The 121,896-nt window shown below is 47.4% G+C and overlaps 1 protein-coding gene and 1 long non-coding RNA gene across 3 annotated transcripts; both read right to left on the bottom strand.

Annotated features, from left to right (window-relative positions):
- Nucleotides 1-8,443: 8,443 nt before the first annotated feature.
- On the bottom strand, nucleotides 8,444-93,417 carry Slco2a1 (solute carrier organic anion transporter family member 2A1). Of its 2 annotated transcripts, none has more exons than XM_046431658.1 (15): nucleotides 93,311-93,417; nucleotides 92,484-93,028; nucleotides 53,866-54,003; nucleotides 50,363-50,525; nucleotides 27,174-27,401; nucleotides 26,424-26,522; nucleotides 24,162-24,298; nucleotides 22,550-22,628; nucleotides 22,013-22,177; nucleotides 21,208-21,397; nucleotides 19,408-19,573; nucleotides 17,247-17,410; nucleotides 13,792-13,856; nucleotides 11,189-11,312; nucleotides 8,444-10,490 (listed from the first exon to the last, which is right to left on the bottom strand). In XM_046431658.1, the coding sequence occupies exons 2-15, from the start codon at nucleotides 92,577-92,579 to the stop codon at nucleotides 10,370-10,372; spliced, it is 1,935 nt and encodes a 644-aa protein (XP_046287614.1). In that variant the 5' UTR covers nucleotides 92,580-93,028; nucleotides 93,311-93,417; the 3' UTR covers nucleotides 8,444-10,369. The 2 variants fall into 2 exon arrangements, with proteins under 2 accessions (XP_046287614.1, XP_046287615.1); XM_046431659.2 differs by having other exon boundaries at nucleotides 92,484-93,031; nucleotides 93,311-93,397.
- Nucleotides 93,418-110,894: 17,477 nt separating this feature from the next.
- Nucleotides 110,895-111,945, bottom strand: LOC124084608 (uncharacterized). Its single transcript, XR_006849157.2, has 2 exons — nucleotides 111,745-111,945; nucleotides 110,895-111,046 (listed from the first exon to the last, which is right to left on the bottom strand). It is a non-coding gene; the product is annotated as an uncharacterized LOC124084608 (long non-coding RNA).
- Between the last annotated feature and the right edge of the window lie 9,951 nt (nucleotides 111,946-121,896).

The following is a 121,896-nucleotide window of genomic DNA, read 5'->3' as shown; positions in this document are numbered from 1 at the left end:
TATTTGGGGTAAAATTGGGAGTTCAAAACCCACCTGAATCAAATGTATGAAATATGATATGTCAAGAGCTTTGTAATGTTTTGAACAACCAATAAAAAAAATAGTATATTTATTCATGCTAACTCAATTCAGCTCAGTAAGTGAATGATTAAACAAATGGTGGTACGTCCATACCATGGAATACTCCTCAGTAGTTTGATACCTGCAAACAATCTGGATGAATCCTCAGTGAATTATGTTGAATAATAAATATTATATATTGTAGGATTCAATATATATCCAACATTGTTGAAATGGCAGAATTTTAGAAATGCAAGAGAGATTAATGTAGCCAGAGGAATGGGGTAGGTTGGGAGGAGGCAGGAGGAAAGGAGGTGGATGTGTTTATAAAAGGGTAACAGGAGAGATTCTTCCAGTAATGGGACCATTCAGCCTCTCCACTGTGATAAAATTATATGGAGCTAAATATTCATGAACATGTGCACATATATAATTTTATAGTATACATGCAAGAACACAAATGAACACAGATAAGCTGGGGTGATCTGAATAAAATAGACTGTGTCAGTGTGGATATTCTGGTTATATATAACCTAGTTTTTAAAATGTTACAATCAGTAGAAACTAGACAAAGCATTCAAAGAATTTCTCTGCATTATATGTTACAACTTCCTGTGAATCTATAATGATCTTGATAAAAATTTACACTAAGATATCCCTTCAAAAATTATCCAAGCATAGGTTGGTTAGGACAGTGCCTTTTTTGAACCATCGTATAAGCATTTCCATGTGAAACTGAAAAGGCAGACTCTAAATTGATGCCTTCATGGAAACCTAGGTGATACAATTGTCATCAGCTTGTTCCACTTGAGAGACCACCCGTAGGTATTGTGGAAATTAGGGATATTCAACAGGCGGTCTTTAAGTATAAGTTTAGACAAGGAGCACTCAATAAATATATGACTTTAAGACCTGCATATTTTGTTAAATACTTAAGGAGTAGTAAAAGAGTTCAAGACTGCCGGAGTGATGGTTCACACCTGTAATCCCAGCAACTCCAGGGGATGAAGCAGATGGATTGCAAGTTCAAGGCCAATCTCAGCAATTTAGTGAGGTCCTACATAAAAAAAGGAATGAACTACTCATGAATGCAACGATGTGGATGAATCTCAAAAGTATTATGGGGAGAGGACATACTTAAGATTCTACTTATATCATACTTTAGAACAGGAATAATTAGTCTATAATGATAGACATTACATCCGTGGTTCTCTAGGGGCCATGGGCATAATAATAAGGAGAGTCTTGACTGCAAAAGGACAGGAGGGAAGTTACTAGGGAGATGAAAGTGTTCTATTTCTCAACTGGGATAACGTAGTCCTACGACTGCATACATTTATCAAAGTGAATTAACCAATTACTGAAAAATGTGTAGATGTCACTGTATGCAAATGAAACTGCAATGCAGTTGATTTTTAAAAAGCTAACAATACCAAATTTTCAAGAGTATTGGTGTATACACTGCCAGTGGAAAATGCTAATTGGCACAACTTTGGATATAAGTGGTTCCTTATAAGGGTAAACATACTTACCCTATGATCTAGCAATTTTTTGCATCTAGATATTTCCCTAAGAGAAATAAAGGTATGGGCTCACAGAAAGACTCATGTATGAATTTTAATAGCAGATTTATTCATAATTGTAAAGAATTATAAAAAATTTAATTGCCTAGGTGAATAGAGAAACAAATTATGGTGTATTCATTCAATGCAATACTACCTAGCAATAAAAGCAACGAATGACTTATACATACAACCACACAAATGAATCTCAAAGACATCATGCTAAGCAAAAGGTGACAGATACATAAGAGATGCAAAGTGCCATGCCATTTATATGAAATGTTAGAACAATTTTATTTAATTGATAATGAAATAAAGCATGTCAGCAGTTGCTTGTATAAAGTTGGGGAGAGGAAGTAGGTATTAAGTATTGTATGTAAAAGAGTACCAAGACACTTTTGGAGTTATAGAAATGTTCTATACCTCAATTAATAGGGTGACGAGGATGTGGAAGAAAGGAACACCAACGCATTGTTGTTGAGATTGTAAATTAGTACAATCACTGTGGAGATCAGTATGGAGGTTGCTCAAAAGATAAAGACTGGAACCACCCTATGATCCAGCTATACCACTTAGTATTTATCCAAAATAGCCAGCATACTATAGTGATGCATGGATACCCATGCTGAAAGCAGCACAATTCACAAGAGCCCAGTTATTGAACCAGACTATGTATGTGTGTCCATCCACAGATAAAGAAAATGTGGTAAAGAGATATGATGGAGTTTTACTCAGCCACAAAGAAGAATGAAATTATATAATTTGCAGGAAAATAGATGGAACCTGAGACCATTGTGCTGAGATAAGTCAGATTCAGAAAGTCAAGGGTTATGTTTTTTTCTTATATGTGGAAGCTAGAAGAAAGGAAGGAAGGAAGAAAGAAAGAAAGAAAAGGAACCTAGTGAAAAATAGAAAAGAGACCAGGAGAGTAGAGAATGGGAAGCAGGGGAGGTGGGAGGGATGGCAAAGGGGACCCAAATGAAGAAAATTATGCATTGTGCACATATGGAGACATCACCATGAATCCCATTAGTATGTATAATTATAACACACCAATACAAAATGGGAAAAAATGGTGGTTACATGGTTGTATACATTTTTCAAAACTCATTGAACAGTAAATAGACTTAAAATAATTTTCATTGTAAATTGCCAGTATTTTTTTTTTAAATAAGGCTTTTTAAAAGCTTACTTGTCTCCAAGTTTTTGGTCTAATCAACTAAGGCTGAAATAATACCATTAACTGAGATGGGAGAGCCAGCAAAAAGAGGTTTAGGGAGAAAGAAAGATGGGGAGTTAAGCTTCCCTGCATTTGGATGCAGGGGTCCGTTTGCACTTCTCCTTCACGCACCATTGCACCCGCAATTGATCAGCCAATTGCAACTGCGCAGTTTGTGTGCTTTCCTGGCTAGGTCGGTTTTCCTCCCCAAGGAGGAAGGGGCTTTATTTGTCTTGTTCACCCTCCTCTCCGGGCCTGGCGTACAGCATTTGCCCTAGTCTCTGACAGGGGCCACTAGGTGCCTTCCCAAGGTGGTCAGAGCCCCGGATACTGACATTGATTTCTTTCTGATGCCCGCTCCTGTCTCAGGCTGGGAGGCTGGAGGTGCTCGGGTAAACAACAATTGGGGGAAGGAGGAGGTGGAAGCTACTTGAACGCCCGCGGGCAGCCGCTGGAGTTCCAGATGGTGACGCTGTGGGGAGGCAGACAGCATCTGGGAGCGGGGACACCACGCTGCAGTGGGGTGACTGCCCTGCCCACAGCTGGTCAGAGAGCCGGGAGAAGCAGTGAGTGCCCGCACTCAGTCTCGGAGCCTGGTGCTGGCACGTTATTCTCGACATTCTTGTTGTTCAACTACATTTTACTGAAGGTGCATTTGCAGGAGAGGGAGACAGGAGCAGGTCATGTCCAGTGAGCAGGCTCTGGTTGGCTCAGATCGCGGGCTCCTCTGGCGTGACCACATTAGGGAGAGTGGGGTGGGCACAGGGAGCCCGCAAGACCGAGGGCACCCTGGCATGGAGGCCGGGCTGTCCGAGGGGTGCCGGGCGGGAAGCCAGTCCCCAGCCCAGCAAGTGGTCTGGCCTTTTGGTCGGCAGGGCGTGGTGCCTCTGCTGATCCCAACACCGTCCACCGCGCAGGTGGGCGGCGCCCCCTGGTGGTAGACTGCGACTCCAGGGCGCGGGAAAGAAGCCCTGTCCAGCTCGACCAGCTGCCGGGACCGCTAGGAGGCGCCGCTTTGCAGAACTCAGCGCCCGTGGTCCCTACTTGTGGCTTATGGCAGAAGCCAAAGGGAGGGAGTTGCGACCGCAGCCAGCTGTGCCTCAGTTTCCTCGTCCGTGAAATGACATGATAATTGTGTCTCGGGGGTGTGGTGAAGATTCAAGGAGATGTATGTAAATGATTTGTGTGTTCTGAATTTTTAATGCACTCAGGGCTGCGGCAGCCTCCCTGGTTTTCATGGGTCTGGAGAGGCGGTCCAGGTTAAAGAGGAACCCTGTGAAAATTGCATCTGTTCTTTCCCAGCATGAACCCAAGGGAAAGATTCTGCCTCATCTGAACCCTCCTCCCCACCTGCCCAGTTCCTCTTCTGTAAGCTGGTGGTCGGCAAGTGTAAGGAGGATGAAATCTTAAATATTTCTTCCTTTCTGGGATCCTTTTCATGGATTTGGTGATTGAATTTAAATGGGGATGCTTGCACATTGATGGGCCCACAAAGCAAAGAGAGGGGGTTGTAAACACATGGGGGTCCTGCATAGAAGCCCTTTTGAGTTAGCTGCCCCATTGTGCCCCGGGTCTGAGCCATTTTGAATTCCAGTTCCATGCCTGCAGAATCCCAGTTCTCTCAGCTGCAGAGAAGCAGATGGGAGAGGACGGGGAAGGTGATAGAGCAGCTCAGTGCAGAAGAGGGAGACCAGAAATGGGCAGGTGCTCCAAGTGCCACAAGGTGGGGGCTCCTGGGGAGTGTGCTGCGGAGGGGTGGGTGTGCTTAAAGTACTTGAGAAGATGGCTTCTCTGGGTGTAGCATGGCCCATCCAGCACCCTCTCCCATATGGACTCTAGGAGGATCTTCTGAATTAGTAATGCCTTCCTGGAACTGGTCAGCTAGGACTCTAAGGCCATTCTGCAGACATTCATGGGCAGAGCACCAACCCAGAAGCCAGAAGAGACTGGTCCCACTCCTCAAAGCCTGGTGTAAGTCAGCCCTAAAGACACTCTAGCGCCTGAACCTGACCCCTCTTCTGGCCTTACTATTGATCTCCTTCATGTGTCCTGGCCAGTGTGTCCTCAGAATGGGCCTCCTTACCTCTGTCTGTTCCCTCTACTGGAAAGTTTTCTCCTGCATCTTTGACCTTCTTAAAATCCAGCCCAAGCCCCTTCTCTTGATGGCTCAGCTGAATAGCTCCCAGCACCCTGTGTTTATTTCTTATGAGCCCTGGAAGGGCCAGGAACATGTATTTATCATGTCCTGTCCTTGCACACATCAGGTACTAAATGAATGCAGGAAAGCATGAGCGACAAACTGGAAGAGTCTTTGTTTTCTCCAACTGCAGGTTTGATGGTCACCATGACCTCACAGGGCTGGTGAGAGCGCTGGGTGGGATTCCTCCACTGCAGATCAGGCCTCCTGCTCCTCCTCATGGACTCTGCTCAGCCAACTGTCCTCCTCTGGGCTCCTCAGACTTCCTATCCTTTGTTTCTGTATCCCAGCAAACCTCTGAAGACGACCTTTTCCTGACCCTGCATCTGTCTCAGCCACTGCCCCATCTCTACCTCCTCAGATCCAATCTTCCCCACTTCCCACTCCCCTGAAGACAGCCATGGCTTTGCCTGGATATTATCTCCTCATTTTGGGGGGCTGATCATTGAGGCTTTCCTGACTATATGCTCTACTCCCTCGTCAACAGCTGGATAAAGCTGGTTTAAGTGTCTCAGTGAGCAGCTGCGTCCACCCAGGTTTGCTCCCCATGGTAGAGGATTCTGGTGCTATCCACATCTGTTTTTTTTTTTTTTTTCCTCTCTTCTGAGCACACAGGATTATCATGCTTCCCCACCTCCATAGCAGTGGATACAGCCATGTGACAGGTTCTGGCCAACGGACTAGAAGCAGAGCGAAGTGTGTTCCTTCTAGACCAAAGAGTCTGCTTACCCACCCAGGAGACCCTCCTCCCCTGCCTCATCGATCCTGGCAGCATGATGAAAGGAGACCTCCAAGGTCCAAGAATTGTGCTTTACTGAGTCACCCTTGGAAACCTTTGTCCTGGAATGTCACCCAGACCCGCCATGGACTTTGTGTGAGCAAGAGATATAAACTTGTGTTGTGTCACGGGATTGAGATTGGTGAGGTCTGTTATCGATGCATAGCCAAACCTCCCCTGGCTGATTCACTGATGAAAGGGGCCTGTTAAAATGAATGGATGGCTTGGCAAACTGTTCAGACCCATGCACATTTCTTACCGTGATCAAGATGTAGCATGTGCCTAGGGAGGCAGGGACTTCAGCAAGGTGCTGAACTCTGTCGTGTGGCCACACTGCAGGGCTGGGATTGGGGGCAGGGAGTGGATGCACGGGCAGGGTGTGTCATGGGAGAAAGGCTTTCTCTCATTTATGATTTGCCAAGGGCTTGCCCAGGGCCTGTTTACATATTTAATCTCTGATGAAAGGTTATAATGAATCTGGAGCTATTGGCAAGAGATGGACATTTCTCCTAGGTATTTAGTTCCTGTGGTTGTGAAAGAGGAATTTTTCTCCTGAATTTGCAGGATGTCTCTCTCTTTCTCTCTCTCTCTCATGCATATACACAAATGCACAGAGCTACTGCCAACCTCTCTGGGAATCTATAATACAATATTTTAATATCAATCTGATACTAGCTGGATTCAGGCCCCTGCTTCATTATCTCTCCATCTTTGAGAGTGGTTGAAGAAAATCACAATATGGCTTTGTTTCATAAGCAAGAATCTGCTAACCAGTCACCAGATGGGGGTGTTCCCTTGAAGGTCTGCCTGCCTGCAGAGTTCCCAGAGCCTTCTCTTTTCATAACCTTATCCTCTTTGTCCCCTTTCTCCATGACTCTCCCTTAACTCCTTGTGCAGCAGGGCCGAATGGGCCCTATTTAATGAATAGTCATAATGTTCTTGTGCTGCACGAATAGGAAGTAGGTGGTTTCCCCACCTCCGTTTCCTATTGAACAGTGCCCTAGAGATTCCTCCAGCTCCCTCCCATGGGTCAGTGACCTTCAAGGGAAAAAGAGGCAGTTTTTCTTATTTAAGTGCACCCCTCAACTTCAGAATGACTCAGTAGGGGAGATGAGGTTGCAACACGCAGAGAGAGCTGGACAGCTTGGTTTGAGTCTGGCACTGGCAAGCTATTATTTGTGTGAAGTGGGTCACAGTGGTTATGTCCTTGATTATAGATTCCTCATATTTAAATGGGGCCTTAAGACCAGACAGGCTGGTCTCCATCATGAATGAGGCTACGGTGAGGATCCTCCAGAGAGGGCTTTGGACCAAAGGATAATTGATGAAGATATGACATTTGGTTCTCACTGTATTTTTTCCTCTCTTATTCCAGGAAGTGTCAAAGAAGGACAGAGAAAAAAAGAAGAAGAAGAAGAAGATGCCCCTGTAGACCCTTCCTTTCATCCCTCTTTTGTTCATCCCACGTGCGGCTGGACTATGTAGGGAGCAGACAGATGGAGTGGAACAGGAGAGTGGGGCTTCCTAGGACTGGGCAGGGGAGGGAGAAGTGGGGAGAGGGTCTAGCTGTGGGTGTGCCCAGGGAGTGACCCTAGCCCTGGGTCAGCTTCTGCAGGGTTTCCAGACTCAGTGGAGAAGCAGGACCATGAGGAGGCCTCAGACTGGGAAGGAACCAAAGACCTACAGTGGCCTTCTTAAATACCTAGGACCTTGGGATGGCTCTGGGAGCTAGTCCCAAGCATAGTTGATATTGAACTTCCAGCCAGTCAGCAGGATGGGGGTTGGACATCCGGCTCAACTGATTTAAAGAGATAATTATAACAAGCTTGTGGACAGAGAGTCCCTCTCTCAGGACTGATAGGAGCCTGATCTAAATTTGAGCTCTTTTTTAGGCCTGCTTGTTCCTAGTTGCAGCCATCTAGGAAATGGGACTCCCTGGTGTCCCTTCACCCTGTCATCCTTCACACATACTTAAATTTACCAAAGGCCTATCCGACTATACGTTTTTCAGTGGACAAGACTCAGATGCACTGGTGATCCCAGACACGGGGTTTGAGGACCACCCACGTTGGCCTTGTGAGAGAGGCCAGTGAAAGTGCCATTGATGGGTCCCCCAGAGAACCACAGAAATAGTCTCTCAGGCTGTGTGGAGGGTGTTCAGGACCCACATTTTAACAACACCCTCTATAAGCGTCTTACACCCAAGGAATTTTTTTGTTAAGTTTTGGTCTAGGAGTAAAATGAAAGTGATACCATTATATTTTCTGCTAGCATTTGAGAGGAAAGATTTGCTGGGCAGTAGGAAGTGATCAGTTGTGATTATAATATTAATTCTGTCCTGTGTCACAGACATAGCTGTTCATGTCCAACCCCACTTCTGGGGCTAAACTCAAGGGCAGGTTTGGCCTCTCCAGGGCCTGGTACCACTGACCTTTAACAGTTTTCTGCAGAACTTCAATGGTACCTGCTCAGGACCAACTGACAGGTTGAGAACAGCAGGACCTTCAATGCCACTGGCCATGGGTTCAGAGGGCCCAGGCATGGATACTTCCTCTGTCTAGAAGGTGCAGGTTCTGTCTGTTCTCGGATAGATGTATGTGACAGCACAAATTCATGACCAAGTTACATCACTAGTAAAATTATAATATATTCATAGCAATATAATAGAATAAAGGATTAGGAGGGCAACCAATCTTCTAGAACCTGAAGGTTGACATTCATTGTTCATGAGCTCAGGTGAAGGCAGCACCTTGGGAATTTGGTTAAATTGTAGCGAGAAAGACCAGGGTTAGTTGGAGGAAACCGTTTTTCCAAGCAGAATCATTGCAAATGCTGAAACTGGCCCCTGAGGTTGCCTGGAGCCTCCTTTCCTGAGTGAGATCTGTGGAAATAAGGCTGGTGGCATTGGAAAGAGGGCTGTCTGTTATAGTGGCTCCCAGAAGACTTGAGTCTCACAGCAGTTGGGCCACTGACACAAACTGCTGACATGAGACCTTTCCAAAGGTGGCCTCCACTATGCTGCTGGAAGGGGGGTCTTGCAAGAGGAGCAGCACCAAAGGTCATGCATGGCAATGACCAATGCCCAGCTGCTCCAGGGGACACAGTGAGCCAGGTCTCCGTCACACAAAGGACAAGGTGCAGAGTCAGTCTGGAGGGGCCGTGGATGGCACCAATGGTCAGGTCAGTATCCTTCTTACTGATCTTGGGTACCTGCTGTTCTTGACAAGCATGTGTGTCCCCTACATGCATTGTCCACACTGCCCATGAAGCACACACTCTGGGAGGAGGTCCTGGTGTACATGGAGGGAGGTGAGGTAAGATCTGAGGGAAGCTCCCTGGAGAACCATGTACTGGCACTGCCCAGCACAACGTCGGTCTCCAATAAATAGAGTAATCGATGAAGGCCTCCTCCGTTGGCCTCTACCTCTGACCTCCATCACGTAGCAGCAGCATCTCCCAGCCCAGGCCCACAGAGGGCGCTTGCTCCTCTGGAGTTAGTGAGAAGAGGCTGAGAGGATGTGGAGGATTATAAGCAGGTCTGAAAGTCAACCTTGCCTGCTTCGGTTTTGTGCCTGCAGCTTGCCATTCAGGTGGGGTGACAGTTGACATCCACTCTGCTGCCATCTCAGAGTGTCTCTCTCCACTCCTCGGCCACGGGCTGAAGTCCAGATGGGGAAGTCCATGTGAAATCACTTCTTCTCCTCCCAGGCAAGTGTAGGGAGGGCCTTCCTGTTACTCTGAGATGAGGGGAATCTCGTCCCCACTCTGAGATTGAGACCATGACATTTCAGGCCTTCAGCGTGTGTGGCTTTCTTTGCTTGAAATGTAACCCCAGAAAGACAGAGATAAACACATGCAGGTCCAGGGACACAAAGGGTTCAATGTGAGAAGCATTGGGAGGACCCATCCTCAAAGCATCTTCTGCCTGCTCTGGTGCCAGAGTGCGGGCACTGGAGAGGGATTGTGCTTCCCAACATGGCAGCCTCCAAAATGGCCTTTGTGGCAGGAAGTGAGGATAAAGGGAGCCAGCCCCTTCTTGTTCTATAATATGCTGAATACAAATGTGGAGGAGGTTATAGCTTCTCCCTCCCCTAGCCTAACTCGGGTTATTAATAACTCAGCCACTCTCTCCTTCCTTCCATTCTGCTTCTCTGTGGGGTGTGGGCAGTCAGAGGAGAGTCAGACTACTTAGGCACACCCCACCCTCAGGGCTGGTGAGGGGCAGGGACTGCCTAAGTGGGCATCCTTGTTGGAGGACCTATTGCTAAGGAGAACCTGGGCATGTGGGGGCTCCTTCCAGGGAACCAGAGGGAGAATGGATCCTCCATCTCTGTGCCTACCTGGTGATCCTACCCAGCCCAGGTATATATGTCAACTCTTAGAAGCCATGGGAGAGGCTTTGGGAGGAGGAGACAGGGAAGGCAAATAGTGGCTGGTGTTTTCTTTCTTATTTAAAAAACAAAAAGGCAAAGATATGTTAACATTAGTAAAGGCAGGTAGGGGTGGAGGAGGCAGGGTCCACTCTGGAAGAGGGCGGTGGTCCGGGCCGAAAGTCAGACAAGGCCCGCAGCCTTCTCCTGCACATTGTACTCCCTGTTCTTCTTTACCCTCCAGCTGATGAAGAAGAGCAGCAGCGTGCCCAGCGCCTTGTAGCCCACCTGCAGGCCCAGGTAGCTGTGGGACAGGAGGAGACAGGAGTAGTGAGGGAGAGGGCCACCCAGAAAAGGAGCATCATTCTCATAGTGGCTCAGGGAATGTGTCAGTACCACCCAGGGCCGCGGGGACAGGGGCATCACTTTCCTTATTCTTTTGATCTGAAAGGACATACACCTCCCAGGAGGTAGGAAGGGAGTAGATATGGGACTCCAGTGATCCTCAGTCCACTGGAGCCCCCAGAGGGTGACACTGCCATGCCAGCCAATCCCAGGGAGTCCTCCTCCCAGCAGTCAAAAGGAGAGGGCATCTTCTCACTACCTTTTGCTCTGCCCCTCTCACAGAGTTTCCAGGTAAGGTAGCTGACCACACTGCAGCTGGGCTGGGCTTATTGGAACCCACCACCCCGGATCTCTGCTAGGAGTTTCTCTCCCTTTCCATAGCCACAGTCTCTCCCTTTAACCAACTTCTTTCTATTACTACCTGCCCCTCCCTACCCCTCAAGGGCCTGTGGGGTCAGCATACTAGGGGACTATGGTTTCCACAGCTCCCTACAGGCCCTGAAATGCCTGTCACAGTGACCCTGTTCCCTTTCTATGGCAGGACCTACAGAGTGGCCCCTCAGAAGCCTGACAAGCCCCCAGCACAGTCGCCAGACCAATGACCATTCTTTGCTCTTTGCCTAGCCTTCTGGATGCACACGCAGGCAGGGCCCTCACCTGTCCCGGAGAGCGTCATTGTCATAGTAGACACAGGCCCCTCGCCTCCCTGAGCACTGGTAGTTCCACCGGATGCAGGAGTAGTCAATGGTGAGGCCATAGAGGGCTGGAGACGGCAGCCAGGCTGGCAGCAGCGGGGAGGAGAGTTCAGAGAGCCCAGGTCAGGTGGAGCCACAAGCAGAGGTGCCAGCAGGGTGGGGCGCTAAGCCCACTTCAAGGTTCACACAGGTGAACAGCTCTGCCTGCCCCACCCATGGGGACCACAGTGGCTTTGAAAAGCAGAATAGCTATCAGCGAAGCCTGAATTTCTCTTTCACCAGAAGGCTTAGGAGATAAGAGGAACCCAGGCCATCCTTTCTGGGCAAAATGAATCATAGGGTCACCTTGATGCCAGCTCAGACATACAACATGTTCTCATGCCCGAGGTTGGCCCTAGGTAAAGACGTGGACTCCCCAGGTCCTCACATAGTCTCATGAAATAAGGGAAGGTGAGCTTGGTCAGTTCACTGTTCCAGGACCAAAGGGGCTCAGGACTGGACTCTTGAATCCCTGTTTACCAAGGTTCAAATCCCATGTTCTTTCTCCATGACTTTACATTGTCCTATTGGGTCAGACAGGGTCCCTGGAAGACCTGCCACACCACGTCCCCAGCAGCTGCATGGCAGCACCTTGTGCAGCAGACACTGTGTCTTACTGCTGTGCCTTTTGGTGTTGAGCATTTTGGATGCCCACCCTCACCCCACCCCCACTCTGTACCATTAGGTCAAATGCAAGCAGCCACTGGCCTGGGAGGGGAAAGAAAGAGGTGGTATGTACTTGGGGCCCCACCCATGAGTGGGAAACTTCTAGAAGTGATCTCTCTAATTAGAACCTGCTCACTACCCAGTCTCCAGGGAAACAGGGAGAGAGAATCTGCCCCCAAAGATTGACCTCCAGCGATCCTTTCCTAAATAGAAATGAAATCCCGAAAAAATGTTCAAACAAATCCCAGTGGGTAATTATAAACCTACTGCAGTTTACAAATAGGGAGTCTTTTGGTCTATCCCAGAGTGGAACTATATTCTCCAGCGATGAATGGAATCTCTCCTGGTCTGGGTTTGCTAACCATGGCTCTGTATCGAGTTTTCTGAGCTCAGATGGAAAAACTAAAGCAGCAAAGGCTTTGAGCAGTGGGAGAGAGTGGTCATTTTTCTTTTCTTGCTTGGTGGTATACTGGAGATTGAATCCAGAGGGGCTCAACCATTGAGCCATGTCCCCAGTCCTTTTTATTCATTTTTTAAATTTTGAGATACCATCTCACTAAGTTGCCCAGGCTGACCTCAAAATTTGCCATCTTCCTGCCTCAGCCTCTGTAATCACTGGGATTATAGGCATAGATCACTGTACCCAGCAAGAGAAGCTATTTTAAAGGTCACTGAAAGAATCAGGGCAGGGCTCATAGGAGCCCGTCCCAGCAGCTGATTGGCTGGAAGGAATCAAGGTCTCCCTCCCAGCAGAGACCATAGAGCCTTGGCCAGGAGGACAGGGCACCCTGTGTCTTGCGTCTTTATAATACAGGTCACAGGGCCTGGAGGGACTCCACAAGGACAAGAGGAACCAGTGGTATGAGACATGAGGTCAAGAAATCCCACTGAAAAGGCTGGTTCATTTCTCATCAGTATCTCCAGCTGGGCTGGATTCCTGCAAAGGCTCCTGCTCAGCCCACCCCAAAAAGGACACGGCCAATGCCCAGTGGCGGCCACTGCAGGGTGAGGTCTGGACCTGGCCCCCAGGGCTAACATGCAGAGGGGACTGCACAGTGTCACACCTTGATAGCAATGAAGTCTCCCTCTTTGGAATCTCCACGTTCCCCCCTGCAGTTTCCACCCACCGGGTCCTTAATAGATACAGCCTCAGTTGAAGGGACCCTCAGTCCCTTTCCTTCTATTTACCTGTATCTCCAGGGTCCCACTTGTGTGCCTTGTGTTAATCTAGTGCATGGATGTGTCAAAAAGGGGCAGCCCAGTGTGAGCAGTCCAGGAAAGAATCTCACTTGGGGAGAGTTGAGTACCCCCGCTCCCTGTGGGCAGCTTGCCCTCCCTGTAGGGCACTGTTGATCACTTGTACACAGCTGGATTCCTCCAGGGGGCTCTGGGGCTGTTGGACAGGCAGGGTTCACAGGCAAAAGACCCCGCACAGAAGAAACATTGGCTGAACAGAAGTAGGAGGAGGGACTTTTTAAAATGGGAAGAAAGCCAGGGCTGGGTTCAGCTGCTGTTTGATGAAGGGCAGGAATGTAAGGTTTTTGTTCCTACGACAAATTTTTGGAGAAAGGTTTAAAAATACCTGCTGTTAACTCTCCAGGAGGTATTCTCAGCTGTGTCAATTTTTCCTTTTTCTTATATAATTTGGTTTGGAATTCATGCCATGGATGGAATCTTTCCTAACCTCAAGCAATCAGGGGAATGTCCATGTGGGGTTTGGCCATCTGCTGTTAATTATGCACAGTTTCTGTGTGCACTGGAGATGAGATGGGCTACCCCCAATCCTTCTCCACTCCCCATAACCCCTGAAAGCCCACAGTCCAGGTCCACTACTCAGAAAGGGGGCTCTAAGATACTCACCCAGCAAGCGCATCAGCAAGAACTGTACCCCGATGGCAAATGACTTTTCTTCCTGGTTCACCACACTGAAAAGGCAGACAGGAGATTAGTAGTGCAAAGATTCGGGGCCGCACCATGCCCCGGTCAGAGGCGCAATTATCCTCAGAGTGGGTCCAAAGCTGCCCTCATGTGGCCCGAGAAGCCATCTGGCCAACTGGATTCACCTGGGCTGAATGTCCTGCTGTTATACTGGTGGTTCTCAGAGCATATCCCTAGATCAGCACTTGCTAGAAATGCAGGTTCTTTGGCTCCAGGGCTAGTGCATGGATATGCCCAGAAGAGACAGAGACTTGGGGGAAGGGGAGAGAGATCTGTGCTTTCACAAATCCTCCAAGAGATTCCAATGCAAGCTCACATCTGAGAATCGCTGGTCTAGGTGATTTTCAGGGATGCCCGCTTTAAGAGGATGGGAGCAGGAGAGACTAGGAGGGAAGAATTGGTGGCGGAGGATTTTACGGCAGCAGGTCTGAACAACTCCCAGAGAGTGTCTGATACCAGGAAAAGACAGCCCTGGTATAATCAGGGCCCCTGGGCTGTTGGCTACTGTGCACAACTGAAAGAATTCTTTACCCCAGGCCAGCTTTGTGGGCGTGCGGCCTGCACTGCAGCACAGGAGTGCTCCACCCTCAGAGAGGCCCCTGCTTGTTCTAATGGTCGGCTGTGGCTGTCCTTAAATTACATTTTCACTTGCACTAGGTCCTGCAAATTAGATAGCTAGCCCTGTTCCCACCTGACTCCTTCCAGAGGGAAAGTGCATTTGGCTGAAGGAGGTTCAGAAAGAGGGTGGGTGGCCCTGCCATCCCAGTGGGGGGATGGAGCAGAGAGGAGCAGGACCTGGCCTCTGAGGCACCCGTCGACGGCTTGGGTTCTCTATGCGGTCAGTGCACACTCCTGGAGGGTGCTTGTTGGGAGAAAAGCATGGAGGGCTGAGGACATAGTGAGGAAGGGAATCTGCAAGGAATCCCACATCCCTCTACAGTTTGTTTTGATCCCACTACCAACGTTCTCCTAGCAAAGGGAAAGGGACCTCATTCCAGACCCCTGGAGGGATGGCCCAGGGAGGGGATACTTATTGGGGTATAGGCAGGAGAAAGAGGCACCATTGGGGATCCCCTCAATGGAAAATACCTCAAACCCTGATCTAATTTATGCTCCCTTTAGCCTATAGAGCCCTAAATGGCCCAGTCCATAAGAGAGGCACCCTCTTGATCTTTGTCCCTACCCTGGCCAGACTCTCTCAGATTCTTAACTTATGAGACTTGGGAACCCCAGTTTGACTTTTGATTGAGATCCTGATGTCCCCCCTCTTACTCCTGCCCCATCTGGCCCTGAATCAGTGCTGGCTTTCTGACCACTCTTTCCTTCCACATTTCCCCCCAGCCTCTTTTCACATGCCTGGCTGGGGGCTAGGACTAAGAGAAATAATGCTCGGGGCACCTGTGATCACCTTAAGTCTCACCTTCCTGACAGTAAGTAGCGTCCATTCTGTCTTCCTTCCCGGGGGGGGGGGGATTTATCTTTAAACCATCAGGGGATCCTCAGATCTCCTGTCTAGTTTTACCCTAGACCCTGACCAGGCTTGGAAAGGAGAGATTTTTCTAGAAAAGCTCATCTTGGGGTTGAAATAACGCTCTGTTCTCCATGACTTCCCCATTCCCTGAGGTGTGGGGAAGAAGTCCTCAGGGTGATGATTTGATGGGGATTGTCCTCTCTCCCTTGAACTTGTGAGATTTCCTTACCCCGTCTCTCTCCTCCTCATGGCCCCCTGTAGATTTATCCCAGGGTCGGAGAATCTACTAGGGTCCATCTGACCCAGAGTGCTAGAAGGGACTCCTACTGAAGTGCCTTAGATGAAGGCATCAGTGCTTGGAGCACAGGATGGGGATCAGTAGAGAAGAGGGTGAGAGTGGCGTTGGTGGAAGCAACATGGGCTCTGAGCATCCCTGCATGTCCTTGGTGAGTTTTGCTGAGCATGCGTGGTCCTGGCTGCTCTGATGCTGGGCCATTTCTCAGGGCTGTGATTGCAGTGAGCAAACTTGGGGCATGAGTGAGACTCTAGACCAAAAAACAAGCTGTCTCACTGCTCACGGTGTCAGGGCTGGCTCTCCCAAGCTTCGCATTCCTCAGCTGTGGTAGAAACCCACTGCAGGGAAAGCATCCACCTGAGCCTTTCCCTGTCACCCCCTCCCCCTCAGGATGTGGGGGACAAGGATAACTGACAGAACACCAGGGTCATACTGCCTTCTGTATTGTATGGAAGTCCTTTGTCTCTGATCCAGGAGATTCCGATCTTCTGTCAGCATCTTCAAAATAGCAACCGTGCTAGGAGCTTGTTGGCTGCAAGCTAACTCAATTGGCTAAGTTGTAAACAGGGTAAAAATCTCAGATCTTGACAAGTAGCTGCTTTGCTCTGTCCTTATCTCCTAGTCTTCTGGGGGGAAAGAGGTCCTGGGTACCTAGCTGTTCATAGCAATTATTGCAATTTGCTTCATAGTGATAATTGACCAATGTATAGAAAACCCGATGTTTACAAAGCAACTGACCATAGAATTCTGACACTAACCCTTTGAGGTCAATGTCATTATCCCCATTTCATAAATGAGGAAGCTGAGATTCAGTGAGATTAGACAATAGCCAAGGGCACTCAGCTGGTATGTGGCAGCATAGGGACTTTGACCCTGGCACTGAGAGTCCAAATCCTGTGTTCCTTCCTCTCGGCTTTCAAGGTGGGTGAGAGAGGACAGGAGGGAGGGTACCCTGTGAAGTGGGCAGGGGGTGGGGCAGTGAACTTGGGTGGAGTGAGCGAAGGAATAGGCATTCACTGTATAACCCTCAGAGGCACCTGAAGGCCGTTTTGATGGACACCCCTTCTCCCCCTCCCACCCTGGCCAGCCTTTCCCTTCTGATCTGAAGTCAAGGTCCTAGCTCCTAGCATGCTGGGATTTTCTCAACAGCCCTCACTCTGTCTCTGGAACTTTCCTTAGTTCCTGCTTCGATTTTGTGCCTCCAACTGAATCATTTTCCTTTCTCTCAGTGCTTTTAGGATTTTAAAATAAGTGAACCTACAGTCATTTCCACCACAGGAAGCCAGGCAGCCTGGCTCCCCCTTGAGACTCAACCATTCACCCGCTCTGCCACCCCGGGCCAGTGATTGATGGAGGCACTAAGAGGGCCTGCCTCAGATGGGTGCCATGGGACTGAACAAGGCCATGCAACAGAGAGTCCAGCAGAGAACCTTCCATCACTGCCACGAGTATTATTCCCCCCTATCACAGGAACACCTTGCACATCATCATTCAAAGGACTCTGTGGGGCATCAAAGGAAAGAGAGATGAGAAGTAGGTGACAGGGCGTAAAGGAAAGAGAGATGTGGAAAGACAGAAACCAAGCTCTGGGCCCCAGAAAGCACCACTCACCGCAGAACCATCATGTAGAGGGGGTTGTGGGAGACGCAGGCTATCAGGGCCACAAAGGAGATGAGGAAGATGGTCGGGAGCAGGAAGTGGGCGCAGGGGATCGGGCACGACCCCGTCTTTGCTGAAGCAGATCCCCCCGTCACGCAGCTGCAGTTCAAATAGATCTTGAAGGGCAAGGGAGGACACAGCGGGGAGAGTTACCGTCACGATCTCATCTCCGCGCACTTCAAACATCCGCACCAGCTCTTGCCAGAGAGCCCCTCTGGTTTGAACCCCTCTACCCTCCAGGGAAGAGGTTGAACTGGATTTGGAAGCTGAAGAGGAGACCAAGTAAGGTTCCAAGGTGCCCCAGGGAGTTCCACTTCTCTGGATGTCTGGGCCACAGAAACCATCTTCAGCAAAACCAGCATCTGAGTGTGGGCTGGCCTCCCACAGTTACACTCACATTCAGATGCCCAAGATCCACCACCAGGCAAGGACCACGCAGCTTGGAGCCAGAGGCCTGGGAAGGCTCTTCTCTGGACAGGGCCACCCCAGGCCCAGCTGTGCTGATTGTGCAGCTACTGCTTTTGCTGTTTGTGTGTTTACCGCAGGGGAAGGTATCAACAGCAGGGAAGTGGGAACACACGGAATCGCCTGAGCTCTGCATCTCTTAGGCCTTTGCAGAAGCTTCCTGCCTAGTAGGAATTCTCTCTGCCTATAAAGGACTCTAGAAGAGGTCCTCGTCCCAAGTCTGCAAGTCTATAGGGCTCAATCGTGTTACACAACTCAACTTTGGTGGCCACTACTTGTCTGATGGTCTTCACCTTCCTTCCTGCAGTGGCTGATGGCCCAACCCCTGACCTTGTGTTACAGCAGTTAAGGGGCCACTATTGGAACTAACGAACTGGTATGCTTTCCCCACCGCACAGCGGAAATGATGTACCCTCTTTACCTTGGCTCCTAGGAAGCTCAGAAATATGTTATATATCATGTTGTAATATTTTTTAAAACGTATGACTTTTTCCTTTATACTTCCCAATATTTTCCTTTAGTATATTTTTAAAATATAGGGTTTTTCCCCCCTTTTAATTTGCTATTTTTCCCCTTGATACTATGCTAATGGATTTTTTTTATCTTGATTGTACTTATGCTGTTATTGGAAACTTTTCAAGATTATTTCTGGAAGTAGATGAGTCAGAGGTAAGTAAATAAAGATAAGGAAACCACAAAAGCCACTGCAGACTCCTCCAAGTTGAAGGCAGGTGAGGGAGCATCTTGTCCAAGCCCCTTGTCCTCCCTATATCTAAGAACCATGTTCCTTTGCCCATCGAGACAGCTGGGAAGCAGCCTAACTCTGTCCCCCCAGAGGATGGTAAGCGGGGGCCTGCCAGGCCCATGCCCTCCACAGAGGCTAAAGGGAGCAGGCCCACTCCTTTCCTTAGGAATCCTTTTGTAACAGTGGAGACTTCCATTGCTCTTAAGAGAAAGAACATCTAAGTGCTAAGCCTGACCTGCCCAACTCTGGCTCTTCCTGCTCCCTGGCCCAGCTGGGCATGACACTCCCCTGCCCTTTCTCTGCCCCTAACTGCCCAACCTGTCCAGTGCATTCACGCCTGGGGCCATTTTGCACCTGCTGTTTCCCCTACCTGCAATGCTCCCATGATTCCCAGGTTTTCATAGGTTCTCTTTTGCTGCCTACTCAGTTTTAACCAATGCCACCTTCTTAGGGAAGTCCCCAGGCACCCTCTGACCCACTAAGTCTCTCCTCGGCATGAGTTATTGTCTAAAACTCTCTTGTGTCTTTATGGAACAGATGCAAAGTCCAGGAGGGCAGGGACCTTGTCTTCAGTACCTGTGGCTGTGCCCAGAGTCCACTATTTGTTGAATAATGACACAAATGACTTAAGTTGGTTTGCTATTAGCTGATCCTGAAAGGCCCGGAGCTACAGTGCTGAGTGACCTTGTTGGACCTGGGTCTATCTTTAGCTGACTTTTAGGTTGTCGGCATCTGGTCATGACCTCTAGGACAGGGGAGGAGGAGAGAGGGCTGGCAGGGCCCAGAGAGGCTAGGAGGCTGACAATGAGTCCCAGAGCCCGGGATGGGTCTGCATGGGAACACATTGAGCCCTAAGATCCTGTGGGGGCTGTGCCTGTCCCTGGGGACCCCAGCTGTCCTTACCACTTGCTTGGAGCCTACAGAGCTCATGTTGATGCCGCTGCAGCCGGCATGGCAAGGAGAGATGTATTCAATCCCATTGTCTCCGCAGACAGGATGGAAGATGGAATCCGGGCACGAGCAGTCCCTGCGGCAGGCCAGAGGCTGCGGACGTATAGAACTTGATGTGCTGCCAGCAAAACAGGAAACGAGGAATCAAACAAAGAAAGACCAAAGGGAAAAAAAAAGAAAAGAACAACTCTACACTCCAGCCCAATGTGAGTTCCTGGCCTGCTTAGTGTGCCTGTGCGTCTCTGTTTGTCTTGGGTCAGTGCCACCCTGGGATCTGAATTATACCTATGGGAGCCAAAAGTGAATCTGCCACTGTTGGAGGGGTCACGACATCTCCATTTCTTCTGACATTTGGAGCCCAAACCCACAATTACACAGTTGGAGAGGTCTGGTCAGCAAACCCCCTACAGTAGGAGTCAAAATAACCAAGGAGCTAAGACTCGGAGGAGAGAAACAGCAGCTGTAAGAGGAACATCGCAGGCAGCTTTTGCTCTCCTCCTCTTCCAGCTGGATTCGGGCTGACGGCAGTGACTGGGACCCTTGGAGGTAACTGGGGCTCTTGTCGGCTGCCTGTTCTCTGGGTCAACCTGGGCATTGCTCAGGTCTCTGCATCCCCTGAACTCCAATCAGGGGGCTCTCACAGTCTGATCTTATGTTCCCGTCCTGACTCGGGTCTGGTATTCATGATCTTCTTTGGGGAGGGTTGAAAAACTGCAGTCCAGAGCTTCATTAAAATAATAATACTAATGATAGTTACAGTTTAGGAGGCATCTCTCAAGTGCCGGGCGCAGTGCCCGGGTGCTTTTCATGTAGTCATGACAGTCAATCTACCATTAACGGCTCACCTTTGATGACGGATGAAGAAACTGAAGCTGAGATAAGTAACTTCCCCCAACTAGGAAAGGGCACCATGAGTGGCTTTCAGGCCAGTCTGATGGCAAAGCCATGTGCTAACCTTCCAGTGAAAATCCCCAAGGGGCTCAAAGGTTTCTGGGCTTCTCTCCACCCACCGTCAGCCTGCAGAAAAGAACTTCATTGCACACCCAGAGCCACCCTCCCATCCCTTATGGGGCTCTCCTTCCCCTACCAAAGACAAGAGGTAATTTCAAAGGGAAAGTGGAAACACCGCAGCTGAAAGGTTTAGCATCTTCAAATCTTGCAAAATCCAGAAGAAAAGGCCAGGTGGCGTAGGACAAAACAGACACTCTCCTTGCCTAGCATCCTGCCTCTCCCGGGGCTCTAAAGCCCCTCCCGAACATGAAGCCAGACTCCAAAACTACGACCCATATTGCTTTACAAAAACTGACAGATATGCCTCTCCTGCCCTCCTCCTCACCTGTCCTGATTTTTCAAGTGTGCCATCTCTTTTATCGTTCTTCTCCAGATCTTTTCAAATCTCCTCTTATCTTTCTTCAGCTGTTCAATGAGACTCTGTAATTCTGATGCTAAAGATAGCTTACTTCCTGGTTCCTGGGGCTCAGGTTGGTCCTGAAACCAAACTAATTAGTTTTGGGCGCTTCTTAAAAAGCAGAACCCTAACCCTGACTGCTGGTGGCCCACTAGGACCCTTTGATCATGTCTCATAGTGGAACGTGTATTTATGGCCTGATTTTCTAAGTTCCCGTGTGAGAGATCAAATCAAAAGTGAACAGGAGAGAGGACCGAAGAGGGAGCAGAAAAGAAGCCCTACGACAGTCAGATTCAGGCCCTGGCTTCAGCAAAGGATATCTCTGCACACTTTATTCCTCTTACCTAGGGGGGTAGACCTCGGCCACAGTGGGGGTGGAGCATCCCATGAAGAAGAGAGGGGCACAGAGGATCATGGAGATGGTGATGATGGTGGCAGCCACACGGGGGATGGTTTGCAGAGAGAAAACAAAACGCTTCATGAGGATTCCTCCAAACAGCATCCCTAAGGCGGCCGCGGGGAGGTTTACGGCACCTGCAGGGGAGAGACAGAGCTGGTCTGTGTGCTGGGCCTGGGAGCTCTGAGCTGGACCCCCAGGAAGGGAGCATGGCTTCAGGATGAAACACTGGACATGTTAAATTACCATAGTAATTGCTGACATTAAGCACTTCTTGTTTGCCAGGCATATCTAGAGAGTTATCTTCACTAAAGCATTATCCTGCCTGTGCCAAAAATAAAGTGCCACCTTTGAAACCCAAGGGATGTGCATTTATTAAGCGCCTTTCACTACCTGTGAAGGAAAAAAACCAGGAGGCGCCGTATCTGCCTCCACTGCCAAGTCCATCTTCTCTCTCTCTCTCTCTCTCTCTCTCTCTCTCTCTCTCTCTCCTGTCCCTGATGATGTCAGCTGGGAGGCTGTCAGACTTCCAGCCCCTGAACAGGGAGGAAGGCAGCCCCCAGCCTTCACCCACTCCTGACTGGAATAATGAGAGTCCCAGAAACCTGCCAAGAACATTCTAGATTGCCAACCAGGAAAAATGTCCTTAAAATGCTTTCTCCTGGGCAAGTCCTCCTGTCTCCTGTCTGTGTCCGGTCTGGTCTCTCCCTCAGCCAGAGCGGCCCCAGGCCTGCAGCCCCCTCTGGACTAACCAATGAGAAAGTTGGCATAGGCCGCGGAAGCGCCATACTGCTTCTCCAGGAACTTGTTGAGGAACGTGGAAAGTCCGGCGATGACGGAGGAGAAGGTGCACTGGGCCAGGACCACGAGCATGAAGAGTGGGTTCATCAGGAGCCTCATGAAGATGCGGGGGAACCCTGCAAGCAGACTGCTGTCAGGGCCCAGGCGACCTCGAGACCAGCCAACCATCCTGCTCTGAGGAACCAAGAGTGCAGGACCAGTCTAGGGCCACACAGCCACGGGGGCTCCCACAGGACATGCTCTAGGGCTAAAACCAGGCTGTGTCTAAAAGAAATCTGGGATTAACACGGAAAACTGTCTCCTCCCACGACTGCCACCTCCACATGCAGGGAGGAGGGACAGGACGCGGGGGTCAGACTTCACAGTGCAGTACAAACTGCCTCTGCCTACAGACCACCTGCTTTTAATGTCCCTGACAACACACCTGACCACCTCCCCCACAACCACCCAGAGCCAGCCCACCCAGGGCAGGGGGCGTTGTCAGTTACGTTTAATGAAATCCATGAGGGAGCCTCTGGACCTGGCTTCTTCCAACTTCCTCGCCTCATCGACTATGGCAGGAGACCTCTGGAGGCAGCAAAAGGGGTGAGCATTAATGGCCCTTCACAGAGCCCTTGGTCTCAGTGGCTCAAGGCTGGTGTGTGTCTGAGAAAGTATCAGAGCATGTGCCCCTGAAGCAAACACCACTTGTGCTTCAGAGAGCCTGGGGCCTTGACCGCAGTGCATCTGCGCCAAGGTCTCTCCTGATACCTATGGCCACATTATTTCATGTCTAACTTTCCCATGACCGATGCCAAAGGTGTCTTCCTGGGTCCCAGCCCTTGTCTATATGTCATGGCTACACTTCTCCCCTATGCTCAGATTTCAGGGGCTGCCAGCTTGTAGGACACAGGGATCTAGAATGTCCCCTGTTTTCAGATCTCCATCTCGGTCTCCTCTGTGGGGTCCCTGCTTCCTCCTGGGCCCACAGGGCAGTCCTGCTCCAGGCTCTGGCTCTGTCCCTGCACTTTGCCTGCACCTTCTGGGAACCCAACTCCGTGAACTTGCCTCTTCTGAATGCAGCAGCCCCGCCCGAGGCCCCAGTTCCAAACCACTGCACAGATGCCAGGCCCCTGAGTGCTGTCACTATTAGGGTCCTAAAGGTGACAGATGCTCCCATCCACTGCAATGTCTGGCTCCTCACCACTTCCTTCCCAGGTAGGTAGTCTAATTATCTTGAGTATTTTAACGAAGAGGAAGCTTTGGTACAAAGCAACTTGCCCAAGATCAACTGGCCAGTTTATAAGCAGCAGAGTTGTGCTCAAACCCAGATCTGTCTGACCCCCAATCCACCAGGACATGCTGCCAACCTCAGGAATTCTTCCCCAGTCCAAGCCAAGGTCCTCTTCCCCTGCCCCTCTTCCCACAGCTGGGCCCAGATCTCACACGCCTCATTGCCAAACATGGAGCTCCATATCTGGCTCAAAATCTGGGCACAAACACAGTCTTCTTCTTCTCCAACCAGATCTCTGCCGAGTCCTTCTCAGGACCCCTCAAGGAACGTCTAGCTTTGCCCTTGTCCCAGCGCCCTGACCGCCACCACCTGATCCTCAGTGCATTCTCCCTCTCTCACCTGTGCCTCTTCACATCTCCAGATTTCATTCCATCCTGCCTCCACATTGCCACTCAAGTGGTCACCCAGTCACTGAAGTGCCCAGACAAGTTCAGAACAAGTTTTGGGCCCTCAGCCTCACGTCCTCCCCCGAGTCTTCTCTTCCCTGTCCTCTGTTCTCACCCTCCCTGGATTTCTGTCCCCAGCACATCTGACCAGCAGATGCATAGATGGTCACCAGTTTAAGTGAACTCAGTGTTTTCCAGACCTTGGAACTCTCATGATGTTTGAGATGCCAATATGGTAAAGGAACATGAATGACGAGGCTAGACGTCCACCAGTCCCTTCACCCCTCAAAGCCCCTAAGATGCTCTACGTCATTGAACTTTTTCCCGTTTCACCCAGAATTTGCTTAGCCCACTGCTGCTTCTCAGCTCTTTTTTCTTTTTCCACACCTGCATCTCTTTCTTAAACTCCTATTGGTAGAGCTGTGGCCTCCAACAACTTACCTCTTTTCCTCTGGACATTGTTCGAGGAAAGAAAAAGAAGGGGAAAGAGGTAAGAACCAAGAAGCCTGAAGAAATGAGCAGGCCCAGCCACCAGGCTCCAATCCATCGAGGGTCACCTGGGCTCAAGTTAACTGCAGCTGAAGAGAAACCAAAGAATACAGGTGTTTGTTGAATAAACGCATAAGCTCACCTTACTGGACAAAGAAACTCTATTCAGGGTTTTTTTGTTTTTGTTTTTGTTTTTCCTTTTTATTATTTTTAACTTTTTTCCTCATAGGACAAGCCTGGAGACAGAGCCAGAACCTGGGTCTGGAGATTTCCTTTCCAGGTCATTCTGCTCTTGCCAAAGAACCGAGGACACTGCACATGAAGCTGAACAGCAGAAAAAGCCCAGGCTGAAGGGAACAGTCCCTTCCCCTCACTGGATTTTATTTCCAGCTCATCTGGGGGTGTCTATGAGGTAGGAGTTACATCCATTCACCTCTAACCTATCAGAAAACTGGAGTTTGAGAGGTCGAGTCCCTCGTCCGAGGTTAAAGTCAGTGAGTATCATCTCATGGGTCAATTTCAAACCTAAGTCTTCCTGGTGACCAAGGTGTACAAACCTTAACCATGAACCATCTTAATTTTAACCACTGAACTGTACCACACCCCAGCTTTATTACTCCCTAAATAAAAGAGGCCCCATGATGCTTAGGAGCTAGAGGAAGCAGCCATCCACAGTGTGGCCTGCCTGGCCCCCAAGGGAAAAGCTCCTCCACATCTATAAGCCTGCCATTGTGTTTCTGAAGGAGAAGGTGGCAGAATGGCTCACAGTCACACGACGACAAGCATCCCTGGGCACTGATCTGGGTATGCAGGGAGCTCAGTTGCTGGTCTCTTTGGACAGTCAAGTATCAAGAACCAGCTCAGGAAGGGCCAGCAAAAGGCACAGATGGCTCGATCCAGAGGCACAAAACTCCCCTTGGCTCGCCACTTCCTCTTGATGTACAGGCAGATGACACTGTGGTCTGACAGCCCCCAGGGATAGTCATCTGGGCTCTGGCAGCACGGGTGTGTTTAGCACCTGCCCAGTTCTCTCTGAGATGGACAGGCCTTGCCCTGGGTGAATGGGCACTGATGTTGCAGGGGGGTGTCCTTCCTGCGGGTCTGACTCGATCCTACCTCCCAGTACCTTTGGCGAGTGGGAACTTCCCATACCACCCCCCACCTTGCACTCCCTACTCTTTCTACCCTCTTGGCTCTGATGGGGGGTTTCATCCACCTGGGAAGGCCTTCCTTCTCGTGACTACTGTGCAAATGTCCCACCCACCCACCATGGCTCCATGCAGACATCATCTCCCTAGAAAGCCCTCCCCAGTTGTCTCATGCAGGAGCTCTCTTGCCTTTGAACTTGGAAAGCACTTGGCCCCTCTCTCTTCCACCCTTCCCTGTCTTGCAGAAGGCTCATTGGGGTAGAGCATGCCCACAAAGGCAAGAATCCCTGGCTGGACGCATGCCGAGGCTGGCTTCCTGAGTCCTGGTGTTCATGTCTTTGGACTTTACTTTCTTATTTAAGATATCCGTGACTTAGTCTATACCATTTTTTTTTTTTTAAAATGCAAGCTCACATCTGCTGATCTCTTAATATCTATCAGACTCACTCTAATCTTTAGAAGAACTCTACTACTATTATTGGCCCAATTTTACAGATGAATAAACTGAAGCACAGCAAGGTGGAGTTATTTGCCTAAGATCTCTCAGCTAGGAACAGGTGGAAACAGGATGAGACACAAAACTAGGGCCCACCGGTAAAACACCATGTCACGTTCTTCTGGATGTGTGTCATTATCATAGGAATATCTTGGGCAATTTTTCTTTTTTCCTTCAACAGAGTTCTTATCAAATATTTTGCTTTTAAGCAATAAAGCAACTTCTGAAAATCAAACAACCCGAGAAGTCTTTTTCATGCCACCACCAAGATGGGCAGGTGAGGTGATAACAGGTGGGGTCCTGCCGTGGGGTTCAAGGTTTCCTACTTGAGTGCAAAAAGTGTGTTTGCTTTGGCAGCTCGTTACCCACAAGATCTGGCAGGGGCCCTGGTGAGCACAGGAACAGGCTCTGCTCCTGGCTGTCAGAGGGACTTCAGGAGTGGGGGAGTGGAGTGTGAGGTGGCCATGAGCAACTGAGGTGAAGCCTCATTCCCTTCCCTGATTGATGGGAGGCTGATGGGATGCTCCATGGAACAGGTAATGAGGATGGGTGTCTTCTGCACATGCTTACCTGTATCAACCCTGCCGTAATCCACAAAGATCTGCAGCATGACCGAGCCCAGCAGGTACCCGAAAGCCGGTCCAAATACAGCTATGGCAAACAAGATGGCTGGAAATGGAAGCAAAGGAAAAGAGTTTGAGAGGGGCTCAGAGGGTTTGGCAGCCCTAGGCTTCCAAGCCCAGGGGGATACCTGAGATGTCACCATCTGTCCTCTGGACCTAACAAGCCCACACTATCTCCCACTGATAGACCACTCGAGATGCCAAGACACACAGAACCAACTGCCAGAGACCTGCTGTCCTGGAAGGAAAATGGTCTTAGCATTTTAAAAATGACAGCCTGGGTGTGTTGATGGGGGGCGCTCCCTGCAGGTGACAGTGCTGGTCACCCTGGCAGGAGCTTGAGGGGTCTGGAGCCTGTGGGTGTGGTCTGTCTGGTCTGGGTTATGGGTCTCCAGGAGCTCACTGTGGCTTGCTCCAAGGGAAGGATCTGGGCATGCAGAGGGTCACTTGCTATCTGTTTTCTATGTGCTTGTTTGAGGTCAACCTGTCTCTAAGTGGATAGCTCAGAGGACACATGTGCCTGGACTATGCCTGGAGGACTGGACAGTGATAAAGCTGCTGTTGATTCAGGATCGATAGTCTGCACTCATTTGCTGTGTTCTGGCCAAAGTCAGACCTCATTTCAGTCCCAGGACCTTGGCAAGTGCTCCAGCCAGGCCTGATCCTCCCCACAGCCCTCTTCAAGCCCAGGACTCACAGATATACAGGGGTGAGTTGTTGGGTTCTGCAAAGTCATCCACATAGGAGATCCCAAAAGGCTGAATGGGCACCGTCCCGATGCCGGCCAGCAGCTGGGCCATCACCATCAGGCTCCACATGCTGCTGGTCTCCTTCCGAGTGTCCTGCATGGTGCTTTGGCACTTAGTAGGGGGCAGGTCCTGCCAGTGCTTCTGACAGAGATCATGTTGGAAGCTGCTGCTGTTCCCTGTAAGGAGAAGCTCTGGTCACCACAACTGGATCCACCAGCTGACCTCTAATCCTGGCCTTTCTCCCATGACATTGGGGAAGAACCAAACCAGGGCCAGAGGCTGTGCTGGCAGAGAGAACATGGCTCCCAAGAATCACTCTTTCTGTTTAGCTGGCAGAAGGGACTCTAGAGACAAAGGTGAGAGAAAGGTAGAATGTGGGGCCCATTCCAGGAGGAAGAGGCAGCTGCTTCTCAAGGTGTCCATGCTTCCTCCCGGGGTGGTGATGAACAGCTGAGCATGGTCAGTACCCAAAGGGTCACCCACCTGGAAAAGGGGAACCCATGATCAAAGCTCTAGCTTGTTGGCCTGCAGATCTGGGTCCCCAACATTCTCTTCACCAGGACAGAGGTCATTCTGTCCCACAGAAGACAGGGTCCCCTTCAGCCTTGATTGTGTCCCGCCTGGGTCATGACCTCTAGAGCTTTCACTCCTTAATGAGCCCAGCTTCAGGTCATACTGGAGGACCTACTGCCAAAGACATTAAGTGACCTTGCCATACCTAGGCAGAACCCCCAAACCACAGACCTGTGTAAGCTAAAGGGACTGTGAGACCTTCTCGTGCAATTTCTTGTATCATAGGAGGGGAAGCTGAGGCTGCACCAAAGGAGCTAGGCTGCACTTGGGGTCCTTGTGGGAGGGCCTCCGTGTGGCCTGTGGGTACTGTAGTTCCTGTGACTGTGGATCTGGCCAAGCTAGGCAGTGCTTCTATGCCTCTGTTCTTTTTTGGGAGGTGTGGGAGGTACCGGGGTTGAACTCAGGGGCACTCAACCACTGAGCCACACCCCCAGCCCTATTTTGTATTTTATTCAGAGACAGGGTCTCACTGAGTTGCTTAGCACCTTGCCATTGCTGAGGCTGGTTTTGAACTCACAATTCTCCTGTATCAGCCTCCAGAGCCCCTGGGATTACAGGAGTGTATAATTGAGCCCAGTTTATGCCTCTGTTCTTAATTGGGCCCATACTAAGCAATCAATATTGTATCCCCAAGTCCTTGAGAGTTTTGAGGGGCTCCTTTCTACAAGACCCCTTTAATTCCTGCCCTCTTCTGGCCAATGGAAATCACTGACATCATGGATCTGAATAACACTAATGGGATTCAGCTTGGTCTTCATTTGCAGCACTCCCAGAATGGGTGTAGCCCAGATCTGGGAGGGCTTCAAAGTCCCATGGAGAAGATAAGTGAGGGCCACGGACTAGATCTGCTTCCCTATTGGATTCTCCTCAGCTCAGGGCTGTCCCGGATATTGTGACTGGGACTGTGGGGGAGTCTTCCCTCCTTCTCCTCTCCCACATATGCCTCATCCAGCGTGGCCCCACCACTGCCTGTCTCTACCCTGGTATATGAGATGAGACTTGCTTGAAAATTGCTGACCCCGGGGGGCTCCGATAGGGCATTGAGGGCAGTCCCAGGAAAAGCAAAGCTGAGCAGGCCTTCTGTTTTGGTCAAGATCATCTAGACCCTGTACCATCCGTGGGCAGGAAACTGAGCACCCTGGCAAGATGCCAGTCCCCAGACATCGGATAGTGTTCCTCTGTACCTTCCTCCTCCATTGCATTCCCATTATCCCACTTTCCAATGAAGAATTCAAGCAGTGGTCTAACTCCAGGATGAAATAATAGACAGCCTCGTAGACCCAGAGATAGGATATAGCTTATTAACTTGGAAAGACACTACAATATCTGGTTAAGCCCCCAAACTAACTAGTAGTAGTTTGAAGAAGAATATGATCCCTAACTTATAAAACTTGTGTGCACTACCTGAATATGGAGTCAAAACCTTTGGAAGACCATGAGCTCTCTTCTATGTGATGGGATAAATCCATCTGTTTGGTCTGCCTCAGTTTATTTTCTCATTTTTCTTCAATGAACACATGATGATTTTTAAATCAAGCACGCACACACACACACACACACACACACACACTTTAAATTTAAAAAGGTTTTCATAAATGAACATGCTCCAAATTTAACAATGGCTCCCTCATTTCTTGGGTCATTTTCATTGCCCTTCTTCCTGATGTTGGCCCTAGGCCTGCACAGGTGTGGGCTGACTTTCTGCACCCATCCTCCCCACTTGTCACCTCCTCTTCCCTGGGGGAGGGTGAGCCTTTCTCCCCTGGTACAGACTTTACTGTAGAGACTCAAGTTCCAGCACCAGGATTTTTAAACCTCCCTGGACAGGCTGAGCCAGACACTGTCCTCAGTCTGTGATGTACATTGTCTCCTGCTCACAGATGTTCTTGACCTACCTAAGGTGGCTGGTTTGGGGCAGAGTTGGAATTTGATTCTGCAGGTATCTGACTCAAAGTCCAAACTGAAACCAAGTCTGAAAGGTAGCTTTGAAGACGGAGCACACATATTTCAGGGATGGGAGCAAAAGGCTTGGGGAGAAGTCCTCATTCCCTGGTCACATTCAAACATAAGAGGTTTTTGACCTCTGAAAGTACCTGGAACCTTATACCTACTTCCTCTCAGGCAGAGGTGTCCTAGAAGGGGGTTGGCTGTTGGCAGGAAGAAATTTGGCAATGAGATACAATAAATACACAGCATAGGGAGTTAAGAAATTGATTATACTTAGGTAGCTAGGTAATCTTCAGCAAATTTCTAAACCTCTCTGAGCCTTAGTTTCCCTTGGAGTAGAGACCATAAGGTAGCTCTATAAAGGGATTGCATGAGGGACCATTAAGACCTAGAAGGCTATGGTTCCAGAAAGAGGCCTGGGCATATGAAGTTGAAATTGCCAGTCAGTAAGAAGGCCTGGTGTCTGCATCTGCACCTCTGAAGGAAGGCTGGGGTGGCTCAGCAATGCTGCAAGGTTCCCATCCTCAGGACAGTCACTTTAGTCTAGAAGCACATGATTATAAAGTGCTTCTGCTGAGATAGAGCTCCAGGGGCTGTCTGATCCACCCCCACCCCACTCAGGAATCCTTCCACCAACACTGACTGGTATCCAACACCCAGATCTGGGAATGGTGCTGGCAGTCCCCAGGGGGAAGAACTGATGGTTGTGGGCAAGCAAGGCCAACAGATGTTGGAAGGACTGTACTAGGAGCCTAGGATGTAGGTTCTGGTCTTGAATCTGTGACTTCATAGGCCAGCAATTTTGACTTTGAAAGGCCTTAGAAGGTTCTAGGGAGAGGCCAAGCACAGCAGAAGGGGGGAGGTTGCTGTTGAGCCAGATGGGCAGAGGAGGTTCACACTCCTGGGCTGTCCTCAGTGCATCAGTCTCACAGGCACCCCTAGGCTGCTGGCCCAAGGTGAGGGGTTATTCCTTATCACAGGCTGTGCTAGTCCTTACAATGAATGGCAAGTACCATGGCTTCTATGCCCTTTTCAACACCAAATGTGCATAGGCAGGACTGAGGACCGAGCAGGCTGCCCGGCCTGGGAAGGGCTCAGGTATTTAACACAAACCCACCTGACCCAGCGTAGCCAAATGGCCCAACACAGCTGCATGTCACTCAAATCAGCTGGCGTGAACACTCCTCTGCTCACTCTCCTGCACCAGCTTTGACCAAATCAATGAATTCTAAAGAGCCAGCATATATACTTTGGGTCTATAAATAAATGGGCTGCTGCCAAGTTTTTAAATGAGTATTTATTTCCAAATATTCAAAAAACTTTTCAGGTATATTTTATATGAGGAAATGAGCAAAATCAGAGTTCCCTAAAACCTCAGGCTGTTGTCAATTGAAAGTGTGTTTGGCTGAGCCACCCTTGGTGTGACAATAGCTCTCTGTGGCGTGTTGCCTCAGAGGCTAATGAGGTGTCAGGACCAGATCTAAATTGTATTCAAGAATAGTTTAAGGTCAAATAATGTTATGGGTGTCCCCCAAATCTCCTGTGTTACTGTAGGAGGTGAAGTGGTTGATTTGTGAGAGCTATAACCTAATCAGTGAATCCTAATTTGAATGGACTAGGTGGTTGATAACTAGTGCAGGTGGAGCATGGCTGGAAGCAGCAAGTCACTGGGGGTGTGCCTTTGGAGATTATATCTAGTTCCTTGGCTCCTCTTTCTCTCTCTGCTTTCCAGCTGACATAAGCTAAGCAGTTTTTTCCACCACACCCTTGTGCCATGGTGTCCTGCCTCATCTCAGGCTCACAGCACCGGAGTCTGCCAATTATGGACTGAACCCCTGGAACTGTGAGCTCAAAATAAACTTTTTCTTCTCTAAGTTGTGTATTTTGGCCAACAGAGATGAAAAAGTGACTAATACGAATGATAATACTGAGAGAGGGGTTCAAAGAATTGGGTCCGAATCCCAGCTCAGCCACTGAAAGAAAGACTGTGCCTAGGTTCAAGCACCTGTCCCCTCAGCTGCAATATGGATGATGCCTGCTTCGCAGGCATAAAGGGGGAGTGCTGAGTGAAAAAACACCTGGACCAAGATCCATTCATTTTTCAGTCATTCAGTTATTTTTGCCAATAGTGACTGGGTGGACCTTCTGCTTGAGTGGGAGATATGAAGGTGATGGAGAGGCCCAGGCACTTTTCGTACAAAAACATTTCAGTCTGTTATGGTAGGCAGATCTTAAAAAAACAACATGGGACAAAATTAGAAAAGAAAAAAAAAATCAAACTATCACTGTTGGCAGATGATATGATCCTACGCTTAGAAGATCCAAAAAGCTCCACCAGAACACTCCTAGAGCTAATAAACAAATTCTGCAAAGTAGCGGGTTACAAAATCAACAAACAAAGATCAATAGCTTTCCTATACATCAGTAATGAATCTACTGAGAAAGAAATCAGGAAAACAATCCTATTTACAATATCCTAAAAAAAAAAAAAATACCTAACCAAGGAGATGAAGACCTCTATAATGAAGAAAGAAATTGAAAACACAAGAAAATGGAAAGACTTCCCATATTCATAGGCAGAATTAATATTGGTAAAATAGCCATATTACCAAAAGCAATATACAGAGTCAATGAAATCCCCATCAAAATACAAATGAAATACAAAAAAAAAAAAAAAAAATAGAAAAAATAGTCCTAAAATTCATCTGGAAGAATAAAAGATCCAGAATAGCCAAAGAAATTTTAAGCCAAAAAAGCAATGCTGGAGGCATCAAATCTTGACTTCAAATTATACTGTGGAGCTTTAGTAACAAAAACTGCATAAAAAAACAGATTCATAGATCAAAGGTACAGAATAGAAGACACAGAGACAAGCCCACATAGAGACAATCATCTGATCTTTGACAAATCACCAATAACATACATTGGAGAAAAGACACCCTTTTTAACAACTGGTTATCTATATGTAGAAAAATGAGGCTAGAACCTCAGTCTGCACAAAAATCAACTAAAAATAGACAAGTGACCTCAGAATTAGACCAGAAACTATGCAACTCCTAGAAGAAAACATAGGGTCAACACTCCAGCTTTTGGGCACTGGCAATGACTTTCTCAATAGGACCGCTAAAGTTCAGGAAATAATGCCAAGAGTTAAAAAAATGGATGACATCAAATTAAAGAGCTTCTGCACAGCCAAGGAAACAAGACTGTGAAGAAAGAACCTATAGAATGGGGGAAAAATCTTTGCTAACTACTTTTCTGGTAGAGGATTAATATCAGAATCTATAAAGAACTCAAAAAACACCCCCCCCCCCAAAAAAAGGAGCCCAATTACTAAATGGGAAAGTGAATAAATACAAATATACAAATGACCACACACATATTAAAAAATGTTCAACATCTTTAGGAATTAGAAAAATGCAAATCAAAACTACACTGAGATTTCATCTCATTCCAGTTAGAATGACAACAATAAATGCTGGAGAGGATGTGGAGAAAAACACTGTTGATGGGATTGGAAATTAGTACAATCACCATGGAAATCAGTATGGAGGTTCCTTAAAAGACTAGGAATGGAACCACCAAATGACCCAGCTATACTACTCCTCAGTATTTATCCTAAAGAATTGGTCAGAATACTATTACAATATGCACAGATCCATGTTTATAGCAGCACAAATCACAATTATAGGCAAAATATGGAACCAGCCTAGGTGTCCATCAGTAGATGAATAGATAAAGAAAATGTGGTATACATACACAATGGAGTTTTTATCCAGTCAAAAAGAAAAATGGAATTATGTCATTTGTAGAAAAATGAATGGATCCGAAGAACATTGTTAAGTGAAGTAAGCCAAACTCAGTAAGGGTCCTGTTTTCCTTCATATTTGGAAGCTAGAGAGAGAAAAAAGGAAAAGAAAGGTGTGTGTGTGTATGTGTGTTTGGGGGTAGATCTCATGAAAACAGAAGGCAGCAGATGAGTAAAGTAGAAAGAGACAGGGCCCAAGGGGGTGGGGAATGATACTGACCAAATCATATTGTTGTATCAGGTGCATGAACCAGTATCTAACAATGAATCCCACCATTATGGGTAATTATAATGTACCAATAAAAATGTGGGAAACAAAACAATCACAGAATTGCTTGAGCAACCCAAACCACAATGAGATCACTTCGTATCTGACAGGATAACTATTATGAAACAAACAAACAAACAGAAAGCAAGAAATGTGGGCAAGGATGCACAGAAACTTGTGCACCACTGGTGGGAATGTAAAATGGTACAGCCACTGTGGAAAACAGAATGCTAGTTCCTCCCAAAACTATCCAGTAGCTCAACTTCTGGATATACCCAAGATCCCTGAAAGCAGACTTGAAGAGATATTTGTACTCTCGTCTTTATAGCACCATTTTTTTATGAGAATCAAAATGTAGAGATAACCTAAATTTCCATCGAGGGATGAATGGATAAACAAAATGTGGTCTGTACAATGGAATATCATTCAACCTAAAGAGGAAGAGAATTCTGACACACGCTACAGTATGGGTGGGCCACAAGGACACTAGGATAAGTGACATAAGCCACATGCAAAAAGACAACACGGTATGACTACATCGATATGAGGTATCTAAAGTGGTCAAATTCATAGCAACAGAAAGTGGAATGGTCACCAGGGCGGGGGGGGGGGGGGCAAAGGGAACAAAGAGGTGGTGTTTCTGAGGTTCAGACCGGGAAAAACGGTGATAGTTGCTTGACAATGAGAACGTACTTAACGCCACTGAACTCCATGCTTAAAGTGGTTAAATTGTCCATTTCATGTCGTGTACATTACACCACAATTGGAAAAAAAAAAAATACTCCCTGGCATATGCTGAGACACAGTGCCCAGGAACAGATGGGAGAGATGTCAAACCCAGGTTTGTGAAAAATTCCTAGGGGGGGGGCCTCTGAACTGAGAAAAATGGGGAACCGAGGAGGAAGGGGGAGGCACGCAGAGGGGCTTCAAGGTGGGCGTAGCATACTCCATGACTCAGAATGAAGTTCATGATGGTTGGTGGGCAAATACAGCCAGGGTGAGGCGTGGCTGCTCCTGAGAGCTGGTGCATTCTGGGAATGCCCGGAATGAAGGGTATTCTAGGGAACACCCCAGAAGGGTGAAGATCCTGAAGGTACAGTGTGGGGAAGACATGGAGGGATCAAGGCCAGTTTTCAAGGCTCCACATGGAAGGAGGGGAGCTCCCCCGTGCTAGTGGGAGGTGGGAGGGGTGGGCCGTGCAGTGGCTGTAAGATGCACAAGGTCAGGCTATTGTAGGGGAATGGGGACATGAGAAACTCCCCTGGGTCAACACGGGGGCCAGAGAATTAAGTGTTCCTTTTAAGAATGCTAGTTCGTGATTATGCTGACTCTCATTATTTTACTAAATTCACATTTATTAGCACATTGTTGCTGACTTGACTGGCGAAAGCATTGCATGTGGGATGTTTAACGATCATCAAATATCATAAAAATGTTGACTGTCTTATGAAGTCTTCACGTGGCACGTTGTGTGGTACACCAAGGCCACAAAAATCCCCATCGAGTTTAACCTAATGAAGTTGTCCAGGAGGCAAAACACTCTAGGGATCGTTTAACTGTTATTGTTAACTTTAAAAATGTCAGATGACGTGTCAGCCGCTGCGTTGGTTAAAAAAAAAAATCTGTGTTTAAAAAAAAATTAATCAGTTGGCCACAGTTACATCCAAGTCTACAGAGTTCCTCTTCACTATTCTAGCATTCCATATTGATTCAAGATCTGCCAACACTGAATGAGGCCCAAATCTATCCTAGAGCAAGCTCCAACATTTGTGGAAAGAAACAGCAGTGAAATGCAGCCCCAGAGGGTAGTAGCCCTCAGGGAAGTAGCAGCCAGTGGTCCCCAGGCTGGGGAGACTTTGCATCTTGGAGCCAGGAGCAGGGCAAGCCAGCCAGTAGGAGCTGTGTTAACAGGACCCTCTGCGTGCCTCCCCCTTCCTCCTTGGTCCCTGTTTTGTGTGGGGACAGGTGCTTATGTCCGAGCCATCCCAAGAACTCAAGCCTGGGACCCTCTGCAGCCAGTGGCCCTAGTAAACTCAGGGTCAGCTAGAACTTCGACCATTAGGTTCTTCCCTTAAAAATAAGAGGACCAGGATAGGGGAGTGCAGGGACAGGAAGAAATGGGGAGAACAGACAGTGGGACCCTGTCTGAAGTTGGCCTCTCATCTAGGGACACTGACAATAGATGGCCCCTGGCAGACAGAACTGGGTAGGGGCTTGGCTTTCTGCGGTCCATTCTCCCACCTTCTCCCTGGAGCAAAGTTCTCATCTTTCTTTGAGAGCTTGAGCCCATGTAAGGGGAACACAACAATCTCACCCTTTTTCACACTCTATACCTGGAGAATCTCCCAGTAACTTACTGAAGAGCAGTAGCCACCCCACCCCATCCCCCACCCTGCAGGGGCTGCTCATCCCAGCCTTCCCACCATGTCAAATCCAGTGGTAAGGTCAAAGAAATGCCAGCCACCACAGAGGCCCTCTTCCAGCGTCCATCGGCCCACCTAAGGCTGCCCACCTCCATCTTAGAGTGGCCTTCATTAGCTGGATGTCAGTCTGTTTCTCATCTCCCCTGAAGCAATGTTCTGGAAGAATCTAGTTCATTAGAGCACATTCTTTTTCCTGCAGGACTGCAGAGGCCTGGCCCTGCCAGTTTTCGCAGGACTGTGAAATGCTAAATAGAAACAGGCCAGGACCTCTCCCCTCCTCTGGCTCCCCCAGCCCCACCCCAGTGGCACGTGAGTCAACCCTCTGATTCATCCCACAATTTGAATATGCAGAATTTCAGTTCTCATTTCTGGACCTTTCCATGGGTTTGGAAATACAAGAGACTGTGTCAGGAAAGGATGCTTCCCCTAGCGAGGGACCCACAGAGATGGGGCAGGTTTAGGGCAGAGCAAGGGATGGCCACTTCCTTGTTCCAGGCTCCTTCCTACAACCTCAACTAGTCAAGCTGAGGCTGGCTGGGAGGCTGTTGGGGGCATAATAACAGTGTCTGCACATAGGTCAGGAATGGGGCCGAAAGAGGGTCTCAGGAAGACCAAGCAACATAAAGAGGTGGTGTTGAGTGGGCTTCCTTTGACTGGTCAATCTGTCACTATGCAGAGCAGAGAGAAAATCCTACCAGGACCCAAGAGGGCAACAGTGAATCCTCCTTCAAGTCATGGTTCTCTCAAGGGCATGGCTATGCCTGGGGAGCCTGTGGGTGAGTAGGGTAAGATGGGGAGGAAGATTAACAAGCCCATACCCAGATGCATAAAGCAACAGAGACAGGCAGGGGTGTCTCTGGAAAGTTCTCAGGAAGCTGTGGCCAAGATGCTGAGCCCCTGGGTTATCGGTGCAACCCCTGGAACCCTCTTTCAGAATGTTCTACTCTGAAGGACCTATTTCCTCATCCTCCTAAATTCAGCGACTCTACAGTTCTTCCTGAAACTGGCAACACCCACCAGTAGGCTTGGAACACACTGTCCGGAACTCTGTCATGATTTGATATCTCAAAGTCATTTGTAACTTGGATTGTTTGCAAATCAAAAGGTTCCCAGCAGAGTGCACAAGTTAATCCAGAATGCCTCCTGTAATAACGTGTTCTATTCCAACTAAACGAAGCCCCATTTATAAAATAATTTCCACAAGCAAAGACATTCTGAGCCTCATCTTGGGAAACTAGGAGAATATAATCAGTACCAGCAGAAAAAAAAATCGGTCAAGGTTTATAGCCTGGGGGACATTCTGGGGGTAATGGAAAAAATTTACCTTTTGAAACCAGATGACTGGGTTCAAATCTTGGTTTTACTGCTTATGGGTCAGGGACCTTTCTGAACCTCAGTATTGTTGTCTTCAAAATAGATATAATGATACTTGAAGTATTCTTATGACAATTAAAGATAATGATAAAGTTGGGTAATTATGGCTGACAACAATTAATTAAATATTTCCAAATAGCTAGTAGCTATGATTTTGAGTATCCCCAACATAGAGAAATAGCAAATATCTGAGAAGATACATATGCCAGTTTTCCTGATCTGATCATTACACATTGTGTATATGTACCGAAATGTCACACTGTACCCTATAAATATGCACAGTCATTGTGTCAATTAAAAATGCAACATATTTTATTTTAAAAAATTCATGTTATAACTTTGAATGTAGTGATCCTACCTTAATACCAATTTTCATCAAAAAAAAGATGAGTAATGTTGAAAAACTCAGATGGATAAGAGAAACGGCAGAAGCCTGGAGACAGACAGTGTCACCCAGGCTTTTAAGAACTTGGGGACTTGCTGAGTGCAGTGGCTCATGACTGAGGCAGGAGGATTGCGAGTTCAAAGCCAGCCTCAGCAAAAGCGAGGCACTAAGCAACTCAGTGAGACCCTGTCTCTAAATAAAATACAAAATAAGGCTGGGGATGTGGCTCAGTGGCCACATACCCTTGAGTTCAATCCCTGGTACCCCTCACCCCTGTAAAAAAAAACAAAAAAAGGAACTTGGGGGCTGGGTTTAGAAAAGAGACAAGATTAGAGCTGGTGTCCAGCAACAGATGGATTATAATAGAGAAATCACAGATCAAGTGCTGAGAAGAGTTTGCTACTGTGCAGAGAACGAGTGAGCTCAGTGGAGTGGAAGGAGAAGTGTCTCTGCTTAGATCCGAGGCTGAGGGTGGATTCTCCTTTCCACACTGCCACCCTGGCCCCAGCAGCAGGGGCGGGGTCCCTGGGAAAATGCCTAGTTTTACAGAGGAGGCTGAGTGATGGATGAACCGGGCATGAGCAGGTGGGCCTGTTGTATACTGCCCTAGAAGGCTGGGTGACATGCTGCTCATGTGCATGCTGCTCAGTGCACACAAGCCCACCCCCTGGGCAGCACCTGGCTCATCTCATCATTGAGTTACTTCTTCAGTGGAGAGCAGGGAAGGAAGGCATTGTCTAAGCAGGCGGGTGGCAACTCAGGGCCATTTAATTTTAATATTCAAAGAAATGTGCACTTAATTAGCACCCGCCCCCATTGAGTATGAGGCAGAACTTGCTGTTCACAGATTTATTCAGGAGGCTGATGAGGAGTTCTTTGAAGAAAAAAAACAAAGCCGTTACAGAGCCAATGTGAGTTCATCAAAAGCCATTTGTATACCCCCGCCCCCCCACCCCCATTTCCTCTGTTCGTGGGGCTCCCAAACCAGCAGGAAGCCATAACATGGTGTTTATTGACAGAAGGAAGCCTGTTGACAAAGCCTGTCATGATATCCCTGCTAGACAAGATGGGGACACGTGGCTGCAGAGTCCTCAGGGGAGAACTGCTCACAGTGCACCTAGTATGGAGTGGCCCTACTTTTACACAGTGCGCCTAGTATGGAGTGGCCCTGTGAGCCAGCTATCCCACTCCTTGGTGTTTACCCCAGAGAACCAAAATCAGCACATTACAGTGATGAAGGCATACAAATGTTTATAGCGCACCTATGTTTATAGAGTCAAGCTAAGGAACCAGCCTTGGCGCCTGTCAACGGATAAAGAAAATGTGGTATGTGTACACAAGAGAGTTTAACTCCACCATTAAGAATGAAATTGTGTCATTTGCAGGTAAGTGGATGGAATCAGAGAACATCATGCTAAGTAAAATAAGCTAGACTCAGAAAGTCAACAGTGACATGTTTTCTCTCTAATGAGGAAGCTAGTGGGTGGGACAAACAAATTTTAAAAAAAAAGGACCCAAGAAATATATATATAATAAAAAAGGTGGACAGGGGGCAGATCACACAAACATAGAAGGAAGACCAATAGAGTAGAGGAAGGGGATCATCGGGAGGGAGGGAGGAAGGAAGGGAGGGAAAGGGGAGGTACGAGGCAATGAGATTGAGAAAATTATGTTATCTGCATGTATGATCAGGCATAATGAATCCCACTATTATGTCTAATTATAATGCACCACTAAAAAATGGGGGGGGGGGGCTCCAAGCAAAAAGTATGACTCTTGCGGGGGTGAAATACAAAGCCTTACTTTAACTTCAAAGAAGTCATCTAGTCAGCAATTGGAAGCATTTGTGGGGACAAGTCCCTGGTCCTCTTGATCACATGTTCCTAATTTCAGTCTGCATTAGGACTCTGTCTTCTTCCCAGGGAGGCCACCCTGAGGGCACCATTTCCCTGCAGCCTGGTCCCCAAGGGCCTGAAGCCTCATTCCATAAGGATGAGAGAAGGAAGTGAAGCCAAGGCAGCACCAACTTGCTGGGTGCAGGGGCGCATGCCTGTGATCCTGACGACTGGGGAGGCTGAGACAAGAGCATCACAGGTTCAGGGCCAGTCTAGGCAACTTAGCAAGACGGGGTCTCAAAAGAAAAAAATCGAAGGGGCTGGGGGATGTAGCTCAGTGGTAGAACACTTGCCAAGCATGCACAGGGCCACAGGTACTGCAAAAAGAAAGAAAGAAGCAAATAAACAAAAAACTCTGGACCATAGGATGGCTGTTGTAGCTGTGGGCTGCTGGGCTTGTTCTGGATGGTTCTAGGAGGCAGACCCGGAACCCATGGAGTATGTTAGGAGAGAGAATTCAGGGACACCTAAGAAAAGGAGTTCACACTTGGGGGGAAAAGGGGAACTTGTCTCTGTGATCCAGGCTGGCGGGTCCTTCACCTTTCGGTTTTGGCTCTGGCTGCCCGGCAGCTGCAGCGGACCCGCCTAATCTTGAGAACTGTCTGGTCTAGTGGTTGGCAAACTATGACTATGGGCTAACCTTGGTCCCCAGCCTGTTTGTGCCCAAATGTTTTGTGGGAACACATCTAGACCATTTGTTTCACTACGGTCAGGGGAAACTTTCGTGCCACCAAGGCACTGCTGAGGAGTTTCAGAGACCTCGTGGTGGGCAAGCCTGAAATATTTACTACCCAGCATTCTTGGTGGCACTTTACCGGAAATGTCGACTCCTGGTCTGATTCAGTGGTCTTTAAACACATCAGCCAGTAAAATCTTTCTGAAATCAGAGTATTTGGAGACATATCATGCATGAAACAGATCCAAACAGAGGTCTTGTCTAGGCAGGTGCTCCCCTGCTGAGACCTCTTCTCCCCCAGGGCCCCAGGCCAAGAAGAGGGGAAAGGCACCAGAATAGTGAGCTGTCCCCCTTTCCACCCTGGATGCTGGCTCCCAAGGAGATCCTCTCACTACCTTAGCTGGGCCCACGACACAAGACCCACCAGCCTTCCCTGAGAAGCGACTCTTGCTGGAGGAGAGGGTCGTAGCTTGGCTCCAAGACCCTTGACCTGAAGCAGGCCTGCCTTCCTGCCTCATTCCTGAGCAAGAAAATCAGGTAGACACACCTGGGGGACCAGAAAAAAGGAAGGGAGTGAGGCTCAGGGGTCCCCTAGGACGGTGCCTCAGACCCAGGAGATCAAGCCAGCTGAGAGAGGCTGTGACTTGTCAGAAAAACAGACATTCAAAGAGTGTGAGGGAAAGTCAACTAGATCAACTGCCCTGGGCTGTGGAGAGGCTGCTGTTTCACTACCATGGAGAGGAGCGGGTCTCCATCCAGCCCTTGAGGACTTACTTTTTCGCCTTTGATGCTCAACATAGCTGCCTCCTGTTTTCTATCACTTTTCCACGTTTATTTCTACCCTTTCCTTCACCATGCATTTTTTTTTTTTTTTAAAATGTTCCATATCAAATCTCATTAGGTTTTGTTCTGCTCATCTGTTCAGGGCTATTTTTCTTTCAGCTGAATTAATAACACCCATGTGTCTTGTGATTTTTTTTTTCCTTCTTGTTTATTTTCTCTTCCATTTCAGGTTAAATAGATCCAACCGGTCGGGTTGGACAACTCCCACGCTGACCACCCACCTGCTCATCCTGCAGCGGACCGGCTTCCCGCTCCCCCTCACATAGGCCTCACCTCCACGCACCCCCAGCCATCTCCCCAGCCCATCCTGTGCATGCCCACCCATCCTGGCATCTCACGGACACCACCCACCCACCACCACCATCACCACCACGTTCAGCTTCCTACCTGTAGAAACGCCCCGCTCATCACACACCTGTGTACCAGCAAAGCACTCACACTGCCCAACTTAGGAGGTGCCCTGCACTTTCCTCTGGGACTTACTAATATATTCATTTCACCCTGCAGGTGGGTTTCACCCCCTGAAATTTCCCAGAGCCGTGTTCCCTCAGCTCAAGGACCCTGTATGGCTCACAAGGTTTAGGGAATGGATTCTGCTTTGGGGGCTGGGGGCTGTGTGCTGTTCACCAAGGAAGTGACATTGTCACTCAGGACCCCAAGGCCTTCCCACCAGGCTTCTTCCCAGGGACAGCCTTGGGATGGGTGACCACAGCATGGGGACTGGCAGCTTCATGAATAAAGAACTAGAAAGTGACTCTTCTTTTTCTTTTCTTGGCTGCTCCAAAAATACAATCCCCACTCCCTCTTCCTGCTGCACCTGGGGGGAGGGAGGGGGAGGAAGCTTCCTGCTTGCAGCATCCATTGTCTGTGGGGGTGGACTTCCCTCTGGACTTGGCCTTGGGATCTTTCACAGGTTACACCTACTCCCGCCAGACGCTGGTTTCCGAAGACCCTTCTCTTATCTCCTGGGAGAACTGGTCTCCGCTGGCTTGTTGCCCGCCTATGAAAACCTTTCTGTGCCTTCCAGGAGTGGGCTTGGAGGCTTTGGCTGGGTAGCCAGTCTCTCTCAGAAAGGCGCCAGGGCACATTTCCGGACCCCACTGACATTTAGAAAATCTAAACATCCATAAATGTCTGCGTGGCCTTTTTAAAATTAGCAATTAGTAGTTAAAGGTCTCCTTGATTCCCGCAATGCTCAGCCCTTCTTTAATTTCTTTTCCTAAAACACGGAGTTAGCCTTCATTTCCCATGTTTCTTTCTGGGGCAGCTTTGTTCCAAGGGGGAAGAAATCAGTGGTAAGCACATATAGTAGGTCTGTGGGCCATTACTTATGCAGAACAGAATTCAAATACCACAAGGGCTGGCACATGGAAATGTGCTGGAGAGCTAATATGAGCCAGGCACTTCACATATGTTACTTCGTTTCATATATTTATTTGGTACTAGGGATTGAACCCAGGGGTGCTTAAGTATGGAGCCACATCTTCAGCCCTTATATTTTATTCTGAGACAGGGTCTTGCTAAGTTGCTTAGGGTCTCATTAAGTTGCTGAGGTTGGCTTTGAACTTTCCGTCCTCCTGCCTCAGCCTCCCAAGCCACTGGGATGAAGGTGTGTGCCACCACACCCAGCTCATTTTAATTTTACTCTCAGATCATAGTGAAAGCGAAGATATTATTGTTCCCATTTTACAGGCAAGGAAATAGACTGAGAAAGGCAAAGTAACTCCTCTAAGGAGAGTTGGAAAGTGAGTGTGGCTGAGCGAGGACTAGAATGTCCTGTTTTTGCTCTACCAACAAACATCACCAGACTGCACCAACCTGAGAATCTGGGCATCAAGCAAAAGAGCACAAAGAAATCCCATGGCTTCACATATGAGGATGCAGGAGCGACCATGCCCAGAGAAGGGCCTTCCTCCAGACCAGAGCAGAGGATCAGAGAGAAGCCCCCTTCAGATGCCCCCAATCCCAGGGCTAGGACTATTGTACTCAGCTCTTCCCAGGAAGCAGGGAGCTTTCTCATTTGGGATCCTGAGCAGTTACTAACTTATCCAAACGGCACACATGGATTGTCCCCACCACCAGGAACAAGAGCCACCCATTCACGATTATGCCTGTGCCAGCCACTGGCGAAGCGCGTAGATGTGCAACTTTGCAGTCCTAAGGGATCTTACAGGGAGGGACTGAGTGAGACTCAGCAAGAAGGAAGCGGGGTAGTGGCCCAAAGCCACACCATCAGGGAATCTCAAAGCCCAGCTCCAGAAGCCAGTTCAGACTCGCACCAACGTTCAGGGTGTTGCATTTTAATGAAATGTGCTTATTTTTGATGAACTCACACAATTCAAAACTAAAGTTCCCATAAGAATACATTTGAAGTAAGAGTCACATGTCAGACTTTTCCCACGAAGGGGAATTTTGATGAATATTTTTCATTTGCACATATGATGCACGCTGGCACCCAGTGCACAGCCCCACCTAGATCCCACAGATGTGCTTTCTGGGCCAGAGTCCTGCTCATTCCTAGCACTTGGAACCAGGAAGATGCTCTGAAGGTAGCCCAGCCCTGAGCATTTCCAGCTGTTGCTCTGACCCCAGCCCTGGCGAGCAAGACTGATGTGCCCCCTTCTTGCAATTAGAATTTGCACAAAAAGAGCAACAGTGAGCAACAGTCCACTCTCCTGGCCTGTGGACACCCCCTGCCACCCTGCAAGAGAAGCTGTGGCCCTTCTCACACCCACTTCCAGTCCTCTCTCGGATGATTTTGGCTAAGACCACTGAGGTTGAGGCTGAACTGGCAGAATGTTTTCTTCTGAGCTGGAGGTATTTGGGTGAGCTAAACCCAAACCAACTGACCGTCACTAACAAGGAACAGAGAGGGGCCCCTCTCTAACCATCTTCCCATGGCTGCTCTGCAAAGCAAAGACCACTGGGATCTGGGCCTAGGCCGCGGGGAGCCCAGTCTGTGAGGCTGAGCAGGCTACGGGTTTGTGGTGTCTGGCAGGAAGCCTCCCCTCGGCCTGGCCCCAGTGCTCCAGGCTCCTTGGCTAATTTCATTAGCCCTGTCTTCTTGCTCTGGGGAAAGTCCTGTCCTGACTCTCTCCTCGAGAGCTGGCCTCCAACTCCTTGTCCAGACGGAGGGGGTGGAAGTACTCATGGGGCAAGAGCCATGGGCTCAGTTCTGTCGTTCTCTGCTCACTGGAAGAAGGACTCAGCCTTGAAACAGTCCAAATAGACCCAAGACCAGAATGTTCTTAAGGGAAATGATTAGTGCACTAGTGATTTACGGAGAGGTGGAGAAAAGACTTTTTCAAGATCAGAATGCATCAGACCTTTTGTCATGAGACATCCCTGCCTCTGCTCCATTCTTTTCCCATTCCAGCCACCTATCTCCCTCCAGCATAGGTCTCAAAACGCACAGAGGAATCCCATCTATCCTTGCAAGTGATTCATTTCTTGAACATGTTCTATACATCTGAATTTAAAAAAAAAATATATTGTTAGTTGTAGATGGACACAATATCTCTATTTTGTTTATTTTTATTTTTTATTTTTATGTGGTGCTGGGGATCAAACCCAGTGCCTTGCATGTGCTAGACAAGCACTCTACCACTGAGCCACAACCCCAGCCTTACATCTAAAAGAACTTTGTATTTAAGCAAACCAGAATCAGTTATTCCCTCAGCACATCCCTGAGTGGCTCACTCATCCCCAGACACATTTAACTCCACTCCAGGGGACTAAGGATGAGCATTTGCAGACTGGGCATCTCACTGCTGTTCATCGTCAAACCATGGCTACTTCCTCCTCCCTACTTCCCTTAAAACAAGTGCAAATTTCCCCCAAGCTAACGAAGTCACATAACATGAACTCCAAAGCACAATGTTCCTGGGGTGCTGAGGAAATGCACACACAGGCACAGAGCCACTCTGTAGAGCTATTTCCCAACCCTGGCCACAAACAATTTCTTCAGAGGGGGAAAAAAAAATGCCACTGCAAATGGCTCCATGGTCAAACATTGTAGACCATACAAAGAGATGGTTTGCCATGAACAAGAGCAAGCAGACACTAATCAGCAGGAGGATTAACATTCCTCAAACTTGAGCCAGTAGCAAAACTGGAAAAAGATGACCATAAAATAAACATATTTAAAATAATTGAAAACATTAAAGAAAAAATAGAAATCATAAGGAAAACACCAAGAAATCATGAAATCAGGGCAGAAAGATTTGCAAAACCATCATAAGAACTCTGAGAAACTAGCCAAATAGAGAGAGTTATTTAAATTCACAATGTAAAGGACAGACTTGACACTAAGAAAGCTAAAGAGAGGCTAAAGAATCAGAAAGACCTGCTTGAAGGAAATCACCCAGAATGCAGTGCAGGTGAACAAAGCACTGAAAAGTATATAAGAGAGATCAAAGGACAATAAGGCCAGAAGTTAAATGACCAACATATATTTGTAGAAGGAATTTAAAGAAAGGACAGGAAAAAAAAAAAAAAGGTGTGACATTAGGAGCATTTTTGGCTTAGCATTTTTCAGAATTAAAAAAAAAACAAACACCTTCATCTTCAAGCCTAATCTCCAGAAAAACAGCACCATGAACTTCCAAATAGATGAATAAAAATAAACCCATACTCAGATACCTTATGGTAGACATGCAGAACAACAAAGAAAAGACAAAAACTCTTAAATACAACTAGATAGAAAATATGGCATACCTAAAAAGGAATGATAATTAGCAGTCCCAACACCATCAAGAAATGCCAAAAGACAGGTAGGTATGTTATCTTCAAAGCACTCAGAAGAAATAACCATTAATTTAAAAGTTTGTATTTATTTAATATACAGTTATATAGTTTGTAGCTAAACTATAATTCAAGAACAAAGATAAAATTGGCTCGTTTTAAGTCAAAAGGAGATTTTTCTCACTCATGGGCCTACTTGAAAGAAGCATCAAAGGACATACTCAGGAGAAAGGGAATTGAATCAGCAGGAAGGGTGAAATACAAAAAGCAATGCTGAACAAAAAAAACCTGGCGAACTTGTGGGTAAATATAAATAAACTTCAACTTATTTATATGTAACAATATAATAAAAATACTAATGACCACTATGGAGATTAAATGCAGATGGAACTAAAATGCTATTCAGCCATAATATGGGAGAGGAAAGGGGCATCAAAATATCCTAGGATTCTTATCTTGTTCTCTTGAAGAATAGATCAACTTTGGAGTTTGCTAAATCAAGGTCAATGTTAAATTTAAGAAAAATGGTGAAGTATATTGTGTTCACAGGTAAGTAGACCTGACATAATAAGCATGCTAATTGTCCTCAAATTGATCTGGAATTATAATAAAAATTCCAGAAGGATTTTTCTTTTAAGTACAGATGAACTAATTTTAAAATGTATATGGACAGACAAATGAATTAAAATAGGTAAAACAATTTTGAAAAATAACAAAGTTGGAGATGTACCATGAAACATCAGTAAGAAAGACCTTGTAATATTGGAGAAGATAGACACATGGATCAATAACGTGGAATAGAAAATACAGAAACTGACCCACATGAATATGATCCTTTTGGGGGGCATTGCTGTATATGAAATCCAGGACTTTGTGCATGGGAGGCAAGTGCTCTGCTACTGATCTGTGTCCCTGGCTCAACTCAATTTGTTTTTGATAATGGTCCAAAAAAATTTTTATATAGGAAAGAGGATTTTTCAACAAATAGTGTTGATACAATTTGACATACACTAAAAGGAAAACTAAAAAAAAGAAATGCTATAAAAATTTAAATGAGAATTGATCACAGATCTAAATGTAAATGTAAAACTGGAACACCTTTAGAAAACATGTTGAGTCCTGAGGTTGGCAGAGTTCTTAAAGGCAGCACCCCAGGCACAAGTCATAAAGTAAAATTTAGAAAAAAGATAAATTGGACTTCATCAAAATTTAAAACTTTTGTTCTACAAATGATACTATTAAAAGGATATAAAGGAAAAGCCAAGGACATACGGAAAATATCTGCAAATCTCATATCCAGTAAAGAAGTAGCCATAATTTATAACAAACTCTCAAAATCAACAATAAAAAAAAATCGCATTTAACAATGGGTTGAAGGCTTGAATAAACAATTCACCAAAGATGACATCTGGATAACAAACAGCACAGGAAACAATGTTTCACCTCATAAACATACAGTCCTACAAAAACCTGTACACAAAGATTTATAACAACTCTGTTAATAATGGCTACAAACTGGACACACTCCAAGTGTCTTTCAGTAGGTGAGTGGATAAACTGAGGAACATCCATGCAAAGTATGTCAGGAATAAAAAGGAGGGAACTGTTGATACATGGATCAACTGGGATGAATTTCAAAGGTTACATGCTGGGTGTAATACCATTTACATGATATTCTCAAAGCCATAAATCTGAAATGATAGAAGCAGAATAGAGGTTATAGGTCTGGGGAGAGTGAGTATAAAGGAATAGCTGAATGGAATTTTGGGGGGAGGGCAATGGAACTGGTAGGGAGGGACCCTGACTATGGTGATTGTTACTTGAATCTATAAATATGTTGAAATTTATAGACGTGTAGTCTTCCTCCAGCAAAAAAAGTCAATTTTCTTGCATAATAAATTTATTAAAAAATTTAAATGTAAGGTAACTAATAAGCCAGGAGGGAAGAAAACCAGGTCTAAAGAAGTAGGACACTAGAAGGGGGAACAGTAGGTACACACATCAGCAGTGGCTTAAGAACACCAGCTACAGGCCAGCAGCTAGCCATGGGGGAGAGGCGAGGGAGGAAGGGAACAGCTAACTTCCTTTTTAAAAGGAGGTGTCTGAAGGGAACAGCTAACTTCCTTTTTAAAAGGAGGTGTCTGACAACCCCAGTGTTATGGTTTACATATGAGATGTCTTCCAAAAGTGCATGTGTGAGACAGTGCAAGAATTTTCAGAGGTGGAATAATTAGATTATGAGGTATAGCCTAATCTTTGTGGATTAATCCACTGATGGATTAACTGGGCAATAACAGTAGGCAGGAGGGTATGGCTGGAGAAGGTAGGTCACTGGGGGTGTGCTTTTGGGGGTTATGTTTTGTCCCTGGTGAGCGGATCTCTCTCTGCTTTCTGGATCCATGTCTTCTACCACAACCTTCCGCCATGAAATCCTGCCTTGGGCCCAGAGCAATAAATTCTGCCATCTATGGACTGAGACCTCTGAAACCATGAGCCAAAATAAACTTGTCCTCCTCTAAGTTGTTCTTGTGAGGTCTTTTGGTCACAGTGGTGAAAAAGCCGACCAAAAAATACCAAGTGTCTATCAACAGATAACTGCATAAACAAAATGTGTCATACATCAACAAAATATACTCAATCATGATGGAATAAATCTGATCTATTCTACCACATGGATAAATCTTGAAAACATGATGCTAAATGAAATAAGATAGGCACAAAGGATAAGTATTGTATGACTCCCCTTTTACCTGAAATATCTAGACTTGACAAATGCATAGAGGCAGCAACTGGATGAGAGGTGACCAGGCTCTGGGGATGGGAGTGGAGAGATATTGCTTATGGATACAGAATTTTTATTTGGAGCCACAAAAATATTTTGGAAATATTTTCAGTGGTGCTTGGACAACATTTAGAATGTGTTTAACAACACTGAATGGTTAAGACAGCAAATTTTATATTATGTTCATCTTATCAAAGTTTAGAAAAAATAATGTAGTATATCAAAATTAATTAAATTAGGCACTTAAAATGGATGAATTATATGCCATGTGAAGTAAATCTTAATACAGTTATTTTTTTTTTAAGTTCTGAAGGAAAACCACTAAATCTTGATGGTCAATACATAGATATGTGTCACATTATTTACTTTGCAATGCTTTGAATTTTTTCATATGAAAATAGAATAACTTTTTAAAAAGGGATCAGTTCCTGGGCAAATTTAGTACCATTTAATACAATGCTTATGAATCATGCAAACTCTACCCATCTCATCCTGCCCCGGATATCTCACCAAGGAGAGGCGCAGATCCCAGAAGGAGCATTTCTTCAAGGGTCAAGAGACCTAAGCCTCTCTCTCTCTCTCTCTTCTTAACCAATTGGTCCTTAGGGGAAGTCACTGGACATCTGTGAATCCTTAACTTATACCTTTTCTCTGCTCTTCACTAGTGTCCAGGGGAACAAACGCATGCACTGTAGAAATGCAATGTCATCTAAAGAATGATGGACACATGTTCAAATGTCAGGAAGTGCCATTAAATATCAAGAAATGACATGTCTCATTATGATTGGTGCTTGGACCCTATTTCCTCCAATTATTATCATGGGCACTGTTCACAAGTGTCCTCAAGCATGTGAAGTTTGGGTCATTTCTGGCATGGAGCCTCAGGAGTCATATGAAGGGGGTGGGGGTTGCATGCTCCATCCTCAACAAACAGGGCTTGGAACAAATACTCAGTGTATCTAGGGGAAAAAAAATCTATATCTACATACTTCAGTGTGTTCTGAGCTTCAGATGTGCATTATGGAGAAACCAAACAATTAAAGTCAAGAAAACTCTGGTTCAAGCCCTCTGCCCATTTTTAAATTGGGTTATTTGTTGTGTTTTACATATATACTAAATATATGTACATTTAGTTGTAGTTTGGATAAAATACCTTTATCTTATTTATTTATTTTTATGTGGTGCTGAGGATCCAACCTAGCGAGGGCTAGGGGAGCGCTCTACTGCTGAGCCACAACCCCAGGTTATTTGTTTTCTGATGGTTGAATTTGAGAGTTAGTTCATTCCAAACTCTGAATACAAGTTCTTTATTGGACATAAGATTTGCAAACCTTTTCATGGCCCCCGTGGTATCCACCACCACCCCTCCAGTAGACCCCCGTTCCTCCTCCCTGTGAGGCAGGGGTCAGAGGCCACTCACCGACGCTGACCGAGGTGTACTGGTAGGGCTCGGAGAGGAAGTGTGGCAGGGTGAGGACGAAGGCACCAGCAGCCAGGAGGAGACCCCCAATGCCGATCAGTCGTGGACGGTGCACCCGGCTGCCAAAGTAGCTGACGAAGATGATGAGGATGGCATTGCTGATCTGCAGAGGAACGGAAGGACTGGATGAGCCACAGATCCCATCCTTACCCACCTCGTAGGAGACCTGACCACACCTCACCCGGAAGACTGGAGAGGGAAGAGGCTCCTCCAACTCCAGCCAGGAGCCCCAGCAGAGATCCCCCAGCCAGTCCTGAAAGCCTTCCCCCACCCTGACCCCGCAGCCACACATGCGCAGTCTCAGCTTTCCCTTTTGTCCAAAACCCATCCCAGCCTCCGCCTTCCAGACCAGCACTAGGGAAGTCATTCTCCGAAGACACGAAGAGCCCCAGGCTAAACATCAACCATCATAGGACCAATCTTTTGGGGCAAAATCTAAGTGAGTCTCCAATTCTGATTGACTCCTAGGAAAAGTACGTGTTCCCCAACTAAACACCCAATCAGGATCTAACAAAAGGAGCCAAGGACTTTGGTAGACAGAATGACAACCGAGCAGCAAGCATTAGCTCATGTAACCACACAACAACTCTCATCATACTAATGACAGAAGGATATTAATACCATGCCTAGGATAAGGAGGTCAGGAAGTGGCTTGAACTAGGCCTGCCTTTGAAGTGTCCAGGCTTCATTAGAGTCGTTGGCTTCTTGTGGGACAAGTGCTGTAAGCCCCCCTCTTATCTGCCACTTTGATCCCACAACTATCTTTTTTTGGGGGGAAGGGGTACCAGGGATTGAATTCAGAGGCACTCAACCATTGAGCCACATCCCCAGCACCATTTTGTATTTTATTTAGAGCCAGGGTCTCACTGAGTTGCTTAGGGCCTTGCTAAGTTGCTGAAGCTGGCTTTGAACTGGAGATCCTCCTACCTCAGCCTCCTGAGGCGCTGGAATTACAGGCCTGAGCCACTGCACCTGGCCTCAACGATTTTTCTTCACTTATAATAATCTCATCTACCAGATGCTTTATCTTTGTAACTAGAGATTACATTAATCTTTCGATTTTTGTCTCTCTGTTCATTCCTACCTCCCAACATGAGGCCTGACACATAGTTGGTGCCCATTAATATGAGCTGAGCCAGTGAAGGCACTAACGGGCACATGGAGCCTCATTAAGAAGAGGATGCGCTGTGTGGAGCTTATAGCACAGCCAAGAGTACGAGGCTGTGATACTCAGAGGAGGATGTGAGGGTGCATGAGGAGGCAGCTTCAGCAGAAGCTGCTCCAGCCCCTGCAGGGGGGAGGAGTTCTAGAACATTCTGAAATCTGCCTCTGGAAAGAGCGCTTTATTCTTGGTTTCTTGGATGTCCTGTCTTTCCTTCTTGCTTCCCCATCGTTTTCCATAGAATAATCAATTGTCAGGCCATTTTGGCTATGCTAACTGAGCTGACTTGAAAAGGCCTGTGTGACAGTGGGCGAAGGCCCCAAAGAGGACCCAGGGAGAACGGACAAGTGGTGGCCACCAGGCGGCACAAGTCCTCTGGTCTCTCCCGGGGCGCACCTCCTCAGGTGTTATGGCTGATGCTGGCTTAGGACCTTGCTGTCAAACTCTTCTTCAGCAGCACAGTCCCTTTGAAAGAAGTACTCTTCCCTTCTAGAAAATTCCTGAAATTGCAGCTGTGCATGCCAAGAAGAGGGCCTAAGGCCTCAGGCCTCAGCCTCCAGCCCTGGAGTGCCCCTGGGACAGCTCCAAGAGGAGCTGGGAAGCCACCTCGAGCTGTCACAAAGCCCATTAGTAGCACGTCCTGCTCTGCCGTGTCTCAAGCCCAAGAGCCCCCACAGCTCTAGTGACAGGCGTTAAGGGCCGGGGGCTCTGGGCTCCTGTTCACCTTGGTTCCACAGCCCTGGCTGGTAGAGGACACAAGAGGAGCCGCTGCTTCCCAGAGCCAAGACTCCCGTGGCTCTTGTTCAAGGAGCCCCTCCTACTGCCCCTCAACTTCATGCCTATCCAGTGCCCCTTCACTTCACGGTCTGCTCCAAGAAGGTTTCTGAGGCTGAGACCACACAGGCCACAGCACAGATGGCCTTCCTGTCCCCTGCACCAGGTTGAATTCTTCTCACAACCACCAGGCCTCGCAAACATACACAAAGACACACACCTAGTCATACACAAATCCTCAGAACTCACAGATGTGGGCACCCACAGGACACACACATAGTTCCACACAAATCTCTAGTTACTCACAGATACGCAGAGACACACACACAATCACACACAAATATACACACAGACACATAGTCACGCATAAGACATGAAAACATACAGGTACAGATACACACAGTCACACATAAATCATGACTCCCAGACACAGATGTAGACATACACACAATCATACACACTGTCATGCACAAATAGACACATAGTTACACATAAATCCTCAGACACCCATAGATATAGATACACATAGACATACACAGTCACACACAGAGAGGCACACAAATAGTCACACACACAAATATATACACAGATACTTGAATAGTCACACACATATACAGACACACACAAACACCAATATATACAGAAATAACAGATGCACACAAGTACACACAGACACACAGCAACACACAATTTTACTTAGACACATGGACACACACACAGACATATACACTAGGACTGAAGAATGAACTCTTTACAATGAATACTTTGGTGGTATTTGTTTGGAGTTGTACCCATGGCCATGATGTGGAGTCAGATTCTTGCAGTTTGGGGAAGGGGAGATTTAGTGGTTAAGACATTTTCATCTGGGTTGAATGAATGATAGCTCTGGGGCAATATGACACCCTAATGCGCCTCACCAGCCTGCTGTCTTAAACAGACCCTGTATTGTATCCCAGCCAGCTACTCCCTGCCTCTTGAAAACTCTAATTGTTCCTGCACCCACACTTTTCTTCCAAGCTCAGGGACAATATGGGGGAAAACAGCCATGGCAGATGATAGATTGGCCAGTTTGGGGGGCTGAGCTGGAAAAGAGTATTCGCCTTCCGTGCCAGCTCTGGTTCTGATTAGTAGAGGGGTGTTGGGAAACTAGAACACTGTGCCGAGAAGGATTCAAGGGCAGGGTCCAGACTCAGTAGGAAAGAGGCCTGTGGGCTATTCACTCACTATGTGCCAGTGCCAAAGGGCAGATAGGATTGTGGTGACACAAATGTCAGAGACTTGTTTTCCTTGCTGTCTGTCATGAGTGAGGCCAGCACATGCCAGGGTATTAAGTCAAAGGCCAACTTTAGGAGGGTACCTTCTGTGTCCTGATATAGAGAGAGGCCTGAGCCCTAGGTATACCCCAGCCTCCAGCCCCCAGCCCACAATCCCCTATTCTGCTCCTCCTGCTTCCTGTGATCAGGGTGGTGTACAAGTGGGAGCTGATGGCCCGGTATCTCCTACTTACTTCGTTCAAACTGGAAATGAGACCCGAGGAAGAACTGGAGAGCCCAAAGCGTTTCTCGATGGTGGTGAGGCTGCTCTTGAAGTAGGCACTGTACAGGAGCTGGCAGAGCTGCAGGAGGCCGTGGCAGAGCACGAACACCTGTGGGGAGCAGGCAAAGAACGGCCCATGAGGCCTGCACACAGAGAGGCCTGGCACCCACTCAGCCTTCCATGCTGGGGCCTCCGGGTGAGGCCCGGTGGGCAGGCCTCTGTTTCCACGTCTGTTATACGGGGACATTTAGTTCATAGGGTGGTCCTGAGGGTGAAATGCCTCCATCATTATAGCATATCTCACTCCACAAGAAAGGCATCCCCAAGGGAAAGGCTCGACTTATCATCCCAACATCTAGGGCATTCACCACCTTGAGTTGTCCCCAATGCCCCATGGGCTGCCGGGCTGACGTCCTCCTGTGCCCTGTGAGGTCTAAAGCTGCAGCCCCCCGACCCCATCTAATTCAGCTCACTCCCAGGAGCATGTACAATTTCCAGATCCACTTCTCCTGACCTGTCCTCCGTCCCCAATACCCAGTCTCCAAGGACCACCTCTAATGTCTTCAATAAGGCGCCATGATGTACCACCCAGTTTGAATGACTGTCCCATTCACATCCTCACCAAGCTTGTTATGGCTTCTTGTTAGGCCTATCTTGGCCCCTTACCGGGGTATCTATGGTTGTAGTTGTTCCTTTCTGGAAGGATGATCAAGGTCTTAGGGAAGGGACTGAGGCCATTTGTCACTGTATCCCATTGCATCCCATGTACCTTGTCCTGCAAGTACTGAGTAAATGTGAATTCCATGGTTCCTGGGGACAGATGTAAATCAGGCAGGTGGGCGAGGGGTTTGAGGGCATTCTTAGCTCCAGGCTAAGACATAGAAACTCTGGTGGTCCATTTTCAGAATATAGTATTTATCCTTAAATGTAAAATTGGGATGTAAGAAAGGCAGCCAGAGGGGAAATAGATCAGAATGGAAAGTTACACAATAGCACCATGGCCTGTGGATTTCTTTAAATAACCCAACTAGCCATTTTGAGCTTCCAAACCTGTATCCAGTTGTAACTATAACCCTTCCCTTTGCCTTCCCCAATTTTAAAATTAGCCAGTCTCTTAGATTGTAACCCTGAGTCTCTCCTATCACAGCAAGGGGCAGTGCTATGTTATAGATTAAAAGCAGGTGTTTGCTTGCCAGACTTTGTTCAGTAGCACACCCTTCTGCAGAAGTAAATTTTGCCTTGCCGAGCTACTTCCAAGTATGTGTCTGATTTCTCATGACACCCAGTATTTCTAACAGTCCAGACCCTCCTGGGTTCTCAGCTATTGGGCCAGACATGAATGGGTTCTAGGCCAGAAGTCTCAGTTCCTAAGTGGTCAGTGGAAGGTACCCTTCTGGGCCATGCTTTTGCTCCAGGGAAGGGTGGAGTGTCATTATGATTGTTGCAATATGTGTTACAATCACTGGACTAGAGGGCAAGTCCTGGCTCTGACTATCTGTGCAGAAGGTGATGTGTGGAGGATTAGAAAGTGAAAAGCAAAAAACCCATAATCTATAGGAGCTGCCACTGTAGGCAAAAGGAAAGACAAGAACCCAGAACAGATTATGGAAAAATAGCAAATGCTGATGATGGTGAAGTGCTGAGGCGCTTAATGCTCCAACATCAAATGTGGGGAGCTCAGGGGCGTGGAGGAACCACTGCGGAGATGGTTTCAGAGAACAGCATCTGCTTTATTGTGCAGCAAGAATGGCTTTTATAGCAGGTATGTGCCAGGTTACGTATAACAGTCATGATAGGCCAGACGTGATACATACATATCATCTTACGGAAGTCAAGGCACCAAGAGTCCAGAAACTGCCACGTAGCCCGACCCTGCACCAACAGGGGAATGACCTCTTGTCAAAGGAACAAGGAAATTGTGCTTACCAGTGTTCTGACAGCACTTTGTCCCAAAACATAGCGTTCTAAGTTGGGACTTCCCTGCTGCACAATGAGCAAGATAAGCATTCCTCTATGAGGACCCAAGGCTAGGCCCTGCAGCAGTGGAGGTGGTGGTGGTAGTAATGGGAAAGTGACATGGTCATGGTGATGGGGAAGAGAAAGTGATGCTGGTGGTGAATGTGAAGGTGAAGGTGATGGTGATGAGGAGTTGATGGTGATGCTGGTGGTGAAGGTGATGGTGATGGTGATGGTGATGTGGAGTTGATGGTGATGCTGGTGGTGAAGGTGAAGGTGATGGTGATGAGGAGTTGATGGTGATGCTGGTGGTGAAGGTGAAGGTGATGGTGATGGTGATGAGGAGGATGGTGATGGTGATGGTGAAGGTGAAGGTGATGGTGATGGTGATGAGGAGGTGATGGTGAATGTGAAGGTGAAGGTGATGGTGATGAGGAGTTGATGGTGATGCTGGTGGTGAAGGTGAAGGTGATGGTGATGGTGATGAGGAGGTGATGGTGAATGTGAAGGTGATGGTGATGGTGATGAGGAGTTGATGGTGATACGGTGGTGAAGGTGAAGGTTAAGGTGATGGTGATGGGGAGTTGATGGTGATGCTGGTGGTGAAGGTGAAGGTGATGGTGATGGTGAAGGTGAAGGTGAAGGTGATGGTGAGAGGGAGGGGAGGTTAAGGTGATGGTGATGGTGATGGGAAGGTGGTGTTGATGAGAGGTGATGGTGATGGTGATGATATTTGTTAGTCTGATCATTTTCCACAGGCACAGGGCACCAAGCACATTCAATTCTCTGGTCCAGGAAAGACTTGGGAAAGAGACAATCTGATCTTTAATTCCTTGCCAGGTCCTTCTCCTCTGGCCATCTCCTAAAGGTTAATGCCCCCCAAACTCTGTAGTCTCCTTCTCTGGACATGGACCCTTTCTGCAATGCCATTTGCCACTAGAATGATGGTACTCAAAAATCTCAGTTTTTATTCCAGAACTTTCCCCAGAGCTCTGTACTCAGGTCCATTTACTATCTGTTGGACAGCTCCACCTTAGGTTCTCGGGCTCCTCAGACTAATGACTTGCCAGATGGACTCATGGCCTTCCCCCACAGACCTCTACTCTTTTTCCTTCATTTCCCATCACCTTCACTCAGCTTCCCAAGAATCCCCTGGACACATTTAGGACCTTGTGAAGTTGCTGAGGTTGGCTTTGAAACCTGCCATCCTCCTGCCTCAGCTTCCAGAGTCCCTGGGATTACAGGTGTGGGCCACCATATCTGCCAAGAGCATTGGTTTTCATCCCCATAACATCCGCCCCCTGGCAAGAAGCTACGATTTCTTCTTGGGGGTCTCTTGTATTTGGCCCCTCTCTCATGTCCAGGTTCATGCCTTGGCTCAGGCCCTCACCACCTCTCCCCTGGATTACTGCAATACCTCTCACACGCCTCCTGTCTGACCCCTCCAAATCTTCCACCAAACCACCCCAGGAGAGCTTTCTCACGAGCAAATAAGAGCAGGTCACACCCAAATCAACATGTCTCACTGGCTCCCACTTCTTGTGAATGAAAACCAATGCCCAGAGACTCCAGAAGCTGAGGCAGGAGGATTGCAGGTTCAAAGCCAGCCTCGGCAACTTAACAAGGCCCTAAACAACTTAGTGAGACCCTGCCTCAAAATAAAAATAATTTTTAAAAAGGGCTGGGGATGTGGTTCAGTATTGAGCACTGCTGGGTCCTATCCCTGGTACCAAAAATAAAAAATCCCCTGCCTGCCTACCTCTTTGGTTCTGTCCCCTGCTGAGGTTGATCATTTTTTGCAAAGATGGCCACACCAATATCTCCCATCCACATGCACCTCTTATAACGTGCCAATGACATGCCATAAAGAGGCAGGGTATATGTTCTGTCTCTTTGAGTATGAGCCACCTGGCTACTTGCTTCTAATGAGGAGAATGAAGCAGAGTAGAGCTATGTAACTTCTGAGGCTTGGTCCTAAACACAGGTAGAGAATGCATGGCCCATTCTCTCTTAGGATCCTTAGAACTCAGACACTTACTTGTGGGGAGCCCACAGTTGGTGCTCAACTGACAACTCCGGCTAAGATTTCAGCTCTTGGTCAGAGTTCACTGTCAGACATATGACTGAATGAGCCTTCAGATGATTCCAGTCTCAGCTTCTGATGCCAATTAAAACAGAAATGAGCTACCCCTACTGAGCCCTGTACCCATTGTAGGTTGCCAGGAAACCAAGAGCTGTCACTGATTGAAGCCCTAAGCTTTGGGTTGCTTTGGCAGGCAGCTTTGGAGACCAGCAACACCTGCTATCCACTTTGCTCCTTGGACACCATCAAGGTTCTACTCTCAAAGGTCCCCAGAGCACACACACTGTGCCTTTGCTCACAGTCTGTGCAGAATTATCTTCCCCTTTGTTATCTGGATTGCTCCCCCTGGCTTTCAGGAACCCCCGTACCCAGCACAGTGTTCAGTTGTGTGACAAGTTCGAGGTTGCTTCTGACAATCCTAAGCATCCTGTTGCTGACTTCACAGAGGCACATGAAGACTCAGCATGTGGCATCCAGCAGAGGAGTGAGGACCATCATAACAGCGGAGGAAAGACAATGATGGCTGGATCCAAGGCCTCGCCAGGGCAGTGGTCATGTAGGGAGGGCAGATCAGGGCCTCCTGCAGAGGCTGAATTGACACTGATTCCCAGTGGAGGAAGAGAGGTGATTGAGTTTCTACCATGACGGCCAGAAAGAGGCAAAGCTATGCTGGACACAGGACCATGGAAGAAGAGCTTCTGTGGAGATGAGGTCAGCTTTGGAGCACTCGAGTTTCTGAGCACTGAGCTCAGAAAAGACCATTCTCCTTCCATCCAGTTTAGTAATGAATTAACAGCAGTTACTAATCTCTACTCGCTTCCTCAGCAGTCTCATGAGAGGAAGATGGGAATAGTGTGAGAGAATATCTATCTCATATTTTTTTCCTGAAAGATAGATTTTAAAAATTTCCTGTAAGTACAGAAATTCCCCAAGCTGCTAGGTGGAAGACTCCAGCAAGAATCAGCTGACATCTTTCCTCCCCACTCACCTTCAACCCCCTTACAGGCCAACCTCATCTCCAACTGTGGGTCACTACAGCTCTGTCAAGTCTGTGTACCTCATGGGTGGCCTAGCAGAGGTGCTGGAGTGGATGTGGACCCCAGGTGTAGACACAGAGATCAGATATATGACTATGGGTGGGGGGAGGAATGCCTGGAAGTGAGACAGCAGTAGATGGATGGTTCAACAGAACTTTCTGGCCAGGGCCCTTCAAGGTCACAATCATTTGACCTCAAAAACTGTGTAATGTGGATTAGATCATGGGACCATGACCCAGGCTGCTCAAATCAAATACCTACTATATGGCCAGCCGTAAATAGAGTAAGGAACACTCAACATGGGGTAGAAGAGATAGAAACCCATCCCTCAAGGACATAGGTTTCAAAGTATTAATGTAGATGGATTGGAGAAAGCAGAAAAAGGGTTTCAGATCCCCTACACTGTCACTCAGGCAATACAGTGCTCTGATTTTTGATGGTTTGGACTTTGGAGTTTCAGATCCTGGCTCATAGGAATGCATGACCTTTGGCTACTAATCTGATCATGATGAGCAGCATTTTCTCCCACTTGTAAGTGGGAGCAGTAACACCTGAGTTATGGAGCCATCACCAGAGGATGAGTTTAAGGCACCTGGTGCTCAGCCTGGTCCACGCGGAGGGAGATTCAGTAAGTTAAGCTGACTCTACTCTCTCTTCTTGCTCCCCAAGTAATTCAACTTCTCTGTAGCTTTCAGTTTTCCTGCTGCATGAGAACTCTGGGAGCACAACTCTCAACAATGTGTTAACATAGAGCACCAGTTGCTCCAGACTTTCCAGCTCAAAAGGATTCCCTGAAGAAAAGAATTTGGAAAACATTACACACTACCGTCCTTCCTCCTGAATATTTACATTTTAAAGGCTCTGAAATTCCTTAAGCAAAGACCTGCTTAAATTTGCTTAATCCAATTCCCCCCCCACACCCACACCCTGTATTTTTTTTTTTTTTAAACCAAGGTATTGTATGTTGGCGAGGCTGGTCAATCTCCTGGATTGAAGCAAGCGATTCTGCCCTAGTAGCAAGGACCACAGACTTGAGCCACAACACCCAGGCTCCCCATACTTCTTTAACTACGTAACCCCTACCAGCCCCGACCACCACCACTCTTCCCCTCGTATTATGGATACTAGAACTCTGCAGAATTTACTTTAGGGAAAGATAATATGTCCCATTTAGAAGTAGCTTATTTGGATCCTGTGATTTCTTTCTTTTTCTTTTTAGTTGTTGATGGACTTTATTTTATTCATTTACTTATATGTGGTGCTGAGAATTGAACCCAGTGCCTCACACCTGTGAGGCAAGTGCTCTACCACTGAGCCACAACCCTAACCCAGCCTGTGATTTCCTTGCAAAAGGAAAACAAGTAGTGTGTTACGTGGGTTGCCTTACCTTCTTTAAAATAGCACACTATCATTTTCTATCTCCTCGTTTCTACTTTCTTTTTCTGGGCATTTATTGCTTCCTAAGATTACATCATGCATTTGGTTTCTCCTTTATCCACCTCTGGCCCCCATCGGCATATTGACTTCATGGAGGAAAGATGACAGGTGCTTCTTAGGACAAAAAATTCCCAGTGCTTGGAGCAGTACCTGGTTCATGATGGGGGCTCAGTCCTTCTCAAGTGGGCAAGCATCTTTAGAGTATTCTGTTGACCCACGCTCACAGGACTCAGCCATCAGAAAAGCCACCTGCGAGGCTCAGATTCTCAATGATCTGTCCTCCATCATTTAAAAACGTCCCCTATGATGCAGCTTCATTCCATAAATCACACAATTCCCAAGGCACAGAAGAGCATTTGCCAGTTTTATCCCCAACACACTTAACTTGGTTCAATTCTAAATCACTTTTGGATATTTCTAACTCAAAATAAAAGGTTGAAGAATTGCAACTTGCCCAAGGAACTTTCTGGTGTGGAGGGAATAATCTATATTTTTATAATGGTGGCATTTATATAGGTATAGTTTACACTCATCCAAACTCAAACTTCCTTTATATTCAGAGATATGAAAAATTGTGTTCTATATGTGTAATAAGAATTGTGATGCATTCTGCTGTCATGTATTTAAAAAATAAAAGCAATTTTAAAAAAATAAAAAATAAAATCTATGCATTTTATTATATGCAAATGAAACCTCAATGATATTGACTGAAGAAAGACTGTTTCAAAAAACAATTTGTAACCACAAAGGTATTTAATCTTCTGACGCTTTATATGAATTCCACAAACATTTTTTTTTTAAGTTATGAACATTGGCAACGTCACTGGAGTAAGCTTGTTTGTTCAAGGGGCCTACTTTGAAAGGTTCAAGACCCATGTAAATATCTAGGTTAGTGTGTGAGTGCTAATTTAAACATCCAAGTTTACATGAGGGGTGTGTGCGTGCATGCATGCGTGCGTGTTGAAATTAACATGCCACTTAAGGCACATCTTGTAGAAGGAAGCTGGCAGAGAAATCTCATACTGGGGCAACAACATTTTTACAGGGTGGAGTGGGACTGATTCTCTCAGGTGTCTAAATGCGAAGGTCATGCTCACAGCCCCATCCTCCCTCTAATTCTAACAAGCCCAGAGAGGGAGTGTGGAGAGAAAGAGAGGAATCAGAGAAACTGGAGTGGCCATGAAGATCTTTCTTCTAATAAAGAGGGGACCTCTTACCACCTGTGCCAAAGAGCTAAGGACAGCTGAAGAGATGCGGAGACACCAACTGAAGATGCAGAGGTGGAACTGCAGTGATATAAGATGACCATAAAAAATAAAGCATGAGGACAAGAAGGGACACCGCCACAGGCAGGGAGTATGGGAAAAGGCCACAGTACAGCTGATACACGGTTCCTCTCCATCTACATGCTCACAACTGGCTTTTCCCAACTAAACATTGGAACTATGATCTAACCCACATTAAACCACAGAGGCATCTCACCATGGTCACAGGGACACTGGAGAGGAATTCTTAAGTTCAGTAATGGTACGGTGACCACCTGGTCAATGACTGACTCTGCTGTCAGCCAACTCTGATTTTGTTGACACAAACCTCAGGGGAGACACAACTCTAGAAAGTTCACCTGATTCCTTCTGACCCCTGTGATGTGACTTCACTGAGGCGATTCCATATGATGAGGGAGCCCAGGCAGGGGAAGGAAAGTCCTTAGGAGCAGGAGATGGCACTGTCACACAGCCAGTGACCTCCCAGTTGGGAACAACTGCTTCTTGCCCTAGATGGTAATTGTTTTCCCAAACAGAACAGCTTTTCCAAAGGGAGGGAGGGAGGGAAGGAAGGAAGGAGAGAAGAAAGGAGGGGGCAAAAAATAGAAGAAGAAGACCTTTCTCTCACATCCACAAGGATGCAGGAATCACTCAGGACTGTGCTGAAGGCCACTCTGCAGCTCTCTATATGACAGAGGGGACATTGGAGGTGACATTTGCTTAGCTTTAGCTCTGTTGACCTCTAGGAGTCAAAATCTGGTCTTGGAGACCATCTGTCCCTCTTCTCACTGAGCCAGAGCTGGCTCCACCCCAGACCCAGAGCTGACTACACTCCAGATGGACAGGAACACATCTCTTTGGAAGGAGAGCTTCCTAGCAATGCTGATACCCCAGGGCAGCAATTTGCATTTAGGAATTCCTTTCCATAGCCAGTTGGGTCCCACCTGTGAAATTAAAATCTATTTTCATTTCTTCTTCTCACTTTTACTTTTTTAAGTTACCTTGTGTAAGTGTCATACTTGCTGCACATGTTCAGAAAGTCAAGCAGGGCTTAGCATGGCAGGACTGCACTCAGCTCCAGCCCACCACCAGTGTCATAGCTCAGGGACAATCACTTCTGTGGGTTGTTGTTTTTTTTTTTTTTTGTAGTTTTAGTTTTTCTGTTAATTACACCCACACATCCCCAAATATACTTGTGCAACTTCTTGACTTGTCACTTTAGAGTGCTTGCTACTAGAGAAGAGAAATGAGCTCACTTAGACTTGCACCTCTGTTTCTCCCCCACTGCTCCCAGCTTTAATAGTCCTGGATTTTTATTGTGATCAGATCTCTTCATTTTGTGGCAACAAGCTGGGAGCGAGAGGGGCAGGCTTTCCCTCCTGGACAGAAGTACCCACACTAGTGATAGTTCCTCGGATCATGAAGGGAGGGTGTCTGGAGTCTGCCCTGGGGCAATGTGCTGTCCTGCACTATGACCGCTGATTCTACACCTGTCCCCTCTCTGGGGCTGTGCCTAGCTTCAGAGATGCCTGCCATGGTAGGTAGGGTACCAGCATCTGAGAAATTGCCCCTTCCCCTCCACTTCATCCATCAATATCCCATAACTACTTCCTATCCTACCATGGACTTGAGATCTTCCATATGTTCTCTCCTTGTTCAAGTTTTTTCTGTTACTGTTTTTAAAATTATTTTTATTCAATACTTTCATTATAATGGGGGTACTGGAGATGAGGAGAGACAGACACTCTGCCCTCTTGAATTATAAACCTAATCTATTCCCTAACATTAACCTAGCAGATCAATTATTCTGTCCCCATTTTTTCAGGAGGGAAAAAAAAAGATTCTGAGAAGTAGATACAGTTGCTTCTTGACTTCCCATGGGGTTACATTCTGACAAATACATCATACATTGAAAGCACAATAGGTAAAAAAAAAAAATGCATTTAATCCACCTAACCTACTAAATCCCATAGTTTAGAATACTTCCATGAGCCTACAAATGGGCAAAATCACCAAACATAAAGCCTATGATATATTAAAGTGTTGAATATCTCCTGTCATTTATTGAAGAGTGTATGGGTATGTTTTCACACCATGGTAAATTTGAAGTTGTTACACTGAATTTTCCTCAGTTGGGGACCATCTTCACTTATGAACTAAGCTACCAAACCAAAAAGTGCACCCTAATTCTTTCTCTCCCCCCACTACTTTCAAGTACCCTGATACTGTAACAAGAATTTAAAGGAAACTTTTGCTAAGTTCACGGACTCTTCACTTGGGCCTGCTGCTAGCTACTTTTGGGGTAGATTCCTGTATACTTCTGGCCCCTGGCTTCCCCCCCCCCCCATGTAATCCCTAAGCTGGTCTCAGTATCTCAAAAACAGGGCTTCAATGACTGGTCCTCCTACTTCTTCCCAGTTTGGCCACGTATTGTTGGCATTATAAATCCCTTTCTTGCTTCAACACCATGCATCTCTCTTGATTGGATTCTCAAGGTGGTGGATGGCCGAATCTGATCTGCTGGGACCTCCAGAAAAAGGTCTCTGGCCTCAGACTCTGGAAATAATACTTCATTTATGTGACTGAATCTTCCAAAGTGGTCAGGTGGCCAGAACTGGCTCTGGGTGTCTGCTCATCTCCACTTACAGTTCTCTTTTTCAGTGTCTCTGTTCTCATAGCTCATCCTTAGTCATGATGGGCACTTCACCAATGGGTAAGAACTGAGGCGTGAGGCTCAGGGTTCAAGGGTCCCTAATGCAATGAGGACAAAAAAATGAATTCACAAGAGTGACTCCTAGCTATCTCCTGATGTCGTCAGAGAGGCAGGCACTTGAAACGGGAGGCTGAGTGGGCTTCTCAACTGGAAGAACTGGGAGCTGGAGTCAGAGGGGCCCCTTACTCCTTGTCCTTCCAAAAGAAAAAGGTAGTAAAGCAAAAAATCAGTATGTCCTTGAATGGAAAACTCCTTCAGTCTATCAGCCTGTCTGCTTCTCCATACCTTCAGCAGGGTGTGGCTTTGGATCCAAACTGTGGTCCAATGCCCCAGCAGGGAATATCTCTTTCAAGAAGTAATTCAGGAAATCAAGTATGTTCCCACGCAGGAAGAATGTCTGCACAAGATAAAGTTCAGAGATTCAAAATAGCCATCCTGGGGTCAGAGTTGGTGGTGTTCACAGCAGCAATAATAAAAGGTAGCTTTAGCATTTATTAGTATTATTATAAGCGAGACAAAGATCTTTGATAAGACAGGGCTCTGTGGGCCCTGAGAAGTATAAAAATCAGAACAATCTAAAAATAAACACATAAATTTCCATCACAAGCTCCTTGCTGCTTCAGAGGGAAGGAGCCCATTAGGGGAGCCAGGCCTGGGACCAGGAGGGAGATTGGCAGGGGCCTGGGGAGTCAGGTCCCTTGGAGTTCTCTCAAGGTCTAATATCTTCCCCCACCCCTTTTCTCTCCAGTCCCTTTTTGCCAGCCTCTATTATCCCAGAGGGACTTTGTGGTCTGACAGGGCTCCCTGATAGGCTTTTAGAAAAGCCACCCTTGAAGGCCCTGGAGAACAGCTTCTGGAAGGACAGGTGTGTCTGGCCTTAGTGGAGGCCACAGGAAAATACAACAGGCCCAGTAAGCCAAGTCCAAGAGGGACCCTCTTCCCATCTTTTGCATTGCCTGGGGGACCCCAGCCAATGGCATCTCTCTGAGCCGAGTCCTGACTCAATCGGACCCAAGCAGGGTTTTCCAACCATTTGTAACCTCCTATACTCAGCTTACACAAAAATCTCACTTGAAGGCCACCAGGAAAGACAAGACTAATATGGATTCCGGAAGTCCTAATCTGCATATGTATGTGGCTTCTGTTGTTATTTTGAATTTGTCTATTTTGTGTTATTATGAACTAAAAAAAAAAAAAAAAAAGATCTTTTGATAAGACAGGATCCTGGGCATCCTTAGAAGACAAAGATCAGAACCATCTGAAAATGAAATGTGCACATTTCCATGGTGGCATCTCATTTGAAAGGTAGGCCATGAAAAAGAATCTGAAAAGCTTTCTAGTTCATGATAATACCAGAAATCCTACTGTGGTTGTTTTGTTCTTTTCCTAGTGGTGTCCTATCTGACACGCGGCGGCAGTGGGACCGTGTGACAGGAATCTACAGAGGGCTGCCTTTGCCAACAGCAGGGACCCTTTACCTGGATCTGCAGATGCCCTATGAGTAACTGGAAGCAGATAAAGCTCTGGGCATCTCTGCCTTAGTTTTTCATCTGTCTTCTTTATTACATTAAATGTTGGGTCAGGCCCCTGCTCAGCTCTGCCTGTAGACATGTTAATGACTTAAGGAATGTTTATCTAAAAAAACTAGTAAATCAAGGTTTATTAGCCCTAAATTAACCTATTTTATTCCCCTCCAAGACAGATGCCAGATCTACAGAAAGATTTATAGCATCCTGTTCCAGAACTCTGGAGTGGCCCAAGACGTTTTCAGTCCTTACCCCATGTCTTCCAGGAACAGCGGAAGACTGGCAGGCACATCGCCCCAGGATGAGACTCCCCGCAAGCAGGAGTCTCAGGAGAACTGAACTGTCCCCTTCTAAGATCACAGACCTGATGGATAAACATCCTGAGCTGTTCACAAGCTGTAGGAATTGCCCCCTCAAGTGATAAGGACGTCTCTCAAGGGTGTCTCTGTAGCCATCTCACAGAACCAGACCGGAGATAATAAGCCATCAGATCAGTTTGACCAAGATTGTTTAGTTATGTATCTCTCTCAAGTTCTCACCCAATTCTTCTTTTATTTAAACCTAAAACTCATGTCAGCACCCCTAAGACAGGGCTGAGACACTGGATCTCGCTTTGCCTTCCCAGTATGGACGTATTGATTACTTTTCTGCTTGGTGTTTGAGGCGAGTGGCCAGACAGGATTTATTAGGACCTCCCCACCACCACCACCAGAGTCAGACCTCTGGGCTAGGATTTTGGTACAAGTGGATGAGGTAGACAGCTGGACTTGTGTCTGGGATTTTGTAGTGAGATTTGTGAGAGGATGAAATGGAAGAGCGAAAGGTGAGAGATTGCCTGAGGGCTTGGGTCTGGGATCTGGGCTTTAGAAGTCTTAGATGCAAAAAACTAAAAGTTCTGCAAGAGATGAAACATAAGCATGTGAGACTAGATGAATTTACCAGATTAACTAGAAATGTGGTGCTCAAGGTTTCCCAGAAAAATAAACACTTTAAAACAAAATTATCAACTGGCAGTTATCTAAATATGTGTCCAAATTCTTCTTCAGAAATTCCTGAAATCTTTTTTTTTTTTTTTTAAGTCAAGAAAGCTCTCCTTTATGGAGAGCAAGTGCCGTCTTGTCTTTTGGGGAAGTTGGCTCAGGAGTAATTTGTTAGGACAAAATGAGGCCTCATTAGGAGATCTGCTTTGAATCCATTCAGGGCAGGAAAAGGACGTTCAGACCATATGAATATGGAAACTTTGCTATTTTATATCCTTCCTACTCTTTGTTCTCATAACAAGATGGGATGTCAATGTTTTTGCTCACATCCTGGAAGGGTTTGAAGATGAAGCCCTTCCCTTCCTGCCTTCAAGGAAAGGGAAGCCAGTTTTTCAGAGAGAGAAAGTGAGGATTGGGGACACAGTCTTAGAGAGCCTTGGATCTTAAGAGCTGATCCCAAGGAAGTTGGCCAGGAAAGGAGGGGCCCTGAGGCCCAAGAAGCTGGGTGACAGCCACAGGGAAACACTCTGGGAGATGGCGCTTATTTCCTTCATGTCATTGCATTTGTTAATTTACTTGTGCATTTCTGTCTCCCCACTTGTCAGTCTTGATCACTCTGTCTTCTGCCTCTGGCTATCAGCACATAACAAATGCTCAATAAATACTTGCTGAAATAGTCAATCCTCCTACCTGCCCTGAAAGGTACAAATGACTCTTTGGGCTTATGGAGGAAGAAACAGGCTCAGGAGAGCTTGGAAAATTGTCTCCTATTGTATTTGGTAGGTGGTAGCAGCCAACAGATGCCAAGTCAGCCCATCACTCTGTTCCATCACCACACCCAGGCTCATGAGGGTTCAGCAGAAGGAGTGCCAAGGAAATTGTGTTCAGCAATGTTGCCAGTTGCTGTTCTCCAACAGTTGCTTTACCTGAGTTCTACAGGATTTGACACTCGCCATTTGTAATGTCACTTGACTTCCTAGTGTTCTCGTTAGCTCCAACTTTTTTCCCCCTTAGTAATCCCATGAGAGGCTTCTCCTGTCTCCCTGCCTGATGTTGACGGCACTGGGGCTCTGTGCCCAAGTCTCCACATACTCTTCACTCTGTGTCCTGTTCATCTGGTCACAGGGAGTCCTGGGCTGTGTCCTGAAGATGCCTTCCTAGCAAACTGTGTCCCTTACATTTCAACTTCGACTCCCGATCACCCCTCACATCCATGCCCCAGACCGGCACTGCTCCCCCGTATCATCTCCTCCTGATTTCAGTCTTTGCTTGGTGCTACTATCTTCAAGTCTTCAAGCTGCCATACCCACCTCCTCTAGCCACCCTCCAGTCCCCAGCCGCTCTCACGTGGCCCATGACCATGACCTCCTGGCTGTTTCCTACGCCCACTCTCTTCCCCTTCCCATCTATTTTTTAAACAACAGCCAGAGAAACCTTTTTTTTTTAAAAAAAAAAATTTATTCAAGTATGACATTCCCCCCCAAAATGCATAAATTGTAAAAGTATGGCTTGAAAATTTTCACAAGCTGGGTATACCTAAGGGATTGGTACTCAGAGCAAGAAACAGATTGTTGCCTGCTTTGCCGGAAGCGCCCTGGGGCCCCCTCTCATCACCCACCTTACCTCCAGGGTAATGACTCTCTTGACTTCTAAGAGCAGAGGTTGGTTTATCTGTTTTTTACTTTATAGACAAAGAATCAGATAATACATCAGTACAATCTTCTAAAAATGGAGATCAGTACTTGTCGTGACTGTGGAAACCCTTTCAATGGATTTCCAGCACCTTAAATTCAAATCCAAGCACAGTATCCAGCCCACAGAGTCCTTCCTACTCCAGGTCCCATCTATCTTCTGCTTTCTCTGAGCTTCCTGCCTCAATGGCTGCCTCTCAGGTTCCAATCTATCTATATGCAGTGCTTGGTAATAATCAGTGGAAATGTGTAGCTGAGAGTCCACATCAGATGGTGCATTGCCTTAGAGACTCTGGGGCTGGGGGATATGGTCTCTGCTTGGGGTGCTCTTTATTCCCACCCACTCCTTTGGTTAATTTCTACTCATCTTTCTGATGCAAAAAAATCCCTCCTGTTACAGTTCTCTATTGTTCCTTCAGGGCACTGAGTTCAGATTGCAATTACAACCACCAGGAGTGTTTTGGGTCCTGTAGCAATTCTGGTACCCAATGCATATATGTCACCAAAAAGACATAAGGAGGGATCTTAAGTGGAAGAAGCAATCCTCTCTATAAATAATGATGAATGAACAAATCAAATAATAAACTTTGGTGAATGACCCCACCAGTTACCTAGGTACCCAAAAGCCAAAAGTGAGTAAATACAAAATTATGAAATTGGGTTGTAAATTCATTGAAGAAAAAGATATCTTCCCTTTATTGTGTCCATTTTCTCCCGAGAAAATTCTGGAGACATAGGAAATGACTTAGCAAATGCTTTTAGGTTCTTTCACTTTCTTGAGAATACCCAAGGCCCATTCCATCCCAGAGCTCCCAAGAAAATCATCTGTATCTAGAGAATTGAAGCCCTGGACCCAGTTTTGCCTCTTTGGCTCTACCAGGTTTGATTTGGCAGACAAGAGACTGGAGACTCACTCTCTGAGCATGAGGAAGGGAGATAATCAGGCTGTGTCCCTGAGGCACCCAGTGAGGAGCTCCAGGAAGTTTCATCAGGAGCTAGTCAGTGTCCCCCAGGGAAGGGGAAGGAACCTTTGCCCAGGGAAATCCCTGCCCTGAGGCATCTGCATCCATCCACCACCAGCTCAGCCTCTGCAGCAGCAGTAGCTCCAGGAAGACCTGGAGCACACCTAGCCTGCTCAAAGCCACAGTAGAGGTCTGAGAACAAAGTTTCAAGAGTCTGTAATGGGAGCCCCAAGTAGTAGATGCTTAAGAGCAGGGACAACAGGCTGCCCACGAGTAGAGGAGACCACATGGAGGGACAAGGCGCCTGACAGTCCTTCCCCCAGGGGCAGCCCTGAGCCCTGCTGCTGGTCAACACTGTCTCCACTGACTGCTCAGATGTCAGAGTCTGTCCTGAGGCTATGCATTCCAGAATTTCACCTAAGACAGACAGGCAAGCTCAGCTGCCATTCCTTCCTGACTTCCAGAGCCAGGGGCTTCCCTGCAACAGGCTATATCACTGACAGAGACATCTGTTTCCACACAAGACCATTCCCACACCCTGTCCTAATCACCCTGGATTCTCCTTCCCTGCCTGCCTGCCCAGGGACCCTGATTCACAACCACACGCTGTCTTCACAGGTGTCCTCTCCCTTCCAAGACACTGCCACTCCCAAAGTAATGAGCAACGCTTTAAAAAGTTGGTGCCCTATAAAGCAAGTCCTCAGCAGCTGGAATAAGATGTTTGGGGGGGGGGGAAGGAAGATACGGCCAGTGACAAAGCAGATTGACCCTATGTAGGAAAAACACTTCACTTCTGGGGGCATCCCTTCTTGTTTTTCTGGTGGCAAGTAGGAGAAAAAGGCTTTTTTGTCTAATACTCAAATCTCTGTGTCCCACTGGACAACTCAACAGAAAGAAATGTGTTCCCTAAGCACTAAGCTAGGAGCACATTCCTGATCATGAAGCAAGACGTCCTATAGATCAGAGGAGGGTCATATAACTTGGTCAGTTTACCCACTGGCCAACAACAAATACCAAAGATATGGACCCAAAGGACCACATCTCCTGTGGATGACTCTGGGCACAGAGGACTGGATGCTCATCCCCGCCACACCCTGTGGGTCTCCACTTCCTCCCAAGTGCCTCTTAGCTTCAGTTCCACCCATGACTCCCAGCAACAAATTTCATAATTCTCTCCAACCTACTGGAACTTGCAGCAGGACTTTCTCTGCCCCCAAGTTTCCTCGATGAGCATTATGGGTTGAGTCATACTCCCAAAAAACATATGTCAGAGTCTTAATCCAGGGACCTGAATGAGACATGGGTCTTTGCAGATATAATCAAGTTAAGATGAGAAGTCATATCAATATATGGAGGACCCTAATCCATTGGCTGATATCCTTTTAAGAAGAGGAAATTTGGATACAGAAACACATGAGGAAGAATACATGTGACACTGGAGGCAGAAATTGGAGCAATGTGTTTCCAAAGCAGTAAATGCCAGGGATTTCAAATAATCCCTAGAAACCAGGAGAGAGGCATGGAATGGGATCTCAGCCTTCAGAAGGAACCAACTGAACCAGCGCCTCAATTTTGGATTTCTAGCCTCCAGAATGGTGAGAGAAAAATTTCTGTTGTTTTAAGCATGCAGCTTGTGATATTTTTTGTTATGGCAGCTCTAAGAAACCAATACCCTGGGCCAGGGCTTTGGTCTGAAGGCAAGGGCTAAGGGCATGAGCTTTGCATGAGATCTGAATTTGATTCTTGACTTTGTCAAGTACTATAAACCATAAGATGATAGGCAACTGATATTTCTTTGAGGCCTCGGTCTCTTCATGTGTAAAGTATTGATAATAGTAATGACCATTAATAGTCATGCAGGATTATTTGGAGACTAATATGATATGTTTACAAAGTGCTTAGCACACAGCCTTGCTCTTAGTGCCAAGTAAGTGCTCACCTTTGATGGCTGTCTTCTCTGGTAATGGTACAAAATTTAATTCCCTGGGTCTGAAACATCTTTGACAGATTTTATCCAGGGCTATTGGTAGCATATAATTGCTAATTCTGCCCAGAAGGAGCATTTAAGATAATGAGCAAATATTTGTTGGCTATCATTCTCGGCCAAGCACATTGCAGGAGAGACCAAGGATCAAACAGGAGGAGACCCCACCCCACCCTGGGAGCAGTTTGTTAATGAGATGAGGCAGGTGGACACTATAGCAGCAACCACTCTGGAGGTCACATAGCAGATACTGGAGGTGACACAGTGTGATGGTGTCAAATGACAAGGGAGAGTGAGGGAGAGGTCCTTGAAGAAATGAGTTGGAGCTGGGTTTTTGAGGATAAGTCGAATTTCAGAAAGTGGAGAGGAACAGAGGCGCCATCCCCAGACCTAGGACACAAGACAAAGAGTGGATTACAGGGTAATCACAGGTCAGGAAAAAAAAAATCTGGTTAGTCTAAGAAAGTTCTGGGTAGGTGAGAGGAAGAAACCAATTAAAAAGAAGGTTGGTACCCTACAGGTACCATACTCCGGCAAAGTATGACTCCGTCTGGCATTAGTGAAGACTTCTGAGCAGGGATGATGGCTGCAGACTTTTTAGAAAGGTTGACCTGCAACAGGTGAGACAGCAGACAGGTAGAGGTACAGGGACAAAGTAGAAAAGCCTCCATCAGGTGGTGGTGGTGACCAAGGAGAAATATGGTAGAGAAACTCAGGCAAGGCAATGGCCTGAGGACTGAGGAGGTGCAGGGGTGGTGAGGGGCTCCTGATGACCAAGAGAGGGGAGGGTAATGTTAGGGAATCAAGGGGTTCAAAAGACAGGTGGAGTTGGGTAAGAGGTGGGGGGCGAATGGAGACTATTGAGTCGAGGGGAGAATAGTGGAGACCTCCAAGGAAGAGTGTGGGGGCAGATCCAGGGAGGCTGGGCAGGACACCTCTTACCCACCTGGAGCCACAAGACCAGTTCTCTCCAGCCTTGTAAACAGGTAGTGTCAACTGGAGTTGCATAGCTGGGGAAGAGTGTGCAGGGAGCTGACTAGCGGTGGTATCAAGAAGGGATCCCTGGGTTTCAGCCAAGCCAACAGGTGGCTCTAGGGAAAGAGAGTCTCACTTTTGTCAACTGTTCAACTTCACACCCTGGAAGATTCTTTCTGGACCATATGGAACCCAAAGAACCACATTACATTGGGAATCCAATCGCTACATTTGGATTCATTCCAGGCTGGTGCCCTGGAGGAAGACTGTGCTTAGAACAGTCCTGTCCATCATTTCTGCTCTTTTGTCTCTTCTCCCATGAACAGAACCTCATTGGTAGACTCCACACGTTTGCATGTACCCATTAGTAAGTGGAGGACTTAGCTGAAGCAGAGCCCCAGGGATGCCTCCTGACAGAACCTCACCAGTTAAACTGGCAAAAGAACCAGGACAAAGGCCCCATGGATTGACAGATGCGCTAACATATCTGAACCCCAGCTTTTCAGACATGGAAGAACCGGAGCTAATGGGGGCCCTTGATTCCTACTAACATATATAATTTGGGCCAAGTCAAATTTCTGGTGAGGTCTTTGGATGATAGAGATCTGCCAATGTGGCCCCACCATGTCCCTTCTACAGGACAGGGGTGGACGGCTTTGTCAGTGAAGGCAGCACCAGGAGAGCAGGTGGTCAGGCCATCGGCTTGGTCTTATGTGGTCACCCCACCCCCACCTCAGCACATGGCCTAGGCCACCTGCTTACCCCAAGAAGCCTCTGCTTGTGCTCTCCTCTATCACTTCGACTAATTTCTAGACCTTTCCAGACAGGGAGCTGCTGCTTCCACAGCCTCCCCTCTCTTGCTTTCTCCTATGTGTCTCCAAGTGTCCCCTCCCCCTCCCTCCTCCCCTCCAGTCCTCAGCTCAGCAAGGAGGGGAAAGAGAAACATCTGCAAGGTTTAGATAGGGAAAGGGGGAAGAAACTGAACAAAATAGGAGAGAGTGACTTTCACCAGTATCACCGAAAATGCCCAAATCCTTTCTCAGAAAATCTCCTTCATGTCCCAGGCTGATGTTAAGAAAGGAAAGGAAACTGGTTCATGCGGAGGTCAAGGCAGAAGGTCAAGAAAGGCATGCTTGCGTCTTTCCCGTGTTTAGATAACAGCCACCAAAACATGCCTCCCTGTACCCACACCCTCTGGTACTCCCTCCCAGCCCCCATGCCAGGGCTCCAGAGAACAAGGGAGTAGGTCACAGTGAGGCCCTCCCACCCATTGCTTAAGATGGGTCAACCAGGGCATATTCTCTGCAATGTAAGCTGTCCAGTCCAAGCCTGGGAAATAAGGCCAAGAGCAGGTACAAAGAGAAAAGTAAGCCAATTTCTCAAATTCCCTGTTTACCTACAGTATTGAAACTTGAAGCTATAAATATTCTTTGGAACACTCCTGACCATTTCAGCTTCCCAGACCATTTGTCCTTTCCAAACTATCTGGGGACAAAAAGAGGTAGATACAGAACTTAGTCTAGCACCGTGAGTCCGTGCGCCCCAAACACCCCTGGAGATTCTCTGAATTCCAGTATGTGGCAGCCATTCCTTGGTAAGAAGGCCCCATCTCAGCACCCTCCCACTCTCAGGTCTCCCGGCTCAGGAAGATCTCAGGGTTCATGGTGCATAGCCCTTGGCTTTGCCCAAGCCACGGAAGGAGGTTCTGGGAAGCCTTCACTGGCCATCTAGAATGTCCCCGCCCCCCTGCAAGACTCCTCCCATCCCTGGTGGCTCCCACATTAGAAGCTCCTGTTCTTTAGCAAATGTTTGGACTGAATACTGATTACTTCCTCCCAATCACTTTAATGAATAAATATCTTGGCCACAAGCATCTTACACATATCTCAGTGGCCTCTGCATGTGAATCAGTGCTCCAAGATGCTCTAGTCTCAGAGCAGATGTTGTCTAACTGGAGGGCACATCAGAATCACCTAGAGGACTTGCTGAAACAACTTGCTTGGTCCCTCCAGATTTTCATTCAGTGGGTCTGATATGGGGCTCAAAAATTTGCCTTTAAAAGGAGCCAATTCCATTGGTCTAGGGACCATACTTTGAGAACCCATGCCTTAGAGTCAAGTAGGTATTCCTGAGCTCTAGCCTAAATCCTTCTTTCCTGTCATCCTTTTCCTCAACTTCTATGTGCAAATCTATTCTGTGAGTGGGGTAGCCAAAAAGAAATCTTTCTCTAGGGTAAAACTGAGTCAACCCCTTGACTTCTCTACTCCCCTCGGCCATCTTCCCTGGGCATGAGGACTCTATCCTGGTGAGGGTTGGCCTGCACTGTTGGTATGGCTGGGAGCACCCCAACAACTGGTCCATCTGCCAACTACTCTGCTTTGTCTAGAGTTCTTGAAGGCAGTGCATGGGAAGGTGGTTTGATCATCCACACCTGGTTGGTTTCGGCTGGACTTTCTACCTGTAGGTTTCAAAACTCCTGAGTGAAATCATCAATAAGCATCTTTAGGTGGGGAAAGATTAGCTAAGCAAATACTTGACGCCTACCAGCTGAGGTCCTCAGAGCAGCAGACATGAGCTCACCCCCTTTCCAACACCACTGGTTGACTCATGTCTACAGCTCAGGGGCCTGTGACCTCAGTGACAAGCAAGGTAAGGAAGGGGAATCTAGGTACTGGTGATATGTTGGGCCTTTGATCTCTGTGGCTCTGGAAGAGTTGGTGCAGAAGAGGGAAAGATACCCCAGACATGGGATTTTCAAGCTGTGGGGAGGAGCAGACAGGAAGCCCCATTCCAGGACCCCTTGCAAAAGTTCACCCAAGCATGCCTTCCTTCCACCAGCAATTCCACCAAGGCCCCCTAGCTCCCTGCATCTGTCCTTTAGTGTTCTCTGTGGCTAAGTGGTGCTCACCACTCCTGGGGCCCTCCGACTGCTACTGCCACATTCTGTCTTGTATGTGCCCAGAATGTCATTGCCTTTGTCATTCATGATTCTGTGACAGTGGTTTTGATGTGTCAGCTTGGCTAGACTACCGTCTCCACCTACTCAAACACTAATCACAACACAGGTGTTGCTGTGGAGGCAGTTGGCAGATGTAATCAAAATGTACCATCCCTTGGCTTTCAGTGAGGGAAATTCTCCTAGATAATCTTGGTGGGTCTGATTTAATCAACTTGAAGACCTTAAAAGCAGGGTTGACAATTAAGAGTGTGAGGGAGATGGTGGGGATTACAGGAGGAAAGAGAAATCCCACTCATGGAGAGCAGCTTTGGCCCATGCCTGTGAGTTCCAGCCTGCCTGTCTCGGTCCCTTCTGACTGCCAACTTTATGAATTTTGGATTTGCTTAGCCAGCCCCCAGAATTGTGCAAACTAATCCTTTGTAATAAATCTCTTAGTATATATTCACGTGTTGACTGAACTCTTAGTCGTATAATATAATGTCCTCCTAACGTCTATATCCCAATCCTCCGAACCTTTCAATATGGTGCCTTACATGGCCAAATGGAAATTTCCAGGTGTGATCAGTAATTTTAAATTGGGAGATTATCCAGATCATCTGGGTGAGCCCAATGTAATCACACATGTCCTTATAAGAGGAAAGCAAAAGTCAAAGAAAAAGGTGAGATGGAGAGAATTCATGACGTTAAACTGTCAGTTTTGAGGACAGAGAAAGGGATCATGAGTCAAGGAAGGAGGATGACTTCAGAAGGTGGAAAAGGCAAAGACAGATTCTCCAATGAAGCCTCTAGAAGAAGTATAGTTCTCATTCCCTGAAGACTCAAGGATTCCTGACCTCCCAAACTGTAAGACAGTAAATGCATGCTGATTGAAGCCACTACATTTGGAATCATTTGTTACAGCAGCAAATAAGGCACTAACACAAACCTCGATTCATGCAGATTTCTTCCCTTTACCTCACTGCCCTTATTCAGGTTGCCTCTTTTTCCTAGTAGCAGAATGACAAATAAAATTTGTAGGAGGCCACCTGCACTGGGTACACAAAACAAACCAATACAGAGTTTAATTGTAATAACTGAACCTTGATTGGTTGGTTGCTGAAGGTCCTACAGCTATATAAATAAGCTGTACCCAAACAGATGACTAATCTGTAGCCTATTAATTAGTTTTCTATGCCTCACTTCCATTTTTCTATAAATGCTATCTGATCACATTGTTGGCTAGAATTCTCAAAATCTGCTCTGGTCTGGGAGTTGCTGGGATTTGTCAATCATTTTTGTTTCACTTCTTTGTTCAAATAAACTGTGCTTGATATAATTGACCTAAGGAATTTTCCCTTTTTAACAGGGACCATGCCTTTTTTTGTTTTTTTTTTTTTTTGCATCATCCCTGTTTAAGACACTGATTCTGTTCTCTTCTTCTCCAAAGGAAGTCTCATTTGTTTTCTCTGTTCAGCCCTATCTGAGATCAGCTCCCCTTTTGTTTTGGAGAAGGAGATCTATTTGACCTATTCATGCTTCAAGCATTCGTCCTGGCCTCAGGGAGGGACACAGAAACCAGCTGAGCCAATCGCAGCCCTACCCTGAGACTTTTTCACATCGGAACCCAATGAAGAGTAGCAGGAACTCTCTAGTTGCCAGCTGTGATTGAGCAGTGGGGAAGTCAGAGGTTTATAGTGGAAGATAATGACAGGTGACATTCAGGGAGAAGGAGAGAAGATAGATGGAGCCCAGCTGGCCCTCCAGCCCACCTGCCCAAGCCTTCACAAGTTGAGCGACTAGGCTTCCTGTTGATTATCAGGAGTTACTTGTATTTTCTAGATATTAGTCCCTGGTCAGTTTTAGACTCTTCGGTCATCTCACAGACTAGCATTCTTTTTGCTTTAAACACTCTTATCTGTTATTGAAGTAGATAAATCATCTTTCTTTAGCTGGCATTCTTCTGGTATATCTTCTTCTGCCTCCGGATTTCCAGCCTTTCTGTGTCATATTATTTTAGATGTCTCTTTTAAGGAGCATATGACTAGATTGGCACTGTTTTTAAACATCCAATCCTGGATTCTCTAGCTTTGAAATGGTAAGAATAGTCCATCAGCATGTGCTGCAACGCTGGGTAAATCTAGACTCCACTCTGCTTATTATATTATGCTACCATTTATAATAAAGGGGTTTTGTTTGTTTTTCTTTCTTTCCCCCTCTCCTCTTTCCAGCCTTCTGTTATTTGGTTAATTTTTTTTTCCATTTTTTGTTATATTTCTTTATTCTCCCTTGAATTCTATTCACCTTGGAAAACTTGCATCCTGGCTGGGGCTGTGGCTCAGCGGCAGAGACCTTGACGTGCACATGTGAGGCCCTGGGTTCAATCCTCAGCACCACATAAAAATAAACAAATAAAATAAAGGCATGCTGTCCATCTATAAATTAAAAAAAAAACTTTTAAAGAAAACATGCATCCAATGTCTTTTGTCTTAATGATTACCCATATATTTTTTTTAAAATTGGGGTACAATGCATATAACAAAATTTACCATCTTCACTATTTTTAAGTATAAGTTCTGTGTTATCAAGTACATTCATTTGTGTAACCGTCACCACCATCCATCTCTAAAACTCTTTTCATCTTACACAACTTTATATTTGTTGAATACAACTCCCCTTTCTCCCCACCCCCAGTTCCTGGTCAACAACCATTTGACTTTCTGTCTTTACAAATTTGGCTATCATAGAGCATTTGACTTTTGACGACTGACTTATTTCACTTAGTGTAATGCCCTCCTGGTGCATCAATTGTACAGCCTGGGTTAGAATTTCATTCCTTTGTAAGGTTGAATAATCCTCCATTGTATGTCTATACCATACTTGGCTCATTTATCCCTTAGTGGAAATCTTATTTGTTTCTACCTTTTGGTAATGCTGCTATGAATTCGGGCATGTAAATATCTCTTTGAGATCCTAATTTCAATTTTTTATATATATCCCAGTAATGGAATTGATGGATCCTACAGGGATTCTATTTTTAATTTTTCAAGGGACTGCCATGCTGTTCTCCATAGTAGCTGCACATTTCACATTCCCACCAGCAGTAGGACTTCCAATTTCTCCACCTCTTTAACAACATTTATTCCCTGATTTTTTGTTCTATTTTTTAGAATGGCCATCTGATTTGCATTTCACTAATCATCAGTGATATTGAGCGTCTTTTCTGGGCTTGTTATCCACCCAGGTATCATTATTGGAGAAATGTGTATTCAAATCCTTTGCCAATTTTTCAGTTCCTTATCAGATGTCTGATTTGCAAATATTTTCTTCCAGTTTGTAGACTGCTTTTTCACTCTTTCAATTGGGTTCTTTGATGCACATAAGTTTTAAATTTTGATATAATGCAATTTGTCTATTAACTTCTGTTGCTTGTGCTCTTGATGTCATATCCAAGAAATCTTTGCTGAATTCAATGTCATCAAGCTTCACCTCCAACTTTTCTTCTAAGAGTTTTATGTCTTACATTTAGGACTTTGACCCACTGTGAATTAATTTTTATAGATGGTAAAAGATAAGTCCACCATACAGATAGGATAAATTCTGTTGCTAATTCTATATGGTACAGCTTTGAGGTTTTAATTTCCCAGAGGAATTTTTTTCACCAAGGAATCATGTTAGAAACAAAGCTCCTCTGTCCCTGGGGTGGTGGGATGAGTTTATTAGTTCCCCTTTTACCACGGGACCCAGCTTTATGAATGGGTTTGAGTTCCTTCCAACTGCCCATGACATCTTTCACACCTGTGTGATTACTAAATCCCATTCCCCATGAGGAGTTTCTTTATTTTATTGTTCTAATCATACCACATTCATTTTTCCTTTTACTCTGCCACAAGATCAGCTGTTGCCCTTATTATTCTGGTGTTTAATCCATTCTTCATTTTGCCCTTTCTTGCAAGCTCAGCTAGTGTTTAAACCTTTGGTGTTGTTCTATATGATGCAGCACCTCTAGGTGTTTGCAGTAGAGTTTCCTGTTCTGTGGACCCATAATGTTGATGGAACCCATAACTCACTATAACTCTTCATAGTCCACCTAATCCCATCTAACCACAGCCTTTGGAGGGCAGGGATCTTACCTAATTCACAGCTGTGTCTTCTATACAGAGGATCTACATGAGAACCACAAAGGTGACTTATTAAAATTCAGAGCCCATGGGGCTGGGGTTGTGGCTCAGTGGTGGAGCACTTGCCTAGCATGTGTGAGGCACTGGGTTCGATTCTCAGAACCACATATAAATAAATGAATAAAATAAAGGTCCATCAACATCTAAAAAAATCTATGAAGTCAGCTTTAAAAAAAATTCAGAGCCCATAATCTAGATGTATTTATCAGAATCCAATTCTATTTCCACCCTGGTCTCCCTCCTAAAACATAGTTCTTTCCCTACTTATATGACATGCTTTATAACTTTGCATTATTTGTGTACTTATCCACTGCCTATTTCACTCTTGAGGACATAGCCCACATTGTTTTACTCATCATTAAGACTATAATGATTGTTGATAGTGATAAATAATAATAAGTGAATGAATAAATGAGTTTCAGGCATCCATCCTAATACCACTTGTGGTCTCAAGAGTTCAGAAATCCGTGCTGTTTAGAATACCAGCAAAGAGTTGTCTGCAAACAGTGGGTGGTCAATCAAGACTCACCAAATGACTCAGTGAAAGCCCACTCTGAGAATTCTTTCCACATCCTCCCAGGTGTAAAATCCCAGGCACAGGACCAGACCCCTAATCAGCCTTTCGAAGATCCTATCCTAGCTTCTGTTCTTACCACCTTACCCTTGGACCCACTCTTCCTATAGGGCAAGGAGCCAATCAGATACACTCATTTCTCTAAGAAGTGTGTCTAACCCTTAGGGCTGGATTCCTAAGCTCTGAGCCAGCCCTTGAGAGTGGGCACAAGAAGAGCAGAGAGGACTTCCTGGACAGAATCACCTCCTAATCTTCCCAGAATATGTTCTGAATTCTTGCCTCTCTTTAAGACTTCAAATATTGTTATCTGACTTTGCCTCCATCCTTGGAGAATTGTGAGACTCAAATGCAATAACAGATACAAAAAGGCTGTGGGAATGGTGACAGTACTGGGAGACATGGTCCTTCCAGACAATCACATCCGCCTGGCTGCAGTCTCAGCTGCATCATCCTTGGTCTATCCTTAGGGACCAGAAGGTAATGAAATTACATTGCATTTCATTTACCACAATTGAGATGCCAGGTGTACCTGGCAAAGGAGGGTGGCTGTCACCATAGACTTTAGGACTTCTCAATTGACAGTTTTTTCCTGAGTATAAATACAGGACGTATTTACTGTAGAAAAAAAATGGAGAACATAGAAATCCACAAGGAAGAAAAATGAAGCTGTTAATACATTTTCCATGCAGAGAGACTCAGCACTACCCAGATACACCCCCTTCAAGTCTTCCTGCTCTACATGTTAGTAACCTAAAATCTTTTGAATCACCTCTACATATGGTCATCCATGATTCTTCCTCTCACTTCACAGTAGAGGATGGACTCTTATCCAAAGTTTAAACTATTTTCAGCCAAACTTTTAAAAATGATTTGTAAATACTCTGTAGACAGACATCCTGTGATTGATTGGATGATTCTCCAATTGCTACATATACAAGCCCTTTCCCTTCAATGTTTCTGAGCAGATGAGTTACATGATAAGATACAGTGTAGCTGACCAGTTCCCACTCATTCTTTCATTTAGAAATCAAGCATTTCTAAGCTCAGGGTTGCCCACACCCACATCAGTGCTAAATGCTCGCAGCTGCTCAGCTGAAGTGGGGGGTCTAGGCCCAAGATCAGGGGTAAGGGACTGTGCACCAAGAAAGGAAACTGAGGATTGAAGACTTGCAAGACTACCATTGCCAAATTTGGCTTGGAAAACACAACAAGAAATAGAAATAGGCAACTCTGCTGTGTCTGTCAGTATGTGGCAATGCTCTGGCTTGGGGTTTATGGTGAAGTACAAAAGCAAACATAGTGGAAAAAAATCTTGAGCCGGTGTCACCCAGAGAGCCCCACAGTAATGTGGCAATGCCCAGAGGCTGCCTCCCAATTTTTTCCATTGTAAAATGTGGATAGTAAGTACCTCACAGCACTGGGAGAGGGGCTTAGTCAGGTAGTGTTTCTGAAAGGACATAACCTTGCTCAAAGTATGTCACTAAATTTTCACATAGTGGATGCTTCCAAGCAGGAGGGCTCAAATGTATTCACAACTAAATATCCATAAACCCCTTTGTATGTTTCCCCATGCATATAGGTCCTAATAAAATAGATCCACATGGGGGATGATATCTCAGAAAATTATAAAGGCCACTCAGAATGTGCTGATTCTGAGGGTGGGAATCCTGAATATATGTGACGTAAAGACAACCCCAAACCGGGGTGACTAATGCCCATCTCCTGGTAAATTTTACATGTTTACACATTAAATTTACAGATTGGCTCCACGAACCCAATGTTTTCTAGATTGCTGAAGGCTGAAGAAGAAGGAGACTCGAGAAATAATTTGGCTGCACAGAAAGGCAGCTTCCCAACGGAAAGAGCATCTGACAGTGAGACAGACTATCAGTGACCCCTGTGGGTTCATGGAGCTGCCCCGACAGATGAGGCTGGTCCTTCACTAACTTGGCCCTCCCAGCCTAGGGGGTTGGGGTGCAGCCACGGAGCACAGGCTGGACCCACCAGGTACATTCCCCTGAGCATCAGGCCAGATTCCTGGGGAGAGGCCTTGGTTGGGCCCTCTGGCAATGAAACCAAGACAGATGGTCCACTTCTCTTCTTCCTCCAGAGGGCCATTGTTGGTCTAGAGGCTGGACTCATGACTGATCCATGGCTTCTCTGGGCTTGTTGTGAATACTCCGCGAAAGCTTCCAAAGTTGGGAAGGAGCGAGAGCTGGGGTGTGAGAACAGAGGGATGTGGAGTGAGAAGGAAGAGAGTGAGAGATGGGAAGAGCAGGTCTTAGAGATGGTGAGGACATCACAAATTTGCAGGGCCTGGTGGGCTCTGGGTCCCCATCATAAGATGTGCCACTTCATAGCAGCTGTCCCCAAGCCTGAGGCACTCACATGAGTAGTGATGGAGCTTTTTTGCAGAGATAAGACAAGCAATGAGGGGCTGGGGATGTGGCTCAAGCGGTAGCGTGCTTGCCTGGCATGCGTGCGGCCCGGGTTCGATCCTCAGCACCACATACAAAACAAAGATGTTGTATCCGCCGATAACTAAAAAATAAATATTAAAATTCTCTCTCTCTCTCTCCTCTCTCTCTCTTTAAAAAAAAAAAAAAAAAAGACAAGCAATGAAACCTTTGTGATCAGGGACAACAGGAGTCAGGGGTCACACTGCACTCACCCCAGCCATGCCCACCTTCACAGCCTGGTCTGGCTTTCAGAAGAGCATGGCTCAAGCCACCTGGATTTCTGTTTCAACCCTGCTAAGCAGTCCCCAGTTAGGGGAGCTCTGGGACAGGGGAGACCTTCCTAGTGGAGACAGGAAGGTGAGGGGTTCTGCCAGCTTCACTCCGAGAGGGATACACACAGAAGGACAGGCACAGATTTCAGTTCAGTATGGGTCTGCTTGGTGAGGTAGTGTGATGTCCCCATCCCTGGAGCTATGTGACCAGAGGTGGGACTTCAAGACATTTCTGCATCTTGGAGCAAATGAGCTCATTTCTCGTGGTCAATTCTGAAATTCAATAATTCCTGACACCAGGAAGCACCATCTTTCTGTAGCTTGATTTTTGTCATCATTTGTATAGATTCTGTGCAGGGAGAAGTTTCAAAAGGCCATAAAAACCATGACCAACAATGAAGGAAAGCGGAGGAGGAGGAGGAGGAGGAGGAGGAGTAGGAGGAGGAGGAGGAGGAGGAGGAGGAGGAGAACAGAAACAAGACAGAGAACCCAGTCTTGCCACTCTGCAAGACCCAACTCTGCCTCCCAGCCCCACCCATCTGCTCTCAGGAAGCCACCCCTTTCTGCCTCCCTGAATCCCTGAAGTTCATTTTCATCTTGGTCACCATCTCTGACCCTCCTCCATGCCTTTCAGGGGGCAGGAGTTTGTTCTTATAAAATGTCTTAGCAAGAGCAGCAACAAGGTAACTACTTGTTCCAATTTTCTTAGAACATTCCAACTTTTTTTTTTTTTTTTTGATATCAGGCATTGAACTCAGGGGCACTCGACCACTGAGCCACATCCCCACCCCTATTTTGTATTTTATTTAGAGACAGGGTCTCACTGAGTTGCTTAGTGCCTCATAGTTGCTAAGGCTGACTTTGAACTCATGATCCTCCTGTCTCAAGCTCCCGAGCTGCTGGGATTATAGGCGTGTGCCACTATGCCCAGTGGACATTCCCAGTCTTAAAGCTGAGAGTCGTGGGTCCCTGGAACCCCCTCAGTGCTGGGCAAATGGAGACAGCTGATTACCCTGGGAGGCTGGGAACTTTGCAGACAATTGTTTCTTGGAAACTTGGGAGCCTCTTAGGGAGGCTGGCGAGGGGGCGGGGAGTGCAACACACATCATAAAGGGCCTGACCCACAGACACTCAATAAATTCTCAGTGACTGAGCGAAACTCAGGCTCCTACACCAGCACTCAGCTCCCAGCTTTCCCTCAACTGTGAACCAAAGGGAAAGCTTCAAGTTGCAAAAGCGCCTGAAGCGCAAGTGAGGAGTGACTTATAAAACAGTCTGAGAAAGTGATCAGTTTAATCCCATCCCGGGATCTCTGGCAGTCTGAGGGCAGGAGGAGCAGGACTCTGGAAGCCTGTTGTTCTCTCTACCACTGCCCCTTTCCCCAGGCCCAAAGGGGCCTCACTGTGTTTCCCTAGCTGGGTTCCTCTCCTGAAGTCCCATAGCGCTCAGCCCAGGAACTTTGGGACACCCATGCCCCACACACCTGTCCCTTCAAACTGTCTAGGTGCCAGTCCCTCTGCGCCCAACAAGTTAGCTGGGTGAACTCACCAGATCAACTAGTTCTGACTTGACATCTACCTGTGTTGCTTCCCAAACTTGGTACACTCCACCTGGGAGTCCGCATTTGGGAGACATGAGTTAGACATGGCACAGCTTCCTGGAGCATCAAGGTTACCCCAAGATTTGGGGCAAATACTTTTATTGGAAACAGGTGATTGTGGAGCAGAAGAATATATAATTCACTTGAGTTTCAGACAAAAATATATCTACAAAATGTCATGCTCAGGGTTAAGTCATATCCCAAGATATCTTCTAGAATTCAGGGCCTTTTATTATAAATGCTAGCTCAATGTAGTCCCCTCTGATGACAATTGCATTCTAACTGAGGCCCCTGGTGGTCCAGAGCAGCATGTCCCAGAGATGCTGGTGGAGCAGTCTGAAGTATGGAAAGCAGCGTTGGGTAAGCCACACGGAACTTGCCAGCAGACTCCCAGATTGCTCCAGGGCTCAGATACACAGTCTCTGACAAGGGGATAGCTGGCCACGTTTCTAGAGGTGAGGGATAGTGCTGATCAATCTGTGTGCCCCCAAAGTTCACAAGTTCCAAGGTTGCTGCTCCTGGCTATGCCCCCAGGCTGAGCCCAAGACTCCTGAGAGCCTCCTAAGCCTTCGCCTCCAGTGATCCAAGATCCTGGGAAGATGCGCCCTGGAAGAAGGCTGCTCAGAGACTTCTGCTTTGCTTTCATTTCCTGCCCGTGAGCACATTTAATCCATCCCAAACAATAAGGCACACCCAGAAAATCAAGGTCCTCTAACCCAAGTGAGCTGGGGATTGATCAAGGACAACCTGGCGGCTTCTGCCAGGTTTCATAACAGTTCCCAGCAAAGATCAGACTCAGCTGGCCCCGTTCCTAGTCTCATCTCAATCAGTGATTTAAGAGCATGAGATGAGAATCTGAGGATGGAAAAGAAAGTCCAAGATCACAAAGCTCAGGTCCAAATGGTCAAGGATGAGAGGATACAGAAAGGGACGGGGGAGGGGAGATGACCCAGGTGCAAATTCCTGCTTTGCCAGTTACTGGATATGTGTGGCCTTGAATCAACCTCAGTTTCCCCAACTATGAAATGAAGATGTTGCTGCCTCGAATGCAGGGCTATCGTTGAGATTAGAAGAAAAAAAAAATCAGAAACATAGATCTAAGATCAAGTTCAAGAGAAAGGATATACTGCTCAGCTAAAACCAGAAGAAAAGCTGGAGCATAAATACACAAGATCCTACACTGTTACCAAAAGTGAGCTTTGTTTTAGAAAGTAAAGTAAGCTTGGATTTTAGGAAGATTCCCAAGACCTTTATAAAAGTCAAAGTAGAAGGGAAACCGAATGGGTTATAAAATTTGGCAGCCATAAGCTAAACACATATAATTGCAGGATAAAACCAAGCTTTCTCCCAGCTTCAAAACTTGATCCATACCTACAAAAAATCAAGACAAAGCAGGCTTGGTGGCACATGCCTCTGATTCCAGTAGCTTAGGAGACTGAGGCAAGAGGACTGCAAGTTCAAAGCCAGCCTCAGCAACTTAGCAAGCTTCCAAACAACTTAAAAAGACCTTGTCTCAAAACAAAATAAATAAATAAATAAAAATGGCTAGGGATGTAGCTCAGGGGTTGAGTGCCCTGAGTTCAAACCCCAGTACCAAAACCAAAACACAACATCAAGCAAGAAAGCTATTCACACAGATCAATGGAACAGAATAGGAAACCCGGGATAGACCTGCACAAGTATGGTCAACTGATTTTTAATGGTGAGTTTTTTTGTTTTTTTTTTGTTGTTGTTGTTGTTGATGGTGCTGGTTATTGAATCTAGGGCTTCACCCATGTTAGGCAAGCACTCTACCACTGAGCTACATCCCCAGTCTACCAACTGATTTTTGACAAAATGCAAAGGCAAATCACTAAAATAAAGATAGTCTTTTTAATTAAATAGTGTAGGAACAACTGGCCTGCAGTAGCCCTCTTCACCCCCAAAAAGAAGAACCTTAACCTAAACCTCACACCTCACACCTATAAAAAAAATTAACTCGAAATAGAACACAGATTTAAATGTAAAATTAGAAAACTAAATTTTAGGAGAAAATACAGGAAAAAGCACAGAGAAACTAAGATTTACTGAAGAGTCCTTAGCCCTCAAAAGCAAGATCCAGAAAACTAAAAGGTTGATAAATTAGAATACATCAGATTAAACATTTTTTTTCTGTAAAATAGTTAGTTAAGATGATAAAAAATAATCTACAAACTAGATGAAAATATTTGCAAACCACATACCCAACAAAGGACTTGGATCTAATATATATGGAGAGAACCCTCAAAGCTCTACAAAAAAAAAAATCCAATTTGAAAATGGACAAAATGGGGCTGGGACTATAGCTCAGTGGTAGAGCACTTGCTTTGCATGTGTGAGGCACTGGGTTCAATCCTCAGCACCACATAAAAATAAATAAATAAAGATATTGTGTCCATCTACCACTAAAAAAAAAACATTTTAAAACGAAAAGAAATGGACAAAATACATGAACAGATATTTCAATGAAGAAGAGATACAAATGGAAATTCATATAAGATGTTCTATGTTATTAGCCACGAGGGAAATGAAAATTAAGACCATGATATGATGTCATTACACATTTATTAAAACAGATAAAATAAAAAGTAGTGACAACATCTAATGCTGACAAGGCCCAAAGTAGCTGGAATTCTCACACATTGCTGGTACAAATCTCGAAAACAATTTGGCAGATTTGTAAAACACCTCAGCCTGCAACTAACATCTGACCCACCAACACACACCTGGGCATTTACACTAGAGAAATGAATATTTCTCTCCACACAAAAACCTATACATAGTTGTTCATCGAAAACTAATTTGTAATAGTCCCCAACTAGAAACAACCCAAATGTTCTTCAATGAGTGAACATTTAAACAAACTATGGTACATCTATCCCATGGAATACAACTCAGCAATAAGAAGGAACAAATTCTTTATATGTGCAATAATTGGGATAGATTTCCAAGGCATTGTGCCAAATGAAAAAAAAAGCTGATCTCAAAATGTCATGACTTGTATGATTCCCTTTATGTAACATTCTAAAGATGACTAAATTACAGAGATGGGAAAAAGGTTCATGGTTGCCAGGGGTTGCCATTCAGTAGTCAGAAGAGGAATGGATGTGACTCTAAAGGGGTTAACATAAGAGAAGCCTTTGTGGTGGCTTCAAGCAGTGGACCAGTAGTTACAAGAACCTACACAAGTGATAAAATGGCATAGAACTGTACACACGTGATAGCAATGTCAATTTCCTGATGTTGATTATACAGTTATTGTAGTTATATAAGATGGAACCAATAAGAGAAGATGGGTGAAGGATACACAATACCTTTAAGTACTATTTTCCTGTGAATCTATAATTGTTCCACACTTGTTAAGGTTAGGATCTTGAACGTCCCCCAAAAGCTCATGTGTTGAAAGCTCGGTCCTCAGTGCAGCTATGTTCAGAGGTAGGACTTCTGGCTCATGAAGGCTCTGACCTCATCAATGTATTAACCTATTGAGGGATTCACAGCTCACGGACAATTGGGAGGGGATGGAAACTGTAGGAAGTATAATTTGGTTGGAGGGATGGGTCCTTGGGGTCATGCCCTCAGGTATTTTGTCATAGCAAGAAAAGCTAACAGAAAACTAAAAAATAAAAATAAAAAAAGACTCAAAATAAACCAAGTTTTGTCTTATATTAAGAGCTCAACTGACTTTCTCCTGTGATCCTTTATAGGAAAGTCCCTAAGTACTATGGTGACAGCCATCTGTGTGGATCCCGTAGGATATGGACAATGGAAACTCACACACCTGTTTCTTCATGTCATTCTCCAAAAGAAACTGAGGACGGAATGGCCATGTAAAGATCAATGAACTTAATAATGTAAGAACAGGGGCCTCTGAAGGACCCTTTCACTCCGGGAATATCCCTGGCTTCTCAGGTCCACTTTCCCTGCTCTCATGCTTTGGCATATAAACTGTAACTCTGAGCAGGCCAGTGCCTCCAAGGCAGAAAAGAAGCTCAGGTGAGGTCCAGATGTGGTCGAAACCATGGCGCAGGATAAAACCTAGCAGAGGCTGCAAAAAGAGAGACTGAGGAATGGGGGAGGCCATATAAAAGATGTATAAAATGATTTCTGGCCCAGCAAAACAGAAGAAGGCAAGGGGAGGCCAGACTTCCATCCTAACATCCCATCCTGGGTCTCCCAGAATGGAAAAAAAAAAAAAAAAAGGTAGTCACTATCATGAACAGAAGAGAACAATCAGGAAGAGATGAAATGAGCCATCCATGCCCTGGAACACAAGTCATTCCCCAGCTTGTTCTGTGTCAGCATCACTAGAGAGGAAATATAAGCCAAGAAGGGTTTCGAGCATCACCCAGGACAAGATCTGAGTGACCTGTGACGCCCTGACCCCAACAGTTCACGTTGTTCCCCACCAGAAGCAGTGCCCAAGGGTGGCCTCTCAGGGGGGCAGATTCCTGAGAGCTAAAGGGTGCTATCTTAAACCTTAGAGGAACCCACCCTCCGGGGAGGACTGGGGATCTTAATTCAGAAGGTCAGAGAAGGAATTCTTTGGCCCTGAAGAGTTGATTGAGAGTGTTTTCCGGAGCATGAATCAGGTTGCTGGGATAGAGTATTTTGTTCTAGAAACTGAGAAGTTAAAGCCTAAAAGGCCTCCCTGTGATTGAGAATTGAAGGCCTCCAAGTGTGGCCTGGACACAAGCTAGGACAAAGTACGTTCCCCCAATTTTTGGTTCTCCCAGGTTAGAGGTTACCAGGGCTGCTTGAGCCAAGCCAGAAGGTTCACCTTGGCTTCTTCCCACTGTTCTTCCTCACCCTTCACCCCCAGTGAAATGGACCCCACCCCACCAAGTATATATGATTCCACTACATTGGAGCCGTGGGCAGCAGTGATCCAATGACCACTCCCACTATAAGATAACCTCAGTTTGGCCCCCAAAGAAAGCTTCATTTTAAGGAAAAACAGATCTTTTGAGGCTGCCAGGATAAGTTAGCCACAAAGTCTCCCTTCTACCAACACCCGCCCCCACCCCCATAATCGCTGAATGGACCTGTTTTTAATTTAGAGTTCTGGGCGCTGGACTACTCCCTCCAACAGTGATTCTCCAGCAGGTCCTGAACTTCCTAAGAATCCCGAAAGTCAGAGGCCAGAGACTGTCTCTAAATTAAATACCAGGATATTTACTGCTGCAGGGGAGTCTAAAAAAATGAACCCTAAGAGTTGCCAGTGTGTTTGGATGTGAAGAATGACGAGTGAAAGAGTAGAAACCAGCGAGCCACTGGGAGCACACATCCTGCAGCCACCGCAGCTCCCCTGGGTCACAGCTGGGACTTGTGTGTCACCAGAGCCTGAAGAAAGCCCTCTTAACCGAAACCCATGGAATCCCCACCTGCTAAACCAGCTGATGAGAGGGCTGGGCGGTACAGTGGTTAGAGTCCATGTTTCTCTACACTCCATCCCTTGCTGGTTATATGTCCACACATGGACATGGGGGGTCCCCTACCAAAGCCTTATTTTCCTCATTATTAAAGGGGACAATAATTCACCTGATGGAGTTGCAAAGAGGACAAAATATGGGTACAATATTTCTGTAGTTCCTGGTATATTCATATAGCTCAATTGCAGTTAGCTACTCTTATTATTATTTTGGACATTATTATTATTATTATTTGTAGTTTTTCTTCACTAATAATTCCATGATGGAATTGATAGAACAAAACTTCCAAAATGGTATTTGAACATACAGTTCTGTTTGTTGAAGGAAGAAGCAATCTCGGATTGACCAAGCCTACTTCCTATGCCTCATCCTGGTTAATCCTTACTGAGCTGACTCCCAACATGGGCATTGTTCATTTTATCCACTTTTTAAGGTAAGGACCCTGAGGATCAGGAAAGGTGAGAAATGCTTCCTTCCCTATGTCACACAGTTAGTAAGTGATTGATATGGGGTTTCTCAGGAATGTCCACAAGACCAAAAGGTTAGTCTGTCCTAGGAAAATGACAGATCCTCAAGTTGAGTGTCCCCTTTCCTTTCCATATCTCAAGGCATGTGCAGCCCAAACCCTACTGAGAAGGTGCAAGGCCATCCTCCAACCTCTCACTTGGAGGAAGAAATTTCCCCTCAAATAGCAAAGCCCTGGATTACTTATTACTGTTCCAGGAGGGACACTTAACTAATCTGGGATTCTAGATTCCAAATTTCCCTGGTTTCAGGCTCCTGAGTTGAAGCTCAGTTGAGATTTTTCCCAATTCTGATCTTAAAACTGTTATTCATCCAAAGAGGTGATGATTAAGAGAATCTGGTTGTTGAAACTGGTGAAAACCTCTTAACTGATGAGTCTTTAACTCCCTCAGGGGGCCAATTGGCCTGAGCTCAGAGTTCAGGCCTCAGGCACAAATAATCAGCATGTGAGAAGTTATCTTATTCTTACAGATCTTCAAAGAAATTGCTGCCATAAACTGTTTTAGGGACTAGGGCAGGCCAAGCCTTATCCCTCCTCACCCTCACTGTCAGGAATCTGTGCTGGAACAACCGCCCCTCCTGCCATTCCTGGGGGTAAAGGAGTTAGATTTCCTGCACCCTGTTTCCTGACACGCTCCACTCCTTTCAGACTACCCAACCCCCACACGGGCTCTTTCCTTCCAATTCCTAATTTTAAGATATCAAACTTTCCACAATTCTCAGCTGAAACTTCTCCAGAACACTTGGGAATGGTGAAATGGAAATTGCACACAGTGTTCTATGCAGGTTTGGCCGAAAGGTGAGGTTTGAGATTATTTTAAGATTTCAAAATTTCTGTCTTATTTATATTACACCATGAGATCAATTTAACCTTTATTATTGTGGTGCGGGAAAGAACAGAAACAGGAATGGGGAATTCCACTGGAAACAATCTAAGTACATATATGTAGGTGGGATCCCCTCTGATCTCCAGATCTGTTTCTGTTAGATACATGTAACCAGTCCACAGAGAGTCCCAACCTGCCTTTGTGAGATCTGAGTTCCCCTATCTGCACCACTGGAGGCTTTACCCATTTCCATCTGATTGTATGATTGTGGGAAACAACCTAATGTCTCTGTGCCATAATCTCTACCCTGACCCCAATATGCCCTCAAGAAACTCTGAAGCCTTCCACTTCCTCATAGGGAAGCTTCCCTCTATCAGGAAGTCCCCAAAGAACTTGAGTGTGGATTCAACTACTCTAGGTCCTCTTGGACTTGTGAGAGAGTAGAAAGTGTTTCTGACTCTTGGGGAAGAAAGTGTTGTCATTCTAATAGCTGCCAACACCCCCATTTTCTCTTCCCTGTGGCCCCATAACTTGCTGGGCCAAAGGCACCTGCTCTGATCTTTCTGACCACTAGGGCTACTGATTTTCAGACCAGGAAAGCTCGTCCTAGGAGAAGGGTTGGTTGCTGAACGGCTGAGAGGGAATTGCAGCCAGGTAGCACGGTCCCCGCCAGCGTTGGCAGAAGTTGAAAGCCCCGGGAAGAACATCTTCTGCCATCAGGACCAGGTGTGCTCTGATCCGCACCATCTCAAAAGTGCCCCCATCCTATCCCCACAAGGCCCCACTGGGCACCTCTAAGCCCGTCCCATGAACGAAGTTAACTGTCTGCGGGAGACAGTGTTCCTCCAGATATTCTTTTGCAAAGATGGCAATTCTCTCACTGCCATATCTCTACACAGTTGTCTCAAAACAAACAACAACAGGTACTTCCGATGTCCTGTTTCTTAGCCTGATGCGGGCATGTGAACACGCACACACGCGATCGCGCGTGCGGCCGGTCCAGGTGCGCCCTGGCCCGTAACGCCAAGCGCCAGGGATGCGACCTGGATGGTGGCCCTGAGGGCAGAGGAGGGAGTTGGAGCACCCTTGCACCCCCTGGGCTTCGACAGCACCGACGCCGGTGGTGCCTCGCGGGACTGTCTGCGGACTCTGCTCACCTTAATGTTGCCAAAGACGGAGCGGGGACAGCGGCCGGCTCCGCCCGAGGAGGCGCTGCTGCCCTGGCGCGCGCCGGGGTTGGGCAAGAGCCCCATGGTGACGGGGCGGCGGGCCGGGCTGCAGAGCGACACGGGGGTGGCGTCCCCTACCGCCCGGCCGGGGCGGTGGTTGCAGGCTCCGGGCTCTGGGTGGAGAGAGACCGCGCGGGCTGGTGGAGCCGGACCGGCCGATGGCGAACTTGGTGGCGCTGACCTTAGGAGGCGCGCGGCGCGGAGACTGAGCGAGAGAGTGCGCGCCCAGAAGTTTTTATAAGTGGCCGCCGCCGCCGCCGTCGCCGATGATGAAACGCGCTCTCCCTCCTCCCTCTCTTCCTCCGGTGTCCAAAGCGCAGCGAGCCCCCGCCCCCCGCCGCCGCCGCCTCCTTAGACAGGTGTCTTCGGGACGCGGGAGTCGGTGCTGCCTAAGCCCAGGAGGCGCTGGGTACGCCGGGGCTCGACCTCGGCTCGGACCCGCGAGGCTTCACGGTCTCGGGAGAAGGTCCCGCCTGCTGGGAGGGGTGGGGGAAGGAGGGAGTTAGTGGCAGGAGGGACGGAAGGCTGTAGGCGGGTAGGGGGATGCCTGGGAAAAGGTGGGTGCGGCTGGTGCGGGCAGGTGACTACAGGGGATCTTGAAAGGAATGGGCAGGGCCAGCGGGTGGAAGGGGTAGTAGGGGTGGGGCGCCCGAGGGGCGCTGGGGTGGGGACAGCAGGAGCAAGGTGGGGGAGGGAGCCCGGGGTTCCTGGAGAGGTGAGCCCCGGCTCCCCGCCCGCCCGCCCGCCCGACGCACTTGGGAAGATTTACGCAGCCAGTCTCTGCTTGTTTGCACTCGCCGCGGCAAACGTGGGCCCTCAGTTCCGGTGATGGCTCTGAGACTCGCCGAGGCTCTGTTTGTGCTGCGGGCTGATTTATATTTAAACTGCTCTTTGCGCTGGAGAGGGGGGTTGGGTAGCAAGGTGGAGGGGTGGGGGCCGTCCCGGGCTGGGCCCGAACTCTCTGGACCTGAGCCAAGGTAAACGGCAAGCGCTGTCAAGTGTCAGCGAGGCTAGGTCTGGCCTGGAGTGCTGCGAGGGACAAAGGGGGGGCCCTGGACAAACGGGATGCACCCCACTGACCTCCTTCTTAGGGTTGGAATGAACAGCGAGTTTATTTTTCCCGAGTTTTTTTTTTTTTTTAAACCTCTGGGACTGCAAGCTCAGAAAAAGGAAAGGTGAGGCTTTTGCAAAGGCCAAAAAGAATCTGCCAAAAGCAGCTACAGTGAGGAATCCATGCTAGAGGCTTTCTTCCAGCTCCCTAATTTCTGTAGTCTCCTACAGAGCTGATCTCTCTGAGCCCACCCCACACCCAGGAAAAGACGCCCCTCAATATCCAGGAAACTTCAACTGTCACAAACTCACAGGATGATGAACCACATAGGCTGTTTATTTCTACCCAGGGCCTGATGCATTTAGGCCGGGTCTGGCCTGGGCTGTGTCCACAGGCTTCTCCTGTTCACCAGTACGTTAGGACCTCAGGCATGGCAGCATTCAGAAGCTATTGGATAGTGGGTAACCTCTGATCACTTCACTCCTCCACAGAGAGGTGTATCCAGCTTTCCAGAGTCCTGTGGCAGCCCCAGACCCAGAGCAAGCAGGAACTCCAGGTCACGTTGTGTCTGGCTGGAGAACAAGGAGCACAAGGACAGTTCTCATCATGGAGCACTCGAGGTGTACTGGGCACAGACAGTAACACAGTGGTAGATTGGTTGTGCCAGGCTCTGCTGAGCACCCACAAGCATGATTCTATCTAACCCCAAGATTAGCTCTGCAGTGATAGGTTCTATGACAGTCTGGGCTTCACAGATGGGAATGCTGGAGACCGATTAAAAATTGCCTGAAAACCACATAGCAAATTAGTGAGATCATCTCTGCCTGACTGTGGGAGCCCAGACTCCAAGTACTTAAAAAGTTGTCTAGTCCAGGAACCTCATTTCACAGGTGGAACCAAGCAGGGACCAGACAGTGCCCAGGTCAAGGTCACAGGCACATTAGGGCCACCATGGCTAGAGCTGCTTTTTCAATCTCTGGCCTAAGGATGAACCTCTAGTGGAATTCCAGGGAGGACCAGCCACTTCAGCCTTCACATTGTTCTCAGTTAACCTTGACCTCGGGCTGCTCTCAGGATCAGCATCATCTCCATAGGAAAGGCCTATTCAGAGTTTCCATTTCTGTTCTGGTGGGAGTTCAGCTAAATGGAGATTCAGTCAGTGACTTAAATGAGATTCATTTGCTGGTGGCAATAGGTCTGCTAGTAGGTAGTGCAGAGGTCATGACCTAGACCCCTTCAGAATTCTTTAATGTGTAGTTCTCATCCCCCTGGTTTGCTCACAGTCACAAGAAGGTTGCTCCAACTCCAGGCTCCTCTTCTAAATCCAGAAGTGCAAGACAAGAAATGAAAGGGGCAAATCTTACGCACATGCACAGCCACTTTTCCTTAAACCTTGATGCCCACGCTAGCTATCTTTGCAAAGGATGCTAAGAAATCTATTTAACACCAATGCTGTCTCCTGAGCAAAATTGAGGCTCAAGGGAAAGGAGGAGAAAGGATATTGTATCTTCAGCATTCAGTGTCTATACACAGAGTAACCCATTTCCTTAAAAGAGCACCCTCCCTGGGTCTGTCTCCCAGAGTTTCCATCTTTCTATTTCAGCAAATATTTCCTAACACTAAAAAATAAATAAACAAAGCATAAGAGCAGCCCCTAACTTCAAAGCCTTTCTGATCTCAAGGTGGAAAGAGAGAAGAGAAAGCAAGGTGATGTACAGAGCTGCATGGGAGCACGAGAAGAGGTCCTTCAATCCTTCTGGGACAACGGGAAGGCTCCCTGGAGAAGGTGTCCAAGGACTAGGAGGATTAGGATTGGGGTGACAGAGGGTCATGCTGTTGCCTGGTGTCATTCTGACCGGTACAGGAGACTAGGGACAGTGGGAATGTGTAAGAGGCTAGAACCTTGAGTGGCATGCTCAGAATGAAGGCTTGCCCCCAGCACAAATGGGGAGCTAGGAACAGAGAGTGACCTGGGCTGATGTGCATTTCTCTGAACCTCTCTGGCAGCCAGGTAAGAGAAGAATGAGGTCATCAGGAAGGATACACAGGAGCTAGTAGGCGGGCCTGGACTGCTGTGGTGGGATGGTGGTGGGGAGGAGAGATAGACACGACAAATGTCAAAAGGAGATGGCATCCGCCTGTCAGAGAAGGAGGCATTGGTGAAGACTCCCCGAATCTGACTTGTGCAACCAGTATGGACGATGCCCATCCCTGACACAGGGAATCTAGAAGGACCAGCAGCTGTTGCGGGGAGCCACACAAACCAAGATGTGCCCCAGGCAGGTGACTATACAGATGCAGTGCCAGGCTGGATGCTGGGCTGGAGATGTGGCTTGGGGATTCCACGTGGAGGTGGGTAAACCTCGAGAAGGAATGAGTCTCCCAGGGAGAGTGTCTTGAGGGGTACGTCCAGGATGGGCCACAGCAACAGCAGGGGTGGCCCCGGTGAAGGGAAGCCAGCATCTTTGTCTAACTAAAGGTTTGTGCTCTTTGTCACCATGCATTTGGCCTCAGCTGTGACCTGTGATGATAAAGGGAAGAGCCCCGAGCCTCAGTTTACTCCTCAGTAAAATGGGGACAATGATTGCTAGTTTCCTGCAAGACAAGGGATAATGTGATGGGACCATCTCACTCCAAGACAAGTTTCTACTGTGGTTATGGAGGCTGCGGATAGCTTGCTAACCTCTCAGATCCTCGAGGCCTGATTTAAGATGAAGATATTAGTGTTTGTTATAAAGTGTGTATGAGAAGATGAGAGTGTCTGGTGCCCAGTAAGGGCTCAGCATCACACAGCTGTCTTTGCAGTGGTGATTGGTGGTATTGATGCCAGAACTGCACCCCGTGTCTCTTCCTCTCACACAGCCATAAGCTACTTGAGAACATAGTTTCTCCTTGTTTTTGCCCGGTTTATTTCATTGCTTAAAACTGTTCAGTAAACGATATCAAGCTGATATGAATTCCAAAAAGACCCCAGTGATTGGGGAAGACCTCGTTGGTCTGAGGCCTTAGGGTCATTGCTCTCTCTGTCAAAACCCATTTCTGGAAGCCTCTGACAGTCTCCAGGCTCAGCCTTGTCTGTCCTCACTGGTGACTGGCCGTGAACTTGGTGGTGGGTCCATCAGTCCATACTGCCCACTGCTGCAGCAGTGGGTGAGGGTCTTTTGAGCACTTTGGATACCCAAGTATTATCATGGATGAACTCTGGTGACCAGCTCCTTGTGAGTCATCCACCAACAAGAATTGGGGTCAGGGAACTCCCCAATAACTGCCTCTCCCTGAGTTGTGTGACATCTCTGAAGCCAAGAGCCCCACCTCATTGTCACTGTCAGTGGTAGGGCAGCCTGCTCCCTTTGTGGGCCACCCTGACCTTATAAATATATTTCTGATAAGTAAAAACAAAAAAGGTATGTTTTTATTTAACAAACACACAGTGCTAACAGTCTGTGCCAGGGACTGGTGGAATGTGACTTATTTAATCTTTAAAACAACCCGTCAGGAGAGGTTCATTTTCTACTGCGTTTTACATTTGGTGACATGGAGGGTCCAGAAAGGTACAATAATTAGGTGAGCCACATGGCTAGTAAGTGACAGAGCACACATTCAAACCCAAGCAACACAGGAACAGAATCTAAGCTTCTGATCAAAGGGCCTTAGCTGCACACTGGGTGCAAGCAGATCAAGTCCAATGCCCACCCACACAATGACCCTTCAGGGGTTAGAAGCCCACCTTGGTGCCTTGACCACTCCTGTACTCTTAGGAAGCCTTGCCTCCCTCCTCCCCTGCTGAAGCAGCAGGAGAGGTGTAGCCTCTGCTGTCGGAACCACAACCATGCCTGACCTGGGAGATACTCCTTAAATGAAGGCTGGGGGCCACTGGCAGGCCCTCCCTAGCTGAGCTCCAAGAACTCCATTTTCCTGTTCCCTTCTCTGTGCGTTTCTTCCCTGTAGCATGGGTTTCCACAGCACCTCCTGCCTGCTGTTCTCTCCTCCACTCCAATCTGCCTTCTCCGAATCCAGGCAGAATTTTCCCTCCAGCTCCCTCTCCCCAGCCACCAAGAAAATGCTGTGTGGCAAGGGAGGGGCACTGGAGCATCAGGGTGTCCTGCCTCCTGGAGCCCCAGATGCTCTGCTTTCTCTCTGGGCTTGGCCCAGGGCCTGGTACAGCCAACGGGGTTCCCACAGTGTCCATGATGACTTCCCCAAGGCCTGGCGCTGCTGGTCCAGCTCCTGGTATTACTCAGTAGAGGTCACTTGCTGCTTTTGGAGGAAAAGAAGAAAGTCCAACAGGCCTGTCCCACATCCCACTGATGTCCACTCCCACAGCTGACACCTCCCCGGGGGGTAGGAGCCCCAGCCTGGCCCCATCTGCACTGCACCCATTTGGGTACAGGTGATATTCCCAGCTTGCCCTCGGGTGTTCCAGCTCATCACCACTCCTAGGTGATACTCAGCAGGATCTGAGCAGGATCTCATCTCTGCTGCCACTCAACCCACATTCAGCATGCACCTAACCTGTCCTCAGTCCTGTGCTGCTCCTGTGTGTCCTGCCATCTCCAGATTGCTGAGCCAGCCAACAGGAACCACTGTTTATCTCTGCCATTATGCTTTTTTTTTAAAACTGATTGATAACTTTTACATTATACCTTTTCAAAAAATAATTTACTGTGTTTCAACTCTGGTGGGAGAGTTAAATTTCTATTGAATTCACCTACCATTCCATATCACTATTTAACCCATTTTGGCCCCTCATCCTAGATGTGGAACACCTGAAAAATGTTAGACGTGATCTACAGTAGAAGGCAGGCACAGTGGCACGGGACTGTAATCCCAGAGGCTTGGAAGGCTGAGACAGGAGGATGGCAAGTTTGAGGCCCACCTTAACAACTCAGTGAGGCCCTGAGCAACTATTTAACGAGACTCTGCCTCAAATTTTTAAAAAAGTAAAAAAGGACTGGGAATGTAGCTTAGTGGTAAAGTGCCCCTAGGTTCAGTACAAAAAAGAAAAATTACATATATACACACACACATGTATATGTATATATAAATAATATAATCCGTAACAATGATATAATAAAAATGACGAGCTGGTTCACAGTGGCACACGCCTGTAATACCAGCAGCTCTGGAGGCTGAGGCAGGAGGATTGCAAGTTCAAAGCCAGACTCAGCAAAAGTGAGATACTAAGCTGTGGGAGATCAACCTTGCACTTGACTGAGTCACACTCCTCGGCTGAGTGCTGAGGCGCTCAGTCACAGAAATGTGGCAGAGCTTTCCCCACCCTTCTTGGGTTCGAGGGTGGATATCTCGTGCATGGGTGTGTCTTGTAAAGCCCCATGGGTGAAGCTGTGCTCACCTGTTCCTTTGTAATATAACCCCTTGTCCTGTTTAGGGTAGAATCTTCCATGGAAGTGCCTTGGGTGTGTCCCCTTCTCTTACTGTACCCTTGGGTGTGGCCTACCCAGGTGTCAGTCAACCTGCTGACAGTGGACATCATGAAGATAGACTCAGCCCCCTGAAACCTGACCCCTTGCCTCATTTGAATAGCTTCTCCTCAATAAAAGGGGTCAGCATGTGCTCTTGCTCTCTTGTGTGGTTATTTTGTGCAGCCCAATTAGCCCAGTTCAAATGGAGTGACCCCTGAGCCTTTTAGTCTCGAGAACAGAAACCTGGCACTAAGCAACTCAGTGAGACCCTGTCTCTAAATAAAATACAAAATAGGGCTGAGGATGTGGCTCAGTGGTTGAGTGCCCCTGAGTTCAAACCCCAGTACCCCCCCCCACACACACAAATAGTAATGATGAAAATATAACCCGATAATTACAGTGCATTAATATATTAACATATACAAACTCTGGATTGTGATTTCTAACCTATCTTAATGAACCTGTGCCATTTCATTGAAATATTCACAGAACTGAAAGCTTGGACCTAACGGGTTTAAACTTTGCAGAATTTTCTACTTTTGCTAATTCTTTCACATAAGCATGGTTTTACTTAAAAACTACAGTAAGGTATCCTACTTTTTCCAATATGTGTCATTCCACAAGAGAGGAGCCCTTCTTTACCATCTCATGTGCGGCTGCATGCAGCTAGGAATTATAAATAACTATCCACTGGTGTTGAATGGTAAGGGTGTATGTAACTATCATCTTACAAATAGTGACTTGATGGATAATTTTGTGCAAAAAGTCCATTGTCTTAGAACTGGTCGCCAGCAGTATAATTACTGGGCTCCATGATTAAGTTCAAAGCTGGGTGCAATGGCATATGCCTGTAGTCCCAGTAACTTGGGAGGCTGAGGTAGGAGGATCACAAGCTCAAGGCCAGCCTCAGCAACTTAATGAAACCTGTCTCAGAATAAAAAAAGAAAAATGAATGGGTAAGTAGCTCAGTGGTAAAGCACTCCTAGGTTCAATCTCCAGTACCTCCCCCACCAAAACTAAATGTAAAGAAGTTCAGTGAGTTTGAATGCTTTAGAGGTTCTAGACATTTTTCTCTCTAATACTCAAACTCACTTCTCATGCAGATTTCATCACTAGGTCCCTCTTCCTCCCGGTGCCTCCCTCCCTGTATATATACATATATATACAGGAGGAAGGCCAGCAGTCCCGGGGTGTGGCCTGACTACACCAGCTATAGAGGACCTCTCTCTCTCTCAGGTCCTAGGGCCTTCTTGGGCCTTCCGAGCCTCAGCAGTCAAAGCTCTGGAACTCAGCGTGCCTGGCTAATCCACCTCCCTCCCTCCCCTGCCACCTGAGGCTGACCAAGAATATGATGGGTAGTGGCTGCTCCAGACCCCCACCTTCACCTCATCTCCAGAGAGAGCTCAGCACCGGGGACAGCAGATCAGAGAGAATGTGTGCCACCCACGTCCCAGTGAGAGCCTTACCACAAGATCAAGGTTTTGAACTTCATGGTTCAAATGGGCTTTTCCTCTTGCTCTACCCCAGCACTGTTAGCTTACCAGCGGGGTGACCTTAGGCAGGTCACTTAACCTGTGTTTGTAGCTGTTTTGAGGAGTGAACTGGACTCACAGCTCTCAACGGTGGTCACCTTTCTCCTGAATTCAGCAGTGCTTGCCTCCTGGTCCCCTGCCCCACGTCTGCCGTTTCTCTCTTCTCCATCGGAGATGCTGTCATCACTGGGTGGTTCTACAGCTGTGGTCTCCTCATAGCCCCTGCTTGCTCCTCTCTTCCCTGAATCTTCCCCTCTACGTGCACGAGCAGGAGCCTAGGAGTCAGCTGCCAGCCCTGAATTCCATTCCTCCTCCCCAGCAGCACAAGCCCTGGGTGCTGTCTTGGTCACAGAATGCATCCGCCCACACCCCCAAACCTCACCTGGCTCAAAGGTGCTCTCCTCTCTCTTCTCCTCAAAACTTTGCACCTTGTCCTCAGCAGGGACAGCCCCCAGAAGCCCTCCCAAGGAGGCACCTGGAGCATCTTGGTCCATTTTCTAGATTTCCTACGACACCTGTATTTACTTGTATGATTGCTTTGGAGTGGGTATCCCCCGGTTTTAAGTGGACGTCTGGGCTCCTGCTTTCCCCTGACTCTTGTTCCTTGGTCTTGACCCTTGGAGTCCTTTTCTCCTCCCCCTTTATTTGTCCAGATCTGTGCCCTCCTCACTACCCTGTTCTCTGCCCCCCCCGCTCCCTCTGCACCCTTGCCATGGCCCCCACGGGTACTGAGTCCTGTTTCTCGCCTGCAGAAGGGAGCCTGTGCCTTGCCTTGCCCTGCACACGCCCTGTTTGGATTGATCCCATATCAGGTGGCTTGTGAGCCTTCAGGGCAGGGACCAAGCACAAACACAAGTGTAGATAGCAGGATGCCACTGCAGGAGACACAGCTGGACTGATCTGTGGAGCGAGCCTGCTTCTCCCAGCCTCTCAGGCACGAGGGGCTCATGGGATGAGGTTATCATGTACGGGTTTTTTTTTTTTTTTCCAGCTGAACAAAACTAAGGCCCAAGCGCTGGGAATAGACAACAGCTCCCAGCTCTGAGCCTCAGCCCCCACCTGTTGTGCTGCGCTGTCCTCTCCCTGTGCAGGATCCCCACCCTCACCCCAGCCTGGCTCTCCCAAGGAACATCAGCTCTGCCTTCTGAGCTGTAAACATCAGGCCTATAAACGTTCCATGGGGCCCTTCCGCTGGGCCCGGGGACCCTAACACACCCTGGGCCTGGGCTGTACACGGTGCGCTGAGTCACCTGATGAGGTCACTGGGAGTCAGGCCTCCTCCCAGTTCATGGTCACAGGGAGGGAGCGCCTGGGGGTGTGGCCTTGTTGCAGGGGATTCGGGAAGAGAATGCTCACTGATTCCCTGCAGGACTGACAGGAGGGGAGGCCAAGGAGAGTGACCAGGGATTTCAACCAGACTGCAGCAGGCTGTGCAGACTCCTGGCCTCACCAGCTCTGAGAACCTCCCTCCTGCCCCAGCAGTAGGAATGATGGTCACTGAGGTGGACGGCTGCTGTTTGCCCTTCCCCCAACCTGCCCCTCTTCTGGTGACAGCACTTAGACTCTCTGTCGGGGTACCACACTCAGGTTAGGTGGTCTAAGTGAGCTGATGCCAATCGGGGTAGAAGGACCTGGGCCAGGCCTGGCTGCTTGGCCCTCTGCTGGAGCCATTAGGACCATGTGCTGTCTCCTAAGCCTGCCAGGGTTGGGGCACCTCCCTCAGTGTCAGGCTCTAGGGAGTCTTGGGGAGAATCTGCCCCAGGATGAAATGGGAGTGTGGGAAAGAGGTCACCGAGACCCGTGGCCGTGTCCTTCAGGCTCTGGTTTCACTGGGCAGTTGCATCTGGGCCTTGCACTTTTGTGAGCCCATAAATTCCCTTTATGGTGTAAGTTTTGTTGAGCTGGATTTCCTGTTGCTAGCATCTGAAGAGTTCTGATCCATCCAACAAACCAAGATTTGGAGAGCAGTGGGAAGTTCACCCAGCAGCCTCCAAACAGGCACCTCACTTAGCCTGGCAGCTGCCATGAGAGGCAGATCTGATTCTTGTTTCAAAGAAGGGAAACGGAAAGCTGGAGTTGAAGAAAATAGGGTGATCCGGCACCTGGGTCTCAGGTGTCAAGGAGCAACTGTTCCCTATGGGGATCAGGCCCTGGCGGGAATTGTGGCTGCAGGGCAGATACAGGACTGCCCGGTTCCTCAGGGAGAGGCTGAGCTGCATAAGGGTTTCAGACATGCAGAAAACAGCTACTCAGTTATGCCCACGAAGGACTTGTGATAACAAGGAAAAGACCTATATCAAGACCTCAAATAAAAAGACAGATGTCCATATTACACAACATATATAATAATTGCCATAATGGCTTTCAAAATGCTGTTACATAGAACTTAAGGCCAGAATAAAACAGAGCAAAAGAGTAATAAAGGTTATCTTTCCATGGAGGGAATGTGGCCTTTTACATTTTAATTAATTTTTATGATAAATATTCCTTTATAAAGAAACAAATGTAATTATCTTTATAAAAAAAAATAAAAGAAAAGAAAAACTGCCTGATCCCACGGTAGTTTTCCATAAATGTCAATTGCAGAATGGAAGCAAATCACTATAAATCCCATGGCTGGTTGGGCGTCAGGGAAGATGCTCCTGGTCCTGCCCTGCCTTGACCTTCGCGAATGTGGGGGGAGTCACTGCTTTTCCCTGTCTGTTGCTTCTCTGCACCAGGCGAGGGCACGTGGGCGGCCTCCAGTACCGACTGACGTCCCAGTCACTGCCTCTGCCAAAATTCACACTTACTCTCTGCCCTCAAGAGAGCTCAAGTGCTTGCAGCACTCATTAAAAAACCAGAAAACGCTGCTGCTCTGGGGTTATTCTCCTCACGGGGAACACAGCTCATCTTTATGACTCCTGCCTGTGTTCCAGGCTCTGCTCGTTGCAGGAGGCTTGCATTAACAGCCTGCAGGGGTTGGGGGGGGGCAGCGCGGGGGAGATCTGGTCCCTATGCCCTGAGGTTCAGGGAGAAAAACCACTTGTCCATCACAGGACTAGTGCGGAACAGGGCTGGAACGTGAGCTGCAATCCTTCCAATTCCAAAGTCCAAGCTATTAGCCACACTGTGAATTGCCTCCGTTCCAGAACATTCCTGGGTGACTTGTTTATTTGTCCCTTTCACAAATATTTACTGAACACTCGCTATGCACATAGCAAGCCTCTTGTTTACACAAGAGACACCAGGAAACCTGAGACACCAGCTTATCCCAGCAGTTCCCAAAGGGGAGCATGTGCACCCGGTAGGGACACAGGACCATCCATGAGCAGTGGGCAGAGAATGTCAGTTTCTTTTTGTAGCTCTTTTCTATCTTGTAATTTTAAATCCCTACTTTGTTTTATTTTTTCTTTTTAGATATATGTGACAGTGGAGTGCATTTTGACATACATACATGGAGTATAATTTGCCTTTTTTTGTCATTATACACTGTGTGGAGTTACACTGGTCGTATATTCATATATGAACATAGGAAAGTTATGTCCAGTTCATTCTACTGTCTGTCCTATTCCCACACCCTTCCCTTCCTTTCCTTTCCCTTTGTCCAATCCAATGAAATTCTATCCCCCCTCCCCACTTATTGTGTTAGCATCCACATATCAGAGAGAATATTCAGCCTTGGTTTTTTAGAAGTGGCTTATTTCACTTAGCATGATAGTCTCCAGCTCCATCTATTTACTAGTAAATGCCAGACTTTCATTTCTCTTTATGGCTGAGTTATATTCCATTGTGTATATCTACCACATTTTCTTTACTGATCCATCTGTTGAAGGGCATCTAGGTTGGTTCCATAGCTTAGTCTATTGTGAATTGAGCTGCTATAAACATTGATGTGGCTGAGTCACTGTAGTATGCTGATTTTAAGCCCTCTGGGTATATACCAAGGAGTGGGATCACTGGATCAAATGGTGGTTCCATTCCAAGTTTCCTGAGAAATCTCTATACTGCTTTCTAGAATGATTGCACCAATGACCAGTCCTTTCAGCAATGTATGAGTGTGCCTTTATGTCTATATCCTCACCAACATTTATTGTTACTTCGATTCTTGATAATTGCCATTCTGACCAGAATGAGATGGACTCTCAGTGTAGTGTGCATTTCTTTAATTGGTAGATATGTCAAACACTTTTTCATTTATGTATTGACTAATCATATTTCTTCTTCTGTGAAGTGTCTGTTCAGTTCCTTTGCCCATTGATTGATTAGGTTATTCGTTTTTGTTGTTGTTGTTGTTGTTATTGTTATTGTTGTTTTTGGTGTTAAGTTTTTTGAGTTCTTTATATATACTGGAGATTAATGTTCTATCTGAGGTGCAAGTGGCAAAGAATTTCTCCCATTCTGTAGACTCTCTCTTCACATTCTTGATTGTTTCCTTTGCTGTGGAGAAACTTTTTAGTTTGATACCATCCCATTTATTGATTCTTGATTTTACTTCTTGTACTTTAGGAGTCTTATTGAGAAAGTCGGTTCCTGGGCTGACATAATGAAGAATTAGCCCCATTTTTTCTCTCTAGTCTAATGCCTAGGTCCTTGATCTACTTTGAGTTGAATTTTGTGCAGGGTGAGAGATAGGGATTCAATTTCATTCTTCGACATATGGATTTTTAATTTTCCCAGCACCCTTTGTTGAAGAGGCTCTCTTTTCTCCAATGTGTGTGTACGGTGCCTTTGTCCAATACAAGATAACTGTATTTATATGGGTTTGTCTCTGTGTTTTCTGTTCTATTTCATTGGTCTTCATGTCTGTTTTTGTGCCAATATCATGCAGTTTTTATTACTATAGACCTGTAGTATAATTTAAGGTCGAGTGCTGATGCTCCGGCTTTGCTTTTCTCACTAAGGATTTCTTTGACTATTCTAGGCCTGATGTTTTTCCAAATGAATTTCTTGACTGCTTTTTCTATTTCTATGAAGAACATCATTGGAATTTTAATAGGAATTGCATTAAATCTGTATAGCACTTTTGGTAGTATGTTCATTTTGTTAAATTCCTACTTTTTATAAATTGTAGAGCATATATATATACATATATATACATCTATGTGTTCATTTATATGTATAACATATCTAACATACTACTATAGTAACATCCACATAAAACATATATGATAAATCTCTGATCCTTCTTTTCTCCACATCCCATGACCTTGGCTACTACCGCTAATGACTCACACGCATCTTTTCCAACCCAGATTCTCTCTGCCTTCTAAACCTTATATACCCAGAGGCCTCTGGACCTCCCACCTGGACAGCCCACAGGTGCCTGGAACTCAAGCTGAGTGCATTCCCCTTTCTCCCACATCTGTGCATCCTCCTGCTCACTTCTTTCTTACCAACAGCTCCAAGGCATAGAGCTGGATGTCTCACCTGACACCACCCCATCCCCCGCAGCCAGGAAGTCGCAACACAGACCTGCGGCTTCCCTGGAGGTCTTCACTTTCCCAGGGTTTAGTTACCTGCAGGCAACCAGCATCGTGACCGTCCTCCTTATGTGTGGTCAGAAGACCTCACTTCATCGTCATCTCAAACCATCATGAGAGGAATGACTACAGCATGGTAAGATTTTTTTTTTTTTTCGGTACCAGGGATTGAACCCAGGGGTGCTCAACCACTGAGCCACATCTTCAGCCCTTTTTTTTTATATTTTATTTTGAGACAGGGTCTCATGAAGTTGCTTCAGGCCTCACTAAGCTGCTATGTGCCCAGCTTCAGAGAGAGAGTATGAGAGAAAGAAAGAGAGAGAACACATTCACATAATTTTATTGCAGTCTACAGTTATAACTATTCCATTTTAATATTAGCTCGTCTCTTGCTGTGCTTAGCTTCCAAGTTGAACTTTATCATGGGCATGTATGTGTAGGAATAATATCGTCTAAGTGTTCAGTACGTTTTGCAGTTTCAGGGGATCTTTGTAGTGGCAAACAGCAGTAATGAAGCTGGTATTGTCAATGTGGGCTAACATAACTCATTCTCTGGAACTTGTCTAGAACATTGAGAATGTGGTCTCATTGTCCACACCGTGATGTTCCTGAAGGGTATTAAATGACGTGAAGAAGGGTAGCCCATATGACCTCCTAGACCTCATGCTATCACCAATCACTTTCCCTGTCTATTTTTTTAAAACTCATTTTATTGGAGTCCTCACTTTTAGAAATTAGCATGTCCATGTTTTTTCTGCTCCTGATGAACTTGCACAGACTCCGCCATGAGATGGGAGTCTTGGCCTTTCCGTCTTTTTTGTGTATGTGTGTGGGGGTGGGGAGGGGAGGGGTAACAGGAATTGAACTCAGAGCACTTGACCATTGACCCACATCCCCAGCCCTATTTTGTATTTTATTTAGAGACAGGGTCTCCCTGAATTGCTTAGCACCTCCCTTTTGAACTCGCCATCTTCCTGCCTCAGCCTCCAGAGCCCCTGGGATTACAAGCATGTGCTACCATGCCTGGCAAGGCCATTCCCTCTTTATGTAGAAGCTTCACTATGGTGTGTGTGTGTGGCATGGGAGGGAGTTCCAGAGTCCTGATGGTGGAGGATGTCGGACAACTTTCAGAACGTCCTCCATTTCAGCTGCAATTCACTTCTCGCCCTTTTAATATACCTGAAGACCTAAAATAACTTAGACATAGCTCATGTGCCAAAGGTAATCCCTTCCCAGTTGTATGAGATTTGTCCCCCTTAGCTAGCCTAACTTTGTTCTAACCATGCAAGGAGGCCATCTATCCATTCCCTGACTTCAATTTACCTTGCAGAACTTTCCTGCTTCATCCTGTTCCTGAGAGGAAGCATCCTGGGTCATAGAAGAGGTTGGCTCATCAGGTCTCTGTGGAGTGTATCTCAGGTTCCAGTCACCTCTGCCTTCCACACACTGTGGGACTTCAGTGAAAGAGGGGAAGAGAGAGGACAGGGGGCATCAGCAAGGGCCTGGGCTGTTGCAGTGGCTGAATCTGGGGACCTGGGTGTTCTGGCCTGCGGAGTCTGTGCAGTAACACTCAGGGGCTTGGCACAGGGAGGTCTACAGACATCTGTGCTTCTCACACTTCAGTGTGCACCAGAAGCACCCAGAGCTTTTCTGAGCACTTATTGCTGAGTCCTGCCTGGGGTTTCTGATTGAAGGCTTGGAATAGAGTCCCAAATTCTGCATGCCTCACAAGCTCCTCGGCAACGCTGCTGCTGCTGCTGCTGGCCCAGCAACCACATTTTGAGAGCCGCTGGTTTAGAGGAAAGGGCCTCACCTTGAACCCCTTCAATGAGTACAAGAGACTCAAAGAAGGGGCCTCCTCCTGCCTAAGCTGGAGGGGTGGTTTGGGTCTCCTTGTTGGCTTGGCTGGCTATGGTGAGTCTCTGTGCCTGGATTCCCTCGTGGTTCTTTTTTCCAACTTGGTCACTGTTGCTGTGGCTGGCGTGCAGAAAAAGGGCATTAACCACGTGCAAGGTACAGGAAGGTGGGGACAACAGCCACCAGACAGGGCTCTGCTCCACCCCTGCCAGAGTCGGACATTCGTTTCATGATCTGCACCTTCTGTAGACACCTTTCCTGTTTGTTTTAAGAGGACGCAAAGCTGAAAACATTATAAATTGAATTCAGAGTACTTTCTCAGTTTCCCCTAGCACCGCTCAGCTCCCCAGCAACACCCATATTCTGGGCTGACAGTCAGAAGGACTTTCCACACTTGGAGGATGCCAGCCCTGGAGAGGAGATAACAGAATGCATTTACTGATGTCGGAGCCCAAGACAGCCTCAAAGCGGGTCAGCATCGTTCCCCCCAGGGGTCACAGCCCCAGAGCCACCCAGCTAACTTCTTCTCCGCCCTCCATCTGCTCCAGGAACTAAAGACACAGCTTTCACCTTGAACCTCTTGCCAAATTCCTGCCCTGTTTTCAACAGTTGGCAAGAGCTGATCATATCTGCACAGGAAGAAGGGGGCTGATGCTCAGAGGATTGAAGACATAAGGACTCGGTGGATGTGTGAAGCTGCGGGGGCAGGGCTAGAGTTTCCTTGGATAAAGCCTAAAAGTATTTGATATTTTCTTTGGTAAATACTGTGATAAAATGATACTCACTTCCTTCCCAAGACCCAGATCCGATTTAATCATTCCAAACAGCCACACTTGAATAAAGCCCGTGGTGCTGGGCCTGGATCATTGCCTGGGCCTCCAAAGGTGCTCAATAAATATTTGCTGGATGAATGAACGAATGTGCTCATTCTAGGATCATCTCCATTCCAGAAGCTCTGATGTGATCCTGGCTGCTCTCATCTAAAAGGAGTTTTTCCTGTTTCTTTTAATCCTTCCCTTTTTTAAGGTCTTATACTGGGCATAAAACAAACTCTCTTTGATCCTTCTCTGTCTCTGCCAGGGAGCAATGCAGCCGTCACTCAGCAATGCACAAATGAAAATTCTTGCATCATGGGTCTCCAGTCCAGTTGCAGAGGAAACAGTCCTTTCCTCCATTGACCCCGTTCCTACCCCACCCCCATAGATTTCAAGCATTCAGGGTTCCTTACCTTTCTCTGGATGTTTCTATCTGCAGAAATCTGCATAGGGAGACCAGCCCTCTAATTACAATGAAGACGTCCCCCTCCTTGTAGTTCTCTCAGTCTAGTGGTGCCCTGCCCCCCAGTTCTCAGTCCTCAGGAGATTTGGAGGACAATAAAGAAAGACCAGGCGTGGGGGACCAGGAGTCAACAAAAGGCAGACGAAAAAAGTTTTAGAGGATTGATGTGGGTGTCAAGATGTAAAAATAAACCTGTTTTGCTCAGAGGTGAGTCGAGATGGCTCATGGTTGTGGTTGTTTTCCTACCGGGATCACCTTGTTCATTGGGCTCTCTGTGCCAGATTCAAGGGGATGCCACACAAACTCAGGCATAGACCCTTTCCTTAAAGAAGTCACTCATCAAATCTCCCATGGGAGGGTCTGCCCACTGCCCCTGCACCCAGCCCTTTGCCTGAGAAAAAATATGAGGTCCCTAGCAGGTTTCTGAGTCAACCAGCCAGTGATTTCAATGAAGGCTGCTGTCCAGAACAATGTGGCGACAAAGCCACTCGGGGATAGGGAGTAGGCAGCCCACAGCAATGCCCTGGGCCAGTCCACAGTCCTCTCCCAGGGCCGTCCCAGCTGTTGTCACATCTTCAAAACACTGTGCAGACAAATAGTAGATTGTGCTCTGGATATGACATTTTGGAGCCATATTCAGCCCAAAACATTTCACAGGTATAGGAGTAAACAAATCAGTTAAAATTTGGTGCTTTACAGAATAAATTCTCAAGATTAATTAGAATTCTTGGATGCCAAACATTATTCAACAAGTATTGATTTGGTTTATATATTGCTGATTTGTATTATTAATAGGTTCAGAAGTATTACTAGAGCCTGAGAATAAATATTTGTTGTTTAATTGACAGATGATCATGAACCTGAAAAACACTGGACCAAAGCCCAGCTCTGGCTTCACGTGGGAACCACTCACAGGGATGTCATCGTGGGCTTACGGGCAATGTTATAAGGTGCATGCTCTTGATATGCTGTCTTTATTGGGCTTATCATCTTCCTTCCCTAAAAAAGCTTTCATGGGTAAAGAAGAAAAGGAAAACTAAAAGGACCTGTTGAAAGATAAGCTCAAAGCACTACCCAGCGGCAACTTAGGTACAAAGCACTGAACTGACTGACCTTTGGGGTCTGGGCATCACTGCGATTGGCCAATTCCACTTTCTAGAACGGAGAGAGGGGCATTATTACTGCAGGAAGGACCTGAATCTGCCCTTGAGTATAGATCAATGACAATCTCAGCTGTTGCTATGGTTACAGGTTCCTTGCAGAGCCTCTGATGCCTGGTGGTACATACCAGAGGGTGTCGGAGCTGGATTAGGCTCGCCAGATGAAGCCCTGGTTGCCAGTTCACTTTGAATTTCAGATAAACAACAAATTTTCATTACGAGTGTAGTAATGTAGTACAATTTTGGCATACTTGGGATGTACTTATACTAAAAAATTATTCATTATTGATTTAAAATTAAAATGGAACTGGGTGCCCTATATTTTATTTTTACTTGCTCAATCTGGCAACCCTCTAGTAGGTGGCTGGCAACTGTCCTGAGCTACCTCCAACGTGCCAGTGACAAACATCCATCCTGGCCAAGCCTTCTAGGACAGTCAGACCAGGGTCCACGGGACAGCAAAGTTACACTCCAGTGGTCTCCCAGAGAATGGGTCCTTTTATCCCATGCCACAAGCAGGATGTCATGGCACCAGCACTTCCTCTCAGACGCATGAAGCATCCCAGTGGGATAAAAGTAAATAAGAGCCAAATTTAATGTGAAGATCGAGGTCGACAGTCAGATGCTTTACACAGGTCTGATGGCTTCTTTGTTTGCAGTTGCCAATGTCAAATGTTTAATGGGAGAAGGACTCCAAAAGAGAGTTCTCAGTAGGTATTCCATTTCTCCTGTGGATTGGGACAAGACTATTGTTATTTTATTTGCATGTAGCATGGACCCATTCCATCTGGAAGAGGGTCAAGGGAACCTCAGGTCACAGCTTGTTGGCAAGTTGTCAACACAGCCCTAAAGGGTGGGGGTGGGAGAACCAGGACGCTGAGCCCCAGGCAGAGCTGAACAGTTTGCAGGGGTTGTGAGAGGGGGCGGCTGGTCAAGGCTGGCAGGTCCTAAGGAGCACAGGACCTATGAGGTGTGAGTCTTGTTGTTTTCAGAAGCCCTCTGGGGAACGAAAGCATCATGACTGTCCAACAAGGCATCGGCTCTAAGAGGGCAACTGGTAGGGCACAGTGGAGATGGATATCTCAGAGCAAAGGCTGGTCTGCTGCTTGTTCACAGGACAGCCCCACCTGGGGGTGGGGAGGATCTGTCAGGTAGGATGGAGTCTCTGTGAGAGTGACCAGGGCCCTCCGGGCTCCTGGGACTGTAAAGGCAATATGACATGGTGAAGGGCCAGAGGGAAAGACGTGCCAGAAGTCCAGCTGTCTGGCATAGCCTGTTAGGAAGAGGGACTGGAGTTGAGTGCCTCCTTTCACCTGTTGACCAACCAGCCGGACGCCCTCCCTCAATGCCAGGCCTGACAGCTGTTCTGTCACCCGCCCTGTGTTATTTTGGACAAAGCTCCTCCTCTCAGAAGCTGTTTTCTCACCAGCACAATGAGGAGGATCAGAGAGCCATAGCTGAGTCACAGCCTGTCTCATCAGGTCCCTGGGCTGGCAGATCACAGCAGTGGATGTGCATAGCTCCTGAGTTTGGAACATTGCACACAGGATTGCACCCAGGCCTTCACAGAAACCAGGGACTTGGACACACGTCGCACCATTGCAGATGCACCTTCCTCGGTGTTGAATGCAGGGAGTCTGAAAGTGAAAACAACAGGAAGAAAAGTGAAACTGGCCTCTCCTTCCTTGTTGAGGGAATGCACAAGGAGCCTGCAGCAAGCCCAAGTGGTACAGGCAAAGGTCATGTTCTGCCCTTTGAAATGAAAATCCAGAGGAACCTTTGAGACTTCCTCATTCCTGGTCTTTGACAGCAGTTCCTGAATGGCTCTGGCTCCTGGGTCACAGCAGGCCCCATAAAGGTTGTCATTATAGCCCTGCCAGTCAGGTGGCCCAGGTGGCCTGCCCCACCCCATCCTGAGCTATGACTCCTGGAGCTGCCGAGGGCAGAGGAGAGTTGCCTCACACACCAGCCAAGCACAGAAATTGCGTAGACACTTGGGCGTACACGGCCATGCACACGATCACACACCTGGCCATAGGTGTTCATTCTCAGGTGCACACCCGCTCCAGACACCCACAGCTTTCTCAAACCCCACAGGTCCCAACCGGCAAACTCAGAAATCTCCTCTCCTCCTGCTCTGCCTACATATGCACCCATCCTGGCATAAGCACAGACATTCACGGGCACAGGACACACACACACACACACACTTGCATATCCTGTGACTCCTGTCCAAATACATGCCTCCTTCACACATCACACACACACACAAAAACACACACATAGCCAGCTGCTCAGCCTCTCTGCTAACCTCAAGCCTCAAGGGTGTGCTGCGGTTCCTCCTCTGGATGAGACCAGGATACCAGCTTCCTCCTCCCAGTCTGCCTTGAAATGTCCTCCACACCCTTCCCGTGGCCAGCTGAGCACTGCTCCATTCTTGAATTTGGTTCTGTTTGTACTGATCTGAACAGTGCTTTGAGACCCAGGCCCTTCAAGGGCCAAGCAACATTTCCCATGTGTGTTTGAACTACGTGGGAACCTGGGCTCTCTAGAATCAAGAAAGTTCATTTTATTTCCATGTTGGAGACGCTCTTCCAAGCTGCAAGAAACAGATCCACTCAAGTTACTTTGAGTGATGACAATATATTGTAAAGGAAGTATGGACAGAGGGACAGATGGGTAGGACATGAACAGTGCCCCGCAGTTAGGACTTGGGATTGGGGATTACTACTAAGGCCAACTCGACAGTGAAGATAGCAAGGGTTTAATTGAGCACTTTCTCTTCCGGGTGCCAGCCCCGGCTCCAGGCACTCTGTGCGCATCATCCTAAATGGTCATGCAGACTTATGGCACTGGTTATCACCATCATCCCCCTTTGGAGGAGCAGGAGGCTTAGAGAGGGTTGTAACAGGCTAAAGTCCCAGGGCTCATAAGGACAGGGCTGGGATGCACCTCAAGCTGTCAGGAGCCCGTCAGTGTAACCCAGGACCCACTCTGCCCACCTGAACCCCATCTTGCTGTTCCCCTGAAACTCCCATCTGCGACTCCCACCCTGCTGGGTCCGCCATTTCCCAGGCACCTCTGCATCTCTGTACCTCCGTTTCTCATTCTGTGTGTCCCTGTGGGAGAACCAGCAGGGTCAGTCACAATCCAGCCAGTGTGGAACTGCTCCGAAGCAGAGAAAGAGAAACACCCACACACAAGCCTGGGCTCCGTCTCACCAGCTAGCAGCTGTCTCTGGGTGGGAACTGGGCCGGGGCCGGTGGGCACAGTCATCACCATCTCTGGACCACAGAATGACCATTGTGGCTTCGCATGCCATTCCTGGAACTCTTTACTAAACATATTTCTCATTTTCCTGACTCTAGGAATCGTCTAGTAAGTATAATTGAATTTTTTTTTAAAAAAATGATTTGGTTAGGATTTTATAATTCCCAGGACATTATTCTGAATTCCAACTGGATCCAACTGCAAAAGTAGGAGGTAAGAAGAGCTATGGTGTGGTGACAACCAGGAAACTCCCTAAACATCTTTAAAAAATACATTCCTACTTGGTTATTGGCTCTCGTCTATGTGGAGGCCCCAGCGAGAAGGAAAAGTCCCTGGCAGAGGGTTCCAGGGAGCTCAGGCTACATGGTACAAGCTACAGATCAAGGCAGATGTGGTGTCATTCTTGGACTGTTCAGTGCAGGCTGCAGAAAGCCATCTCAATGGAGGGATGTCCAGGGAGGACTGGGACCTGTGGGGACCCAGGCCAACTTCTCCACCATCTCCCTTCTCAGAAGCTGCCTCTACTAACAGAAAGAAGACGGATTTCTCAGGTCATTCCGGCCCCCAAGAGCCACAAATTACAGGCTGCTAATCTGCTCTTGGGACTGTCAGGAAAAGCCCATGGGAGTCTGATCCTTGGTTCAAATAGATTAGAGGCCACCGACCTTGACATCTGGGCATGGCTCAGCTTCTATTAGAAAACATCCCCACCTAGGGAGCCTGGGAGATGTATAGAGGAAGGAGCAAAGGTCTACATCTTCTGACCGGAAACACTTGATCAGAACTAACTATTCGGACCAAAGCTAAAGTCTGAATTCTGCACAGCGTCCGTCCGGAGCCCAACAGGATCTGAATCACCTAAAGCCTGCAGCTACCGAGGAGCCAGCGATTTTATGGGATCATCGATTTTTGCTGCATTTATCCCCACAGCCTGACCCAGGCTAGCTGGCCTTTCCTCTCCTTAAACACAGGAGGCAAATTGGGAGCAGGGCTGTGGGGCTGGGATTCAAAGCTCTCTCCCCATAAGCCCCAGGGTGTGTCTCCAAACACACAGGAAAAGGGAGGAGACCTGGGGGGGCGGGGGCGGCATCAGATGGGGGTTTAGGCAGCCTAGGTCCTGGCAGCTCCTATTTTCCTAAATCAGGAGTGAGTCAATGAGGAGATGGCTTGGGACTGCCACGCAGGGTGACAGTTACATGACAATAGACCAAAACACAGTTACTCCAGGCAGGCCTGGCTTCTCAAGGGGAGTGTATGTGGGTGGCCTTGTTTTGTCAGGAAAAAGAAAAAAAAAATGTTTTGTTAAGATTCTTCCCCTTACCCTGCAGAAGAAATAAGATCTTTCTACCAAAGTTCACCAGTGGGTGACTCGGAAACTCTTCCGCAAGGATTAATTAATCTACACAATATTGACATGTGGGTCTCGTGCCTGTGATCTTTAGCCTGGACTGTTGACCAAAGCAGTTGAACAGGCCAGGAGAGGGAATGGGGTAAGGTGATGTCGGGGGAGATAAGAGGACATCATGACATCTCATATGACTAAATCAGAACCCAGCTCAAGACGGGAGGGGTAGGGATGAGCTGTCCCAACAGGAGTGATTAATGACTAGAGAAGCAGGACACAGAGATGACCTGAGTCTATGGCTCAAAGGCCATAGCTTGATACAAACGAATCTCCCAACCCCAGCGGCCCAGCGTGCCCAGGCAGGACCAGCAGAGAAGGGGGGGAAGAGGGGGTTTGGGCTCAGAGCCTGGGTGTTTGCTCTCCCCTTTCCAGAGAGTATGGATTCCTCTCTTCTGACTGACTCAGAGAAAAGGTGAGCGGAGGCTATTCTCTGCCTCTTTATCCATGTGACCCAGATCCTTCCAGAAAGCCCTCCTCATGGAACCTACACAGGATGTGTTCTTCAGGGTCTCTACTTTGATATGGCCCCACGGTGCCATCAGGACTCCTCTTGAGCTACCTGGTCTTTTAGGTTGAGACACCCAGTTGGACATCTCTGGGATGGACTCTGGGGACCTATGTCTGGGACAACTGTGTGCAGAGGGATCTGCATGGGAGAGGATTGAGTGGCAGCAGTCTCTGGCCTGCTGAACTTGCCAGTTCTATCCAGACCTATCTGCATTCATCTCCTGGGGCTGCTGTAACAAAGTACCAGAGGTGGGATAGCTTCAATCACAAAAAGGTATTGCTTCACAGTTCCTCCTGACCTGGAAGTCCAGGAACAAGGAGCTGGCAGGGTGGGCTTCTTCTGAGGCCTCTCTCTGACAGGTAGACGGTCACTTCTCCCTGTATCTTCCTATCCTATTCCCTCTGCACAAGGGCCAGCTCTTTGCTTGACCTATTTGCCAGTTTTACCTTGTAACTAAATAAAGTGACTAAATAAAGTCACTTTTCCCTGCATTTGCCCCTGGTCTGGTGGCTGTGAGCCAGGCACTCTGCTAGGTATTCATTGGTATTCTCTCTCTTCATAGCTCTTCATATTTTGTAGGTGAGGAAATGGAGGCTTTAGGAGGTGGACAAAGCAGGGAGCGCTAGAGGGGCCGCTGAACTCAGAGTAATTTGGAAGCCCTGGTTCTTTTCAGGGCAGTGAACTTTGACCGAGTCATTTTATTCAACAGTGTTTATTACCGACTGCTCTGCCCCAGGGCCTGTCCAAGGTGCTGTTCTAGATGCTCAGGAGTCTTCAGTTTACAAAACAGACACCAAGCTCTGGCTTTTACTGTGTTTTAAATCAGAGGTTCCCTGTGGCTTTTTTTGAGATTCCTCTGGAAAGATCTCTGAGTCGCTGGAGTTCATATTCTTCCAGGGGGAGACAAAGAACACAAATGTCAAACAAGTAAATAATATTACAGACTAGGACATGCAAGATGCTATGGGAAAAAAAAAGAAGTGGGGTACAGGATAGAGGTGATCAGGAAGGCCAGGGAAGGAAGGAACAAGCTGTGACAATCATTAAGGTGGTCAGAAAGTCCCCATGGAGAAGGTGATTAAGAATCCAGCATCGGGCTGGGGTTGTGGCTCAGCGGTAGAGCGCTTGCCTAGCACATGCAAGGCCCTGGGTTCGATCCTCAGCACCACATAGAAATAAATAAATGAAATAAAAGTATTGTGTCCAACTACAACTAAAAAATAAAATATAAAAAAAATAAAGAATCCGGTATCGACTCTGCCGGTTTCCAGCTTAGTGAACTGGAAAAAGGATCTCCATGGGCCTCAGTCTCCCCTGAGGTCGGTCTGGCCACCATGGCTGTGCTTCTCTCCAGCTCTCTGAGAGAGTTGTCTGAGCCTGAACAGAAGCCCACGCATGGGCTGCCCCATGTGTTCTCGTCTCCTTACTGTCCCCATGTGATTTGACCCTATTTCCTGACACCTTCCTCTCCCCAACTAATTCCTTAACTTCATCTAAGCCACTTTTATGGGAAGGGCTGATGCATTGAGCCATGATCAGAAAAGTCCTGGAACAAGCCTGAGTCACATAGACACACTGTCCCCCGCTCCAGGATGGGGCCTCCTTTAACCCCTTACGGCCTCGTAGGGAGACATGAGGATGTGATCATGATAGGTACCGATGGTCCCAGGAAGGTCCCTTTGGAGACTTCCATTTTACAGGTGGGAAAAGGGAGACAAAGAGAAGTAGAAGATTTACCTAAGGCCTCACCGAGGTCACTGGGAACCTGTGACTTAAAACACAATCACAAACAGCTTTTTGGAGGCGTATTTGGCATACATTATAGTGTACAGTTTGATGAGTCTAGGCGTTCACGTACACCCATTAAACATCTTCACAGTCGAGGTACTTAGATTCCCATCATCTCCCAAACTCCCTCAAGCTGTTTCAGCCTCCTCCCTCCCCGCACCATGGGTCGGCTCCATATCTGGATGAATTAGTCTCTGCACATATTTAAAGGTACCGCTGACAGAACCAGCTGACAGATTGGGTGTGGACTGTGAGAGAAGGAGAAGGGTCCAGATGACTCTAAGATTTTTGCTGGAGCAACTGGAAGGCTGGAGCTGCCGTCATTGGAGAGAAGGGTGGAGCGAGTCTGGGGACAGCTTCCAGGATGCAGGGTTGGGAGATGAGCATGAGCTGTCCAACCGTTGCCCATGTGGGAAGGGAATTAGTGGCAGCTGGAGACACAGATGTGGGCCTGAAGGCCAGAGCCTTAGCCAGGTCTCCTCAGGGGATGAAGAATGAGCCTGGTCTGCTCACACTTTCTAGAAAGTGCATCCTTGTTCCCAACTCTGCTCCCTGAGAAGGGCAGAGCTGAGTCATTCTGTCTGCACCATCCCAGTGCCTGGCCCCCGGTTAAGAGCTTGGTATGCATTTGGTGACAATAGGGCTGGGAAGGGCCAAGGAAAACCATTCACCTCTGCAGAGTTAGCTGGAACTCATCTCTGCCTTCTTCCCAGAACTGCAGAGAGTCACACAATCCTTTGCCATCGACTGGAGAGCAAGTCCCCCTCCCAGGGACCAGCAGGGCCTCTGTTCCCATTCTCGCCTCTGGCCTGTGATTCTGCAGAGAAGGAAAAAGCAAAGTGACCTTCAGTTCAATAACATCCTTCAAGGACATTTCCTCTGCTGACATTTCAATGACGCCATCAGTTAGGTCTCTTCCCCGCTTTACAGACGAGAAGAGGGGGCTTCAGGGAGAAGGCAGGATCTGATGGGAGCTCTGCTGCCTCCCTCTGCAAGGAGGGAGTTCTGTGAAAGGGGAGGGGTGCTTGGCGACTAGTGCAATGGCCTCAGGAGTCGGCCTCTGGCTGTCTATGTGGGCACAGCCCCTCCACAGGTCTCACCTCTCTATTGTAAGACATCTGGGCCCATTTCGACCAGCTACCCCTCCAATCCCTCTTCCCAACACCCCATCCTGGCCTGGCCTCTCAGTGTGACACCCACAGGCTCTCTGCCCTGCCCCACCATAGCTATGCTCCTGACAGTGCATTCCTCTTCCAGCCTAGGAATGTGGAGAGCCTCATGGTAGAACCTTCTAGAGACCCAACCCTGCTAGAACATTTCATCATGCCCAGTAAGCACTATTGGGTCCTCACACTGTGTCTGGCCAGTACACAAGCAGTGGTCACTATCCTAGGCCTCCTGGCTGGAGAGAAGGAGTCAGTGTATTGCCCTCCAGGAACGAACTGTGGCAGAGGAGTGGCTGGCGGGTGGGGGAGGAAGGCCAGGGCATGGGATAGAGGGCCCAGTCTTCCAGGGTCCACAAAGGCATCCTAGGGAAGTGGGGTAAAGATGGGGTTGAATGGTGAATGGGAATCAGCAATGGTGAATGGGCAGAGGAGTGAGGAACAGAGAAGGCACGTGTACCTTGAGGGGAGACCAGGAAGAAAGACTCGGGGGTGTCTGCAAGAGACACAGGACTAGAATCTGTGTCTCTTGGGCTCCAGCAGAGAAACAGGCTCTTCGTCTTCCGTGCAGGGGCTGGGGTCCAGGAATTGGGAGCAGGCGATGGTCTGGGGCCCAGCAGCCCCGTTTTGGGTAGGTAGGAGGACCGCAGGCTCCATTCTCCCTGTGGAGACCAAGCAGCTCCAAGAGCTCTGACTGTCAAAGAGGGGCCACCAGTCCCCCACCCTGCCCACTGACGCCTCCGAGGGCAGCCCGGGGACAGGATGAGGCCCAGGCTGTGAGTATTGGGCGGAAAGGCTCAGCCCTGGAATGTGCTGACCTCTGCCTCCTGCAAGGCTCTGGAGCTGAGGCCCATTCTTTCCAGCACCAAAGACCTGCTGAGGCCAAAGTGGGCCAGGCCCAGAGCAGGGCAGGGCCACACAGGAGTGACCACTTCCCTCAGGATGGTTCCCAGAAGGGCTTTGCCTCTCCCCAGAGCCTTCTCCACCCTCCCCAGCATCCTTCCCTAATGAGGAGAGGAAGGCCCCTGCGGCCAGGGTCAGCCACAAGTGCATGGCCGGGGAAATGCTGCATCATTGCTTCCTGGGCAGGGCTCTGCTGAGAGCCCTTGAAGCCTGTCACCCTACCGCGCCTTTCAGGAAACTTCAAGTTGGTTTTGGAAACCAGTCCATTCCGTCGCGCAGGAGCAGAGCACATGCGGCCTGCATTCAGATGGAAGTCATCTGGGGGCTATTGGGAAAGCTGAAAGGCAGGGCCTGCGGTGACAGGGCACCCTCACCCCCATACCCAGCTCCAGTGCCACATTCACCCTCTTTAAGCCTCCACAGCCTCAACTGCAAGATGGAGACCACAGCTGCTCTGCCAAGTTCAAAGGAGGAGTTCGATCCAGCAGGAGTGGGCAAGGTACTTCCCAGATGTGATCTTGGGTGAGTCTGAGTCCCAGTTCCTCCTTATCCTGGGGGAAGATACAGAGGTCAGCCCACGAAGTCAGCCTTTGACTGAAGCAGGGAACTTGGCAAGCTAGGATCTCCCTTCTTGGGGCATGGAGAGACCCTCAGAGTGAGGAGTCTTGCAAGGTATCGAGAATACTAGCTCCACCCACTACCCTTGATTCTGAAATAGAACACCCTGGATCCATTTCCTCCAATTGATGTGAGCTCTGAGCTCCCCTGGTTCACCAAGACCTGGACTTGCATTCTAGCTGGTGGCTCTCAGCTGGAGTTCTCGGAGAATCTTCCTGGGAGGCAAGGGAAATGCACATGTGTGTGTTCTGGGAGTTCGGACACTGGTGCCCTAGGCACAAGATCTGCCTTCAGAACCCTGGAGGTCGGTGTGTATGGGACTAGATAAATTCCCAGGGAGCCCCTCCTAGGCAGCTCCCCCAGCCCTCTGTATTCCATTTTGGATTGGCCCATGGAGTCTTCTTGTGGCTGGGGAATTCTTGGGGACCTGGACCATGCTTCATTTCTCTAAGAACCTCAGTGCAGGCCTTACAGCAGGATCTTTGTAAAATCTCCACCTTGGTCTCATGCACCTAGAGCAACACCTGATGCATAGCAAGTACTCCAACAACATGCACCAGCTCACTCTCTTCTTGGGGAATAAACCTGCCCACAGCCAGCGTGCACTATTGGACACTTCCCCAAACATGCATCTTATTTTCCAGTTCCCGGGCCTCATTCTTTCTTCTTTGGGGGTCTTACCAAGTGCCTCTTCACCAGTGGCATTCTGAATGTTCTTTATGGAGCTTTATTTTTTAGGGATTTCTCTGTCCAGCCAGAGACTCCCCCCCCCCACCCAAGGATGTTCCTCAGACTCACCCAAGATCACCTGAATCTCAACACTCACTCACATACCCAACCTCTAGCTCTTACCCTAATCCCAGCACCTAACACCACAGATGGCAGATGGCAGTGAGCACTATGCAGAGACTCATGCGTGAGCTTGTGCCCTCTGTCCATCACGCCCACAAAGTGCGCGCGCACACACACACACACACACACACTGTCCCTGCTTCTCAGGAGACTCCAGGTTGGACAAGTCACCTTTCCTTTTGGAAAACAAGTGTTGGATTTAGAAGAGTCCAGAGCTATCAGTCAGAAAGCTTGGGCAGGTAAACTAGGAAAAGTCATCTCCCTGAACCTCAGTGTCTCCATCTGTAAAATAAGGATTTGGATCAGATTATCTAGAAGGTCTCTCAGCACACAGTTCTGACACCTGAAGGCTGATCCATCATAGGACCACAGTGGGATTTCTGAGAATGACTCTGGGAAAGGAGACAAGGTGCCTGGTGTTCTTGGTGGACAGTGAGTATTGGCACCTCTGTGCTCCCAGCTCCCGTCCCATCAGTCCTGGACCAGGCTGCCACTGAGAACCATCCCCGAAGCTGAGAAGATGCAAGCAGTGGTTGGAGTCCCTGTCAGGCCTTTGCCTGTTTTATTGTGTCTATTATAAATCCCCTCGGGGGCGGTAGTAGGTGGCCTGTGGTCAGCAGCCCCACTTCATTTTAAGCAGATTTCCTGAGGAGCAAACCCTGAAATCCGCTCCCAATTTCAGAGAAGGGAGAACAAATTGATTCCATGAAGGACCACTCTTCCAAGAACATTAAAGCCAGCTGTGGTTTCTGCAGCCTATGGCCCCCTCCTCCTTCTCTGGTTGCTGCTCCCCTGGGGGTGGGGTGTAGCCCCCCCACCCTTGGAATCTGAGAAAGGGGCTGTCTTCTGGTCCCCTGTCCCACCACCACCCTCTCAGTTCCAACCAGCAGCACTTCCGGTTGGGATTCTCCCCCTTGGACTTGCTCCCGGGAATTTCTGGAAGCATCAATGGTGCAAACAGATTGTTTTCATTATGATTATTCTGGGTTTAACCTCCTGGCCCTGCGTCACCAAGATTACAGGCTCCTTGTTAGTGCCGCATGGGGCCAGCCGCAAGGCCTCGCTGTCCTC

This window comes from Marmota monax, unplaced genomic scaffold (assembly GCF_021218885.2).
Source record: "Marmota monax isolate L192 unplaced genomic scaffold, Marmota_monax_Labrador192_F-V1.1 WCK01_AAM20220418_F8-fsc00022, whole genome shotgun sequence".
Classification (NCBI taxonomy): Eukaryota; Metazoa; Chordata; class Mammalia; order Rodentia; family Sciuridae; genus Marmota; species Marmota monax.
This window is presented reverse-complemented; position numbering and strand designations above follow the sequence as displayed.

What these genes read in the sequence shown, in the direction of transcription:
- Slco2a1 (XM_046431658.1), bottom strand. Translation starts at nt 92,579, where the DNA reads ATGGGGCTCTTGCCCAACCCCGGCGCGCGCCAGGGCAGCAGCGCCTCC. An exon ending in CTGTAGGCTCCAAGCAAGTG is followed by an intron (nt 17,411 to 19,407) that starts GTAAGGACAGCT and finishes TTGCCCTTCAAG; the next exon opens with ATCTATTTGAACTGCAGCTG. An exon ending in CTTGCTGATGCGCTTGCTGG is followed by an intron (nt 11,313 to 13,791) that starts GTGAGTATCTTA and finishes CGCTGCTGCCAG; the next exon opens with CCTGGCTGCCGTCTCCAGCC.